General features: G+C 39.6%; 2 protein-coding genes across 3 annotated transcripts; both read left to right on the forward strand.

Annotated features, from left to right (window-relative positions):
- The first annotated feature begins 15,255 nt into the window (after positions 1–15,255).
- On the forward strand, positions 15,256–81,047 carry LPCAT1 (lysophosphatidylcholine acyltransferase 1). Of its 2 annotated transcripts, XM_054817630.1 has the most exons (14): positions 15,257–15,551; positions 22,232–22,374; positions 23,951–24,165; positions 35,107–35,219; positions 36,771–36,831; positions 39,315–39,373; positions 43,773–43,807; positions 46,430–46,484; positions 49,992–50,074; positions 62,433–62,558; positions 69,507–69,660; positions 70,557–70,655; positions 73,921–74,059; positions 79,079–81,047. In XM_054817630.1, exons 1-14 carry the CDS (start codon positions 15,435–15,437, stop codon positions 79,261–79,263), a joined length of 1,584 nt encoding a protein of 527 aa, XP_054673605.1. In that variant the 5' UTR covers positions 15,257–15,434; the 3' UTR covers positions 79,264–81,047. The 2 variants fall into 2 exon arrangements, with proteins under 2 accessions (XP_054673607.1, XP_054673605.1); XM_054817632.1 differs by lacking the exon at positions 62,433–62,558 and having other exon boundaries at positions 15,256–15,551.
- An 8,897-nt stretch (positions 81,048–89,944) lies between these two features.
- Positions 89,945–119,354, forward strand: CLPTM1L (CLPTM1 like). The gene is made up of 17 exons (XM_054817636.1): positions 89,945–90,202; positions 90,950–91,050; positions 93,008–93,197; positions 94,407–94,549; positions 96,618–96,696; positions 100,573–100,690; positions 103,415–103,509; positions 105,645–105,729; positions 106,171–106,274; positions 108,038–108,103; positions 109,191–109,241; positions 109,877–109,959; positions 111,871–111,905; positions 112,220–112,275; positions 112,358–112,402; positions 115,688–115,803; positions 117,119–119,354. The coding sequence occupies exons 1-17, from the start codon at positions 90,029–90,031 to the stop codon at positions 117,201–117,203; spliced, it is 1,626 nt and encodes a 541-aa protein (XP_054673611.1). The 5' UTR covers positions 89,945–90,028; the 3' UTR covers positions 117,204–119,354.
- The last annotated feature ends 10,547 nt before the right edge of the window (positions 119,355–129,901 follow it).

A 129,901-nucleotide genomic window follows, 5' to 3' on the forward strand; every position in this document is an offset into this window, starting at 1 on the left:
CATTTTAATTGTACTTTAATATCAAGTTTCCCAGGCTGATGGATGGGCCTCTGGGAGGAGTGTGGGTCAAAGAAGGAGTAAGGTTACAGAAAAGGGTTACAGAAAATACTTTGGGTAAAGAAAACGCATGGCTGATGATGTGCTCTGTAGTACAAATGTGGTCCTGGAGCTCTGGCTGCCTTTTCAAGAGGCCACCTGCTTTCTATTTCTCCTTTTATGTTAGCCATTAATTTTGCTGCCACAGGCACTATTCATACTTACAAGGTTGGAGGCTCAGACATGAGCAGCTGCTGTTTCAAATGGCACTACTCCATTCCCAGGACAGCCAACTCAGCTGCAACAACATCAGGGACCTGGATACACCAAATTTCACCAAAAGATAGACTTTATCATCCTTAACATACTCTTATCTGCTGAGTACATAACAGCAAGGCGAATCCATAAGGCTGGAGGAAACAAATTGCAAGTATGACAAAGTTATGGAAAGACTCTGGATGAGCAACAAAGAGAAGCAAAGGGGAAAAAAAAAAAGGAAAAAAGGGATTACATAAATATTAGTGCTGAGGTTGCCAATCTGTCTCAAGCAAACTACTTGATCTAGAAGCTTTTCTGTGTTAGTAAAAACCTCACTTACGTAATAGTACTAGTTACCAAATTTACAAAGAGATGGCAAAATAGAGACATGTAGTACCATCATGTTTGTTCAAGTCTGGGACGGCTGAGTCCAGCTCCAAAGGCTGATTTATTTTATTTGGCCCCAGGAAGGCACCCTGAACCATTGGGATACACTGCCATTCTGGCAGCCTGCACACCCCAGCCCTCTCCCCAGGACCCTACACGGAAGGCGAAGCCCCTGCAGAGCCATCTCAGGTCTTAGAGAGTTTATGAGCTGAGCCACAGTCCTGGGCAAACAGTGCTGCTTTTTTTTTTTTTTTTTTCCCCAAGCCCATTTGTTTTCATCTCAGCCTGTTGTGGAAAAATCCAGCCCAGGGATACCTGCACCATATTTCCAGAACTGGAAATGCAGGTAGTGCAGCTCAAAGCAGCCCGATGCCTTTACAGACACAGCTTTTGAATTGCATCTATGCTGGTACAAGGATAGAAGGAGGCAGGAGCCTGCGGCCAGGAGCAGGCTCAGGGAAGATGTGGGGAAGAGAAAAGGACCACCAGCGGCCCCAAGCAGTCTGCCTTATGTCACAATGGAAACACCCCCCAAAGCAGCTGAAATTTCATCACGCCCCAGTGCACCAGGGAGAGTTAGAGCTTGGGAGCAGTGCTGCAGTGACATATGGGGACAGCAAGGGCTCACAGTGAGCGATTTTGCAATATCCTGAACAGAGAAGAGACGGACTGTTCCCTGTCTCGTCCAGGACAAGCAGCAAAAGCCATCAAATTAATTTAGTAGCAGCCACATTCAGAACAAACAAAAGGAACTGGCTCACCGCACAGCAGATAAGAGAGCTGAGAAACTCCTTGCCTAAGAAGCTGTGGCTGCAAGAAGTCTGGTGGGGCTCAATGGAGGCTGCAGGAGCCCTTAAAAGATCCTGAGTGTTGTAAAAAAGACCACATCAGCCTCAAGAAATACCCTCAGCCGGGGAAGTTTTAAACGGGAAGTATTTTATAGATTTGCTTTTACTGTTCCCACGCCATCCGCTTTTGGACACTGTTGGAGACAGGATAATGGATTAGTTGGCCCATGAGCTGTACCAGTCCAGCCACTCCTCCCCTCTTAAGACTGATAAATCCTACTGGCTTCCAGTTAGCAGCAGCTGGGAGACTTCCACTGCTGCAGCTAAACTCCTGTGTTCAACAGCCGTATTAGGCCTATCCTCCGAAAATATGCCTAATCCCATTTTTTAACCTGTTAATGGTCTCCACAACATCTCACAACAATGAATTCTAAACCTTGTTTAAAATGGTGTATAAAGGCACCTCATCTTTGTTACTTTAAACATGCCACTTGGCACCTTCACTGAAAGCGCTCTCCTCACCAGATTGCAATAAAATAGTCAGAAAGGAGGGGATCTTTATCATATTCTTTCTCATACATTCACACAGCTCTTTTCTAGTCTGAAGTAGTCCATTTAATTTTTATATTTATTTATAACTCTGCACAAAATTATTCTCATAAAATGTTAGAAAATACATATCTTAGGTGGTAGCTTTGAGAGTTTAATGTCAACATCTACTACAGATAAAGCATAGGAATTTAATGGATAAACATCTGTTTCTGTAGATTATTTGCAATTCCTATATGGTCTTCTGTTGTGCTGATTTTTCATTGAATACAGACTCTACATTTCTACCAGACTCTTCTGCACCCCTCTGTCCTAGTTCAGACATTTACAGGCTCATAAATTGAGTCTAAGGGAATTGGTTAAGACACAGTACTGTAATATGAACATGAAAACACCAAATGTTAAGTATAGCAGTGCGGAATCCACAGCACTTAAGAAAGGACTGTGTAAAGGGATATGCTGTATTTTTACGATGGCCATGAGAATTGATAGTAATGGTGGCTAGATAGGAATGAGGATAGAATGAAAAAACTTTTGTAATTCATTTGATTTGTGATGCTAGACTTAAACTATTCTCCTGTGTTTGTAAATAGAGATGAAAGCAAATGTATACACCTCTAGTGTAAAGTCAAAATCTCCGTTACCATCTAGAAAGTTTGAATTATTTGCTGGACCAGCACAGGTTTCCACTAGATGGTGCTCCTAGCTTTAGAAAAAACATCAATGGATTAACCTGCTGCAATGCAAGGGGAGGAACAAGTTGTTTCATGGACCGGTGAACCAACTGACGTGAAGTGGCTTCTTGCAGATCTCGGTCCAACTTCCTGCATCCCCAGGCTTCAGTAATTTCGCTCTTTCCTTATATCTCCTAAGAACTCACAAGCATAACATATTCAATTTCATTCTCCTTTTCCTATAACTTCTCCTCCTGGTAACCCTCGGCCCGTGCCCCTAGCTACGAGCTGGCAGCGTGCCTTGGCCAAGCTGCGTGAGTGCCCCTGCCCGTGCTCCAGCTTTCCCACTGCAGAGACTGACCGTCCTGCCTCATGCTTTTCTTCAGCTGCTGAATGTCACACGGTGTGGCCTGTAAGACCCCTCTAAGATGTCTTCTGCAAAGCGGGTCCATGCAGAGGCACCGTGTCTCAGAAAGCTACTTTAGGAAAAAATATGTCTATGCACATATTGTGCAGCTTCTTTATCTGGTCATCTTTATTGTTGCTGCTATTCTTTTTACCTCCTCCACTATTGCTGTAAGGTTGCCATCTTCTTCATTTTTGACAGGTAAACACAAAAAACCCCCATTTTCTCTAAATAGTGCAAACACACACTTTTGCTATTCACTTGGCAGACACTGTAGTGTAGATTGAACCCCCCAAAAGGCATTAATTTCTTTGACTTCTTGGGTAACACCTGCTGATATCTTCCCCTGTACTCTCTTCCATCTGGATAGCAGAGCAGCTTTTCCATCAGTCCACCTGGTATCAGCAACATACGTAAGAAGGATGTTGAAATACTGGAGGCATTTCAGAGATGAGCTACAAAAATGATTGAAGATAGGAAAAAGTATCTCCTAGTGATAGATTCAAAGGGTTCAAATATGTCTATTTTAAAAGTGCTTAAGCACCATCAAGTCCCAAGATGGGAAAAGAAAGGTAAGAATTAGTACAGAACAAAAAGATATAGACATAGTTAAGTCCAGCACATTATCAGTGTGCAACAGAGTTGAGTTCACATGCATTTGGGGATACCTCATGCTCCCTGGGTGCATGAAGAACAACTGCAGCCAGTTCCTGGGAACATTGCACTTGACAGACGACGCAGAGCAAGCAGGCATTGCAAACAGACTAGGCGGTCACTGAAAGCACCAGATCTACCACGTGTTGCGTACAGCCACCGTGCACATGGGCCACAATCATAGGCTTTCCAGATGTGCACAAGCCTGGTCAGAGCTGTTGTACAACTCAGGTTGTGCGATTATCTGAAGGGCTGATGGCATCGTTTCATGAGGTGGAAGAAGCGATAACTGAGCAGACAACTCTATATGAAGTCCTCCCAAAGAGCCTTTTTTTCTAAGAACTGCCTGTCTTTGGCTCAAAACAGCTGCCACTGGTTGGTGGAACAGACCAATAGCTGGCAGCACCACCAAAACTTCTGTCTTAAAAGTGTGCTGCTACAGTTCACTAAAGTGAGATTTCTCTTCAGGATGTAAGATTTTCCTCTACATCTAGAAGATCAGCATTTACGATTGCTGTAACTGGAGCACTGTTGATAAATCAGTTGTGACAGTAGTACACACTGCCAACATGAAGGAGCAGTACCCAGTGTTGCAATGCATCTGGAAATACCACATACGCATGTGGGTTGCTGGTGGGATTCATGTCCCCAATACAGTGAGTTTATTCATGGAAAGAATACTTCTCTGTTGTTTGTCAGACTTACAGAGAAGTCTGTAGTTACAGTAAGACTGGTTTATCACTCTTAATATGGAAAGGCAGTTTGTTTTCTTCTCTAGGCTTCAAATCCCTTTAATAATTACTTTGCTAGAAGAGAGGAATGGCTGAACTTGGCCCTAGGCTGGCTGACAGTGAAATTTGCACTGACAGACAAATGAAGAAATCTGAGGTTGAGGCTGACAGATCCATTTAGCCTATTCTAGGTGAGCAAGATGTATAGAAGAAAGGGACAGACAGACTTGCCAGAAGTTTGAACTGCAGATGTCCCTTCTATGAAACCCTATGACTGATGGGGGTAGCCCACTTTGCCCTACCACATCGAGCCTTGACTCCATGATACAGATTGCATGCCTGTGCGCCTAGTAGAACAGTGTCCTTAAAGGGAAGCATCATAGACATTGAGTGCTAAGAACATCACCCAAAATAAAAATAGCTACACCACCTCTCCCAGATTTATGGCCCTCACTGTTGAGTCTCCTCCTCCGCCTGTCTTCTCCCATGCCCCAGTGCTACCTCATAGAGCACCTAGTAGAGGAAGGGACAGGTGGTAGCAGTGGTCAGAGTGGTCCTGATGCCCTCTCAAGCCCATGTCCCTCACAGCAGCAGTCAGGCTGCGTTCTCCTGTCCCACAGAACAGAAGCGGTGTTGAAGCCGCTGTTGCCATGGTGTATTTCTGGTTGCAGACATGGCAGCCAAACACCTTGCATTGCAGCAAACAGTGGGGGGTCTTATCCTCAGCCTTTTGTCACCAGGGATTAGAGACAGCGTTGGTCTCTATTCCACAGCAGAAGCCCTTGTGCTCACTCCATTACCTGCAAAGCCATCAGGCTCTCTGACATGTCCTCTTCCACCAGACAGGTACCTGGTGGATTGACTCCTGGTTTGAGGAACCTGTGATGAAAACATGGTGCAAACTTATCATGCTTTCCTGAACTTGAAGGCCCTCTCAAGGGCCAGGCAGCCTCCCCCATGACTACTGGGTCACTATAAATAGGTTTGCAGCCTCTTCAGTGACCGCTGCCAGCTAAATGGAATTGCTAGTTACCTGAAATCTGTCAAAGAAGGAGATACGCAGCGCTGCTACACTTTCTGGCATCTCCTCCTTTCAGGAGTTTCCACATGCACATGTAGAATTCAGCCCCTTCGTTCGTTGCTGCAGAACAAACCTGCCCCACCTTAAATGGCAGTGGATGAAAACTGTTGTGATTTAGCTATCTGTCTTGGCTACCTATACGTAAGCACTCTGCATGGAAATCACACAGGAACAAGGAGATACACCAAGAAATATCAAGATTTTTGAAACTCATTGAACTTGGTGCAACAAAAATCAAATTCTATTCATCCTACCAACAGATTTGAGTGTATAAAAAAATTCAGACTCCAAAGAAAAAAGCTTGAAACCAAAAGCTGCACATTCCTTGACTTAGGATTGAACGTGGCGGAATATAAAGACTGGCTAAAAAATATGTATCAATAAAACAAATGCCTATTGTACAATTTGCCAATGCATCTTTACTGCAAAATACAATGACATTGATCCCCTTTGGGTTCTTTTCTATGAGGAAAGAGCATTAAGCAGCAGTCCCGAGTGAAGAAGAGCAACGTGCCAGTGTAACAGCAGTTTGGGGGTTCACAGAAGAACACAAGACATTGTGGGTTAATTGACCTGTATCTTTTGCAGAGGAATATTAAAATACAGTTTTTGTATGTGGTCTGGGGCAACAAATTACCTGCATCTGACCAGTTCCTATATGGTAAATGACACCAAGAACTGAAAGTATGGTGTATGCATCTGTGTGCATGGATATATAAAAATTATTCTTATACATTATATTTTTATAAATATGATGCAGTTGCAAAGCTTCTGCTGAACTGGGAGACTACCAAGCTATATTTCTTGTAAGTCAGAGAATAGGCTGATGACTAGAAATTTAACATTCATTACAAGGGAGAGGGCCAAGCTAAGAGGGCGTTCCCTGCAGACTGTGTTTTCTGGCGTGGTTCATTTTTGGAAAAGCAGTATAGAAGACTCTCTTCATCATGTCAGACATCTGAAGGCAGTGAGTTGATGGCACAAAAGAGGCAAAGTTATGGGAATGAAGTTCTCCCATGCTTTCTGAAGAATCCCAACAAGCAGTTAAAAAGGAGGAGAAAAAATGCTTTACACCATAGCAGCAGTTCATCTAAGAAAAAGCTGTCTTCTGAGAAATCTCCTTTTAAGTCATTGTCATTCCCTGACTTCACAAACACTTAATGTGACAACAGCCTCACTGATGCTGCAGATTTTTAGGGTGGCAGTTGAGCCCTGAAATATATTTCAACTTCGCTACCTGTCACACTTTGCTTTTTCTCTCTGATGCTGACCACGACCATTGCCCGAGTCCCTGGCTGTTGTTAGATCTCCTGTGCAGTTCATTAGTTTGACTTCCTAGACAAAGAGGTAAAGTCCACCACTTCTGGAGCAATGGCTATTCAAGCAGAACACCACATGACCACCTAATTTGATCTCTGTAGCCTCTGCCCCAAATCCCAGACAGTAACTTTTGCATTAATTTCTATCCCTATTAAGAAAGCCATCAAATCTTCACTAAAAACGTCTAGTGGGAGAGATATAAGCATCTGAAAGGAAGCCTTTGAATGTTTAATTATTTTCTTTTCACTAGCCCTTCCCCAAATCTCCTCTTCTCCAATTTAATTTGAATCTGGATGCTTTTAGCTTCTATTTGCAGTCATTGAATCTTGTTATGATATTGTTTTCTGCAGGGTTAGAGTCATCTACCACTATAAATCTCCTTAAGTGCATGTAATTATGAATCCTACAGAGTACATCAGACTCCAGATTTCTCACCAGCTGCTTTTTTTTCCAGACCGTGGAATATTCTTTCGGGTTCTCGCTGAAACCTCACTTAAAGGCTAGCATCCTTTATGAAGGGAGGATATGATACTCTGGTAGCCACAAGCAAAGGACTGTCGGGGCAGACACATGCTCAATCCAGACAGGAGAGCCATGTAATTGCACGCTTATGACCTGAGTGGGAGCCGGAACGTTGTGTTGGGAGGATCAGCTAATTCTGGGTTGCCCTCTTAATAAATTCATCATCTCTGAATACTGTTTCCCTTCTCTCTGGCTCACTCTGATGTGAGCCAGAGAACTACAGCACATGAATTAGAGGATACAGATAGGGCTGCTCCACTGAGGGGGACAACCATCATGCTGGCATGCAACCACCACTGCTTCCCTGGTACAGCACGTGAGTAGCTCTGCATGGCTACCAATGTGCGGGGGCAATAATCTCCCCTGTTCCCTTAGCAAATCCTCTGCTGGCTGACCTGTGATTACTGGTAGTTGTGGGTGGAGTTTTGTGAAGCACACAGATGAGCTTAAACCTCATGTAAGACATTTTGTTTAACAGGGGCTGTTCAGTAGACCATCAGTATGACTATTCTTCTCTGCCACTGAGTAGTTTTCCAAGATCTATCCATCCTTGTCAAAGCTTTGTGAAAACAATCTGATCCAGCCAGCAACAGCATACTATGAATGAAGCAAGAGTCACTAGCAGGGAGTTCCTGCTAACTAATAATTGGATACCTAGTACCATCTTTTTTCACCTTACACAACTGACATAAAAAAAAAATTGCCTTTTGACAAGAGGCGATGCAAAAGTGTTAAATTCTGAGTGCAAGATTAGTATAGAACAGGGCTAGGCAATTTATAACTGAATCATGTCAAGTGATTATTGCTACTTGACAGGGTTTTAAACTTTCACATTAAATTAATGCATTCAGTTTTACCATCCTTATTGTTTGTCATCATGGCTCACTGTTGTAAAATATTTCGATTGAAATATTACTAACACAAAATGTTGTATTCAAATAATTGTCTTTTTATTGACAAGATGATCTTGAATTTAAGAAAAGCTGTAGAAAAGTTAGGTACAATTAGTCATATTAACTAACCCCTCCATTCTCCAGCGCCTAGAAATCATTCATAGCATGAAGAACAGCTAAGTGATACTCAGCTCATACAAGACCCTATCTAAATTTAACTGCTGTATCATGCTAATGAGAGATAAAATACCCTGCGTACACAAACAGATGGTGTTAGCCCACATTAATAAACTCACTGGAGAACTTAATATAGTTAGATTTAGATGGGTTATTCCACTGGATGACGCAGTCGATGATGCATGCTGAAGCAATATATCTGTATTTGGCAGTTCTTTATTGTCTTACTCTGTACTACACCGTCTGCTCTCCCTGCGTCCTGTCCTGCCTCTGGGTTATCCTGACTGGCAGATATACAGGTGCAACCCTTTGTGGTTCTCATTTGTGGAAGCCAAATGCGATTGGAATAAACCACTTACTGTTGCACAGCCACATTTCGTATTTTCACACAATCCCTGGATTTTACTGACCTCAGGGAAGACCTGTGCATCCATTGATATTTGAAGAGCAGTCAGTGCATCCCTGCTCTCCCCACCAACACACACGTGCGCGCGCGCGCGCACACACACTTACTTTATCTCCCTCTTCCCCCAGCAGAGTGGGGAAGGGTGTACAGGTAAGAAAGAGATGGCTGCCTGTTTCTGCCTTGCCCTGTCTCCTTTGGGGGCTGCAGCTGCCAGGGAGCTGGCGTGGGCAGGGGCATGAGCTGGGCATAAAGCCACTGGCACCACTGTGAGTCCCATATGGTGTCTTTTTCACTACAGCCTGTGATTTTGCCTCCCTATAATCTGCCTCCCAAGGCAACAGATTGAATCTGGACATTCTTGCCCAGGGATCTTTTGGCAGCTCATTCTATTTGCACTTCCAAAAGCATAAAATGTTTGTATGTTATGTTTTGCGTATTTAACCAGTGTTACTGGCTTATAGTAAATAAATATTTAAACCATATTAAATAGTAGACTTTAGTACTTCAGAAAGATTAAAAGAAGCATTTCATGTGATTGGAAAGTGGTATTGGATGTGATTGGATAATGGTATTAATTTCATGACGGCTTCTTCTGGTGTATTCATTTATATGAATTTGATCCACCTTATCAGCAATCGCCATTATTATTTTGTTATATGAATAATGCACAGTTTCCTAAAATAAATCTTTTGGAGACTGCTTTACTCATCTTCTGAATAATGTTAATTTAGTGCTCTTTAAATAAAGGTTGCCTAATACAAAACCTCTGTAAATACATACAGTAACTTAGAAATGAGAAATCATAGGAAGCGGGTGGAAGAGAATGTGCAAACTGAAAGGTTCAAATGTGTTGGAATTCAAAAGGTATTTTCACAAGATATTGTAATATTTGCACAAAGATACAAGTGTGAAGTCTGCAGAAAGCTTAAGATGTTCTTATCTACTTTATATAATGTGATCTGGAAGATGGAAAGTGTTGACTCAGTATTCCAACTTGCAGAAATTACCATGACAGTCATATGGAGCTTTAGCTGCTGTATACCTGGGTACGGGTTTTAAATATGGGCAGAGAAAAACTGCATCTTTTGAGCGTAAGTTTATCTGTAGAATTTGATGAGCGTGCATATTCTACTTGCAAACCACAGATGTACCTGAAAAGTCACAGAGAAGAATTCAAGGATTTCATTCCCTACCTTCCAAGATTATTTTATGTCAGGGAGAGACTGCTTCTTTTCCTTACAATTGCTCTTTCTTGTTGGGACTAGCAACATAAAGTGTTTTTAGCTAAGACATTCAGAGAAAGAAGAGGAAGGTGTATGAAGATGAAAAAGAAATGAACAGAGATACAGAGGGCTACAAGCATAATAAAGCACTGAAAACATTTGCTACTTTAATTTGTACTTAGTCCCCTTTATCTGTTCTCTGTTTTCATCTTCATACACCTTGTGTGTGTGGCCATTTACAAGGATGTGTTTTTTCCGAGTAAGAACTGGGAGAAGCTTAGCCTCAATCTGAACCATCTCTAAAAACCAATACATTTAAAGGTCAGTGAGGTATTACCAGAACCACTATGGCCTCTTTCTTCTGGGTTTCAGTCTAAGAACAATAAGGGAGAAATAAAATACACAGGACAAATTGGGATACTCTTGATCAAGTATGAGGCAGATCTCAGATCCCAGAGCAATTTGTTCCACAGTCTTGGATCAGCCTTTGAATGAGTTGCGCAAGGCTCCAGCTGGCTGAAATTTCTTTTCATCAACTGGGAAATGATGGAATCAGCATGCACTGCTCCTTAGGTTCACCTACCCTGAGCATTACCAGTGGTGTGCAGGGGCAAGGTTTGTGCAACGAGTGTGAGCAACTGCTCAGCACCTGGCAGAGACTCTGGGACACCTGACAGGTGTGCCTTCTCCTACTCCAGTACTGACATGCCATCATCAGATGGGAGCTGATGAATTTGCGTGCAATTGCTGAAGTCAAGGTCATGCGTGAATCACTGGGAATCCTGAGGTGAAAAGTACATATTAAGTGAACAATTATTTCTCAAAAGCCCTGAAATATGTTTCCTAATAATTCTGGAATGAGGGACGTCTCATCCTTTTTTTTTTTTTTTTGTTACAAGGGCCTCTCATTTCTTCAGGCTGACACGTCCAAGATAATACAGCACTATCAAAACAAGAAACTGCTGTTCTTCCCACAGACCTGCCACTAACTCCAGACATTCCTTTCCTGATTCAAGAAAGTCAGATGGATTCTGCATTTCCTCACAAATCAGAAGAAAATCATGAGCACATTTTCACTGCAAAGTCTGTACTACTGCTAGTAATTCAACATGAACTTATTTGATTTTTCTTTTCACAGAATACATCTTTTTTTCTCAAATATTTTAAAAACCTTTACTGGTTTAAACACTGAATATATTTGCAGTGGGAATCATGAGGGAAAAAATAAGAAAGAAAAAAACCCAACAGAACATGTGAAATCAACTGTAGAAAAGTTGTTTTAAGAGTGGAGGTGTACCTGAATTGTGCTTGTGTAAGTATCAGCTGATTCTACCAAATAGCCATCATGGTCAAGGACCATCATAAAAATCAAAGCAAGGACTTTTCCCAGGCAAGAATTATTTCTTTTTTAATAAAGTTCAGTGCTGTGGTCAACATATTTGCTTTTTATGAACATTTATTTGATTTATTTTAGAGAAAACCACTTCAGTTTAGCTGTCAAATATTGAATACTCCTTTTCTTACTTCAAGGCTCACAGAAGCATATTTCACAATTAATATTTGTATGCTTTTTATATGTGAGTCCTCTTATTTGTACAGCTCCCTATAAATTACATAAAAGAATGACAGAAAGGACCAATTAGAGCTTTTGTGCACCAGGGCAGAATGGCACTTATATGTTTGTGCAGTCTCATTTTAATGGTTTCAGGTTCCACAGTTTCCCTGAGGAGATTATTTGAGAGCTTACTGCAATTTATTCTCATGATAGTCAGCTTCAACATTTCCTCTGCCAATTGTATCATAATACACTTACATCCAACATAATGTACTACACATTTTCACCTCTTGTGAAGCAAGGTAGATTCCACAAATCCTGCAATAAATTTGTCACCTCTTCTTATGTCCTTATAAGTTGTTATTAGATGAGCTGTGTAACATATGTCAGCCTTGACAGCAACATCATAGTTACGGGTCTTTTGTGATTTGCACAAAAAAGTAGCAATCAAACCCCAATACTATAGTCACACTTAATCTCCAAATTAATTAACAAAAAAAAAAGCAGGATAGTTGTTTTTAAATAAGTATATTATACTACATATCATAACTATAAAATACTGCCCTTTTTTTATGCATGCTTGCACAGTCTTACCCCCAGGAGCAAGTCTCATCACGTGTCTCTGAAAAGATCCCAATAAACTTTCCAGCTCACTGCACAGAAAGGAATAGCATCGTGTAAGCATGGCTTACCATGTCCTGCCATATGGGCCAGTCCCTTCACCCCCTTGTTTATCATATGCCAAACTGGTTTGCTTGCAGACTCCCAGTTTGCCTTTCGCATTCAAGCCCTGCCATGGGATTGCCCCTATTCCAGGGCTCACACTCAGCTCCTTCACCGGGTAAATTAATTTTCTTTCATAAGAAACAGGGCTTAGATCCGTCTTCTGACAATTCTGGATTAAAGGGACTACAGAAATGAGGAAACATATTCCTGCAAATTTAGGAAAGCTAGGCTGGACATTTTAATTTATTCATCTTAAGTTATACTGATCACAGCAGAATTTTAAAGAAAACAAAGGAGAACCAAAATCCAGGGAAGCACGTGTTAACCTTATAATAGCTTGTGTATGTTCATATAGACACTAAAACATCCCAGAAGATGGCCATCAAATTACAGCTCATGGAACTTTATTCCTACCCGACAAATGAGTTCTATAAAACTACAAAGTCTCCTGGAAACACTTTCAGGTGGTACAGATGCAGTAATTAGAAAATAATAGACTAAACCCATGAAAGCAGTAATAAAAACTTAGAATACTACTTGTGCACTCAGTAATACAGAACAGGTGCTCTAATAGTGAAGGTTTAAGTGCTGAAGGAACAGGCAGATGTCTGATACTCCACTAGATTTTACAATTGTGGAAGATGCTACAAATACCGAAAGCTCTGACGTGACTAATAACAATATTAGATCATTTCTGGAAGCTGATTTTAGAAAACTAATAAAACACAACTAGAGAACTAAAGAAACCTGCTTGCATCTCACAGCTGAATCTGTTCCAATACCCTCATTGCATTTCGTATGCATACCAGACGGGGAATGAGTGCCTGTGTGGGAGCCCTCCGGTCCTGTTAGAGGGACTCTCTGCTTCATTCTTCAGGAAATCTGTTGTTTAGGATTGAAATAAGCCCAGTATGGACGAACTAATCACTGGCTTGAAGTCACTGGAGAGGGAGCAAAAGAGAGGGCAGCCAAATCATTTGGAATGCAGTTAAAATACTTTAGAGAGTTTAAGGTTAAAAGGGATCATTGGATCACATCCTCTGACCGTGGGCCAGTAAGTCCTATCACTAGTTCCCATCTGAACTAAGGAGCTTGTTTATGATTAAAACCATTACATTTGCATTAGGTGATCTCAGGTCCCAACCACTGATTCTTCTTATATGGTTTTTTCTACCATTTTAAAAAGCTTTAGTATGCAGTACTTTTTCCTTGTGAAGGTATTTGAACACTGCAGTAAAGCCAACTCTTACAAATCTTTTTGACAAATTAAATTGATGTATTGTTATATAACATGTATTGTTATAAGAGATTTCCTCCAGTCCTGTAATATTTTGGCAGGTCTTTTCTGCACCACTTGATCTTTAATATCAGAGCCTTATCTGCATTAGTTTGTTTGAAATTGTTTTCAGACAATCTCTTCCAAGGCACAAGCTCTCATTCCAGAGGCATGGCTTGTATTCCTGGAAAAAAAATATACAGAGTCGGCTGTAAAAGCCTGTTTGAAAGTGTTAATTTTACTAAGCAGTCCAGATGACATTGCAGTTGCTCTCACAGTGGTTTACCAGGTTACCATTTAGCACTTCACAAATTTTATTAACAGTGAGTTTATTTTGGATCTTTGGTAAAAATCTGGAAAGATGCTGAGCCTGTAGATCCCTGCAAACCCCAGTATTATGAAGATGATACCTCTGAAAATTTTTCTGATATTTCAGAAGTTAAAAACTATTTATCTGTTTAACATATTAACCATTTAATAGCATTAGCCATTAGAAGTATATATAGTATTAACCATGAGATTCAAAGACCATTTTGCCGTTCTAAGCCTAATGATTAGGAAATGTCGAGTCATTATGTTTTTGCAGTTACTTGTATCAATTTACCTTTAATTCTCACTGAATAAGGCTATCAGAATTGTTTTATAAGACCTGTGAGATGATCGATATTAAGAATACCTTACATATTTCTTTATCAAGTGGTTTACATTTCTTTCCTACTGTTTTGCCTGTGGTTGACATTAAACAGTCAAGAACTGTCCAGGTCATGTTGCCTGATCTTTTGAAAACAGGCAGAACACAAGTGCTTTTTTATTTCTCAAGAACTTCTTTTCTATTTAAAGATTATTAAACCCTAAACTTAGCTACTTCCTTAGCCAACTCTGTCAAGATCCCAGGGTGCAAATTAGCCAGACTCTTCATTAAAAAAAGTCTAGGTTTGCCTGGAACAGAAGACTCCCCATAGACCTGACCAACACCTCGCCACGTGATGCGAGTACAACGTCTTGCTTCTCCCAGGTACAGCAGAGATGTTCATTCAGTGTCACCGATCGCCCGTGCCGTTACTGCTATCGCATCTAGGAACCATCCCCACCTCAGTGAGAGCCCCCTTAACCCTTCTGGTTTTCAGTTTTTTCACAAATTCCCCTCAGCTGTCCCACACCCAGCAGCACCGTCGCTCTGGGGCCCGAGCGAGGTGCCAGCCCCGGCCCCGGGGCGCACCTGATCGGCAGCAGCAGGTCCCCGTCGCCGCTGGTGCCCTCGCCGCCGCCCGCGACACCCTCCCTGGTCCTCCTATTCGTGACACGGCATTAGCGCGGTCGCGGAGCGACCCCCCCCGCCGTGTGCCCCCGCCAGCCCGCGGGGAGGGGGGCACCGGGGAGGGGGGCACCGGGGGGGGGGGGTGGCGGGTGGGGCCGCTCTCCCAGCATGCCCCGAAGGGAACGGTCGGTGGGTGGATGGGTGGGCGCGCGAGTGCGCGCGCGGCGGCGGCACGCGGCGGAGGAAGGGAGGGAGGAAGGGAGGGTGCGCGCGCGCGCGCCCCCCCCCACCTCCCCCCCCCTCAACCGACGCGGAAACCGGCGCCCAGCCGAGCCGCTGTAGCCGGCGCGCAGGGCGCATGCGCGGGCCCCCAGGAGGGCGGGGGCCGGCGTCTAGTGGCGAGCGAGCTGGCCGCCGGTGTCCGCCCGTCCGTCGCCGCTACTCAGGGTCTAGCGGTGACTGCGTAGCGTCCGCGCCCTCTCCCGTGCTGGGCCGCGCGTAGTCTTGCCCCGCCATGAAGTTGAGCAGCCGCGGCCGGGGATGCTGCGTGGCCGGCAGCCGGGAGCGCGGGCCGCCGCCGAGGAGCCCCTTCGTGCACCAGCTGCGCCTCAGCCCCCTGGAGAAAGCCAAGGTAGGGGCGTGCAGGGCCCGGCCTCCCCCTGCCCGCCGCCGCCTCCTCCTTCCGCGCGTCCCCCGCGGCGCTTCGGCTGGCGGGCCGCGTCCTGCCGCGGGTGGGGGCACCCTGCCGCTGGCGCTTTGTGAGCCGCCGGAGGGTGGCGGGACCGGGGAAAACCGGTGCATGCGTGTGTGTGCGCGCAAGCCGGGCTTGAGAGGGCTGCGGTGGGTGGGCGGGGGCGGCGCGGTGCTGTGCCCGGGGCGGGCGGGAGGCTGGGGGCGGCCGTGAGGCGAGGGGTGGTTAGCGGCGCGGGGGCTCGCGGCGGCAACGGCCGCTGTAGCGCCCGCCGCTCGGAGGGCGTGTTCCTTAACTTCTACACCGCTGCTTTCTTAAAAAGAAAATAAAAATGTTGGTTTGGATTTTTTTTAAAATGGGGGGTAGGGGAACAGTCGTGTGGAGGCACTCTTCCAGCGTCAGTTCAGGGTATGCCTGGGCCGAGGCATCCTACGCGTCTGAAGTTTGGCCCCTGGGTAAATAATCCCTGCGGCATAACTTAGGCATTGCACAGGTAGCGTGAGATGACAGGAATTGGTATTAAAATGCAAATTTTCAGTTGCATGGCTTTTTGGTTGGTTGGTTTGTTGTTTTTCTCCATGCCTCTGCCTCACTCATCTCACATGGTGAGCAGTAGGTGGTTGGATATTCAGAGTGCATGGCCTTTGTCTTAGGCTTTGGATGAGATCTGGGTCATTTGCTGGGTGAAGAAATATTGTCAAAGGCTACCCTAATACGGGGTTGTCCATTTCTATTACTTTCGTCACTGTAATACTTCAGTTCCTTAAAGCTCTTGTTTTGGGGGCCTAATGGACTACAGCACCATGGCAATTAAGACCTACTAATATTGAACCTCTTGGATCAAGGCACTTTAGATCCAGCTTCAATTTAATTTACATTGTGAGGGAAGTTCATTATTGCATTGCCCTGTTGCTGTCCAGATACTTAACACAAGACATGTATGGCCCGACAAAAAACCATCGGAATGTGCCTCATGTTAAGTATCTGGCAGCCAAGGAATTCATAGTAGACTCCAGTGGAAAAGGTTTTTACTTTTCTAAATCAAGTTTCCCAGTATGTATCCAGTGGTGACTGATAAATTCTTGTTTGGGAGAAGGGAAAAAAGGTGTGTGTCATTTGCCTCATTCAGTTTATGCCTAGAGCTTCCTCAATAAATCACATAGTTGTAATGATTTCTTTTCCATGTAACCTTACTTTGTTCCTTAAGTCATGTTTTCTATGTAATTAATTATGTGGAAGTCTTTCCGGGAACAGAGAGAAGCAAAGACAGCATGTACTGGTATGGACTAGGATTGTATCTAATTAACACTGCAAAATAAAACATTGTTATAATGTATCTTTTTGATATTGCTTTCTATTTGGTTATTTATAAGGAATTTTTAAAATAGTGTTGGGAGGGCAGAGTACCAGTTTCACAGTTTTTGCAATATTGTGTCTCAAAGGAGCTATTAACATTGCTGATCTGTTGTTAGTCCTAGCAGATCTTTAGCCACTTCACCAGCAAAGTGACTGGTTGCAGAACATACCTGCCTTCTCTGTGGGCTGCTCTGTACATCTGTATGAGACATGAGCTTTGCCACTGGATTTCAAGGATTTGTTATTTTCAATGCAAACTGTAAGATGTGTTTAAAGCTCTGCAGTTTTTTACAGTGTGCAGACCAAAGGAATAGCCTCACCAAAGTGTGGGGCTTGGTCGTGCTTTTTAAGTGAGCAATCTTTTATTGATGTACAGCGACATGGAGTTCTTTAACCGAGCCTTTCTTGCAGTCTTATTTTTGCAGTGAGGGAGAAAGCACACAAGCTGACATACAGAACGGTGATAGATTTTGTTCTTTGCCTTAATCATGCTCTCCTGACTTCTTTGCTGATTAAAAGAAAAGTTGTGCTTGAGATAGATGCTGTTAAAGAAGAGCTGTGGAACTGTTCCACCTACGGGAAATGCTGCTCTCCCAGCAAGGCAGACTTCTTGAATGGGGAGGCTACTTTACAGTCAGTTACAGGAGTGGGTGTTCTCTTCCATACAGTCCTGGCCTGTTACCGAGGGTTCGGTATGAAGTATTACAGCTGAACTCACTTCCTGTTCAGCTATAGGCGTATATTGTGTCACAGGTTTTTTGATCTGCCCTGTGAATCTAATAGGGTGAGTTCTGGGATTGCAAAGCCTGTCGAGGAAGGTTAGGGGTGTGTGGGGACTAGAGGTATGTGAATAAGTTGGTGAGCACAGGGGAGACAAGACTGCTTTGTCTGATGGTCTGTTGTCTGGTGCTAATGGTCTGCTAGATAGTCCCATTATCTTCACTACCACCTCATCCCTCCCTCATCTTGCACCCTGCAAGAGGTTAGATTAGCTTTTTTGCTTGTTATTACAACTCAAAGTAATTGTATTTTAGAACATTTCAGCCTGAGACTGTGGGAGTGAGGAAAAAAGATAGAAAGTAAGAGGAGGAAACAACGGCAAAGAGGAAGAACAGCAGCAAAAATAAATCCATTTGAGTGCCAAGGAGTTGTTCACATCGTGTTTTATTGGCTTTATAAAAGCTGGGAGATAACAGGAGTGTAAAAGCCACAAGGGTATTTGAGAACTGAGTCTCACTCTTCCTGTAGAAATGATGGTTATTTCACTCTGATCTGAGGGTGACAGTGGGGGTCATTCTTGAAGCTACCTGTTTTATTTCAGTACTATAATAAAAAGATCCTTTCTGGAAGAAATACAGACATTATTTCATTATCCATGAATTTTGTTCATCCTAACATCTTCTGGGTGCCTATCACATAAGTCAAAGCTCTTGATTGTAGTTACCTCTGTGAACAGGCAGAAGCATTACTGAAGCTGTCACAAAGTGTTCATAGCTTTGTTTCCCTGCCTCCTAAAAACACAATATGATGCCATTTTCCTTGCTTCCAGTGTTTCTGGGCCTTTTATTGCACCAATACTGGTGTTTCTTTGGTGCCTTGGTGAGCTGATATGGCTCATTAAACCACCATATTACTGTGTTTTTCTGTATTCCGATTGTTTTCTTTTGCTGGGATTGCTTTTCTTCATTCTAATGAGCTGTATTGGCTCATTGCAAGCTCAATGAGTACTAGAGCTGACTCAAGGGGAGGATTGAGGGGAGAGTGAACAGGACCACCCTCTTTAGCAGCAGTGATCTGTTACATCGGCTTAGTTGCACATGAAAATTTCTGCTCCTGTACTTGTGTCCATGATTGTGTCAATCGGGGAACTTGCAGAGTGGGAAAGTGGGTAGTAAGAGAATTGTTGAGGGATGAATTTCTAGCTCCTTTGGTGAATTGAGGCTATAGGGATGATAATAGTAAAGAAGTGAAAGTGTGGGGCAAGATGTAGTCTCTATCTGATATGTTTAAAAGAAAAATCAAAACCTCTACCATGTTAAATTTGCAGTTCATTATTCTATTTTCTTTGTTCAATATGTGACCATTAATTTGTAATAAATCATGGAAATTTTGTGGTGAATAAACTGTCTTTTAATCATGTTTCTCACTTGCTAATTTCAAAGATGCATTTTTTTCAGCTTCTCTGTGCAGGAGAGATATGATACTGACTTTCAAGACAGGAAACAGAGACATGCAGAAGGAGAAACGAGTACTCTGATTCTCTTGCACAGTGCAATGATATGTAGGACCTGATGTTTTGGAGAACTTAAAAAGGACTTAAGTTCATATTTTATACCTTCATTGCAAGTTCATACTCAAATCTGAATGCACAGTCCCTAAATGAGGAGAACATATGATACCTATTTAGTTTAAGTGACTTGCCTTACATCAGATTGAAGCCCTTCTGACGGAAGAGTGGAGTACAGTTTCCCAGGGCAGCCTTCTGTTACAAGATGTAAGAGCATCCTCTCCCTTCCTGTCATCCATGGGTCTTTCACAGCATATACCACAACTTCTGAAAAACTAAGTAGGATCCCGTACGCTAGCAAATGTTAAATGAGCTGTAGTCAAACCCCTCCTGAGAAAATTGGTCATGAGCTGAATCTCCCAAGATACAGCTCCAGATGGACCTTTAGGGGTTTTTTAAATGTATCTCAAAACACAGGTGTTTACATATGACTTATTACCAGATAGAATTTGTAATTTTAATAGAAAACACATCCAGGCGAATGTCCTAAATACATAGAAATACAGTCACTGAAATAAGATGTCTGTACAAGGTCAGACCAGGAGTGTATGCATCCTGTATTCTGATCTCTGACAGTGACGAGTGGGGACAGAATCTTCTTCCTTTTTCTGTCTGACACTTATACTACCACTGTACGTAGGTTTTACAGGATAGAAGCTTTCTTACCTGGGAAGGTGTCTAAATGTAGATGTATACTGAACTACTTTTCAAATGTTAGTGTCTTTGTTGATCACTAACCTTCTTCAGGGGTCAAACATAATTCTTCTCTCTCCTAATAAATTTCTTGTGTGGACAGGTACTGCACTACCACCTGCTAAAAAAGAGGCTGTTGTCACAGCCAGACCCTGTATACCTGTATACTTGGAATTACTTCTTGCTGGCCACTTCCACCACTGCTGTCTCTAGATTCAGAAGACCAGGAGGCCTTTTCTACACATTTATGGCATCTTTCACAACCTTATGGATGCAACCACTGCTTCTGTTCTGTGATGAAGCTCTAAAGTGATGTTGATACAAAGGATTGCTACAAAGATGCAAAGAACTGACTAGCTCACCACCCCTCACCTACCATTCAGCTTTACCCCAGCATAGGAGGAGACTTTGAGTAGGAGAGAGGGAGTGTGAATCCCAGAGGACTGTGTCCTCACCTGTGTTTTGCTTCCCTTTTATCTTGACAGCTGGTCCTTCTCCTTTTACAAGTTTAGAAGGCAGCTGTTCTCTCTTCTCCAGTTTGCAGATGAATGTTCCCCTATTTGCTGCCAGACATGGTGGTCTTGTCTATGGATGCAGAGTTGCATGAGTTATGACTTCAGTGCTCATCTGACCATTACAGTTTAGGAAGTTGTACTGGTTCATCTGGGAAACTAGCCTAAGGAAAAAAAAATCCTTTTCATTCTGCAAACTGAAGCAGTCCACCCAGGGACTAGAATTGTCTTTTGGGGAGTGAGACCATGGTTGTTACAAGATGATGGTGCCAGTCTGAACCATCACTGTAAAATCTGACATTGCAGTGGACTGGTAGCTTAGGGCTTGAAACTGGTAGCTGAGGCTTTTCTCCTGCTGTGTATTCCCTGCCCCTACCCTAGATCTACAGATTTGTGCAGCTACAGGGTGAGCTGGTTATTGAGCTGTTTTGGGAAGTGAGAAGAAGCAGGAACTGATCAATGGAAAACTGAGCGGCATGATGACTAGATGTGCATTGGGGAAGAGAAGAAGAATATGAATAATGCTTTCCACAGCAGCCTGGAGATGCATCAGATTAAGCACAATGTGAGACAGCACCTTATGCCTCATTACTCATCCTTGCCCGGCTATTGTGATGCTGAAAAGGACTTTTCTACCTCATCTGGTGCACCTGTGAATATGTAGCATATTTCCTTTTTCATTCTCTTTCTTTACATGGCCCTTCTATTTCATAGCGTCATTTTCATCTTCTGCCAGCCTCCATTGTACAGCTTGACCATTGCTGCTACCCCAGTCAGCTTCAAATAGTTTTCAGTTTCCTCTCCCTTAGCCAGTAATCTGAAGCTGTACCCTCTTCCACTTCTAAGAGCTTTTTTTCTTCCTTTGAGTGAGAAAGTTGGGACTCTTGGTTCCTGGAACTGTTTCCTGGAGCAAGTGGATCATTGCACAGATAGTTGCTAAGTTGTGTTTTCTGGAGAGCAACAGCTCAGGAAAGGCCCTACTTTAGGGAGACTGTGGGAGAAGTTCCAGCATGACATGTTTTTCACTGAAGTTGAAGGCAGAGGGCTGACTGGCTGGGAATGGGCTCTCTGAGAACTGGAGTGCTGGGAGGAGGTGCAGAAGCAACTAGGTTCACCATGGCTTCCCGGGGAGGATAACTTGAAAACTTCTGCTTTCCAGCTGTTGTGCCTGTTAGCACAGGCCTGGAACATAAACTCATATGTATGTGTGTCTGGATGTTTGTCCAGAAGTGTCTCTGCACAGTGTTCCCCACTGTGGTTCCCCACAGCTTCTGGTTCCAAGAACATACAACAGAGGAACTGGTGCCTGCCCAGGCCTGGAAGAGCTTTCCAGGCTGGGTCCTGTATTGTCATGTGAACGCACCCTGCTGAAGAAGTGCACATCACTGGCTGGGAGCTGCTGTGATGGACTGACTCTCTGTAGTGCAGTAGGATTTACAACATGCCCATTCTAAATATTTACTTAGTGTGAGGCTGCAGAAAGGGAAAAGAGCTTGCGGATGTATTCGCTGACAAACATAGGGTCTGAAGAAGCATGGAAAGCTAAGACTGCATTAGCTCTAAAGAGTGTGCTGTGTTTCAGCTATAATTAAGATTGGTGAATACATAATTGTTACACATATGCTACAATTATTTGTTTGGAATTGAAGCATATTCTGCTGTTTTTAACATTAGATATTTTTAAGTTAAGACTTCAGATCAGTTTCTAGGAATCGCTGACTTTTTCAGTCCAAGATTGTGTTGGAATAACACATTTGTTTTGGATTTTGCAGATTGCCTTCATGACCTTGACTCTGTTTCCTATCCGACTCTTTTTTGCTGCTTTTATGATGTTGCTGGCCTGGCCTTTTGCATTCATTGCTTCAATGGGATCTGATGAGCAAGAGCTTGAAAAGCCCCTCTCCTGGTGGCGAAAGTGAGTCACTGATGTCGTGAAATACTGAGAGAATTATTATTTAGTTCAGCAGTTTGCAATAGAGAGGATTGGAAATACCTGATATCTGTCTCACAGACCTGCTTTTCACTTCAAAAGAAAAATATAAAAATTATTATTTAAACACTTCCCGCAGATGGGAAACTAATAATACCTCAACTGCTTGAATTACCAGGTGACCCAAGAGTCCCAGGCAGAAAAACTGGTCATCTCTGGCCTCTTATCTTTATTGAGGATGTAGTATGAAGCTTCATTGTGACATCCTTCAATTTCAAATTTTCCCGTAATGTCAATTTCCTGTTATGAAGATTGACACTACTGAATGTGCTCAGATTTCATATTCTAAATTGTTGTTTTAAACTGCTTCACCCCATTGTTTGCTACCCTGTGATGAATTGACAAAACATCTGTTGATTCTCTGAGGGCTTGCCCCATGCTTTGGTGCTTATTAATAAGTCTGTGCCTACTTTGATATTGGAATGCTAATTAAGGTAGAATGTAAGATAGTGTTCACCCATCCATGAAAACTGGCATTTAATGAGCAAGGAAGGAGGAGTGTATCACCTCTTCTGTAGATAACTTCAAAATTAGGAGCTGGCACTAGCACAGGGGAAGCTGATTGCATTTTGTATCACAGGAGGGAAGGAGGTTGAGAACCACAGAGGCATGTCACTTTACATTTCATTTGGAATGATATCAGTATAATGACTAAAGGAATAATGGACTGCCTTCAGTCTTGCATGCTGTTACTTTGAAGCTTTTGAGATTGTCCCTCCCCCATTTCATCCAGTTTTCAGTGTCACCCTCATCTCCAGCCTCCATTCCCTGTGAATGTAACAATGTGGTATTTGCTTTTTGTACTCTAATGATTCAGAGTAAATGTTTCTCTTTTCATGACTGCCAGTTTAAAAAACAAGCAACACCCCTTCCCCCCCACCCCCCAAAAAAACCCCCAAACCCCACAACGCAAAACAATACACTACCCCAAACCCAGCAAAAACAAAAAAACAAAACACTTTAGGAGGACACAGGGAAAAGGGAAGAAAGTAAAATGTTTCCAAAGCTCTCAGATGTGTACTGTAAGCATCCCTGTGTTTGAGAATCTCTGCCCTACACTTCTCTACTGATCTCCACTGTTTTGTTTGGGTGAACAAGAATCAGGGTTGTTGCATTCTAGCAATATCCTAATAATATTTTTCAGAACTTGGTTTACTAGAGCTTTTTTGATATTACTAGAAAGTGTTATTAGATAACATATAGAAACAACAGTCATAGTCTGAATGAAAATTAATTTAGTGATAAAATAAATGCCAATTTTACTGTGATTAAAAAGCATTAATATTCAGGCATGAAATGAAATTGAATGGCATCTTACCTTGAAAGTGGTCTTAAATCTGCTGAGGGAAAAAAAAAAAAAGATCTATGCAGCGTTCTCGTTCTGTTTAAGCAGCATATCGTATCTGTGCTTTTGTTGTGCTTGTAAATTTTTTTCTGTAATGTTTTTATTTATTTTAAGGTATTCCTGTGGCAGTATAACTGTTTTCTCAACTCTTTACAGGGTAGTGGATATTTTGCTGAAAGCAATCATGAGAATGATGTGGCTTGCTGGTGGATTCCACTGGATAAATGTAAAAGGCAGACGAGCGTTGCCGGCGGAAGCAGCAATATTAACTGTGGCTCCCCATTCTTCCTACTTTGATGCCATTCCAGTAACTATGACCTTTGCCTCCATTGTGATGAAAGCAGAAAGCAAAGATATTCCTGTTTGGGGAAGTAAGTTGCTAGATGCTTAATTTTTCAAGAACAATTAAAAATGATTACTTAGGAAGTTCACAGGTTGTGTATGAGAAGGCCTGAAACACAAAGAACATTTTGCTATAATATATGGTGAGAGATTTTTTTTGACTGGTCTACTTTGAATGCCAATTGAAAAAATTGGGGGGGGTCTAGTGGTTTTTTTTTCCTTTCTCCAAAGATGAATCATTGTACAAAGTCAAAACAATCCTACAGAACTCATGGTTAAATTTGTAGTGAAATTGCAACATTTTAAGACATGACAAACAGAAAAGCAAGTTAGGATGGGGCTATAGAGAGAGTCCACTAAAACTTCTTTCTTGGTGCGAGTTGGGGTGCCATCCCAGAAATGTGTTTTAGGAACGTTGTCTGCTCTGTATGGTACCTTGCCCTGAGGGAGTGCTGCTAATCCTTCATGCATCAATAAGTTTGTTTCAGGCAGGGTGTGAGAGATGAGCAAGAGCAGATTGTTGTGTGCTCAGATTTAGTCATAAGAAATGCAGATGGCCAAGTTAATAGTTTGAATACTGTCTCTGGAATTATCAATGTAAATTTGCACAAAGGCTTGAGAGACACCTGTGATTTTTGGTGCAGTGGTGCCAAAAATGTGTAAGCTTTTAGACTTGTAGACTTCTAGCCAAAGTCTGTGTGGAGGCATTTTGGAGAAACCCATCATGTTGTGTCTAGGGATCGGCAAAGTACAAAGAATCTTCCTGTGTCTTATTGTGTAGATTTTAAGGGTAGTATAAAAAGGACAAAATATTTTACTTTCACCTTGGGTAGGGACTCTTTAAATTAAAAGTCTAAACGAAAACTTTGAGTTCCTTCACAACTGAGTGGAATCAGACTGTTGGTGTTGACATCCTCCTAAAATTTCATTAGACAATGTGGTTTTAAGGACATCTTCAAAACCAGAAGCTGGGACATGGCCACAAATGGTGAGTGGTTACATCTGGAAGCTTTGTGTAGGGAATCTCTTGGTATAATCTCTGGTCAACAGCTCAATGTCCAAGTGGAGACCAGTGACGAGTGGTGTTCCTCAGGGGTCGGTACTGGGACCAGCACTGTTTAACATCTTTGTCAGCGACATGGACAGTAGGATCAAGTGCACCATCAGCAAGTTTGCCGACGACACCAAGCTGTGTGGTGTGGTCGACATGCTGGAGGGAAGGGATGCCATCCAGAGGGACCTTGACAGGCTGGAGAGGTGGGCCCGTGCGAACCACATGAAGTTCAACAAGGCCAAGTGCAAGGTCCTGCACGTGGGTCGGCGCAATCCCAAGCACAGCTATAGGCTGGGCAGGGAATGGACTGAAAGCAGCCCTGAGGAGAAGGACTTGGGGGTATTGATTGATGAGAAGCTCAGCATGAGCCGGCAGTGTGTGCTTGCAGCCCAGAAAGCCAGCCGTGTCCTGGGCTGCATCAAAAGAAGCGTGACCAGCAGGTTGAGGGAGGTGATCCTGCCCCTCTACTCCGCTCTGCTGAGACCCCACCTGGAGTACTGCATCCAGCTCTGGGGGCCCCAGTACAGGAGAGACATGGAGCTGTTGGAGGGAGTCCAGAGGAGGGCCACGAAGCTGATCAGAGGGCTGGAGCACCTCTCCTATGAGGACAGGCTGAGAGAGTTGGGATGGTTCAGCCTGGAGAAAAGGTGGCTCTGGGGAGATCTAATTGTGGCCTTCCAGTACCTGAAGGGGCCTACAGGAAAGATGGTGAGGGACTGTTATATCAGGGAGTGTAGTAACAGGACAAGGGGTAATGGGTTTAAGCTGAAGGAGGGTCGATTTAGATTAGATGTTAGAAAGAAATTCTTCCCTGTGAGGGTGGTGAGGTACTGGAACAGGTTGCCCAGAGAGGTTGTGGCTGCCCCATCCCTGGAAGTGTTTAAGACCAGGTTGGATGGGGCTTTGGGCAACGTGGTCTAGTGGAGGGTGTCCCTGCCCATGGCAGGGGGGTTGGAACTAGATGATCTTTAAGGTCCCTTCCAACCCAAACCATTCTATGATTTTGTGATTTCAATTTCATTGAGTATCTGACTTAGAGAGTTTAGTAAAAGTTTGTGGCAGTCAAAAATTGTGTAAAAAATTAATAGATGCTTTGAATAAAAAGGATGTAGGCATGTGTTTTTTAAAAACAAATGTATACAAACAAGCATAGTGTGAAAACAAAAAGAAATTGAACTCCCTTGTCCAATACTGAAAGAAGATACTGTTGTGAGACGATATGTTGACTCTCCTGTACAGGATAGGTGTATCCAGGCTGACTTGGGCTTTAGGAGCAGTCCAGCCATGGAAGTAGGGACAGATTTATCTTCTTTCTCAGCAGACTCAATGGACTGTTTAATAATTGCTAGCTCAGCAAAATAAAGTAGTGCGTGTGGAGCTCTCCTTTACTGGACTGTTTGGAGGACTCAAACTGGATGAGGTAACTCCAGGCCATGTTGTGTTACTGAAATGTGATGAAATAGCAGAATGGCATTTGACAGAATGCTATAATAGCTGCTTAACTATCCCACATAATAGATTCAGTGGCGACTGGTGAGAAAGCCTGAGGAGAATCTGTAGGGATATGGAGATTGTAGTTACACTGAATGTAGCACAAATAATTCATAGCAAGTAGTGCAAACTATTTCCTATATACTTAATTTTAAGGTAACTTTTAAAGGATTCAGTTGAAAGTCTAGACTTACTACAATAAAATTTCAAAATTTAAAATAATAGTTAATAAAATTAATAATTTAAAAATTATTCACTTGTTCATGTGTGAGCAAAACCAGTTACAGAAAAAGAGAAACCCCAGAAAACTACATATATTGATTTGATGGAATATTACTGGAATGTACAGCGCAGTCAAGTAAATATTTTGTCCTGTATAACTGCATTCACGTTATGTCATGCAGCCACAAAAATTATGCAGTCCCTTATGAAGCGTTCAGAAAAATGCCATGGAAATGAGGCATGGCAAAGGTTGTAACTCAGATTCGGAGTTCAAAAACATGTTTTGTTTTTAGAGGAATACTTTTATATGCGCAACATTAATTACAGCAGTTTGTGTTATTAAAGTAAATGGGCCTTAAGAGAGGTGAGTAATCACTGTAATGATTAGTTTGGCTTAAACTTTAGGGAAAACTTTCCAGTGGAGTGAAGTTGTGATTTTTATTTTTTTTCTTTTGCTGCTTGAAAGAGGTTTTCTGTGAAGCAGATGGTACTGACTATCCCTCTCCTCCTTTGATCTAGTATTTCAATTTCAATGTTATGTGTACTTCTGTACATACACACACAAAACTGTATTTCATGTTATTGGACCACTGATATTTCTCTTATGCTATCAGTGAAAAGGTGGTCGTGTTTTCCTTGGATCACATGGTGAATTGTCGACACTCTAGACATCCATCTAGAATTTATCCTAGAGAGGTCAGAATTGTTTTTTATGTTCTTCAGTTTTGTAAATCTTGCAAACTTGTACCATCTCCAGTGAAGTTTTGGAGCCAGCTGTTGATAATCCTAACCCTGCTATCTCTTAATTGAGTCTTGTTAATGGTCGTTCAGAATCTTCTGGGGAGTTTTGAATAAAGTACATTCATTCAACCCTGAGCAGACTTCAACATGTAAAAAATGATGCAGCAGAGGAAATTCGGAGATAATTTCCAAGGATGGGGACTTTGGGTGAAGAGTAGATCTTCATCCAGAATATCCAAATATGATATAAATAAGTTGGCCTTTTGATGTAATAACAGTGTTTATCAGGACATTCTATGTTGTGTACCAGAGGGATCAGGTGCTTTAGCAGGCACAAAAAGATCTGATTGCTAACTGGTTACCAAGATTGGTTCCGAAAGTATTTTAATAGGTTTCTGGAGCAGCTGTCTGTATTATTGTATCCTTAGTTTGCCAGTCATGGAATATGAAGCTTTTGATCCATGTTTCAGTCCAGGTGATTAAAAAAGCCTGTTCTTTATGTGATTGGAAGTATTCCACAAGTGTGTTTGTGTATGAGTGTTTTATTGCTTTCTAACTTGAAGGCAGCTCTCCTAGGCCACAAAGTCCAATTTCAGAAGCAGACTTAAGTCTTGTGACTCTTTCAACTTCATTCTCTTTAGGAAAACAAAGAGAAAGATGAATTAAAAAAACGCTCTTTTGTTCTGACAGAAGAGTTATGACCTCTTCAGTTAGTGGTCAGTAGTGAAGAAAATTACCCACCTGGCACACACATACTAGGTTAACAAACTCTGGGGAGGAACTGCTTGCCGATATATCAATGAGATTTCAATGATCGTAAAAAAAAAAAAAAAAATTAAAAAAAATCAGTTTCTGGTAAGTAGAAAATGCCAGAACAGACAGAGCACATAGCAATGCTGAATAAGGACATATATTTCTGCACAATGGCTTTCCAGAGTTTTGGTAGGTTGGAGATGTGAAGTTCACTGGACCACTTTAGTGTAAAGTGTGCAGCCCAGGGAAGATGACATCTAGGAATCCGTTGCACCTTACATTGCCTGAAGAAGTTAGATCAGTTCATTCATCAGCACATGTCCTTAAACTTTCCAGTGTTGTCTTCTGGACCCCACTTCAAGTCAGGACAAGCTCTTTGCATAAATTCTGGATAGTTATGCTTCACTGCCTTATTTTTGGCTGGTAAAGCAACCTGGATGTAAGTTGGTTTTCATTGCTGAGGTAGTCAGTGCTACTGCAGAAATACTTCAACAAGAAGGAAAAGGGATTTGTCAGTAAATAGAATTTGGTGAGGATTTGGTTGGACAACTTTTGTGATTTAAACATCTTCTGTGGTCTCAGCTTTTAAAAGCTAAATTTAAGGTGATAAGCTAATTTAAACTTTAAGCAACTTCTCAACATCTGTAACTTCACCCTCTGAAAAAGAGAGGAAATTGGTACCTGTAGAATGAATGGAGGGATATGTTAGCTTAAGTTCATAAAGGGGAAGGAGGCCATTTTTACTTGGCAGAATACAGAAGAGGTATAGAAGAAGGGAGAATCATACTGTGCTATAAAAGCTATTGATTCTATTGTGAGGTTTTTTCCACATCTAGTAAACACAGGAGTTCTTGTTCAAGCTAATCTCTTGAAAGTGCTTTATAGGCCTTTCTTGAGCATTATGACTAAAAGACAAGGAGTAATTCAGGGGGAAATATTTATGCTGTGGTAGCTGGGTATGTTTTCATCTCAGAACTTAAGATTCCGAATTACTTACTCATCATCTCTGTGAAAAGTTATGCAACCTAATCCTCCAGTCCTCCACCCCAATTGCTTTCCACCCTACCTGCCCTCCCCCCCCCCCCCCCCCCCTTCCAAAGCACACAAGGAAGAAAATCGTGGTAGACCCATAGCTCTTCAGTTGAGGATCTGGCATTTAAATACTTCTGAGATTCATCAAAACAGTCCTTAAACCCCTTTTGGAAAAAGCTGCTGTAAGGTCAAGGCCTCACAGATTTCTTCTCTTTATACACTGTAAATCAGCAGCTTGAAGGCCAACATCCTATACTATGTTGGCATTGTAGCCTGCCTTGAGTACACGAATGAGCTCCCCGGTTCTGAGGAGCATCTTGAAGTTAGTGCCAAGCTTATCTGTTTCATCCTGTCCTTTAAAAACTTCTATTTCAAAATTCAATGTTTCCTTCAGACTGTGGGCACCCAGATGGTCCTGCAATATTTTGGTCCTCACAGGAGCTCTCATGGGGAGATTTAAAATGGTTGCACTGTCATCTGTGTATTATAGGTATGCCTTTATTGTTTGGGTTGGAATCCTGGACTTGTTGGATTTATTTTTTTTTAGCATAAATTCAGTAACAGTTACTTCTCATTTAAACTGCTGCCTAAATGCTTAAACCACCATCATTTTTTTTAAGCATCCTGGTTAATATCATTTATGGAAGTTCCAAACTGCAGTATATAGGAAACCTGCAAACCAATACAACTGCCTTTGTAAAATACTTTTTAGACTGGCAGCAGAAGGGTAAAACATACAGCCATGCCCTCATACAGGTGCTGCAGGTGTGAGAGCAAACAGAAATCTTTGTGATTTGAAAAGGATCTTTGTCCCTCAAGAAGTCCTGAAAGGAAATAGATCACAGTTTGAAAGACCAACCCAAATACCATGGAATTTAATTGTGTTAAACCCAAAGAGAACACTGATTATTTACTTCCCACTACTGACCTCTCCTTGTCCTACAGACTGCATGTTTCCTGCCTTTCTCTTTGGAAATAGGGAGAACAACTTTCCCATTAACACTGCCTCTATACCAGGAATACCAAGTACCTCTATACTTCTTCTGTATTCTGGACCACCTGTCAGGTGGTCCATCTGCTAAGCACTTAGTCAAACTCAGAAGTTGTTCTTGACATGTATTTAGCTTTAGTGGTTGGTTCAGGCTTGGGTCAAAAAGGTATATATTTCTGTGTATGGTTGTTGTTGTAATAAGATACCACCACTAACTTTACAAATCTTATGTAGAGTACTGTGACTACAATAACACTGTCTCCGTAAGAACAATACAACTTCAAATGGAAAAGATCTTAATTTTGGTTGACTTCAGTTTTGTGCATTGATATGACTTTGTGTATTTGGTGTGTGGGGGGTTAATTTTATTTTATTTTTTCAATTTTAAGGTCTCTGTGTCCATATACACAGGAAGCCATTTTATTCTGGAATGTTAATGGTTTTTTTCCCTATAACCTTCAGAAGACTTTTGAGCCCCTTGCAAAGCTTTTATTCTTTTCTCTTCAGGAAACAGCAGTTTTCATGTTAGAAATTACTTCATTAGAAAAGATGTGAGTTCAGAACTTGGTGAACATGTTCATTTGAGTAAGGCAGTTCTTAAAAACTAAGCCCAAGATAGCACTTGTCAACCTTTAACCTTCGTGGTTTTGTCAGGCCTAAATACAGAACGCATAAGAGGGCAACCACTATTAGAAAAATAATCTGTATTTTTTCCCTTAGTAGGAAGAATCAAGGAGTAAATACTGTAAATGGATATCCTACTGCAAATCTACCAGTCTTACACAGCCTACCTCTGTGTTAAATGTAAACAGATGCAGTTGTACTGGCTCTATAGGCTGCCATCTCAGGATATCAGAGGAATGTGTATGATGGGATTTTGTGTTTGGGGGAGAGGCAAAGTGAAAGCCTCAGGTTCAACATTCTTTACTCTTGCAGCAGATCTGTCACTCTGCTGTTTCTACAGTGGTAAAAATGTAACTGCCTACTAAAAATGTGTGTATGGATACATTTTACAAGAGAAGTATATAGTGACACGTTGCCATTTGCTTTTTGTGTTCTCTGATGCCTTGTAGACTAGTGGTGATGCTGCCAGTATAGCTTTACTATATGGTTGTAAATGTTGAGCATAATTTACTTGGTTTGTTACAATACTTTCTTCTGTTTTATGTTAAATAGCACTTGGTGTCTTGATTTGAAACAAGGTTTCCTCTCCCGTATTTGCCTGGAAATAGAGAGGAAATACCTTTTTTCTTTCTTGCTGAGAAGTTCATTGACACTAACTGTATGTGTTCAGCTCATCAGATAAACTTTTTTTTGCTTATGCATCAGCTGGTGCTTGAAATGATTGCATGGGAGTTAATGGTTCTGAAATCAGTTGGAGCTGCCACCCTGCAATTAATTAAAGCAATACTGAATTTTTACAGGCTCTCTTAAAAAAGGCTGTTTCATGCTAGAGCAACTTTCTGTTGGTTAGCATATCTATGACATTCTGGCTGCCCTGCAAGGCAGAGGTTTTGACAAATTACTGGCAGTACTGTTTAAATTGCAGGCACCTGCCTAAGAAGGTGCAGTACAGCATGTGTCACCTGTCTTCAGGACTACTTGTAATGAGCTGAAATTGGGATAAGAGTGACTACATCAAGTAGGACTGACACTGCTAGAGAAAAAGCTGGAACAACAACACTGGCAAGGTCAGTTTTATGAATTGAGGGATTGTCTGCCATCGCCCACTAGAATTTATAATTTAAGGGTGGTTTTAATGGAGTGAGAGGAGGTGAGCAAGCACATCTTTCAGCATCTCTGAATACTTGAGCTGTGCTCTTCACTACCTGGTTACAATTGGTCTTGGACACTTAAATTGAGCGGAGAAGGTTATGTCCTGTTTATTAAGCATATTGCACAGTTCTGCTTGTTTCCTTCAGTTGCTCAGTATGCCAGCTGTCTGAAGCATTTTCATGTATGCTGCTTTTTACTCCTACCCTGACTTTGCTCTAGTCCTGCCATGTTCATTGCCTCATATACTGTCTGTTTACTCAACATGAAAATATGTGGTGAGCGTAAAGGTCTGCATTGCCTTGTGTTCTGTTTTCAAAAGTGGTTATGAAAAGAGTACATGAGAAAAGGCAAGTACAGAGCTAATCTTCCCTTAGTATGTACTTTCAGCTTCTTACTGATGACTGAGAGTTTGAATTAAATTGTTGGACTTAGTCACTAAGGGCCTGGTAGTTGGTGCCTTACAGGATCTTAAGTTGCTGTTTAATGTTAAAACAAGAATTCTGTCAGCTTTTTAGTCTGATCCCTAAGGAAGTAAGACTTAATATGATCACCCTGTCTGTTAGGCTAAGATGTGATGTGATGGGTTGAAATAGTGATGGCTTCACGCATATTTGAAAGAAAGCTGATGATTTAAAAGTTACTAAGTTCTGCAAGGTGCATGAAAATAGTGTCTGAACCGTGAGAAAAGAAATTAACTTGCCTTGCAGCCTATTTTGTATCATATAATTCAATAGACAGGACAAATCCATAGGAAACCAGGCTTTCAATTGTCTGTTCTTTTTCAGCATACCATAATAGTTTTTCTTTGCACGTGGGTGTGTTGCTGTTTGTGGTGGTGTCCATTTGTAAGACAACTTGCAGTGTGTTATTTTGGAGCTTGGTAACATTGCAGTAGCTTGCTTTTGGGAAGGTTGTAACAGTAAAGCTCCCAAGTTAACACTGCTTGCCTTTCCAGTTTTCACATATAGATTACATTAGTGGTTAGAGACTCAAAATTGGTAAGTTGTCTATAGTCTGATGTTTCTGTCATACTGCCTTAAGAAAAATCTATCTGCTTGCTTAATTTAATGTCTTATAAAGAAGACCCTGCTTGCAGCATATCCTCAGATAATTCCAGAGCTCCAAGGCTCTTATCTTGTTCATTTCTTGGCCTGAAGTAACCTGAATTTCATCATTTGGGCTGAATGTAAAAGAAACTTCAGGGTGAAGGCTGAGGATGTTTGAATCTTTTTTTGCTTTCTTTTACTTGATAATGTTTTTACTACAGAATAGTAATTTGCAGCAGTAGGGAAAACTCGGGACTAGCATCACTAAGAAACAAAACCAACAGAGTTATGAAACCAAGTATGGTTTCCTTTGCAGTTTTTTATTGCTTGTTCTGTTTTGGGGGGGGAGGGTTCTATTTTTTTTTTTTTTGTGTATGGTTGTGTTGTGGTTTGTTTTGGGGGTGGGTTTGATTGGGTTTTTTTACCTTCCCACAGCAGTAACCCCAGCTGGCCCATGATGATCTTCACTCCCCTAGCAAGTACCGTTCTATGGATATTGTCTAAGAGCAGGCATATAGGAAAAAGTGCAAGAGTATGGTAACTTTTCTCTGATACGCTGTCTGATAAGCTTCAGCAACCTGTGGGATAAAAGCAGTATTTCAGAGGCTGGCTGAATGTCTGGGAACTTGCTGCAAGGTGTGATGGATTCGTTTCATAGAACTATAAAAGAATTTTGGTGAGTTGCTGGCTAAACTGCCAGCGGGGTAACAGCAGAACCAGCAGCTTTGGCTGAGTACAGGGCTGGAATTCCTTACAGTGTAATTTTTCTTCGCACTTTAAGCACTAGCTGATCCATTAATGCAGCAAGGCTATCCATGACAAAAGAAGATTATACAACTAGTGTCAGCAAACTCATCTCATGGTGGTTGGAAATATGAAAAATGTATTTTATATTTGTATTTTAGGCAAATAAAATAGCTAATGATTTAGTGACTCTTGAAACTTTGAATAAGATTACAAGATACAAAAATGATAAGTTATTTGAAGACAGCTAGCTTCAATAAAAGCATGGAGTAGTGTATTTAAAGATGCTTCTCTTTTTAGTACTTTTTGACACTATAAAAGAGTTGTATATACTACTTATTATTTTGTAAGTGGGCCTCAGTGTCCTTGTGACAGACATGCATGGAGAGCATATTGTGAATTAATTTCTGATTCTTGGTCATGCTCATTTTGTGTCTGGCTATGTATGAGAGATTTCCCACTGAGGCAAGAAGAGGGTGCCTGAGGTTTGATTCATCTGGTACGAGGAACAGGAAAACAGGTGACAGCTCAGAAAATAAGCGTGTGTTTTCTTTTGATGATGCTGATTTCCCCAGAAAAGATAATGTAATCTGTGTATGAAATATCTTTGATGGTGTACCTTCACTGAAGCTGAACTGTCATAGAAGACAAAAGCTCTGAAAATAGTGGCAGTTTGACCCACAGGATGTCTTTTGGAAGCACTTGCATGGGGAGATTCCTGCTACTTTGCCAGGTTGGGGGTGGCTATAGATTTTGTGATTTTTGTGGTAGGAGGAAATGGCTTATAGTCAGCCACAGCTGCTTTGTTGTAGAAAACTATGCATAATATGTACAATCATGTTTTAAATTACCTATGATGTATGTGTATTGGTCTATTAAAAATTGAACAAGCACAAAGTGCCAAAATTGTGAAAATGGTTTTCTTCACAGGAATACATGAAAATATTTCAATAAAACTGCACTAATTCATCTGAGTGTTAAGTTTGCAGTGTAATATAGCAAAGTAGTTATGTACTTGTACCAAAATTTTTTCCAAAGGACTACTGAGGGAGGGAATCTTTTACAAACAAAGCGGAAATAAAGGTTGGTTTACTTGTTTTTTGTTTTCCCTCCTCTTCAGCTCTAATCAAATACATCCGACCAGTATTTGTGTCTCGGTCAGACCAGGATTCTCGCAGGAAAACTGTTGAAGAGATAAAGAGGCGTGCTCAGTCTGATGGTAAATGGCCACAGGTACTGTATACTACTACTGTGTGACAGATGGTATTTGGCATTTCCAGGCTCTGGATATGCAGTTTACTTTTTTCCTTGTGGGATGTTTTAGATGGTTTGGGGGAGGGTGGGATTTCCCCCCCATCCTTTCTGGAAGATAAAATGTAAGATTCTTATCTGTACAAAACACTAGCTTTTCATTGCAGTGTGTTTCAAGGGGAGACTGGGTAAGTATATGGGAAGACAGCTCTATGAAGCAATACTAAATGAACAGAGACCACAGCAGGTTTAGGAAATCCTCTAAGAAGAAAATAATCAAATGCTCAGCAGAGTACCTGGAGGGGGTATTGTGTGTTCTTGCCTTTCTCAAGATTTTGGCATGCTGTCATTGTTGGAGATGCGATACTGGCCAAGATAGCCCAAGCAATTCAGATGTTCCAATATCTGGAGTGCACCTCTATTGCACCACATGATGAAAAAGTTGCTAAAATAAGTGGCTTGGGTTTTTTTCTGCACTGAAATGTGGCTATTTATAAAGTGCCTTGGAAGAGAGTAATTGGAAGGAAGGGATGACTACCTAAGGTCTCAATTTTCTGGAAGCATGCAATTGTTTTGAAAATTTGAAGCATTCTTGTGAATTTTTGAGATTAATATACAGTATGTCTTTCATGGCATTGTTACTACAGCAGTGGTTACATCTGCATACTGGACTACAGAAACATTATAAACAGTTATAACCAATGTGACAGAAAGGTGATATATAGTTTTCAGATCATGACTTCATCAGTAGATTTCAAAGCACTTTAAAAAGTAAATATTCTTACTTACAGATGAAGAAACTGAGTTGCAGAGCCGAAGTGATTTCCAGAATATCTAGCAAGCTAGTACCAGAGTGGGCAATAAAACTAGTAATGTTAATTCTAGTCCATTCTTTGTCCCCTTATGATATGTATTTATTTCCTTTAAATGTCTTGTTCTGTAACTCAGCAAAATGTCAGCAATTCTTGGCTTTTTGCTGTCTGAAACATTTATTTTTTACAATCTAACCTCTTTCTTTGAATTCTGTACAACTTGAGCATTTTTTGCCTTGTTAGAATTCTGTTTAGATATTTTCAGCCTCTATCATTCTGACATCTGTGCACATGCCAAGTAATAAATGCAAAAAGAAAGTAAGTCTTCCTTTTCTTAGCCTGTAAGCAGGTAGCTTGGGAGCAGGAATTTTGTTTTGATGCAAAGCAGAATATGATATCTTTACCAGCACCAAAACCTTTTGTGAAAATTCTCTTGTACTTACAAGTGTTTCTGGTCACTGTCAATGTTCTATCAAATAGAGTTATTATCAGAGGTCAGGAAAGAGGCAAATTCAGAGAAAAAGCAAAATAGTTTTACTGTTAAGGCAGAACTTTGACTTCCTTATTGAGGACTTTTTTTTTTACTCTAGCTGAACTGTTTTTCCCTGAAAACTTTTTTTAAGCTTTAATTAATCAGTTAATGTTAGCTTTGAAAAGATGTGTTTATAAATAAATCCACATTGAAATAGTTCTTAAAAGTAAACTTTTTTTTTACTTCAAGATAATGATATTCCCAGAGGGCACTTGCACAAACCGATCCTGTCTAATTACATTCAAGCCTGGTAGGTATGATGCTCATTTCTCTGTTCTCTACAGAATGTTCTTGTATCTTTGTTGTCCAAAATAGCACTTGCATTGTAATTTGCTTGCTGTTGCAGAAGTTGAGTTAAAAATCTTGCAGTAGGATGGAATTGGAATAGAAATTTTCTGGTGCTACAAAAGGATTATAGTTCCACTGTTGAGCAAAACATTTTAGATAACTCAGATTTTTTTCTTAGCTTCTGAGATGCATATGAGCCAGAGGACTAATGTTTCTTACTGGGTTTTGTTTGTGGTTGTCTTTTTTTCTTGCCCCCTCCATTTCCTATTTTGAGTCTGTCATGCAGCGTTTAGATACACTATAAAGCTTAAGGTATCAGCGTGTATCTATTTCAGGCTGCTGCAGCATTTCTTGCTGTGTTGTATGTGGTTGATTCCTCTCCAACTCTTCTTTTGAGTTGCGTTCTGGTGAAGATGGCGCAAGAATCTTGCCAGTAAAGCACTGTTCGAGGCTGTCATTTTTTACAATTTTTTTTTAATTTAAAATCTGCATTCTAAGCTCTTTTCAGTTAGTATCACCCTTTTAGTGTACTAAATTAGTAGAGGGTATAACCCTGAACACTTGCTGCTGTGAACTGCAGTTCCAATAAGGAGAAATGGCAGTACTGCAGTGAACCACCACTGTTTAATGTAAACTTGCCTTGATGATGTCGGTAGGGAGATGGTGAATGAGGAGGCTACAGTGAGCAAGGCAGTTGTGAACATGTTTCGTGATTCTTCCTAGGTTTCTGCCTAGCTCATTGTGTTCTGCTCTTGCTGTTTGTCTTATATTTTCCGTTGCTTACAACTTACAAATCACTGTTAGAATATCATGCAATGAGTCAGCATTGTGATTTCTTGTGCTGTTTCATTTGGCTGAAGGAATCTCAGTATTGTCTCCTGAATAAACATTCAAAAAGCTTTTCTTCTTCCCCTCTCAGCTCTCACCTTTTTAGGTGAGTGAGTGGTGGTTAGGAGAACATCCACTTCTTTTGCTCTTTACTCTCCCTCTCTCTCCACCTGAATCCTGGCCATGCTTTGAAAACCAGCCTGAATCCTTCATTAAAGCCCTAATTTGCCAGCCCTCCCTTTGTGCCATAGACATTCCAGGCACCATATACTTTCTGCCTCAAATCCCCACTCTATCTTTCTCTCCTCTGGTCTAGTACATGCTGCTGTCTGCCTCTTGACTGTCTCACTTTTCCTACTGGAACCTGCTTTTGTATCCATCCAGCCTCCCAGAAATCCTTTGCCTCAAAATTCCTCAAATTACTTCAGGTTTCTAATCAAGTAATTGCTTTCAGGATGCCTTTCCCCATTCTACTCATGTGGCCTACACTCCTTGCTCTTACTACACTTTTTTGTTTGGTTTTTTTGTGTTTGTGCAAGCTAGTCATACAGGGCAAGGTAGTCTAGTTGTGTTTAAATGGTGGCATTGTCATCTACCACTCAGATTTTGTCATCTTCAGATTCTTTCAAAAGTTGCTTTGGCTGTTGTTCTTGGAAACTGAATAGAAAGTACCATTGGGCCAAGAACCAAATCTCTGCAGGATCGCATTCAGACAGCCTTCATTTAAAGATGTTTATACTCCATTAACAATTATTTCTTTTACATCTGGGCAATTATTCTGTAAAGCAAATGTAATGCTAAGAATACCATATATTTCTATTGTTTGGTTCTTAATCAAAATATTAGGCGGAACTTAGTAAATTGCTATGAATAACGTAGTTTGAGTGAAACTGTCTTTATTAATTGTTTTCATGAGAAACAGATGTTTAGAGAAATCTTGAGCAAGATAGTTATCGTGCTTACCCAATCTTTGTGCTAGAAACCAAGAAAATTATTAGCAAATGACACTTATAGATCTTGTGCTACTTATTTGTCAAAGCTGTAATTTTCATATGAAATGAAGCAATACTTCTATACAATAGCTCTAGTTCAATACTTTATTAGATTTTCACAGCTACAGAATAGAAGTTACATTAATTCTGTATTTCAGAGATGATGGGTTTCCTATAAATTTATGTTGCTCTGCTAAAAATAGAAAGCTTCTTTTGCCTAAGAAAGCTTAGGTTCTTCACCAAAAAATACTGTTGACTACAGGGAATGTATTGACTTAACTATCTTGCTCATACTCATCTTTTTTTAATCATTTATCAAGCTGAATTTGGTACCGGGCTTTGACTTGTGTACATGACAATTTATGTAAGTAGTAGAGGATAATTTAGAGAATGTAAGCACGCATTCTTAATTACTTTTCTGCTGAAAAGATGGGTATACATTGTCATTCTCCAGTGCTTGCTTTTTAGATTACTTTTGAGGCTACTTTTGGATATTATTTTTTCACTATCAACTAATTCCTGTGCATATCAATCCATTAATTGTATAAAGTTTTTCTTTGCTGCAATAATTTTTTTTGTACCAAAATGCACTATAAAGTAATTATGTGTCATATGTGCCTTCTAGGAGCATTTATTCCTGGAGTTCCTGTACAGCCAGTGGTTTTACGTTATCCAAACAAACTGGTAAGTTCAGCTTGCAGTGTAGTTGGAAATATGGGACACTTTACTCTAAATACATTACTTATGTAATCTTTTAGGTTAGATAATTAGGTTTAGAAATTTGGAAAACATTAATAAATGCTTACTGGTTAAGTGTGTATTCCTTAAGCCTCTAGCAATATAAATAGTCTCACTGAGACAGTTTTGTTTATGCTTTTATTAGGTTACTCCTAAACAGTGCTCTGAAAGTTATTCAAGTTGTCACAAGTAGTACTGTACAAATGACAAAACAAATGTCAATTTCTGTCTAGGATCTGTGTTCCCATGTGGTCCCTCTTACTGCAGCATGTGCTGGAGAGTTTTCTTCATATCAGTTATTGCTGGAAGATGCTTCTGCACCTCCTGCCTGTGGGGGTGTTAGTCACAAATTAATAATAATAGAATAATGTGGTGAGGACCTAAGCATCTTTATAAGGTGTTGTCTGTGTTTTACATTCACTGTGCACTTGGTTAAGGAATGCTAGACACTAACTAATTTGGAGTTGTGCTTCAATATAGATCAGATTCAAAATGCAAATTATAGTGTTTATTTACAATATCTAAATTAAACAATTTTTACAAATGCTTGTAAAGATATAGGCAAACAAATTAAGACAGAGCTCGCTTCATCTACTTCAAGATCAAGCCTACAGGAAAGCAGAGAAGTGTTTTTTTTTTTTAATTATTATTACTGTTATTCAGTTTACTTGATGTAGACACTTTCCTGTCCTACTGCAGCCAGAATCCTGTCTGTCTGCATTCCTTGGCTAATTAGAAGATGCTTCCTAGTGAACTTTGCTAGCTATTATACTTGAAGTTACTTTTTGACCCCTCTGGGGCTGTTTTCAGGTCCAGCCTGTCCCCTTCTAAAATACAGGTTTAGGGAAGGATGGGAGGAGTGTTGAAAGTAAAGTAAAGACTACTTTGCCTCTTTGCTGATGCGTGTCACATCAAAAGATCTCATGTCATCTCTATTTAACTAGCCCATTCACGACCCCTTGATCTAAGGAAGGATTTTGTTTCCTCTTGGTACCTGAGTGCTTATGTTTTTAAGTGTTTCCATCCGTTGTCCATTCTGTCAGTTTACAGGTTAATATAAAACATATGCTTGATTCTAAAAAAGAAAAGAACCTAAGCAAAGTTAATATGCAAACACCACCATTTGCTCTTGACTGAGACAAGGTGTAATGGCGGTCAACTAGTTTGCAGTAAGAAATCCCAAAATTATCTTTGTGGATGCTGTGGCAAGTATAGCAGCCTCTTATGCTCTCATAGTATTAAGCGCATTGTAGCAGGTTGCCTGGGACTTTTAATCACAATTGTTTTATTTTCAGGAAAAAAGATCCTTTTCTAAAAATACTTTTAAACTTTTATTGCACTGCCAGTTTAAATTGCAAATAGGCACATACCTTATGTCATACTTAATATATCGTGTTACTTTTGGTTAATATTAACATTTGATAGCTTTATATTGTTATAAATAAGTTTAATTTGCAAATATCTTCAAAAATCCATTTTCATACTGAAATGTCATTATTGCCTAGTAGTACATAATATACAGTGTTTGTAAACTAATATTAGATGTTCCTAGTAGTCTATTAACAGAAATTGTGAGCTTTTTACATTGAAGTAAATCAACATAAATTTTAATGAACACTTTTTATATTACTGCAAAATGTTGTGAAAGCAACTGTATAAATATTTATATAGTTATTCATCAGAACTGGCCTGAAAGTATGAAACTTTACTTTTTCCTACTACTTTTGATTGCTGTAAAACACTTAGCTTTCAGTACCTTACTGAGTCTTTTAACCTCCTATGGTCTACTTCCACTAAGTATTAATGAGGCAGGGGATAATTGCTATTGTTATTTGATTTTTAGATTAGCTTGGGGGCTGCAGAATTGCAACAAAGAATGAGAGGAGGAAGGAGTATGATGTGATATGTGAAAGTGAAGTTTATTTTGGTTAGGATGCAGTGAAGAGTTAGCAAGCAAGAACAACAGACTGTGGAGAGAACATTGTTTTTCATACACTAAGACATCATTTCTAGCAAAAGCCAATTGTCTCTGGCTTCCTATTTTTTTGTCTTGTTTGACCGCTTCATATTGTAATACTAAGTTTAGAAAGGAATTTCTTAAGACCTTTGCTTAGCCAGTGAATTCCAGATATGCATTGTGTGCAGTCACCCCGCTGCTTTTAGCTTGAACTACCTACTGTGATCTACCTTCAGAGCTCTGAGTTCCACAGTGCAGGTGAGAACTGTCTTGGACTTGAGAGCACCTGACTCTTTTGGGAGGCTTTTTGAGATCAAAGCCTGGGGTGAATATAGTAAGCACGTGCACTCTTACATGTTTATTTCCTTGTGCTCTATTCAAGACCTAGGGAAAGTACTACTGTTCTGCAGTGGACTGAAACATGTGGTAAAAGCGATGATGTAAATTCACTTCTTTTCTAGCAAATAAATCTAGTTCTGGTTGCCATGAAGAACTCTCTTTCTAGTCAGGGTTGCCCTCTGAATACCTTTCTTCCCCAGGCTTGTGATTGTTTGCAGTAGATGATGCCTCTGGTGTTGCATCAATGTTTCTTTAGGAATAGTATGTCAGTATGTTGCTTGTCTTGATGCGTAAGCAGAAAGAAATTGTAAGGTTTAAAATGTTGTTTAGACCTGAAATTCAAAATTTGCTTCTGTTTATCTGGTTTGGAAGTATTTTGCCTATTGGATGCTTGACAGCTATTACCTAGATTCTGATTAAAATAAATGCTCTAATGTCTCCATCCATGGATTCTACAACAATCCTTTTTGCAATTTGTTTTTACACAATTTTCTTCATGTATACAGCTCTTCCTTAATTTGAAGATTCTGTCAGAGTGCTGGTAATTATGAAAGGCTATATACCTATTTAAATATCACAGAGCTATTTTGAATGTATTTTTATGTCCAAGTGTCTTCCCCAGGTAACTGTGCTATTTGATAAGAGGTTTGGCAGCATCTCTTCTGCAGCTTTGGTGTATCAGGGTTGACTGAGCATGTAAAAACACAGCCAATCTGCTGTTTGAAGCTTGGCATGATTCTCAGTATCTTCTTGTGTCAAATACAAATTATATGGAAGATACACTTCCACACAATTCAAAGGATTCATTATCTAGATACAGAAGTTCCAAAGTGTACTCAGATTGCTATCAAAGTGAATGGTGTCCATAAGCATAAGCTGGTAGCTGTGATAAATACAAAAGGTATCTAAACTAGGTATGGAAAATACCTCTTCCTGTCTTCTACTTGCTGGGGTTTTTTTCATAAAAATATTGGATATGGTGGCAAGAGTCTCCTACAAAATAGGTCTGTCTTTTGCAGACCAGAATCCTGTTTTCCACTACACAGCATTTATAGCTGTCATCCCTTCTGATCTGGTGTTTTAGAAACCTGAATTTACCAAGTCCTCTTGTCTTTCCATTAATGACTTGTACGTTTTTTTCCCAGTTGGTCAGAACAGTAGCTTGGAAGTCATTTTCAGGTTTTTGGATTCTTTCTTGTATGCTTAAATCTCATGTCCAAGTATTACAGTTTTTTCCTACACTGTTTCTTAGTCTTATAGTTAAAAATGTGATGACCTTTACTGTCATACTCCTAGTGACCTGTTATATACTCCTTCACAGGTCTCTATTCCCTTTTTGCTGTTTGCCTCTTGTTCACTTCTTTTACTGCTATTTGTCCTCTTTGTGTTTCACACACTATTCATCTCGCTGTCTAAAAGTGCTGCTGGTCTTGCCTGAGAGTAAATTGGTGGGTTTAGGTGTCATACCTTTTGATTCTTTAATCAGGCAGGTGGATACATGCTGTCAGTGAGTAAAGGCAACTGGAAAAATACTGTCCTGAGGTAAGACATAAGGTCTTACTCATCCTACTGCTTCATGTCAATTGAACAGACTTCCTTTAGGTCATCTCCACAGGTCCCAAACACTTTAGAAGTGTTAAGAGCGTTCATATCTATTGCTGGGAGGTCCAAGTAAAGTGTAGGGATGCTTGAGGGACACCCTGTTGAGCAGGGTGGGTTAGGAATATACACATGGATTATGCATATCGAGGAACATTAACTTACAGTAAATAACTTTTTCTTTTCCAAGGCTAACAGCATTTGAAGAATCCCTGGATCTTTAAATGTTTTATGAATATAGATAGTCTGTGTTTAAGAACTGGGTTACTGGGTATTTCCTTGCCACGTAAAAGATAGGCTGATTCCTGTTGGGGCTAAGAACTTTTGTGAAGAGGGCATTGAAGTGTCCATGAAAACCTTTTAGTCGTATGTCATCAGTTATACTATCTATAATGTAACAAAAGTTTAAAGTACAGTAATTAATTGCAACCGTCATGCTTCTTTTTGTAGGATACAATCACGTGGACGTGGCAAGGGCCAGGAGCGTAAGTGGTTTATGTTTTATTGCTTGTATCATGATTGCTTCCCTTCATTAGTTTTTATTTACATGACTTATAGGTGTGTACAGTCAAGTAGTAATTGCTGGGTTTTGGATTATTCTTGGGGATTAATTTGTCTTTTATCTGTTATTCCCTAATTATGATAATATCCAGTTAGAGGAATCCAGGTATAAACAGTGTACTTCTGCAAATCACTGAAAGCATCGCAGCAGAATGGATTTTAGGTTTTTATTTCAAAATATTATTTTTATTTTTTTTAGCCAAGTACCTGAAGTAAAACAACTTGCTTCTGCTCTACATATTTTATTGCCTGCAAATCGATGTGGTGTGCTTCTGTATAAAATCTGTATGGCTGTTGTTTGAAATTGGTCTAGTACTACAAAAACAGTCAACCCACTCAGGGAATTTGGAGATACTGTTTCCATTTTCCTGCCCGATTGTAATTTTGATCTTTTTTTTTTAAACAAAATGTTATTCTAGAGGTTCCTTAGCAAATTCATGTAATGTAAAATACTAAATTAAGCAGTTCTTGCTTGTTTAAAAAATATTTTTTTAGCATATTTTCACATTGAGGTTGGAGTAGAAGTTCTAAAATGTTTAGATGAAGATCAAAACAAGAAATTTTGAACCTTAAGTAAAGAGTAGTTGGATTCTATGGTTTAATGACTTACTGTTAGCCGCCTCCTTGGAACTATTGTTTTGAATGTCCCACCTGAGGTCCTGTATTTTAATAGTAACAAGGGAACCATTGGGGTTAGCCAAGATTCAAGTAATTTAGAATTTTGTCAATTAATGTTGCACTTCAAATAGACTGGGAGACAGGCCTAAGTAAGGACATGTCTAGATTTGGAGACTTGAGGAAATCATTGATTACTTTTAGAACTTCAGCTTTCAATTAATTTGTCATGTTGGAAGTAGATGAATCCATGATAGTGTCTAAAGTAGGTAGGCACTGCAGCATTTACTGCATGCAGGGATTTCTGTTCTCTCCTTGTGAGCTCCTACCTCTTCCCTTGCATTTGCACTGCAGTTCATCTAGCAAATTAACTCAACCAGAGGGGAGAAAGGCGAGTAGCTTACTTCCAGCTTAGTGTCCTACTGAGGAGTCATGAACACATAGGAGTAGGAAAAGGGAAGGAACTTGTGTGTTGCCTCAGATCACTTTAATGTGTACAAACCCATTATACAGAAGTGCTGACCTGTGGTAATAAAGTTAAATTAAATTAAAGCTGAATCAGAATCTGAGGCAACAGGTGATGTTATGCAAATTCACTCGGTCACTTTAAATTACAGCTTTATTTAACTAGGATTAATTCTCCTGAGTGACCTAAAATGTATTTCTGATGTCTTAGCAGAAAATAGTGTTAAGACTGTTAACAGTCTTCACTTTCTCAGCAAATGTGTCTCTTCCTCTGTCACAGTGTTAGCTAAAACTTCACCTGGAAATGTTGCTGTATCCAGGAGTATTCTGTTTGTTCAAAGTTGGTGTAGCCTATAAAATGGATTGAAAACTTGTCACATGGAAACTATACACTTTCTTCTACGCTTAGGGAAAATAATGTTTTTATTCAGAGCAGATCAACTGACTCTACCTTGAAAACAAAGATTGACTATAACATACACCTTAAATTTTTTCTGCATTGGACTTGAGTTAGATACAGTTTTTGTCAGGTTTTTAAATTGATATTTATAATTTAAGAGCTAACCTTTGAGGATTGCAGAGAGAAAAGTTTACTTGTAACTTATTGGGGTTTTTTAATGCTCTTGTTCAAGGACCTAAAAACCAGACTTTCACATTTCCTGTGTGATGTAAACTTCAAATCACAAGTTCCACTGTTGTTCTTGCTCCTTTTATTTGCTTTAATGCATTGGAAGTTCAGTAGGAAAGAAGGGAGAAGAAATGTGTTGCAGCCCTGAATGAGTGGATAGCAAAATGAGTAGGGTGTTGCTCCTAGGAACTGCGCTTTATCAACCTAAGAGGATTTTGACTAGCCTTCCCCTCACAATGACTGACTGCTGTCACTACCCAGATACTGTGTAAAATGTGGCTACTAACGCTACTCCTTAATTTAGGTTTACTAAATCCTTTCCTGGATTTGAATCTTACTGCTTTCTAAGGTCAAGTTGATTCCAGTATCTTGTGTCTTAGGCTACTAAAATGCATGTACTGCATTTCATTAACAGACTTCCGCAGTATAATGAACTTTGATTCCAAACCAAGGTAATGATAAAATCTTAGTGGTTATAATTAATGTTGCCAACTCCATGCTGAATACAGCATTTTCCTGAAACAGACTTACTCTTTTTATACACACTATGCATACATCATATCTTACTGTACATATTAGTACCTGTATATCATATTACTGTTTGTCTTCCTGCTTTTGGGTATCTTTTAAGATGCAACTTCAGTGTAAATTGCTTTTGTTCCACCTTACAGAATGTAACATATAGAAGTACTCTCAAATACCTTTTTCTGTTAACTTGTTATCTGAATATGATCATACCTACAAGTAGGAATGTTACTTGAAGACTTTGGAGCTTAATGTACTACTGTTTCACTACCTGTAAATTTTTTTCCTCTTTTTCCTTTTTTTTTCCCTTTAGGTTAGAAATTCTGTGGCTTACTTTGTGTCAGTTTCACAATTCTGTGGAAATTGAGGTCAGTAAAAAAACCAAACAAAACAGTGTATTCTGAGCAGTATCAGAATACATAATATTGTATTTAATTCTACCATAAAATTTTGTATTCAAACTTTGTATGTTAACACAGTCTGTAAAAACAGGTTGAAATACAACTTCTATTTTAGACAAATGGCTTCCGTATCTGAAAATGTGTCCTAAAACTGGAATAACAGAATATAGTTTTCCACTTGGCTTAAGATGTTAACTTGCGATTCATTTAAATTGAATAGATAGATTTCTGACTCTGTTTAAAGAATCTTTTATGAACAAATTTCTTGCCTTTTAATGGCCTGATTGCTATTCCAGTTAGTATACCAACTGTGTATGTTAGATATCTGAGTGTGTGAATGCTGATGTACAAAATAAGGACTATCTTGTAGAGAAAAATCATTGCAGGTGGTTTCTTATGTGGCAGATAGGTTATTTAATATGCCTGGCTAATTTTTCTATTAAGCTGCACTGTTCAGAATGTGAAATTGGAAAACACAAAGAAAAATCTATGTATATCTTTAATTTTGTTTTGAGGAAAGCACTATGTGAGCCTGAGGCTGGAGACTATTGTAGTGAAAATGCAAAAACAATTAAAACCTTTCCTTTTAAATTGCTGTTCTTATGCATTTTACAGAGAGTAATTACATTTTTGTGGAGAAGTATGGTGTTTTAAAGGTGTGATATAGGATATTTGACATGTTCTGCAATTCTTTTGCTTACTTTTTTTAATAATGAAGCAGCTATTTATCTCTGGCAGGGTAAATTAGTAGGAAGAGCTATTACATATTTACATACACATATATGTTACTATTGTAACTTATATGCTAATCACAGTATTTATCATTTCTGTGCTCTGTGTTTACTTCTTAATGCTATAAACTCTTCTCAAAAATGAATGCACAAAATGCCAGCCACTGAGCAGCTGTATCTGTTGTAGAAATTTGCGGTTTGTATTATCACTTTAGTTGCATGTTTTCAGCTATTAATAGTGTATTTTAAAAAAAATCTTATTTCCTAAATAGTGGTCTGGTTTTGGTAGAAAGGCCAGGGAGTGACTGCCTCACGCAGGGATAAGACAAACCAACTGATTGGCAGGATTTTTACTCTATCTCAGGAATGTGTTTTTTTGCCCTAGGCCAGTAAAATGGGTACTTTCACACAGAAGTGAATACTGCTGAGCTTTCTTGATTTTTGAGGCAGCAGCTGCTAGCAGATGATGAGTTTCTGTAGCTCATACAGAGCTTGTGTAAGGACAGGTTATGATCTTTGGTTTTCTTTTTAAAAAATAAAAAAAAGCTAACGACTTTCTGAAATACTCCATACTAAAGCAGGAGCTGGCAGAGGAGCAGAGCTTTTACAAGTCTGCTCGCAAGTATGAGACAGAGTACTTGAGAGCTACTTGTTAAATCTGTTTTTGTAAGGAAGTGCAGCAGATTTAGGAACATAGAGGAAAAAAATAGTTGTTCAGTGTTCAAAGTCATGTTTTTCCCCTGCTGTCCAAAGTTTATTGGCTTTTATTCCTGCTTTGTTCCATCAGCATAGGGATACTGGCAAATAGCAACCAGCCTTGATACCAGAATTACTGCTGAAGATCCAATAGCTCAGAGAGATGTACAGCAAAACAACACAACTTCAGTATGTTTTTGATTAAATGATAGCTAGGAAGGTCTAAGAGCCAGCAATCAGGATCCAAAGTTTGTTAGTCAGGGCTTCTTTGCATATAATGTGTGTTCTGGCATACTATACATGTCATCCAGCGTGTATATTGAGAAGCAAGCATCTGTAGATTTTTTTAATAGGTTACTATAAATATTGGTCCATCCATCCTGTACTTGAAACTGGCATGCAAGCAATCTTGTGAACAAGAAAGGATATATGATCAGCTGCACACATAGTTTGTTTTGGCTCACGTCAGTCTGTTTTGCTGGCCTGTCAGCTTCGGTGTTCAAACATCCATCACAGTCTGCAGCAGCTGAGAGTTCTTCTCTTAGTTTTGTTAGTGATGCTGAAATGATCGTGCTCTTTCTGTCCAGTTAGGCACAGACATGTAGAACACCTCTGAAATTGCCTCGTATTCAAACTTGTCCTGTGTTTGGATGAATAACTTGATAGCAATTTGCAACTCAAAGAAATGGAATGGGGCTTGGAAGTTGAAGGAACAATCTTTTCTTCTGTTAGCTTAACGGTCTTCGTCCATTTGTAGATCAGGCTGGTGTACCTTCTAGGTAAACCTAGAAGACAGGAGTCGTATGTTTTCAGTTGCAGTGGCACGTAATAGGGAAAACTGTAACAAAACTCAAATCAGTTCTAAGAAACAGACAAATATCTAATGGCAGCATTTTGAGTACTGCTGATCATACCATTATGTGATTCTGAAAATACAGCCAGCTTCATAGTTACTGAGAAGTATTTGCTTAAATGATAGACTTTATAAAGACCAGTGTGAAATTTCTGGATCATAATTCCCATTTTGTACTGCCTATAGTTAATTATATGAAATATAACTAAGCTTATTCCAACTTTGATTTCTACTTCAGAAGATTTCCACAGGATTATGAACATTTTGTTCACTTAGTGCATAAATTATCTGATTGCATTGCACTACTAAGGGAATTGTCTGTCTGATAATGAGCAGGGGTGGGAATCAGAATGATGCCTTCTTGTTCCTTCTATCTGAGAAGTTAGTTACTTGGCAGAAATGGAATGTTTTGAGGGTTTTATAGGTGAGACTGGCCATGATCTTGAGGCTCACATCATATTTCAATGAACTCTTAAAACCAGCCAAAAGCTGGAAGGTCTTTTGATATAGGCCATCCATTCTGAAAGCTGCCTTTTCTGTTGCAGGTCTCTAGTAGTTCTGGTTTAATTCCCCCCTTCCAGCCTCAACCGTTCTGTGATTCTGTGGCGATCTGCATTTATTTAGAATTTTTCTTTCAATTGAGTATTAATAACTAGTGTCCAATTTGAAGGAGAATTTTTTCAAAACCTTCAACAAGAGAAGGTAACACTTCTGATGTGTACATTAAACAGTCATATATGATTTCAAAATGTGCAGGGGGAACAGTCAATACTGGATATCCTGAGAATTTGAATTCTTAATATTTAAGCTATAGAACAATGTTCATGTAGCAGGTACTTTTCTTTGTTGTCTGGAAAGAACTGAACAATACAGGATGTAAGATAAAAATTTGTGCAAGAAAATGCTAATACTTTTAAATGATTTAAAATTTCCTGGTCCCACTTCTGAAAGAAAGATACAACTCTACTTGGGTTCCATGAGGTAAGAAATGAGCAGAGTCACCATTATATGAATTTCTAGAAGTACGATGCCTCCTTAAGCATTTAAGAGTTCCATTTTCAATTTTTTATAGTCCTTTTGTTATTATAATTTTGTAAGTTGCAACAAACTGTATACATTTTTAACTATAGTGCTATAATAGAGATTGTTTAAAATGTTAAATATTCTTGGTATAATTCAGTTCTCTGTATGCAGTTTCTACCAGTGTATATTCCTTCAGAAGAAGAAAGAAAAAATCCAGTGTTATATGCCAATAACGTCAGACATGTAATGGCAGAGTAAGTATGTTGTAATATGGAATTAAAATAGATGTGTGATTTTAATTTTAGGATCAAAAAAATGTCATGAAATCAAGTCAGTGTAATTGCCTGCTTGCAGAGAAGCTTGTAGTCTGCAGTTGTGTATACAAAACTTCTTATATAGCAGCCACTTTGCTGTGTGAGGAGGCCAAGGAGCCACAAATACAGCAGCAACTGTAGGAGTTGGTGGTGTTGGTTGGTTTTTTTAACATGTCTTCATATAACAAGCCAGTTTTGCTTGCTGCTGTGGGTACTTAGTCTTCTGGAAAGAAAAGTATAGTTGAATTTTATGGAAGTTAATGTAGCTGAACTTTGTGCTATTGAGATTGCATTTTAAGCTATGACTTTAATGAGGTTAAGAATAGTTTTGTGTATTCACTGTTAATCTGTGTTTATTTCAAATAGTAAAGCACAGGAAAGCTGCTTCTGTTGGAAATAGAGCACTGATACTTCGCAAGCTAATTGAAGTTGAATGTTAATGTGGTGACACTTACCATACTTGTCTATAGTGTATAATAAAGCCAACACTGAATATGCAGACCTTCATTCTCTGTTGTATTTTTGATTAACATCTCTTGTTAATTTTTTGTCCTTTCAGTAAATCTTCCATTAGTCAGTAGATGCTCTTTTCAGTCTGTACATAGAACCCTCAGGTCTATGATCATTAATAATTCTTGAAGGATTTATGAATCTTTCTAATCCTAATTTTGAAAGAACTTGTGAAATACTAATTTCCTTTGTGTAACTCCTCTTCCGTTTCTAAGTTACCAGTTTCAACCAAAGGCCAATTTGTAGACAGAAACTGGTCGTTCTTCTCTGGTTTATAAGCAGAACCCAGCTCTGTGAGTTTCCTGAAGTATGTTGGTCCTATAATATAGATAGCAATAGATCAATACACAATCTGTTATGCGAAAGGACATTTCTCACAAAAGAGAAAACAAAAGGATATGTCTGAATCAACCTGTCTTAAAGTTGCAGTGACCTCAAAGACTTTTGTCGTTAAGACAGTCAGCTGGCACTATGTAAAAGTATTGTCCTCAGACTTTGGGTAGAAGGCCGTGTTATTAAACCTTCATTCTGAACTCTATTCCAATCAGATGACAGGGATTGTGTGGTATAAGAAGTTTTGAAAGCTTGTACAATTTTTACAGCAACCAACATGTTGAAAGCCTTCCCTTCTATGTGTGCATAGGAGGAGAGACGTGATCTTCCTCATCCTTTTGTTTCTTCTTCCCACATCTGAAGAATTAGGCATTTGGGGTAACAGAAGTAGGATGCAGGCCTAAAGGCAAGGCTGTCAGAATGGGAAATAGCAAATATGGCTTGCTTTGAGATGAAGAAGGGGTTGTAGATGTTGTGTTGATGTGAAAGGAAAATAAATGTGTTTGGATATAGAAGTTCTGAAGTTAAAATGCAGATGGGAATACAACAGAATGCTGATGCCTGGATACTGTGGATTACTGTAGACCAGTTAAAATAACATCAACATAGCCAAAATGCATTTACTTCTGACCACTTCCAGATCCTTCCTTCTAATGGCAGTTCTCCAGAATCTCCTAGTTCATTCATGTGGCTTTTGATACGGGAGGTATCAGCTCAGATGCTGTCAGTCTGGAGTTGTAGCAGTTGCAACTCTAGCATCTCAGGTGCTATTTGGTGCTGGCGTTACACTCTGCTGAATAAAGGGCAGTATTACTGCTTCATCAAGATTTCTCTTTGTGGTGGGTTGACCCTGGCTGGGGGCCAGGTGCCCACCAGAGCCGCTCTATCGCTCCCCTCATTCACTAGACAGGGGAGAAAAAGTATAACGAAAAGCTTGTGGGTTGAGATAAGGACAGAGAGAGATCACTCACTAATTATCGTCATGAGCAAAACAGACCAAACTTAAAGAGGAAATTCATCTAATTTATTCCTAAGCAAAACAGAGTAGAGGAATGAGAAACAAAATCAACTCTTAAAACACCTCCCCCCACCCCTCCCATCTTCCCGGGCTCAACTTCACTCCCGGCTTCAACCTCTGCCCCCAGCCCAGTGGCACAGGGGGACAGGGAATGGGGGTTACGGTCAGTTGATCACATGTTGTCTCTGCTGCTTCTTCATCCTCAGGGGGAGGACTCCTCTCATTGTTCCCCTGCTCCAGCATGGAGTCTCTCCCACAGGCTACAGTCCTTCACGAACTGCTCCAGCGTAGTCTCTTCCATGGGGTGCAGACCTTCAGGAGCAGAGTGCTCCAGTGTGGGTCCCCCATGGGGTCACAAGTCCTGCCAGCAAACCTGCTCTGGCGTGGGCTCCTCTCTCCACGGGTCCACAGGTCCTGCCAGGAGCTTGCTCCAGCGTGGGCTTCCCACGGGGCCACAGCCTCCTTCAGATGTCTTCACCTGCTCTGGCGTGGGGTCCTCCACGGGCTGCAGGTGGAACCTCTACACCCCCTCATCCTTCCTCCATGGGCTGCAGGGGGACAGCCTGCTTCACCATGGCCTTCACCACGGGCTGCAGGGGAATCTCCACTCCGGTGCCTGGAGCACCTCCTCCCCCTCCATCTGCACTGACCTTGGTGTCTGCAGAGTTTCTTGCATCTTCTCACTCCTCTCTCTGGCTGCAAAAGCGCTCTCTAACTGTGTTTTTTTTTTCCTTCTTCAGTATGTTATCACAGAGGCGCTGATTGGCTTGGCCTTGGCCAGCGGCGGGCCCGTCTTGGAGCCGGCTGGCATTGGCTCTGTCAGACACATGGGAAGCTTCTAGCAGCTTCTCACAGAAGCCACCCCTGTAGACCCCCCCAGCTACCAAAACCTTGCCATGCAAATCCAACAGAGTCTCCTTTTCTTGAAGATTGAGTCAGTGACAGCGTACCATTTTGATGTCAAGAGGTCATGTCAGGATCTGTTTAAATGTCTGCTTTCCCCTTCTCCCCATCATATTTTTTTGGAAGGAGAGTCTAATCCTACAGGATATTTTACAGCAGCAGAGGTGACAGTGCCGGATGATTAACGTATTTGTGAGTTTAGAACCAGTGTTGTGGCAAAACCTTATGTCTTGCCCCTGATTTCAAGGGGAGTTGATAGAACTTGCTGAGTGCATCAATAGATGCGTTTTCCACTCCTGAAATCTGTTTGCCTTCATCATAATCTTGTTTTGTGAACAGCTTGACAGAATGTCTGATTCTTATGCTGCTTCTGCTACCCTATGGAGAGTTTTTGGTTTAGCCTTATTTGTTTAGCTTCTCTGTGGGCATAACAGATGCGAGTGATGGGGGTCTCTAGATAGTTCCTGTTTACTTATATATAAATTGAATATTTGATGGAGATGCTGTCATTCAGAAGCTTGCTTCCTTAGGACATTAGTTTCTTGTAGGATGGATGAATTTACTTAGTCCAAAAATGAAATCCAAAGTGAACCTGGCCTTTTGGCTTTCTGTTTCAGGCCGGGAACTTCAAGCATAACTGTTCTCCTGGGCTTCAGGTTCCCTCTGGCAGCCATACCGATAACAAAGGAAGTGCCATTTTTTAACTGCAGTAGCACTCTACAGGTCTTTACTGTATTCTTTCTCATCCAGGATGACAAGCATTGTATATTTTTGAAGATACATTCAAGTGTTAACCCACCGTTTGTATCATTCATCTTTTCTGCTGCCATATACCATCCATTTGAGTATGAACACACTCATTTGTATTTTCCTGCACCATGTTAGGGATGATCATCTCATTGATGTGAACATTGTGAACCAGCAGTTACTCAGTCCAGATTTCTACTCTGCAAGCACCCTTTCCCGCTGTTTTTCAGGACCTCATTTGACAGACTGTTTTTCTAAACTAAACCTAGCTTATGTTTTAATTCAAATGTAATATGAGCTGATCACTGGATGTTGTTTCAGTATTTGTGCACTGATCTGTCACCAAATTCCATAAGAATCCAGGTGATACATTTCCATTTTTTAACAGACACTGTCATGGCAGTAAATTAATTTAAGGCTCACAACTTATGCAGACCTTTCAGTTGGGCCTGTGGCTATTTGCTTCCCACAATGCTAACTTGTAGTGCTATCTTTCACTGCAGTCCTACTCATCAGGAGGATGATCGTTTACAGCATCTATAAAAACCCAAAGTTTCTTTCTGAAAGGGTTTCTTAATCTCACCCATGCAATTACCAGTATTTTAATGTCTATGATCTTCAACCTTCTTTCTCACTGACAAATATTTATTCAATAGCATTGTGCCAAAAAACTAGAATCATGTGTAGTCTTGTTACAGCCACTCATCTCACTGTGTCTTCAGTTTTGGGGATTATCTATGTAATCAGAACTGTAATTACTCATGCAGGATAGCCACTGCTGCTGAATAGTTAGTCCATGCTTGTCTTCAGATCTTTTTCTTATTCTGCACAAAAGGTATATGCAGATTAGATTAATCTGCTCTGTAAAGCATGGCCCCCTACTTTATTCCTATCAATATGCTTTGCATGAGATTTTCTCATACAACCTATTTTGTTTGAGTGAGTCTGTCTTGTTTGGTCTTTCTACTCTTGTTCTGACTGCTGCTCTGTTTAGTCAATGGCCATCTCATCCACAATATGCTATCAGGAAGTGTGTTTAGAGTCACTTTCAAATCACTGCAAATGTTAAGTGCTTTTAAATATGGCAACAGTCCATGCAGGTTCTCCCTTTAAAATAAATAAAATGTGGTGATATCTTGAGTTTTAATTCATTCATATGGGGTTTTTTATTGCTGTAATACAGTTCTGAAACCACCGTGCTAGTAGATCGTTCTGTGTAGATACATATTACATTGGTTCACTTTTCTAAGTGTTACTTGCAATTGCAAAATCATTATTTTGGTCTTCATGTACGTGAGCTATTACCACCTCACATTGATGGTAGTCAACATGGATTATTTTGATCTGTTTATTAATTTCAGCACTTACTGTTTCTTCTATATTTTTCTAGTTGAGTGTCAGACTTTCTGGCCTACGTTGTTACATTTTTTTATTTATTTTATCTTCAAAGTATTAACTCATGATTTACTGGAATTATGGTAGTATTGTAAAATTGTCAGTGTGTAGACTTGAGGCTTTGATCCCAGCTCTTCTGGAATCATTAGGAACAAATCATCTGACCTTGCCATCACGAGTATTTATTTCTAAAAAATTCTCAGTGATAAAGGAAACATCTCTACCGCTGTTAAAGCATTGGGAAATACTTCATTTTATTCATAAGATATGTCATCTTAATTGTTTCCTAATGTAAAGCATTTATTGCATATGACAGCTTTTTTTGCCTCTTGGGAATTTTACTATCCTCAGCTAGTAATAAGTTATGTCACTGTATTTTTTTCCTTATGCTTTAAAAAGTCTATTGCTTCTTAGCTGCATCAGTTGCAACTTTTTCCTCTGTCTTTATCTTTCCATATTGTTTTTATGCATCATAGTTTCTAATTTACTGATACTCATGTAAAGTTTGTTTGTTTTGTGGTTGTATGTTTGGGATTTTTTCCCATTAAAAAAAAAGGGGCAAAAAACCCTCCACCGCATTAGTTGTCTCCTCATTGTGGCACTGTGGCCTTTTGCTTGTATCCATTCTTGAACACCTAATTTTCATTAGCCCTATTTTTCTGGAAGGCATCTGATAGTTGTAAAGTACTCAAAGTACTAGTTAGGGCATAGAAACACTGCTTTAAAGAAAAAGTAGTTAACTCTTCCACTCCCACTCTGCAAAACAAAATTTGTTAGTTACCTTACTATCCATTAGGGCTCAAACATATTTAAAAGGAATATGTTGGTAGCTCAGCTTCCAGTTACTTGCGTGTACTGAGCACTATTCATTTTGTACGCAAATAAGCCCATGATAATGGTGGCAGCTAATTGTGAAAATCTGCACTGCAGGCTTTTTGTGCAAGTCTAAAGTAACCTCACCCATAATTACAGATGTAAGCTGCTTAGATAATTATACACAGACCTGTTGGACACTTATTAACATATAAGCACAATTTGTTTTGCTTTAGTTTGTTTCTCTTACAGAGACTGTCTTCAGAATAGGGAAGAATATGGTTTAGATGGTACAATTTTGGGGAAAAAAATGCAAGTTAAAATATTGCAACTTTTTTTTTATGCATATGGCAGATATTTAGGCTGAAACCTGATGGAAACTGGACACCATTGCCCCTTTGTTTTTCAAAACTCTCTGAGCATCTCAGAACTGAAGTTCTGTTGGCCTTCCTCATCTGAGCATTTCTGTTTTCTGATCTTTCTGGTGTTAGAACTCGGCATTATATCTACATACATGACACTAACCAGGAGTTTGGAAATTTCTTTTGCAGCAAGCCCAGAAAGGCAGACTTCTTGTAGAAATAGCAAAATGTCTTAGTCTGGCTTGCATTTTTCCAATAACTTTGTTTTTCTTCTCCACTTACACAAACATTTAAAGACATGTTTTTATATTTAGAGTAGATGCTCAAATCAATTAAAGTGCAGAGTATTAGACATGGAACTTGAAAACATCTGTCTTATGTTTTCTCTGTCAAGTTCTTGCCAGGATCACTTTCCCCTTGTTGGAGCATGTCATACTGTTAAAGCAGTAACTCTTATCAGCTTGACATATGAGGATTGGGTTCTTGCTTTTGAGAAATGAATCCTTTTTTCCAGCATGCTGGTGAAGGCAAAAGATATTACAGATAGTTTTCTGTGTCCGTTTCACATTTTGTCGTCTTCTACATAGTCAAAATCAGGTATTTTTTTTTTTCTTGCAGGCTTTGACAGCATCAGAGTGTGATCTCTGCCACTGTATGTGATACGTTAATGCTAGTTGCTGAAGAACAGCCTTGAGAATGTGTGTTTACAGTGGCTTACTGGTCTATCTTGTGGCTATTTATTGTATATTCACTGACCAATTAAATCTAACTTTGGAAAAACTGCTGTGCTCTGTGCTTGCGCTATCTGAAGTTTTATATGTGATTATGCAGAAGCACTGGTTGGATGCTTAGCCCACAACTTTGAAATTCAAGACTACTTTTTGTCATTTTTATGCCGTCAAGGGCATGAGGATCAGTATAAATGGAATTACTGAAGTGCTGGAGTTAACAAGCATCCATTTGTTAAGGTTTCAGGCCAAACACAAAAATGGAGATGAGAACTACACTGTGCACTCTGTTTATTTCTGTGAATGCTCTAAGTGTGGCAATTAGGCAAACGTAGTTGCTGAACAGGGTTAACTATGCAGCTTCTTGCTAATTTTGTTTTCTCAAGGAAGAAATAAATTTTTTAAAGTTAAGTAATATTTTGCAGCTGTCTGGTTTGAACTAGAATTTTGAATGCTGACAACACAAAGAGAACCTGCTTCATTTTTCACCCCTTGAAGACTTGTGACGTACAAGCCTACAAGATCTTATCAAGAAAACATGTCCTGTAATTGTTGGTCTGAACACAAGGGATAAATGCAGCTGTTAGCAGCTTCTTTTTCTGTCTAAAAATTAAACCATCATGAGATACTAAATTCTTGATGTCAACTCCAGACTCGTGACTGGTCCTTCATTTACTTGGAGAATGTCACAAAGTAGGAGTAGTCCAAGGAGAGAAAAGGAGTTATCTACCCTGGCCTTCCAAGACAAAATAGGTGAAAACTCTTCAGCTTGGAAAGAAAGAAAGAAAAAGAGAAAGAAAGAAAGAAAAGGAAAGAAGTGGAGGGTTGTTTTGAAGGTCAGTAAAATCATGAGTGTTTTGGCAATGCATAGTAAGGCAAGTCTGTTACTTTTCATAGCAGAAGAGGCAGAAAGCACTCAACAATAGATCAGCTAAACATAAATGGAAATATTTCTTAAAACACGTACGAAACTGTGGCATTCACTACCACATGCATAAAATGATTTTATCAGAGCTGAGGTACTGTAAAAAAAAAAAAAAAAGTGGTCCATCAATGATTCTAAACCAGAGTGGTACAAATAATCTCTAGTTCAGGAAGTTCCTGTGTAGATGACTAGTAGAAGCTGGGGTTATTTGTCCACCACATTTTGTATGTCTTTTTCCTGAACACCTGATAGCAAAGTAAAATACCAAATTTTCTATTCTTTTAATGTCTTCAGCACCCTATAAAGATTATAGCCAATTGCGGGGGGGGGAGGGCGTTGAGCAGCCTGTGGAATATTTGCTTGATTAGTTCACAGTTCTGCTTATTAAGAATATAAAACATATTGAAAATGTTTTTGTTGAAGTGTGGATTCAAAATGTCACAATATTACCAGTATTATTTTCTCTCACTTTGCATAATATTATAGCAGTCACAGTGTGGTTTATGTTCAGAATTTTGTATGTGTAGTGGATTGGTATGCAAAAAATGAGAAAGTAATTTATTTTTGTATTATGACTGCACAAGTGTTAGACATAGGGAGCTGTTTGGTGTGAGAAGTCAGGATATAACAAGTATAACTGTTGCATGTAACAGATTGGGTTTACAAGAAGTCTTTTGGGGTTTTGGTTTGTTTTGAAATGACTTGCTGACTTTGGAATTTCATGTAGTGTGATATCATGAAAGGTAAATAGCCAGCATTTCAGAGAAGGTAAGGAGAGGGAGAAAATCTCAAGGTAGGTCATGCCAGACATGCACATCTGGCCATATAAAATTGCTGAACAATAAAAAGGCCAGGCTTAGGTTAACTGACTGTAAAAGCAGAAGTAGCATAAAAGAAAGGAAAAAAAATGCTTCGAAATGAAGATATGGGAAAAGCTGTTATATTCTTCATTTATTAAAAACATTAGGTTGCACTTGCAATTTGCGTCTCAAATTTCAAATGGAAATTATCTTTTTTCCCCCCTAGCAGTTGAATTAAAATAGAGGAAGATTGCCTTAGAGATGAGTTGGAATATATTGGTAACTGGTTCTGTAGAAAATCCTGTGAGTTGCAGTTGTACCCAGGCTTCGCAGTGAACTCTCATATGCCAGCCTTTATTCTAAGAAATTGAAAAATTCTTAAGTTTTAGCCCAAATAATAAACTCTATATGTTCCCCAGCTTCAGTTTCTTCAATGTTCTGCACTGAAATCAAGGTCCTTTTGTGTTGAATTGCTAGCCCTGTACAGTTGTGGCTTATCTTCTGAACACAAGAGCCCCTTGAACTCTAATTTATCTGGCCTTGGTTGATCCTATGACTGAACTTTACTGCGAGCAAAAGTTGTTTCTTCCCCTTCTTTACTTCTGATCTTTGTAATTCTGAAAGTCTGGATGTATATACAAACACACTGTTTCAGTTCATTTTGCTTTTTTTAGAAGTCCAAAGGCTGAAAAATTCCCAACAGGTGATCAAGAGAAGATGCTTTTATCCATCTCAATCCTGTTTTGTGTACGTGTTGACACTGGACATACATACAGGCATTAATTATAGTGGGAATTTTCCTGTACTGATAGCACTATAAGCCTGGCCCAAATAAACAGTGCACACAGCTATAAAAAGATGCAGGTTGTATTTTCCCCTTATGGCTTGGCTACATATGAGATTATTCCTGCTTTTGTTTGGAATTTGTTCTGTATCATAAGTTTGGGTTTGGTTGGTTGGTTTTTTGTGGGGTTCTTTAAATTCCTCTTTGGCTAGGCTCTGTTAGCATGTTTGGGGACCATTATTTAGGAGAAGTTATTTAAATCTGGCATTGGTTCTGGGATGGCAGTCAGTCAGGCTTCTACCACTCCAGGTTGAGTGGCCTGATCTTTCTTAGTCATCTTTCTTTTGATGCGTTTGAAAAGTTTCTGACTTTTGGTTTTAACAAGTTATTGTTTCTTGCTTTGGCTTGCCACCTTATGGTTATGTTTTAACTTGTCTGTCTTCTCTGTTTTCCTTGAGAGAACATGGTTTTTTAAAACAAAGTCTTTTTGTTCTAATTGCCACCTTTAGTCAGTTGCTGAGTCATTCTGGATTTCTTTCTTGTCCTTTCAGAATCTTTTTTGGTGACTTGTCACTTCTCCTGATTCCCAAATATGGTCTGTCAATTTGTACCACAAATGAGCACTTTACCCTTTCAGTTTTTTAACTTTTTTAACCAACTTCCTCTTTTTGTGTAGTTGCCCTGTGCTTCAGCTGATTGCCTGTAAGTTCCTGTATTTCTGTTGTGTGCTATGCCTACTGTTGCCTCAAGATCTGATTAAATTTGGTGTAATGTGCCTGGCTGGACAAGATCTTTGGTTATTACCACATTCTTTTCTGTAAGCTGCTTTAGATAGTACTGCTTATAGTGTGTCCTTGCTGCCCTGGGAGTTCAGCTATTTCACTGACAGTTGACAGGGAAGTTTATAAGGATGATCTAGTGCACACACAATATAAAAGGGGAATAGGAAGTAATCTAAACTGGCAGGGTAGACTCTCCTTCTTTCATCTACCTCTTTTTCTTCCAAGGAAAATTGGTTTTTGTATTGTAGAGTACCGATGATTTCATATTATATAAACAACATTATATTGAATACCATATAAATATTGGCAAGATCTGCAATACCTGACCTCTAACTCAGGTTGAACTCGGAAATGTATTTAAATCCCCACAGCATGGGGGAGTTCTTCGTCTGGATTTTACACAACATTCATTACTACGTTAACTATAAGTCTGTGGGATGAAATATGGTATTGCAATACCCTCTTGTCCATTCTATTAAGGTGGTTCACTGCTTTGTAAATACTACTAGGACACTCTTCATAGGAGGAGTAGAGCAAACAGGAACAGATCAAGAAGAGAAAAATTTGGAGGAACTGAATTTAATTGCTTAGGATCACCCATATGAGGCAATCTAGCTTTCAACAGTCTGCAGGATTTTAAGAGGCTTTTTCTATGTATCTGTCTTTTTGGTTTAGTTGGCCTTTTCCTTTTGTTCCTTCCTGTTTGTTGTTTCTTCTTGCAAGGGGGAGGCTGGTCATCCAAAATCACTACCCTGTAATGTCCTTGTTTTATTCATAAGTAGCTTGTAAATCATATCTAATTTTTGAACATACTTGGTGCTCTTGAGCTTGAATATCTATTAGTGAGGTGTTCTTCCTGAATATTTGACTTTCTCAGACTTAGAGAGAAGAAAGAAACCCTGATCAGTAGCTTTAATCTTAAGTGCATGTCTTACTAATGTATTAGAATTCCTGGTGTTTGACAGTTAATTGGTGGATAAAAGAGAACTGGCTGATGTTGTTTACAATGGCATTCAAAGGCTTTGTAATGAGATTCTGGGGAAGAGGCTACTTAACAGAAATTAAGTGGTTATTGCATGAGAGGTAACTGCCATTACAGATCAAACTGTCTATAATAAAGTATAAAATGTATAATAATGCAGAGTTTTCATCAAAGCCAGAATGACTGTGGTGTGCGTTGGGGTTTTGTATCCATCTTGCCATTACTGTATATTGACATCACAGACAACAAAAGGTGGTTAGTGGTAAGGTAGAAGAACCTGTAGATGAAAAGAATGAAGGTAAGTCAAGAAAAAATTTTGTGAAGACTTAATTAAACTAGAAGAGGCAGTACAAAGGAGATAACGTTCCATACCAATATAAGTAAAATCCAGTATAACAGAAAACACGGCAGGTGAGTAACTGATAGGGAGCAGTGTCTGCTTTCTAAATTGCTTCTTAGGTTTGTATACTGATTCTTAAAGGCCTCTTCCAAACCAAAGTGTCTTTCTCAACTTTCTCAGCAAATGTAGTGCAACTACAATATCAGGATTTCCTTAAAATACCTTTTGGTGCTGCTATTACTACAGAGGATCAAGTTAGAAGTAAAGTGAAAATGAGTACTTAATTGTTTGGCATTTAAAGACTTGGGAGTATTGTTTTCTTCTATTTTTCTTGTGTCATACACTTAATAACTTGTGTTTGCCTGGAGTTTAACTCTACTTGCTTTTATACTTTATGTTCTAGCCATTCTTTATAGAGAAATGTTGCCTGTTGTATAATTCTAATATTATCTGAAGGTAATAGTTGTTCTGCTCAGGTGATTATTGATTTATTAGTATGTTAGCATAATAATAATAAAAATATTTAACATAATTATTAACATGTATTTTTGTTCTAGATGAATTCTTTTGAAACCCTTGTTATTCACTTCTATGAAAATACTAAGGAATTTGAAAGTCTATGCACTGCCTAATTTTTCCCTGGTGTTCTTTTATATTTTCACATACTTGTAAAGTCAAAATAGATGTTCTGCAATGTGTAGACTACCATATTTCATTCTTTGTGTATGAACTTTTCTTTTATGGGCTCTTCCTTATAGTTCTTCAGAGTAGAGAGCACAATTGTTACAGTATTTCTTGCTATAAAAAAAGTTTCTGCTCAGTTTTCTTAGATTATCTTGCTTACTGTGTTGTGGGTTTTTTTTTTGTTTATTCAAGGGCATTGGGAGTTTCAGTGACAGACTACACATTTGAAGACTGTCAGCTAGCTTTAGCTGAAGGACAACTTCGTCTGCCTTCAGACACGTGTCTTTTAGAATTTGCAAAGCTTGTGAGAAGCCTTGGGTGAGCATATACAGTATTTGTATGTGAGGTGCATCTTTATTATATATCTATGTTTGTATAGTGTTCCCTTCATATAACAATATTGCATTTATGAGTATATATGGAATGTCATATCACAATCAGGGAAACACTAATATAAAATTAAACCAATACTGTTCTCTACTTGCAAGCAGCACCGTTAGATGCTGATGAGTAGAGTAGGTTGTAAAATTTGTATTTTCATAGTCTGACAAGTGAGCAGAGTGTGTCTGAAGGGTTCATTCCTGGAAAAAAAAAAACAAACCTGAAGAGGGTCAGCAATACTGTGGGATTCCTAATTGATACACTTAAGAGTCAATTACCCTTTCCTGTGACATCTATGAAGGGAGAACAGTGCTGCCATAGCAGTCTTGTGACTGCATTAACGTTCAACAAGTGAGGGCAGAGAGGTCACCCTTTCCCAAGAAGCACAAAGAAGTGGTTGATCTTTTGAACAGGTTACTGCTAGATGGACTTTCTAATGAAACTGTAGCTTAGTATATGCAGTATATGCTCTCTTCTCATAGTGTCAGTTCCCTCTGACTTTACCTTTCAGAAAAGCTTCAGCAAACAGTGGAGAAAAAAAAAATTACATAAACCAAATAGTAGAACTTGTTGCTACCATTTTCCTTTTTTTCCTGTTTTTCCTTTCATCCTATTGAATAACCACAAACTAAATTTATAGCCTCATCCTATTAACTGCTTTAATACAAACACCCTTTTCCATTTTTTGTCTCCTCACCTGAAAGTATAGAGCATAGTTCATGTTTCCATTCTGTACTTATTTTCTTTCACTAATTTTTCCTTCATCTTCTAGCTTGTGTACATAAATGAAAAAGGAAAAAAACAGAGAGAGAAAACTATTGGAGAACGAGGAATGTAGGACAGCATACATTATGCATTCAGATGACAAGCATATATTAATTCATTGTCGGAACTTCCATCTGAAAAGACTTCCAGTAGGATAGGAGAGACTTCTAAGGGGAAACATTCTTGCTTTGTTCCAAAGGCTCTGAATTTACAGCACTAAGAAAAAAAGCAAACAAAACAAACAAAACCAACCCAAAAAAACACCCACGTCTCTTATGCAGTTGATAATCCTGAGATAAAGTTTAATCCTCTTGATATATTGTCTGGCTTCTGTCTGCTCAATTTAAAGCTGTTCGTTCAAATTATGCTTTTCTGGGGTTTTATTTTGGCCTCTAAAACAGTTATGTGCATTTGTGAGTAAAGTGCCCTACAATCCAAAAGTTCTCCATCTGGTTTGAGCAATTGTACATTTGTGAAATATTATGCTGTCCTGATTTGGATGTGTGCCAGTAAGAAGGCTATTATGATGGTATTTTTCTGGCACAATTGGATGAAGATTGTAATATGACTTCATCTCAAATGCACGTTTGATGGCAATACAGTCATTTTGCTGTTTATACAAAGGTTTTGAGGTCGGGGAGGCATTAAGATCATCCAGTCACATCCCTAAATAACTGGAACAGTAAATTTTATTCAATGGATTTTGCATCCAGTCTTAATACTTGTTTTCAAGCAATAACATACTTTCAAGGTAACATCCAGTTTTAATGCAAGATTTTTATAGTAAGGCAAATCCAGACTTGTTTTTTGGTTTAGATTCTTTGAAATCAAGTTATACGTCTCTTTGCTACACTGGAAGAGTTATTTCTATTCATGTTATGTATCTACAGGATTCATTAACATAGTCTGTAAAATTTGCTTAGTCTGTGCTCAGCTGGATGTGATCCAATCCAGAAGCTGTGCAGCCACAGCAGCAAGTTCTCATGCTCCATCTAATGAAGAGCTTGGGCTCTGTTAACATAGCTACACAGCTGCCAGGTCACAGCTGGCTGAAACTCAGCTACCTCGTACTGAACTCTGTGGTAAAATGATTGCTGTATCAATGAGACCAATTGATCATAGTCTCATCTGCTCAAATTCTGCATTCATTAGTCCTCAAGCAGTTATGCTTCTGTTGAGCCTGATAATCTATGTCTGACCAATGAACTGTTTACTAAGCTATATGCAATCTCTAGTGTAGCTTTCATACATTGTAAATCCTCTGCTTCATTTGATTTATTCTACAATTAATTACCCCAATGTTTAAAGTGATCCTCTATTTGTACTTTGACTGGATCTACTACCATGTTCTAGACATTGAAGCTTGTTTGGATTTTGTGCCTTATTAAAGACCTCTTCAGAAAGTGTTAATACAGTATAATTAAATCTTATCTCCATCTTTTTATGAGATACTTTTTATGAGCTGTTTTAGGGTAGCTGTTTGCAAGGAGATCCTTAAGTTCTGATTTGAATTCGTTTGTTCCTATTGTCTCATGCTTCTGTTCATTCTGCATTCACTTTACCCATAAATTAGAAGGACCTTCTAGCCTTAATTGTTGTTCCCCTTTCTTATGGAACCGTGGCTTTTAGGCAATCAGTAGCTCCTTAGAGAATTCCCAGTTTGCAGTCAAATGGTTTTCTAATTTTTTTCCATTGTGATTATTTTCAGTTTTAATTGTTTTATTTCTTGAAAATGAGAGATCTCTCTCCTCTCTTTATTTAAAAAAAAAAAAAAAGCCAAATGTAGCACATAGCAATCCAAAGTAGAAATATTTTTTTTTAGTGATGGTTCTGCTTGCTGTTAGATGAGCAAAAACTTCAGGTGACTGACTTCATAAGCCTCAAGTAATTCTAGTGGTCCAGGCCTTTCGCATCTTTTTTGGGGGTGAAGTATTGATAGCCTCATCAGATTTATAGCCAGATTAAGGATCATCTGTTTGCTTGTCCCATGCTTGACTGTTGTTGTTACTGATATCTTTTCTTTTGCTTTCTGTCTACACTTCAATTTGTTAACATTCAGTACTTCGCTACTGCATTATTTACTTAATTGTTTCCTGGTTGTTTTTTCCCAGATCTTTCACTTTTAAAACTCCAGGTATGATTTGGAACATCTAGCAAGGATGGATGTGTCTTACGTCCTTCTGTTTTAGTCACTGTTTTCTACTTCTTGATTTTTCTTATTCATTTGAAGTCTTTTTGGCAAATATTCTTTAAAAATTAAGACTTTCTTCATCTATTTTTTTTTTTTTTTTGAGGCTAGGCAGCACTAATACTTGTACAAGATGGCATATTTTATTACTGGTATACATGTGGCACTGGTATACATGTGGCACAAGACCCTTTGGATTGTCAGGTTCTTGATCTGGAAAATGCATTTAGTATGTCGACTCTGAGGTTCTTTGTACTTGCCACTGAAGACAGTATGGCTTTGCTGATTATGTCCACTTCTTTTAAAAGGTATAGTTTGCAACAAATCCACTTTTTCAGGTCAGATTTCAGAAAAATCCCCTATTCTTGCCTTCTAAATTTCTTAGCTTTCTTAGTAGAATCACTCTTAGTAATTTTTTATCTTTAACAACAGGCAACAACTTATTTTGGAATTCTTGTTGGATCCTTAACTATCTCCTTTGCTTTCCTGAGCCTGAGTACTATTGGTGTCTTTTACACGTGATGGGTACTAGTGATGTCTGCCCTGGAAGAATGTTCTACAACTTTAGCAAGCCTGCAAGTTTTACCTCCTTACACACTCACTAGCTCTGGTGAAATTCAATGTTAGAAAACCTACTTGTGCTGAATCAATTCTCATGTCTCTTAAAAGCCGTAGTATTTTGGTAAGAATGACCTGAATTAAACAGCAGTTCCATTTTGGCCACTACTCTCTAATATCATCTCATCCAGTTGGCCACAAGGATCCTACTAGGCAATGCCCCTATAGGCTCGTAAGATCTGCCAGGAGGAGATAATTACCTCATAGGCCTGGTGCCTGTCTGTTCTTGCTCAACAGCCTTTACCATCCAGACTACAATGCAAACTTCTCCTGTCCATGTGTGCCTGAAATAGTGGTCCAGACTGTAGGTAGAGCTCTGCATCCCCAAAGTAATAACCCCTCACAGCTAACTAACAGAGCCATGACTTCAAGTATTCAGCGATCATCTATAACAAGAAAAAAAAAACTCTGGAGGATGTTGTCCATCTGTATTCATGATAAAAGCAATACTGACCATTACAGGGGGTGACCACAGATCAGAGTTAATGTAGCAAATACTAACCATGATAACCCCTGCCTCATGGATCAAGGCAGGGTGTGCCAGAGTATTCGGAAGGTCAGTTTTACAGCTGTTCAATATCCTTTCTCCATTATGACAAGGAGTTGCACAGAAATACATCAGCAGACATAAAACTGAATGTATTGTGCTTTTCTGGCTTAGGGCATGTTTCTCTGCGCTTGCAGTTTAGAGAAGCTAGCTACAAGATCCAGCTGTTCTTATGCAACTTCCAGCTCTGTGAGACACTAGAAGTTTTTTGGCAGGTTCCCAGCATGCAAGAAAGGAGTTTGTTTTCAAATAGTCAAATACAGCTAAAACTAGCTTTAAGGAGGTAAGACATCTCACTTGCTGAAAATAGTGGTAATTATGTTGAAAATATCCTACCTTCAGGGATCTGGTTTTCCTTGTGAAGTCTGCTGTGAAGGATTTCATGTTCAGAGCTGTTAATCTTGAAAAATACCCTTTCCATCTTCTGGGACTCAGAAATGACTTTTTGTTCTCTTTAGTGTGCACTGGTCTAAAAAATGAATCAAAACACAACAGTAAATACTGTTATGTATCGTAAAGCCTAGATCCTGCATAGAAGCCATTAGGCAAGCAAGTATGATTTCATGAGTGAAGACATCCACTGTTGGCTTTCCAGCTTTTATAGCCTCCATTGGGAGAAAAGTAACAATTTTAAAGGAATTGAGACATTCAAACATTGGTTCAGAACCTATTGTGGGATTTGGAACACCTGGCTTCAAAAGACTTCAGCAGAGTAGGTCATGGTCATCCACACATCAATTACTTTCTGATTCTGAAAGGACTAGAGGGAAGTGAGCCCACCTTGAATTACCAGATGTACAATGCAGTCACACTCAAGCTGAAGCAACAAGTTTGCCTCACTGATTCATGTATTCTTTTTGAGATTGGCTCACATCTCTTTCTATATTTATAAAACCCAAACCACAAGATGGCTGTAAGATTCCTGGTAAGCTGTGCTACTTTCTGTACAAACCTTCAAACTTCATAGCTTTTTGGACTTAATTGACTGGTGAAGAGATCTCACAAGGATTGAATTCTGCTCACCAAACGAGTACTTACTCAGTTCTAGAAGGTGAATTTTGAGTCAGTTCATTGCAAATCAAATCTCTCTGATTTAGAGCCAGATGTTAGACTGAGTATTCTGTGTCAGTGGTGGCTTATCTCAAGGGACGATTCGGATGCCAGCTGTCCTTCATCCTACAGTTGAAATCAATTTTGGCTACTAGAGTGGGGATGTATTATCTGTGGACACTTCTTATATGTAATCCTGCATGCGAGAAGCTGAGTTCTCTGTGCATCTCAAATGCTCCATGAATTCCTTTGTCATTGTTCCTGCTACTTTTCTACTTGATAGTGGAAAATGAATGTTTGCAGAGGAGTGTTTTGCTGGTCTTTTTATACTGTCTAGGACCAAAACTTAAGATAGGCACTTTAATGCCAGGATGGAGAACGTATGAACGTTCTGTAAGGGCCATGGATCTCTGGAAGAATTCTTGCATGTTCAGGTCTTGTAATTCATAAATACTGGGCTTGGTGTTGTTTAGTTAGTACATTTTTGGTAAGTCAGTTTAGGTAATGGCAGACAGCATAGTAGTTGTGTTTTCACTTAAATTTTTAAGATGGGTCAATTCACCAAGCAATCAAGGTCTGGAGCTGACGTATCAGGTACGAGCATTTCTGATAGGAAGATTATCTTTTTTCAGAAGCTCATGAGAATGCTGATCTTAAGTATTTTATTCATTCTTGTCACTGAGAGGAAGCTGCTGAGGAGTCCCAGCTGCAGTCTGGGAACAATTCTGGTGTGAGCTTTTGAGTTCTGTAAATAACTGCTTTTACTTCTCTGCAGCAGCAAACAGCAAAACAGAGAACTGCAGAAGAATATTGTAGAAGACTTTATTGGCTTCTTTTGTCTTCATGTTGGAAAGTTTGGATGCCCACATTAGCCTATATCAGTTCAGAGGAAACCTGCTGATCAAGATTTGATTGATGTTGTATTAGGGGGAGAATTTACTTTTCCCCACATACCTGCAGCACCATTTATTATATTCATAGTAAGACTTATTTTCACAAAGCAAAACCAGGAAGTTTGACTTAGCAAAAAAAAGAAACCAACCATGCAGTGGATGCCTTCATAAATTTAAAGCTGTTCATTCATCAGTCAAAATCTGGTTTCACACTCAGAAGGACTGAGAGAATTCCTGTAGCTGTATTAACTGCTGTAACTTTGGGTCACCTCGTAATGGTGTCCAACTCCAGACTGAATGTGAAAAATGAGGACTGACAAACAGGATTAACAGTATAATCACTGTTATGTAATCCCTGATTTCTTTTAGGCAAGATGCATCAGGTCTTTCCTGTTCAGTGACATTAGTAAATTTGGAATCGTAATTGGTTTATGTTACTGTCCTACAATACGGCCATATTCAAGTGACCTAAATCCCACTTACTTCTCCATGCCTGGTATTTTCTATTAGCTAGTTCTAGACTGTTTCTTGTTCACGATGATCTGCTTACACATACGGCTTATCATCAAGTTAGAATACATGACACAAGGTTATGAGCAGGGTTCCTAAGCCCTTGCAATAATTTCTAGTACAGTTCAAGAACTAATGGGAGCCTTAAAATTACAGGAATACATTCTTTTATGATGAAGTTGCTTAGTAATTCCGATTCCAGAATTTCTAATGTTTTAGACCATTATAATCCATTGCTTCATTTGGTATTTTGAAATTTGTATTCTTAAAACTGGGTTTATTTTTAAAATGTGCAAAAATAATATGCTTTCTAGCCTGAAGCCAGAAACACTTGAAGATGATCTTGATAAATATGCTGCAAGTGCCATGAAAATGGAAAAAGAAAAGGTTGATCTTAAAGAATTCTCAGCATACTTGGAATTTCCAGTTTCTGACACATTAGAAAGTATGTTTGCACTTTTTGATGAGGTAAGAAACAACATCATGTTTAAAAATTGTACTTCTGGTAAACTCTGCTTTAGCCTAATTCTGTTCCAGTTGAATTCACTGAGGTCTGATTTGGGCCAGTGCTGAGTGGTTTTAAGCACTTCACAGTATTTGCCTGCTATATTTCCCTTTCAGCAAGGTAAGAGCACCTATCATCAACTAAAGCAAGCATTCATTCAGGTAGAAATTGAAAGGAGTATCAGTTGGATAAAAATTATTTTCTTTCTAGATGCAAAATCTGAAGAGGAGGAAAGATGGCTTCAGGCTGTCTCTGCTGCGGCTTGTTGCAACTGAATGCAGTGCTTATTAGCTGATATTTTACTTACCTTGCTAATAAATCACTTGTTCTTCTAGGGTGCCAGAAACCTGAAGGACCTAGGAACTTGGCAAATGAGCCAATTTTTCATTCCTCTGGCAATCAGTCAAGATGGGGGAATAACTGTTATCTTTGTCTGGATGAGGTGCTGTTTGGACCAGGAGATGGATATGTCCATAGTGTTCTCTCTTAGACCAAAGAGCAGATGTCATGTCTTCAGGGCTTAAATTAGGCTACCTTGCTGTCTGGTTTTCTAACTTTAATTTCAACCTGGTAATTCAGATGGTTTAACATAAAAATCTTCAATGTGCAAGTGAAGGGTGACAATAGCAGCACTGTCTTCCAAGAAACTGAAGTATGACTTATGACTGCGACTCTGAAAAGGGCCTGCAGAGCATTGACCCAGGTTCTTGCCCTGAATTAATTCCATTTTGGTGAGACTTTTTTTGCAGTGGCATATATAATGATCTTTCTGAATATTCTGCATCTTTAGCAGCTGTTAGTTATTTATGAAAGTTCTCAGGCAAATTGCAGTATTTTGAGGTGAGGTTTTTCTTCACAGAATGAAGATGGCATAATTGACATTCGGGAATTTGTCATTGCTCTGTCAGTTGTCTGTAAGCCATCCAAAACTCTGGAAACAATTCATTTGGCATTTCAGGTAAGCAGTATTTTTTTCCTCTATGTAGTTTACTTTTTTGACAAATTATTAATACTGCCATTAATCGTAACAGAAGCTTGTTTTGCATGCCCTTTTAATACTTAATTACATTTTAAAATGACATTAACGGAAAGTTGATTAAGCAGTCATGTTTAAAGAGAATGCACTGCAAGTTTAAGTCATGTAAAATTATGTAAGTTTGCAGTTTGAAATTGTTCTCTGTGGAACTCTGGTAGAATCTTTTTCAGCACATTGAGTCTCAAACCTGAAGTCCTTTTGTATTGATTCCTCTAAACTAAATGAGTTGTGCTTACTACTTTTATAATGTTTCAATCAAATCTTATTTTTCAAGATAATAAAATATTCTAAAACTTTTCTTACACATTAATAGGGATTAATCCTTTTACCCCCTTTTATCATCTTGATAAGAGGGAAGAAAATCTTAGTCTTACCATGTTTCTGTGTTGGTCCTGCAGTCTCTGCCCAGACCTTACGCTTCCCAGAAGCGTTCCTGATCTCGTTCTAGCCTCAGTGGTTTGTTGTAGCATCAGTATAGATGGCTTTTTGGGAAAGTGACAGCAGCATTACTTAATGTTTGCCATTCCAGTGGGTTTGTCTGACACCTTGGTTTATTGCTTTTTAATTGGTTTCTTTAATATTGCTATTTCGACACAAACTGTGCTGCATCCTGCATCATCTTTTCCCTTTGCCTTGAACTTGCATGGTCTTTAGTGTTACTGAAACTGAAGAGTGCTAACTCTTGATGTTGTCGTCACTGGTGAATACGTGTTGTTGAGAACGTTCACTTGCATGGTACTACACGGCAGCCTTATTTTTCGAGTAGCTGTTTTCAGGTTCTTCAGCATACCTGTGTGTATTCTCTTAACTATGTTTTGCTAAAGAAATGAGGCTTCTGTGAATGTTCAGTGTTCACATCTGTCATTCCTACCCTTTGTCTGGTATCAAACAAATTTGACGAAAGAGGAAGGAACAAAAATATTTAGTTCCTACAAATATAGGGGGAAATCTGCTTCTTGTAGCTGCTGTTACTTACTGCTACTTCTGAGGGAAAAACAGAAAGGTCTCTACCCTTACTTATTCCATTGCGTAGATCATGGCATAGAGAAATGCTTTTTGGTCAGCTCTGTGTCTTCACACTAATGATCAATCTGAAAGTAAACTTGAAGGTGACTTTTGGGCAGTATTTCAGTGAAATTTATCCATCATGATGCATAATGTGCAATATACTTTTACGATTTTAGAGGAAGAAAAGCTCAGATTAGGCAATTTTCTTTTTGGAAGCACCTAACTTTTAAGAAACAGTTCTATTAAGTTAAAACAAATCATCTATTCTTCACTATTTGCTCCATTGTGCAATTCATAATACATAATTTGGAGTTCCCTGGTTAATTGCAAAAGATAAAGTTAACTATACAACTGCAAAGAAGTTCTGTGCCTGTATGAAGAAGGGGAAGCACTCAGCAAGGGGAAGCAGGTATGGCTCATTCTATCCTGCTAGTGATGATCAGAAGGGTTAAAAAAAGTCTTGAGCTGGGGAAACTTCGCTCACAGTATTCTAGGAAACAAAGGGAAGAGAAATTTTTTTTTAATCCTTTCTTTCCCTCCTTTCCTGGGTTTGTGTGCAGTAAGATATTCACACAGCTTACAGGGAGCCACTGAAGGATCTAGTCAGTTTGTGAATGTGTGGCTTTGAACAGCTGCTGTCCTCTGCCATGTGCTACTTTTTGCAAAGCACCTTGTCATTTGTCTTCAGGGATAAAGTGCAACATTTCACATAGCTGAACAAGTTTTCAAAGTGGAAGTGCTTAGTATATGGTTGAAGAACTTGAAAACTAGGAGTTACTAAGCCACCAGAGTTCTAAAGCAGTGGGCAATTAAGAGAAGGGGGGATTATGGCAATCAAGTATAAGAGCAGCACTCCAGTGTAAGTGCTACGCATCCTCCCCTCCTAATTGCTAAGGAGACAAGAGAGAGTTGTAAATCTTGCCAGTATGACACTTATGAGCCTTACCATCAAGTATCACCTTCTGACTACTTGAGCTGTGAAAATATAGCAGGTTTTATTAAACATTGCCTGTCTTGTCCTTGCGCCTACTCCTTGTGAAACAGTGTGCAAGTTAGGTGCTAGGGAGGAAAAGGCAAGATTACAGATTTGAACATGAATGTCATCTTCCATTGTACTTCAATTTTTTTATTCCACTGACTTTTTTTTTTATTCCATTGAGGTGTGCTGTCTCATGACAGCAACTTCTGCTTGTGTGAAAAATATATCCTTGTGCCTGTTCAATCTCATCAGTTCCTACCTTCTCAATGATGTAGAGAAACTAAAAGGAAGTTTCCAAAATAGCATTTTTTTTCCATGGTTCAATATTTGCAGTGTTGTCATGCTTGAAAATGAGACAAGCATGTTTTAAAAACTCTTCTGTCTCAATTTCCATTGCATGGGCAAATTGAGTTATTTTAGAAAGTTTAATCAAGTCGTATTTGTTACAGATGTTTTGAAATACTCAAGTCCTTTTTTTCAGGGGAGAACACTACATATACAAAAATAGAATGAGACTGTGAACAATTATTTTTATTTATCGATATCCTGTCAGTAGTAAAGCTGATGCAAAGAGTTTCCTCACAAAGAGTTAGGACTTAAGAATATGCAAATTATTGTTTTCTAGAATTTTGAATAAATATTTGTAGAAAATTATAGGCCCATCACTTTATTGGGGTAGGATTCTCCTGATTAATACAATGCCATTTAGATGTAGGCATTTTATACAACCTGGCTGTCAAATCAGGTGGATGTTGGTCAAAGGAGTCTTGAGTTTTACATCTGACCAAGTGGAAATGGTATCTGCTTTAGGCTGACCTAAATATATCTCCTGATTCCGCAGACTGTCTTAGAGTTTGGACATATAGATCAATGGACTGAAAATTATTCTCAGTTACATATCTGCAAAACACATTAGTGTTAAACAGTCTTGTCTCTGAATATCATTGAAATGCCAGGGGTCAGGCATAGGCTTTTCTGAATATAGCAAGCTTTACTTTCTAAGTGTACACAGGTCAACTAATAATAAATATTGCCTTTTACGCAGACTAATCAGAAATCCTTAGTAGATCACATCAATCTGAAAGCAACTAGAATTTCCAATACCAAATTTTAATTTTGCATTAACTTCTTCATGTAGTGCTGTTTATAGGAGTTAGCATTCAGCTTTGCAATGATTTATCTTGCTCTCTTGATTCATAGCTGTACCAGTCAGAAAATGGAACTATAACAGAAGATGATTTAGCTCGTATTCTGAAGACTGCCATGGGTGTGTCACAGATTAATGTCATGCATCTTTTTAGAGCTGTAGATGAAGAAGAAAAAGGAGAGATTACATACAGTAAGTATTTTAAGTGGATCTGAACTGTCACAAAACGTCAAAGCTGTCTGAATTCATGTTGATATACCAACCAGTTATATTTCTATTAAACTTTTTTAGTTGACTTGTTGACTTTAACAATGATAAAAGCACTGCAGATAAAGTATTTTTTTTAAATGTAAATTTACTCTAATATCAAATGTCAGATTTAGATGTTTTCAGAGGTTTTCCTTTCCACATTAAGTCAGGCAATACGTAGGTTAGCTTTTTCAGCATGTTCTGTTCTGACTTACATGTATGTGAATATGTATTTTTAAGAAAGCTATCTTAGCTCTGTCCTGTAGTTTTGTCTCTTGTATCTGTTCCCTGTGATTTCTGTCCTCCCAGAATATAGGGGGGTGTAAGATTTTCTACTCCCATAATTTCTCAGACTGTTTGAAAATAAGTGACAAGTGGGGCGGGGAGGGAAACAAGGGGTTATTAACCAGGCTGCTCAATACATAGTCTGTAATGCAGGTGATATGGCGGCAAGAAAGTTGCATTTGAAAAATTGAGAGATCTAGATGAATAGATTATGCTGGGAATCAAAGTACTTGTGTATTACTTCAGATTCTTCATCTTTTATGCAGTAAGGTTCTAAATTTAGTTATATCATTTAAGTATGAACTGAGTTGTTGATAGCCAACATATTACATATCTGCAGTAGAAGTGCTTATGACGTGCCCTGTTCTAGTGGTTTTCCTTCACAATAATCACTATGTATTTAATTTGTAAAAATCTTATAAATTATAAGACATCAGTGTTAGTAAATCACAATTTCTGCACTAGTAACTACTACATTTCAGTCATACAATATATATGTAAAGCTCTGCCTGCCCGCCCCCCCCCCCCCCCCCGTCACCAGCTTCAAAAATACTAGCACAGAATCTAAGATGGTAAGCCTAGCAGAACTCTAATTTTGGTACACTTCATCGTTTGAGAATAGCTGAATTTGAAATAGTGTACAAGTGAACTCCAACCAGTTCATATGAGTTACCAAAGAATTCATATTTTAATATCCATCTTTAATAGTACTTAGCTGCATTTACCTTTGCACTTTTCCCCTGAGTGGTCGTGTTATGTTCCCATCTCAAGAAAATCTGGACCACTGAGCCACAGCAGTGGGCACTGAAGTGCTTAGCTCTCGTTTTCGCTATTTTATTTCCTGCAGTCAAGAGTAGTATTTTGTGAGGCTGCACAAAGTAGGATGGTGTTTACATCCCTTCTTTGAAACTTTGCTTGGATTCTTTTCTGAGAGAAAAGAATTTTATAATAGAACTTAATAATATCAACATTGTACTGAGATTTTAACATATCTGAAAGCTTAATAGTAAGAATAAATGTCCAGTTTTTTGTGGTAGATAATTAGAAGATGAAAACAAACTTTTGGTATTGCATTTCTGTCTTGAAAGTTCTTGCAGTAAATATTCAGTCTCTTGCCTTTCCTGAGAATATGTGCAACTCTCAACATACTCCATTTGTTGCACTTAAATACTGAGGAAGGAGAGGTGGAAAACTTGCAGACTACACCTTTTCTGAAAACATTGATCAGACAGGTTCTGAGAAATCAGAACTTTGTATCTGGTGGAAGAATAGTGACATTAGATATACACAGCAGAGGGCTCTGCTCACAAGCTCCTTCTTTCTAGGGTGTTGGAATGTGAAGCAGGAATATTAAATCTTCAGTCCTACTTGTAAGAACAAAAAATAAAATATCCAAAGTATCAAACATAAATTGCTGCACATGTAGCACAGTCCTTGAAGCCAGAGATCTCATCCCAAAGGAAAAGCTCAGGTTGCAGGTAAACAGAATAACCAGTAGCAAAATCCAATTGTATAATTAGATTGATAATCTTGGATCTGAATTGGTAGAAGTCTGGATTTTTGTCGCATGTTTGAAAAACCACTGGTTGCCAAAGTTCTGCATATTGTTTCAGTTCTCTTAAGCAGTGTGCTGTTGGCTTAACTGTTTAGATGCACCTTGATCCAAAAGTCATCCCTTCACTGTAATCTAGAGAGAGGCAAGATTTCTCAATCTTAAGACATGATCCTGGAGAATTAGAATAGGTTCTGTATGTGGGCATCACAAATTTGAGGAAACTCTCCACCTGCTCTTTATTAGACAAATGGTGACTGCAAAAGTGTTCTGAAGACTCTGCCTTGCTTGCTGGTAACAAGAAGAAAGGAGGAATTGGCAATATTGTGAATATCTATATGGATGAACTTTCAGAAAAGGAAGAATTATTTGTTCTTTGAAATATAGTATTCTTACCTGTATTAACTACAGGATTATCCTGTTAAGTTCACTACACTAAAGTAACTACGCAGCTGAGGGGGAACAAAAACTAGAGGAGATTTATGAACATGCGGCTTCCATCAGGAGCATCAGGCAGTAGGAGGGTATTGCAAAGGCAGGAGAAAAACCTTGAAGTTCTTGTAGTACATATGCATACTTAATGCAAAAGTATAGACAGCAGTCTTAAAGAACTCATTTTGGGTTCTTTCCTTCTTGTCTCTCTCCTCTTAGTAGGGGTAGGAAGCAAAATTACTTTTTTTCCCATGTAAATGACTAAAGTGATCTTTTCCTCAAGTCTAATTCTTCACAGTTGCTTTACACTTGAGCTACAAGATGAGACCTGTGATTAGTAGCCATGCTGGAATAGCTCATTCTTTCTACATTGCCTTGTCTCACGTTTCTGATGAATGAGGCAAATGGGATCTCAAGCACTTTCTTTGAGCTCTGCTGTGTACAATTTTGCTAAATATTCCATAATATCTTCAAGATTTGTTTCAGCAAGACCCAAAATGTCTCCTTACTGAGATCTATCAGAAACATTATCCTGTTCCATTTAGTCCTTCCTGGAATCTGAGGTTTTTCATTTGGATCCAGTACTGATAAAACATTGAGGGATGGATCCTGACAGAGTTGTTGGGATGCTGATCTGGATATAGACTGTCATACTTGTATGATCAACTACTCCAAGGGATTTTCTGAATTTATTTTCTGAAAAGATATAGTACCTTTTTGAAGAATTACTTGCATCTACAGTAAATATTCTAGTCTTTCCCATGCAGAAAGGATTATGCTTTAATATGATTGCAAGAACATCTTTGTACTGTTGTTGAAATTTTTATACTTATCTTACCTTAGTTGGGCTAACTATCAGAATGATCTTTCCCAAAAAAGGCTATTTTTTCACAGTCATTGGTATGATGCGCACGTTATATGCGTTGTTACAAAAAGGGATCAATCCTTGGGATGGGCTTAACGTGTCCCTGTGAAAAAAGGGAATGCTTTCATGTCTGCTGCAGGCCAGACTCAGTTAAGGTACATAGCCGATTGCTGTCCTTCTTAGCTGCAGAAGTATAATGTAGTTAGTTGGATTCACTGAACGTGCTTAACTGTTTTGATTCTGATGAATCAGTTTGCACTCAAGCATTTCTAATATATTATTGCAACTACTACCACTGTTAAATATTTTAAATACAAAAGAATGTTCTACGTTTCCTTCTTGAAAAAGTCAGATGCATCACATTCTTTGCCATGAGATTATTTTTAAAAAAAGTTGAATTTGCATTAAATATTATTGAAAGAAGAATTTTTGCTGTATGCATTTTTGAACATTTATTTTTTTCCCTGAAGACTTTATAATTTGCACAATGAATCAGCCTGTTGTACATACAGGTTTGTCAACACAGATGACAGTGTTGTTTTTCATGGCCTGAACATCATCAACTTTTGTTGAAGTTAAAGGGTCCAGAATACTTTAGATCTGTATAAGCTGTGAGTAAAGGATACCCACTTATTTGCGGAAAGCAGAAGTTATGTTTATTGCATTCTGCCCACATATCCCTTTGTAGCAGTTCAGAGGCAGGGTTGACCTCCATCTTCAGTGCCCCCATGAGCCAAATTACCTGGCCCTTTGCAATATTGAGAAAAACACTCCATCTCAGAAAGAGCAGGGTGGCAGAGAGGGAAAGCCATGGTAGTTTCCTTCTTCCACACCAGCCCAATTGTACCAAGAGCAGCTGGGCTTCACTCCTCCGAAGGGCTATTTCAGTTGTCATCTGCGCCATGCTCCAGGGAACTCTCAGCATCATCTGATCATGAGCTCTTCAGGGATAACAAAGTGAATTTGAGTGGGCAGTGTGTGATACACTGTAGGTGAATGAGTTGGTGATAATATTCGCATCCAGCTTCTTCCAGTGTCAGTTTACATTATGAGAATAGCTTCTTGTGACTTGAATCCTGTACAGTATCTTGTGTTCAAATCATGTCTGAATAAACAGTCATACGGGCAAATTGTGACAAGACTTCAGTGCCTGATTGTTAACACAAAATGTAACTTCTTGACGTTAGGGATTCCCTGCTCCCCCAAGAACTAATCTTGCTCTTTCTATCATATTATTAGTACCCAACATTAAAATCAGTTTTTTCATGATGTGTCACAAAGTAATTATCTTCTCAATATAATTCTCCAAAATATTGGGAGTTTTGAAACGCTGAAATCTTGAAAGCGGAAGGCAACAATGACAACTGCTGTTAGGTTAAAGAGAATTATGAGTGCAAAGCATTAAAGGGCACGTTTGCAAAAGACTTCCCAGATTTTTAAGAAATGACTGCTCTTGCTGTTGGTTGTTCCTCAGCTGGAGAGCTTCTGCCCTTCCCCCAGTGAACAGTGAGATGCTATGTCAGGGCATGTGGTGCTTCTCATGCATTTTAATGCAAATCTGAGCCTGTTTACCCCTTCACCATACAAGCTAAGCTAAGCTCTACTCTGAAGTGTTTTAAGAGGGCTTAGATAGCTCTTTGTGGCATCTCAGCTCTGGGGATGTGGTAAACTTCTGCTGAGAAGCTAAAACAAGCTGTGGGGATAGCATTATGCTAACTGCTGCTATTTTTCTCCAAAGTGATCATGTGATTATATATGTGTAAGTATTCAGATTTAGCATCCTTCTGTTTCAAAGAGTTGATTCTGTGTAACAACAATTTTTTTTTAGATGATTTCTACAGATTTGCTGAATTGCACCCACACTTTGCAGAAGACTATCTCTATGCTGATCAGATGGGAGCTGAGAGTGGCTTGGAGACTTCATCTCTTTCTGCTCCTAATGGTATCTGTACTGACTTCAGCCCTGAAAACGCTGAAGATACAAAAAAGCTGCTGCAGAAGAAATTGAATTGACACTACAACTGTTACCTTCCTCTCCTGGTGAGAGGATTGTCTTTTTTTGGGATTTTCATATGTCACTCCAACTATACAGCAAATACCAGTTTTGTGTGTGAAAGTTCTTCTACCTTAATACCATTCTTTGAATCATATGTGCTATATATTTAACAACATGTTCCAGGTTACTTTGGGGAAGGTGTTTTTATTTTTTTTTTTTTAAAAAGGTCTTTGAAAGGCAACAATGTGAATGTGCTTCATTATTAATGTTCATATTTAAAAGGAGGCGGCACACTTATTTATATTCCATTGGCTAGTTTAATGTACAAAGTGTCGCACAAATGTGCATGTATAAAGAAACTGTAGCTACTATGGTGTTAAGTGCACTTTGGTGATTAGTGTTTTCCCTAGTTATGGGGATGTTCATTTGGGGCCAAACTTTGCTGTCCATGTTTGCATAGTCAGTCTTGTTGATTTTGGTGGGATTATTCTCTTGCGCAAGGCAAGCACGTTTTGGCCCTTTGTTTTGGTTTCAGTAAACAGTTTGGAAACAATAATGCAAAAACTTGCTAAGGATTACTTTTTTATTTTTATTGTTCAATGACAACATTGTTTCTCTTTCAGTCTATTCCATGGTAGAATGAAAAGGAAAGGCTCCTTATCCCTCACCCCAACACTTTTCTACTGTAATCTTCCGGATGCAATTAAATGTTAACTTTTTCCAAACTGACATGCCACATACTGTTTGCAAATACATGACAAAACTGTTTGTGCTTTTTCTATTATAATCAGTTCAAATCATGTCCACCCAACATTTAAATGGAAGGTGTTTACACAATTCTATTTAATCTAGATTCATCAGGAATCACAGGTTTCTTTTGTAGCAAGCCTGTACATACAGATAACTTAGCACGGAACACACTATGAAAACTTTGTTGTATCAGCACAAGTTTGAAAAGCTTGCAGTTAATGGAGAAGCCAAGCCAGCAACAAGTTGCAGAACATCCTGAAGAGATGCTACTTAAATCTCTATAGCTACATCACATAAACTACATATAATGTATATGAAGTTTAAAACAGTTTAGAACTGTTTAAAAAAACCCCAACAAACAAAAAACCCACCACCAAACCAAAACAACCTAAACCACTTGTATTAGTAATGTTTCTTATCTTTCCTTTTGTAAAGCCAGATGCCTTAATTACGAATGGAGGTCTTGGAGAAAAATTTAAATTATTGTAAAACCACAGAGCTTCACTGATTAAGAAATGTGACCAAAAGCCTCAAGGAGTAGGAAGGAAGACTGTCACAAAATAACTCTGATGGCAACTTTACTTCCAAACAAACAAAAAAATATTTTCAAATAATTTCTGTGACTAATGTTGTAGGGCTGCGCTAAAATACAATGTGATTGGAAAACTGCTGTTGAGATTTGAATCTTTCACATGTTAGAGTAATTTAAAACTAGATTTGAAAGGGAAGAATTTTAACAGAAGGAAATCTGTACCAAATGCTTTTATTTTTTTTAAATAGCAGGAGTGTTTTAAAGCTCATTAGGGTATTGGAATGTGTCCTTAGAAATCCCTAACTGTATGTGGCAAGTCACCAAACTGAAACTGGCTTCAATAGAAAGAATATGGGGGGAAAAAATGTAAGAAATTATGCTTTCTGCAGGATATGTAGAGGTAGGTCATCATTTGGAGGTAATAACTAAATTTTTGATTTATCTGGGTAATACATGCCAAGCTGACAGGGCTGTAGCAGACTGGCAGACAAGAGCTGAATTAAAACTGATCATGAAAAATAGGATAAATGACTGGGAAAAATAAAGCATGTGAGGAACTAGACTTAGGTAGGAATAGTCAGCTGCACAAACAGAGGAGGGAGTGGATATTTACTGCATAAAACATTGTGGGGCAGGGATGGCATCGAGTATGACAAACTGAGCACTCTTAACTCATTGCTGCAGAAAAGATACACATTACAGTGGGATGCACCAACAGTGCAGCCTGTGAGAAGTGTAGTGGTATATCTGTGTTACCAAGGTGTGGTAAGGCCTTACCTGAAGTACCTGCCCATGTTGGGGCACCTGAGAAAGATGGGGAGTAGCTGGATAGAGTCTGGAGGACAGAAGGTACTCAAAGACATCAAAAGTATTCTTTAATCCAAAGAAGAGACTGAAGGAAGATGTGAAAACAGTCTTCAAATATGGAAAAAGTTGCTATAGAGAAGATAGGAACAGTCATTTCTCCACATTGATGGTAGATACAGGCTATTCATTTAAAAGGCAAGTAAAGCATTAGGAAAATGTCCTTACAATACACCTAGTTAAGCGAAGGAGACTGGATTATTCCAGGTGGGGCAAGGAGCCTTCCTTCACTGGAGGCTTTGAAAACAGGACAGGCAACTAAGGCAGAGACAATTTATTGATCATGCCCTGGGGTCGTAGGGATGTGTCCTGAGGTCTACTTTCTGTGCTTATACAGGATGTATTTCAGTCTGTATGCAAGGGAAGGCACATGAACTGTAGTCTGGGTGTATTGCATCTCCTCTACAAGACTTTTTATGGCATGTGGCTCAAGCTGGCAAAGATAGTTATCTTTTGCTTTGTATGTGAGCTTGGGAACTTGAGAATTTCAGAGTGCAGGGGATGAGAGAGAGTTCCCTTAGACACATGTCTGAAAAGAAGAAAAAGGTAGACTTAATATCCCATGGACAACTTTGAGGTGAGAGAAGCTCCAAAGGAAGAGGTATTCTGTATGCATCTGTGACAGAGCAAAGAGAGCTGATTGAAGTTGACTAAATATGAGTGTGCCTAATTTGCATGTATGGTGTGTGTAACTTGGAGATCTGTCTTCTGAAAACCATTTGGTTTCATATTTGTTTTGACAAGGGAGATGTTTTCTAATTGCGGTGAGTGTACTAACTGCACTTGTGCACAACTAAGCTGTGCGGAGTGTTTGGGCTGAAGGGTGCTGCAGCCTACAGTGGATGGACCCTTAAGAAAATGCCACGTTGCATGGTGAAGAGGCACTGAAAGTCGTGGGCGTCAGTGAGTTTGGTCCAGAGCTGCTGCTGAAGAAGGCTCATGACCAGCGCATCGTTTGCTTGGTGAGCAAGTACTGTTGGAAGCAACCATTAAAAAAAAAACCAAACCAAAACAACAAACCACAAAAGAACACTTAGATTCTGTAATGAATTATGATGCTCTCTCTTTTGTGAAATTGTTGAACGAGGTAGAGACATAATAGGATGAGCGATAGGGTGAAGTCCTGATCAGCCTGCATGGAAACATTGGTAGATCACACATAGTGTCACAAAAGCTAAGATTAATGAATATAATACAGGTGATTTTAGCATCTGTAGTATATAAGGCTATAATATTAGACAGCCTCGTAGTGAGAGAAAAGCCGCGTTACTGTAGGGTGGTAAACTCAGGACTTTATTGAGGGCTGAGACCTGTAACACTGCACTACTACAGCAACGTTCATTACAACTCATCTACCAAACTGACTGCTAAAGTGTGTTAGCTGTTCCACATAAGTAGCCTTCTGAAAAGGCACCCAACTGTGGAACAGCTGGGTTGTGACAGTCAAGTTTCAGTGGCTTGCTGCAATGTCAGGGTAGAAGTGAAAGCTTCCTTTCCCCTTCACCAAACATTGACATGTAAATGCTTTCAATTTAAAAATTACAGATTTTACAAACACAGTTTTATTTTAACTGGTGATATTAACAGCCCCTAAATTTATAGGGAGACATATGAAGAAATGACGTTAGTTCTCTGCAACAGTTTGACTTAATAAATGATCCTTAGAGAAAAATGCAGGGGCGTGAAGACATTTGACATTTCTGATGAGCATTTTACTACTTTTATGTAATACTGCTATCCCTTGCCAGTAGAGCTCTTGCATCAGACTGATTTTTTTGTATATTGTATGAGAGACCCAGCCAAAGCTTTGTTATTCTGATTGGATTGCGGAAGTATGCGCTGTATTTTGAATTTATTTAACACAGAAAATCACAAAATCCAAAGTACCTAAAAAGTGTCTTTTTTCTTCATTTATATTTCTTCAAATGTAATAAAACCCCACTAAAACCAAATGTTTAGGAAGTGCAAAGTGCGTTTAAACCACTGCCTCTACCACGGTAAGGCAAGTGCAATTGCAGATTTCTCAGGAGTCCACTGCTGTAAGCAGATACACTTAAAAGGCACTATAGGCAATTTGTAACCCTTCTGGAGAAATTAGGTTGTACACTTAGTGTAATTCATTGGTATAAAATTATGTGTTTTGATGCATTTATTGTAGCTAGAATAATCTCACTATGATAAAGCAACCAGGCTTGTGTGTGTGTGCTAATCCCACTTTGAAGGTATAAATCCTTAGGTCACAAAGGTTGCAAAGGAGATGTGTGCAGTAAGGAAGTGATGCAACCTCTTTAGCAGCAAAGCTGCCAGAAGTAAATAGTCAAGTTTTGTACAGAGCTGTATATTAATAAATTTCATGCAAACTGAATAGATTTGTTAACTAGTTTAAGCATTGGGCTGGTTGGAATATGTTTTTATTCATAAAAGGTAGCATTTTTCTGGAAGAGGGGTTGTTGCACTTGAGCATTTGCGTAGGTTGATAAATTTTCTAAAGCAGATGTATATTTATGAGTTCCATTACAAGGCCACCTTCAGTATTGCCATTAAGTTATTTTTTCTATGTTACATCATTATGTGGTAAGTACAGCTTTTTGTGTTAACTGTTTTAGTTATATTCTGCTTTTTGCTCCTTCAAAAATAGTATTCTCATTTAAAAAAACAAAACAAAAAGCAAAACCAAACTCAAGTCCTGCAACTTGTATTCTTTGAGTGCTATGTGCTGTAGATCCCACGATCTCAGAAAAACTATATACACACTGCTTTCCATACATTATGGGACTGAACTAGGATAAAACCTCTGATAAAAACTCTTAGCAAGTCAGGTCAATTTTCAGTGTGGGTTCTAAGACTTTCTGAAATGTTGCGTTTTGCTTGTGTGAAGTCTCTGCTTTTTTGTAGCAGCATTTTCATGAGCATCCCTAGCAGTAAGAAATAACAAATATGTTGGCCAAGATTTTTACATAAGCAAAATTTAAGTTCAGCTCCTAAACTCATATTGAAGCACAGAAGTTCCCTGTGAACGCAGTACTTCAGATGGTTTGTTACTTTTTAGGTATCTGAATTTCAGCTAACTTGGAAAACTTTAATTATCTAAGTAATGTGGCTAGATCCTTTACAAAAAAAGGAGGAAGAGTAAGTCCAACAGTTTGAAGTGGAAAGTAAGAATGTGTAATCAGTGCCCCTGATAATTAATAATTTAATGAATAATTAATTAGTCCAGCAAAACCACAAGATCTGTTTCACAAATGAGCAGAAAGACTGAGGTTGTCATTTGGGTAATTTTGCAGTCCCAGCTAGGCAGAAATTAAGCCAGCTGCTCTTTAGTCAGAGGACGTTTTCTCGAAGGTACTGCAGTATCATGTATCCAAGTAATGTCTAGGTCACTGGCAGCGCAGCCAGTGAAGTATCTGCTCTCCCTGCCTTTTTCCTATGAAGACAGGATACAAGTATTCAAACCAGGACAGGAACCTTCTAAGACCTTACAGGTAAAGTCCTCCAGCACCACCTCAGAAGAACAAACACAATTGTTATGTGCTATAGCTCAGGCAGTGAACTGGGTATACATGTTAGTCGCTGACACGTTGTGATCAAAACATGCTTAAATGATGTAATGTTGAGGTAAAACTGAGAGAATGCAGCAGCAGAGATCATCCATTAGACGTGCCTGTACTTGCATCTGTGAATATTTCCTGCATCTCATAGTGATCAAGTTAAGACAGTTTCTCTCCCTAGGAAACTTTTTAGGTTTATTTCAAGATATTAATTATTTTGTCTTTACGAGTGGAAGAATGATTTGTTTTGTAGAAAACGGCTTCTTTTTCCCCAGATGGTATGATGTGCTTTATCACGTGTGACAGGATTAAACTCAAGTGGGTGATACCAAGAGAGCAGAGGATTTAAGAGGCTTATAAAACAGAGGGGTTCTGTTTCTGTGAAATATGCTGAGACCTTTTTGCAGCAGTTGATACTCTGCCTAGGTTGTCTTGTAAGCTTGTTAGGCAAAATAATTTTACTAGTTGTGTGATGGCAGCGGCTGCTTGTTCCATTTTCTTTAGCAAAGTGGCAGAGTACTCCTGCGCAGACTAACTTCAGGAGGCCATCTGTAACCAGTAAAGACATATTTGCAGTTTTCAAATTGATCAGTCTCTGGGAATGGAAACAGTAGAATCACCTTAGCACAGATTGCACCTAAGTTATTCCTGTTAATTAACTTATTTGTTAGGGTTTCTTACCAACATAGTTGTCATGCTTCTTTATTCTGAGCTAAATTGCACAGGGCCATACGAACATCCCAGCTTATTTGAGGTCAGCTTGGGGATCTCAAAAAAGGTGCTGTATGATAATCTGTGGATGTAGCATTAAGCTTCAGTTCTTTCACTTTGACCAAAAAAAATGTTAGAAGCAAGAGAAAAGTCATAATTGCTTTTGTAATTTTAACAATAATATCAAAATATGAAGTTGATATTATGAATGGGGTGTTATTTGAGAGGGCCAGTTCTGAGCCAGAGTGTCAGCTGGAGAAAAATCAGGCTGAACTTTTGGTCCTGAACCAGCAAGTAGAAGAGCCCATCAAGGCTGGTGTGGCAGCATAGCTTTCACTGTGCAGCCGGCCTTTTCCCACAGTAAAGGAGGATCTTTTCTGCTTCTCGGGCTGGTGAATTCAGTTTTCTGTATCCCTAGCTCTTGCTTGGATAGCTCTCTGTTCTTTGTAGGTGTGCTGCAGCCTGAGGGAGAACGCGCTGCCTCTTAAGCTAAAGTGACATTCACGGTCTCTTCTCCCTGAGCTATAAGCGGCAGGTGAATATTAAAGCTGTGGTCTGGTAATGCCACCCAAAACTAGGGGCCCGTGGACTGCTTCAGCTTGTGCCTGCTGTTAGGTAAAGGATTGCTTTTTTTTCCTTTTCCCACACTTTAACCCTTGCAGGTGTGTCCGGGTGACAGCAGGTCTGAAAGGGCTTACGAGAGTCTCCTTGTTCCTATGAACAATAAGAAATTAGCTTTAGAAATATAGTACAATGAAATCTTCAATTGGATTGACTGCTGACTTGCTGTGTCACTTCATGTGTGCCCGTTTCATTCCAAGTTCTGAATGCAGCATCTGTGTATGTGATAGCAAACAAAGTCTCCTCATGGATACTGAAGAACGCTGAAGCTCAGACACTTTTCATCCTACCATGGTACTGGAAATGAAATTCAGCTGATGATAGGTTATTTCGAAGTCTATGAATGTGTATGGGGAAAACCCAAATACATGTCTTTTATTCACTATCCAGCATGAAGACAATTTTGTATTTTAAATGCTAAAGAAATAAACTTGTAAAGATCTTGTATGCCCTAAGTATATATTTTTGTCCTATGTTTTCTTTTATAATGAAGTTCAAGCAAAATATTTCTTATATTTTGGAAGGGAGGTTTAGGCCAGCCAGTGCTGTACTTTCCAGGCTACAAAAGCAGGTTTTTTTAAGTAAACATCTAAAAATGAAATTGTATTTTTAAATATGTGACTTAGAATCCTTAAGTTAAACATCTTTCCTTAGCAATTGTATATACCTAAACAAAAAGCGAAACCGTTGCAGCTGCTTGTCTATGTAGTTGTTTGTGTTTAGTGGTTTGTTTATATTGCTTTCTCCAATTGCTCTAAGGGTATTAAGTGCTCCATGTAAATCAGTAATGTTAGAAATAGAAGTCAGAAGTAAATTCCTTTAGAAGTGATAGATTTTTGTTTCCTGGAGGAGGACCAAGACTAAGCATCTGCTAACTTTGTATTATGTACTATACAACTTCAGTGTTGCGGCACTGTGCTGAAAGTATTGGGCATCTGTTCAATGGGACCACTTTCTAAACGTTTTTGTAACTCCTGTTATCTCTCCAGGTGTGTAAGGCATTTCTAATTTGATCGCAGGTACTAGTTCATCTTTTTGGAAGAATAAAATTGAGTTCTCAACAAGCTGAGAAATAATACAGGAAAAAAAATGGTTTTGATCTCCTGAATTATTGTTAAACGTGCATTGAGGATATCATTTATATATTTTGGAAAAAATAATGCTGGTTTTGAACACACTTGAGAATTTAAGTGCAAAAGCAAAAAAGTTAACCTTTTAAATGTTCAAATTTTGGAATTTTCTCTTACCGCTACTAAATGCAAGTTAGGCACTGCCATGAAGAGGATGCTTTTAGTTGAAAACTTGTGATGACGGAGCAGGAAGCTGGTTTGTAGGAACTCACTTGCAAGGTATTATGTGCTTGTTCCATCAGTGGTACAACTTCTGTTGACTTCAAGGCTGCTCAAGCAGACCTGCTGTGTTTAAAGACACATATTGGCCGCAAGCTTTTTATTATAATAGCCCTTGGATGTGCAGTGTAAATCTGTAACAATATATAGTGCTACTGGATAATAATAATCTGAATGCATATCTTCTGCTGTAGATTTCCCTCCTGTGGCTCCTGTGGTACATGTACATAGACTATTACCTTTGCACTGAACTGACTATACTTCATAACTGAAAAGCAAAACCAAGTAGTGTACTAAAGGTGACTGCAGCTTGTGGTTCCAATTGTGGAAGTACTTTTTCAGAACGAAAAGTATAGCTTCAGTGCTACAAATTTGATTTTTATATTTTTTATTAACATGCATGGAAGACTAAGGATAATATTTTTTAAAAATGAACTTGGTTTTGTACATTTTTCAATGTTTAAAACTATATGATTTAAGATTACCTCTAAATACCAGTGATCAGTCAATTCTTAAAGGAAATACCTCAATTTGAGCATTCTTTTCTTGTTAATTGTCCGATAGGTTGAAATGGACGATAGCATGTGATGAACTGAGCCAAATGATGTAGATGCTTAAACAATGCTATGTAAGTCGTATGATGGTTTACTAAAAGGGAACTAAATGATACACTACAAGTGTTGATGTGGAGTATACAATCATGGCTCATTCTGCCCAACTGGACATTTTCCTTATGAATGGCTTGTAAATTGAATTTTCAGTGTGAAGCCAAATTAAAAATGAAACAAAAAAATGTTTGGTTTCCTCTGGATTTTTATTTTATTTTTTAGATATGAGGTTTTTTTATGAATGACAAGGTTTACAATAAGGGGAAGGATACAAATGATAATTGTGAACATGACTGAGTCCATACATGTTGAGGTGTGCTTTGTTGATGTATATTCTCTGTGACAGTGTGTGTAGGAGAACGGTGTTTGTTTACCTGGCAACTGGCAGTATGAAATACAGCGGTTTAAGCGTTTGGGGTTTTTTGTTTGGGGTGTTCAGGGGTTTTTGTGGGGGTGTGTGGTGTTTGGTTTGGGTTTTTTGTGTTGTTTCCCCTAAGGATGACAGGGATATTGACTCCAGTTCTATTTTCTGTGCTTAAAGATTATCAAAAGATCTGAAAAGATTCAGAAAGGGGGCTCCAGAAGCTTGGAGAACAAGTCTGCCTAAATTAGACTGGAGTAGCTCTGGCTACTTTTATTTATCCAGGAAACAGACAAGAAGTGATCCAACATTCCATGTATGTACGTACATGAGAGATTCACAACAGAGGGTGGAAAAAAGGCATAATGAGGTCTAGTGGCTATAAGCCGAACTATTAATACGAATCCTGCGCTGTGCTTACAGTAATGCCCGGATTGCCTGAACCCTTCACCTGCCCGCCTGTCCGCTGCCTCGCTCATCTGCGCTGCAGGGAAGCTCCCTGTTGTGCCGCTGCGCCGGGCTGCCAGGGTGGTCATCTCTTCACCGGTGCTCGTGTCTTGCCCTTGCCTACCTTCTGCCCGAATCTCCCTGCTGAGGTCACCGCTTTCTCCTGGTTGACACCACGTGAGGGGAAACATGAGGACAATAAGAAATACTCCTTTTTTACCGCCAGCGCAGGGCCTGGCAGAGCTTTCCCAGCTCCCTCGAGGGGCAGCGTTTGGTAGCTCAGGCCTGGGAGTGCTGCCGGGGGCTGCGTCCCTCAGTCGCTGAGGGGTGGACACCGGTCCCTTCCCTTCTTCCGGGTACTGCCACCGTCCGTGTTTGCTCCTTTCTTATCATATTACACCACCTTTCAGTCTGTACCAAAGGTAATTTTTTGTTAGACTGCTGAAGGATTTTTATTGGGTTTAATTATTATTCCTTTGTATTAAGTCCTAAGCTGCTGCTGCTCCCGGGGGTGGATGATGTGGGAGCACAGTGCCGCGCAGGAGCCTGCTCTCCCCCTTCCTCCCCCTTTACCCCTCGGTTGCCTAGCCTCACGTCACGGGCCCTCCCTCGAGCCGCGGGCGCTGCGGGGCACACGGAGACGCCGAAAGCCGCCTTAGCGCCGTCAGCTTCGCCCCTGGCCCGCCCCTCGCCCGGCGGGAAGGCAGCGGCCAAGGGCTTCGCGCCCCTCAGCGCCCCCTAGCGGCGGCGGGCACCGCCCCGCTGACGTCACACCGTGACGCACCCGCCGCGGACCAGGACGTCTCCGGGGGTGGGCACCTCCCAAAGCCGGTTGCTAGGCGGCGGGGAGGCGCTTCCTCCGCCTGCCGGAAGTGACGAGAGGGCGGGTGGGGCGGTTGCCTGCGTAGGGGATGCGCGAGCGGCGGCGGCGGGGCGGCCCGGCTGATCCCGAGCGGGGCTGCGGGGGGGCGGGGGGGGGGCGTCCGTCGCCATGCTGAGCCGCAGCTCGTTCACCAGCCTGGTGGTGGGGGTGTTCGCCGTGTACGTGGCGCACACGTGCTGGGTGATGTACGGCATCGTCTACACGCGGCCCTGCCCGGCGGCGGCGGGGGGCGGTGCGGCGGGATGCGTCTGGCCCTACCTGGCGCGGAGGCCCAAGCTGCAGGTAAGCCGGGTGCAGACGGTGGATAACGGGCGGTCGGCCGCGAGCGCCCGGTCTGCGGTGGCGCCGGGAGCAGCCCCTGCTGCCCGAGGGAGGCGGCCGGACACCGCTTCGCTCCTCGGTACCGTGTGGGCTCCGGTGCCGGCCTGGTAGGGCCTGCCCGGGCCTGGCTCCTCCGTCATCGGCGCTGCGTCCTGGGCGCGGGAAGCGCCGCGCTGACTCGGCTGACAGCTGCGGTCACGCGTGGCCCGCCCGCGGCCCGAGCGCGCAGCTCCCTCTTTCTCCCGCTGTAGCGCCGCGGTTGTCGCGGGCGGAGGGGTGGGTGGCGGACAGCGGGGGTGCGGGCTGCGGGCCGTGCGGCTGATGCCCCCGGCTGAAGCACGGGGACGGTCAAAGTGCGTTCTGTGCCTTGATTTCGTCTGTCTGTCGGCACGTACACTGAACAGAGCAGCCGGGACGGAGAAATGGCTCAACGTGCTTGGAAATCTTTGACTTGAAGTATAGGTCATCCTATAAAAATGTATTTGGTGGCTGTGTTACCATGTGTTTCTGCTCCTAGAAGGAGGGAGGGGGTAAGCTGACACCTGTGTTAGTTTTTTTGTGTACGCTGTTTTCTTTCCGAATGTATATAACCATCACGAGACTGGGGAAGTTAGTGAGACTGAAATACAGCTCCGTGCTCGAAGTGTACTGATGCGTGAACTTCGTGTTTCTGTACTCTGATTTCTCCATGCTGTGTTTCTGTTTCAGTTAAGCGTGTATACTACCACACGGTCAAGCATTGGTGCTGAGAGTAACGTAGATCTGGTTTTGAACGTGGAGGATTTTGATATTGAGTCCAAATTTGAAAGGCAAGTATCCAGACTACGAATTCTTTGTTTAATTCTAAAGTATGTATCCTAACTAGTAGTTACGTGTATGGAAGTATGCATGAAGTAAGGTAGACTGCGATGGCTGCGTTGAAAGAGTGGAGTTGTTCTTGCATTCCTTGTTTTGGGGTTAAAACTATTTTTGCTTGCTGTACAGGATATTCAGTTCACACTTGTTTTCGTAAAGTAACAACCTTATTTGCCGTGTTAAGGCAGGAAAGATGTTAGCTGGATTTCAACCTTAGAGTTGAGGACAAAGTGCTGCTGTTAATAAAACCAGTATTTTTCTCTTTAATTAAAAGTTCCTGGAATGTTTCATGAATTAAACATTGGTAAAGTGCCTGTCTTGATGGAAAGGGTGTGCTGTGTTCACCTGGCACTGAGAAATAGACTCTTAGACAAACTTTTCTTACATTGACAGTCATCTCGTAGTTGCAAGAAACAAAGCTTGCAAAGCCAAGCTACACTAGTAAATACAGAAATGCTTTTTTTTCTCCTGTAGATTTTACGAATCTTGAATGCTGACCCATGTTATCTTAATTTTCAAATTTCACTGAAACCATTCATCTCACTAGCTGTGCTAGATCGATAACATCCATATGATGTGCTGAACTTACATATTGGTTTGTTTGGATCAGCATACTGTTTTCAGCCAATATAGACAAATGTTTTACAAAAGCATGCTTTGCTTATAATAGTAAAAATTATTTTTCATTGTGAAAATCTAAGTCCCAGTGCCTGGAAACGCTTGAGACTTTCATCTAATAACACACGTAGCCAGTGCTAATAGCCTATTGTTCCTAATAGCCGTGGCTTCAGACCTGAAATAGAGTTTGGAAGTCAAACCATGTTCTCTTGTCCTGTGTTTTAGCAATATGCTTTTCTGTAACTGTTTTAGTGCTAATAATTATAAAAGTAAAGCTTCTTTTTCTGGTAATTTAGGGTTTTGAGATCTTCTGAAGGGATGTTGGTGCTAAGATGGAATAAGTTTGTGCCCTTAGACAAATTCCCAAGTATGACACTGCACTCTATATATGCTTCTATACAATTAAAATGATTAGAACTACTTGTTTTGTGCTTCATGTTTTCTGTCTCGCTTTTGTTTAAAATAGTTGCCTTATTCTTGATTCTCTTGTTGCAGAGTCTCCCAGATTCTTTCATGTTCTGTGTTTTCTATAATTAAAGAACATACTGGTCTGTAGTTTAGGTCATTAAACTTTATCTCTGAGAGACTTGAAAATATAAGAATTGTTTTATCGACAGAGTCTGCTAAACCACTGAAAGTATTCAGAGCAAAATAACCTGAGCAAATGTACAGGAATAGAGGAGGCATTATGTAAGGTTGCAAGTCGGATGATTTCTTGGCTAACACAAGGGGGGGTGACTCCATGGTTTGGGGCTCCAATCTGGAGTTCTGTGCTTCACATGCCGTAGCTGAGAGGATATTTTATTAATGCAAAGTGCTTAGCAAAACTTTTGATTTTCTTTTTAAGCTTTGTATCATGTGTACAACCTGTGAGACACATTCACCACAAGGAAGGCTGTTTTCTTTAAGCGCTGTGATAATTTCGGCCTTACAACCTATTGGCAGGGGAAAACAACAAAAGAACTGATCATGCAGTCCTGTGTTACCTAGGGTAATAAAGGATGAATTGGACAAGGATTAAAGTATCTTAAGATAATAGTAAAACCTTGGAAACGCAAATATTATGGTGCATACTGGAGTATATAAATCGATCCCATCCAGCCATGGCTCATCAGGGCATATTAGCCAGAACTAATTGTAGTGTGCCAGGCAACCCAAATGGGTCTTTTTTTTTTTTTTTTTAATGTCCCCAACCTTTTTTTGCTTGCTACCAGCAGATCTTCAGTGATCCTTACAGCTAAATATTTCAACATGTGCTGTGTCATCTCATAATGTGTTTATTTTGTATTTTAGGACGGTGAATGTCTCTGTACCAAAGAAAACCCGAAATAATGGCACGTTATATGCATATATATTTCTTCATCATGCTGGCATTTTGCCTTGGCATGACGGTAAGCAGGTGCATATAGTAAGCCCTCTGACCACATACATGGTCCCTAAACCAGAAGAGATTAATTTGCTCACTGGAGAGTCAGCCACACAGGTAGGTGGCTTTTCCGTCTATAGATGAACAAGTGCAAAAAAAGTAATTTCTTTCATAGATGCTTCTAGTGTTAGCATCTGCTGTGCTTGCATTTTTACACTAATGATGATATTAGGAAAAAAAAATCAAACCACCTCTTCTCAATTATTAGCTTGTACGCTAGTAGGAGACCGCTTAGCACAGCAGAGGTAGAATCCTCTGCAACACTGGCTGCTATTATAACACTTCCCTAGTTAACATTAATGACTTCTTTAAGGATTCATTACTTTTGGTAGAAATACTGTTTGTTCTGTTACAGCGTGATGCTGCTTTCTATAGTGAATTAGATTCATGTGAAATAATATGCTCTGCTTTTATAAAATAGAGATATGAACTTAATTTTGACATTGGTGAGAGACCAATGTCAAATTGTTTCTTTTCCTTTAGGATGTTCTTTCTTTTCACTTCACTTCAAGAGAATAAGATAGTGTCCTTTGACAAATGCTATGATTACTCACCAGGGAAAAAAAATGTAGTGTTATTTAATGAAATACTTGTGAGTGGCTGTTGTGCCTCATATTAAGTGGAGCTTGAAAATTTCACTCTGGTCTTTAGCATCTGAAATACACCTATAGCCAGCAGTGCTGTTTCTAAATCCTGTCAGAATAAAGTTGAAAATGAGTTGAGGCTAGAGTGCAGCACTAAAAGTCAGAACAGGTGATGTTCATCGACAGAAAAGCAAGTAGCATGCCCTGGGGATAAGTGTCTACTGAAAGCTAAGGTCACACTTGGTTTCAGCACTGCTTTACACAGCATTTGGAAGCTCAGAAGTTCAAAACAAATGGTCTGATTTTTTTACTCCCAAAAATTAATATGGTTGATCATCCACGTCCTTTTGACTGTTACTTTACAGTCCTTATTTCACTTTTTCTGACTAGTATCCAGATTCCTGAGGTACTAAGATTAATTAGCTGAATATTCATTCTTAATGAACAAGGCTGTGAATGGGCACTGAAGTTTTTCTGTGTCAGATTATGGTGGGCCTTTACAATCTGTTCTGTCATATTTGAGCAAAATACTTGAACTGGTCAAAATTAAGGTAAAATGTTTCTTAGTGGGCTTCTCTATTGTGATATAGCTAATGACTCCATAGTTCTTGTGAGTTAGAGTATTATCCTGTTCAAAATTCTGTACTGTTTAGCAGTATGTATGTTTGTTGTATTTTTAAAGCAAATTGAAGCAGAAAAACAGACCAATGCTCTCGATGAACCTGTCTCTCACTGGAGGTCAAGATTAACCTTAAATGTCATGGTGGAAGATTTTGTGTTTGATGGATCATCCCTCCCTGCTGATGTTCACCGTTACATGAAAATGTAAGCCAATGATTTAATTTTGCTGGATTTGTTATTATAAACTTACTGCACATTTCTTCAGAAATTCTCCCTGGCCTCCTTTAGTATTTTATGTTTAAATCGGTGCTTAGGAGACAAGAATAGATACTCTTAATGCTTGCCTTTCAGTAGTGACAATTAGTAAGATATTATGTACTGTAAAACCTTACGGGAGATCTCTTGTTCCTGGGCAGCTCAGAGTTTAGAATACTTTTTTTGTACAGAGTTATCACAGCAAGACAAAGCAGAATGACAAAAGACACAAGTAAAATGCTACAGCAGACTTCATATCCCCTTGTTCTCAAATCATACTTCTGGCCTTTAAAGCAATTACTGTCCCTTGACCTTTGCAGTTATCCTTCATCTGTAAATTACCTGTGCAAACTGCAAGTGCTGAAGAAGCACAGCTAATCTCCTGTGACATCTTTTTTTCTTCCTTTATGATTGGCTTTATGTTACTTTGACAATGCGTGTTCCTACATTATGTTATTTTCTCAAGAAGATACTGAAAAGCAGGGATAGGTTTTTAGGCCACTGAATGCAGGCAGTAGTTTCTGTTCACAGCTTGCTTAAATTACTTCCAGTGTTAACCATATAAATAGTGCTGTATTGGCTTGTGCTGTATGTTGATGCCTTTCTCTACAAGTACCCTGTTAAATCCAGAAGTAGTTGCTTAATCAGTAGACCCCAGGGTTCTGGGATAGAATCATAGAATGGTTTGGGTTGGAAGGGACCTTAAAAGTCATCTTGTTCCAACCCCTCTGCCATGGGCAGGGACACCCTCCACTAGACCAGGTTGCCCAGCTTCCCAGCCAGAACAGATAAACGTAGTAACTCGTAAGATAGGCACATAACAAGAAAGGGTTGGACTGGGGTTGATGAACGAGGATATTTTTTCTGGTCATGTTTAGATACGCATCAGTGCTGTTTTGTCGTTGCATTATACAGGAAATAGTTTGGATATGAAATAGCCTGCTGCAATTCCACTAGCAGTAGTTTTAATGGTAGTTATTACATAGAAATCTAAACCTCTTCAGTTAAATAACCAAGCAGACTTGATTTAGTACTCTTCTGTATTGCTGTTGCCCATTGTATGTTCAGACTGCAGTCTTTCTCAGCATGCACAGACACTTCTTTCTTTCGTCAACAACTAAAATTCAACTTTCGGGCTTTAAGAAGCTCTGTTATGCTAGTTCCATAAACTTCTACCAGCAACATCACAGTGTAGATAACTGCCCTTCTAGTGAAGAACTTTAAGAATTTGTCTCTCTCAGGGCATTGGGCTAAATACTTTTCTAAGATACTGACAAAGCAATTGCATATAGGTTGTAATTTGCTAAATAATGTCCCAGTGGTCAGTATTGTAGAGGGCTCAAAGGCTGGGAAGTTTCTATATTGGCTTCATGCAGGTTCGTGAGGTGGTAGAGCAATCCAAACATGAGTTTCTGTTGAGCAGAAGGCAGAGAAGACTTCTGCTCCTAGTGCGCTCTCTCCAGTAGTCTCTAGCCTTCCTGTGTGTGTACCAGCCATCGTGTTCATAGTCCCGTGCTAGCTAGAGCATGCGCTGTTGCTGACCTGATAGATGTCATTGGGGGTGCAGAGGAGTGGGGGCGGTGGTGGAGAGTTGCCATTGGTGTAGAAGGAGAGGGATACTTGAGACAAAGGATACAAATGTATGGTAGTAAACTTCAGCACATTTCTCTTCAACATGCTTTTTAATTTTCTCTACCCTTGGTCATGCAACAGCTTCAGCATCATCACAACCAACTTCAATTGTCTTTTTTTTTTTTTTTCCCCCTAGAGAAAAGTAAAAACAAACTAAAAGGAGAAATATGATATGCCTGATTTTTTTACACAAACATCTCTTAATGAAAGACTCTAGGCTAGTGGCTTCTTTCTTGCTGTGTGTTAAAAGAAAATGTGCCTGAAAAGATGGTGGGAAATAGCTACATGAGTTGATCTGAAAGTGATGAATGAGTGCTAATTTGAATAAAAAGTAGTTTTCTTTTTAGATCACTACAGTCATAAAATCCATGTTTAAACATCCTAGGGTTCAGTTGGGGAAGACAGTGCATTACCTTCCAATATTATTTATTGATCAGCTAAGCAACAGAGTGAAAGATTTGATGGTGAGTAATAGAATACCTTTAATTACATTTAATAGTTTTAACAGTAATCTGCAATGTTGTGTTAATTAAGATTTTGTCATACGTTGTTTACTATAACAAAAAAGCATAAATCACAAAAGGACTCTATCAATGACTGTTTAACTTAATGTGGTCAGCTGTGGTCACTGCAGAGGCTGGATCTGGGTTTTGAGACTCCCCTCTGGCAGAAGTATCTGCCAAGCACTCCTGCCTATCCCACCAAAAGATATTTGGATTCCATTGCTTCTGTCTTTTGGGTGGATATGGAGGACATCACTGCAGCACCAGCTGTGATGGGAGCAGTCTCATGAGCAATTTGACTCCCTAAGCTGAAGAAGTTGTGTTAGCATCCCAGAGTGGCTTCTGATAATCTCCTAGGGAAATGACCATACTGAACACAGCTGATACTGGAGCTACACTAAGATAAGTCAGCAGCTATTCCCTTCTCTCCAAGAAATTCACTCGTTAAATTTTCTGGTGGTGCTCTCTATCATGCTAGAGTAACTCCAGCACCTGAAGGTTGGTGTTGCGGTGCATCCAGTGATTTTGTGCACTCAAACAAATCAGGACCTAGAAACTTCAATAATGGAATTACAGAAGGATGAGGTTGGATGAGATTTCTGGAGGTTGCTAGTCCCTGCTCAGAGTAGGATCACCTAGACCGGGTTGCTCAGGATTTCTCTAGTTGGGTTTTGCGTGCATCCAAGGATGGAGATGCCATAGCCTTTCCAGGCAACCGGTTCTAGTGTTCAGTCACCCCTGCAGTTAAAAAAAGAAAAAAAAAAAGAAAAAAAGGTGGTTTTTTATACATTAATAGAATTTTCTGTAATCAGTTTTTGCCCAACTCTTCTCTTGCGTGCAGTTCCTTTACTACAAGTTACACATGGCAGTCCCCTACATTTCAACCATGTTTGTTTTAGCAGCTCTTAATTAAGCCCTGCGGTTCTTTTCAGTTGCGATGACTGGAATTTAGCAATCAGTTACTGAGAACAAAAGTCTTGGGGAATGTGTCAAAACTGTTAAATGAGTATGTCTGGATTCAGCATCTTCTAGATGGAAGTCTTGGTAGATGTGAACTTTCCATAGACCTTCTAAATTGCCTTTCCAATTCATTAACTTTAGCTCAGACAAAGAATTTTGTTACTTAGTGTTGGGGAGAATCTTCTTTAAGAACTTGTATCCCCTCCACCCCAAGCTTGTTCAGCAAAATAAACTCCTGAGCATTTGTTAGAAATCTTGGTAGCGGATAGTTTTGGCCAGTATTTCTTTAGATACGCTTTTGTGATGTCTTGAGAGGTCATTGTCCTTTGTTTTAAGTTTCTTACCACAGCTCATTCAGTTCAGTACAGTCATATGAGCTTCTAACTGGTCATGTACCCTGTTTACAAATAAACTCGGCATTCTTATGTTAATAATAACACTCCTGCAATTGTCATGCATGTCACGGTTAATGCTATTGTAACTCACTGCCTTAAAGTCGTTAAAAATCCTGAGAAGTGCTGCAAAGTTCCATCAAAACTAGCAAACTTCTCCTTCAGCACTGGCTTATGTGGCTTCTCAGTAGTGACTTGCCAAACTGCTCGCAAACCCTGCAGAAAGAGTGGTCTGATAGTATGCACGCTGTGAGATAATGAGGGGTAGGTGAAGAGCAGGGAAGAAGGTGATACAGCTCTTGTGGTGATACAGCATTTGGCTGTAAATAGGGGCATAGATGCTGTTTGGTGTGCCCGACCTAAAGTCGTGAAGCTGAAGGTGCATTTTCCCTGCTTGTGCTAGGCTGCATAGATTTTGAAGTGACTATTATTTTGGCCCAGATGTAGGTATAGAGGTTATGGGTTCCTCATGTTCTTACATGTTCTTGCCAATGCTGAGAGTTTGGAGATTACACAGGATTCTGATTTAATAGAGAGAAAACTTTAAAATTCATACTGCTGAACTTATTTGCTTTGTTCACACACTGTTCTGTAGTACTGATAGAGTGCTAGAAGTAATATGTGATGTTCTGAGGCTGTACTACAAGAGTAGGTTGTATTGCAGAGGTTCAGTAACTCCCTCGTTTTCAGAGGCTTAGCAATCATCACACTCAGCTAGGTTGTGAGGCAACACTTGTGGACTTCTAATTGTTCATTGAGAAAGAGTTCGTTCTTCTAATCTTTATATGTTCATTTAATTTGCTTTTGGTGTTGAAGAATTCCTATCTCTGTCTTGTTTTGCAATCTGACTTTCTCCCTATGCTACCCGTAACTCCTTAGTAGTGCTTTGTCTGTGTAGAGTGCAGTTGCTGCATGTTTTGTTTTCTGTCCTGCATAAATAAACTTCTTTTTCATTTTCTCCCAGAAATGCTGATGCTTTCTTTGATAGGCTGAGATATTGAAATGAGAATGGAGGAATTACAGGCATCCTTTAAAAAGAAGCAGCCTGGAAGATGTTTATGTAGCTTTTGGTAAACAGCTGTAGAATCTCGCCAGCATTCTCTATTGTCAGCTCTAACCACATTGTTTTCACCCTATTTTGTTGTTTGTTTGTTTGTTTTTTCCCCAGACAGTTCAGAGATTCCTGGCACCATTCTAGTTTCTCAGGCTTTCTCCCTGCTGTATTTATAAAACTTTCTCAGCTTCCCTTTCTCTCCCATGCGTGCATGTTCTGCTACTGTCTGAAAAGCTTACAGGGTCTTGGGAGGCTGGGGAGATTGAGAATTGTTTGTACTCACTGGAGGAAAGGGTGAAGAGGAGAGTGAACGTCGTCCCCAGTTCCCACCTGACTGCTGCGTGGGGAGGCTAAAACCGTGTTCTGTGCCATAAGGATCAGAAGAAGCCTGTTCATCTCAGTGTCAGCTAACTAATTGCTGTAGAAACAGATACAGTGTTGAGCAGCAGTTCTGAGATGGGAATTATGATTGGCTAGTAATTAGGAGCCTGGAGCAATAGATCTCGAACTGTTGCAATTCAGAATGCCTGCCTTTAAGGATAGCTTGAGCTACCCTTAAAAGTTTAAAATTTGCACCTAGGTAGCTACGGGGAATTGTAACATCTGCAAGGACAATTTTTTTTTTTTTTTTTTTGTTTTAAACTTATTTGAGAGACAGGCACCTATCAAGCAGAAGGATCTGAGGTAATTTAAGACTTTGTTTTTCCGTAGCTTAAGGGGGCCCCAGGTAGTTCTTATCATAACTAAAGTGTAGATGATACAGGAGGATTAGCTGAAATTATTTCTCTTGGAGCAGGAAGAGGATTTCTGTGACACCCCATATCCCAAGTTTTGCAGGCAGGGTAGCTTGCTTAGCTTTAGCTGCGGTGTCTTCACCAGTTTGAGCAAGTAATATCATCTTGCTTCCCCACCTTTTGTTTTGGTATGAGTTGTTGTAACTTTAATTTCTCTCAGAAACAGCCTCAATTTAGTAAAGTTTTGACTACGGCCTTTGGGATGTGATTTTTATTTTTTTTTCATCTTCTAGTTTAGGTAATCTTAGCATATCTTAGCATATACTTTCAGAGAAGAACTGTCAAAAGAGAGAATTCTCTTAAGCACACTTCCCACTTGAGCTGAGACCAACAGAGGGAACTTTATGGAAACATCTCAGAGGCATTTGTATACAGTGATAGTGAGGTTGCTATAAGAACTTGAACAGAATGAACTGCTAATTTAGCATTTCTTGGAAAAAAAACAGCAAAGACTTCAAGCATGGTATAAGAAGTCTAAGATTTTATTCCCTGTCAAAAAACAAACTGACCTCTTAAAATTGTGTGATTAAATTAGTCTGATATAATCACTTTCCTTTATGAAAAAAAAAAAAGAGTGGAAATAATCGTTGCAAAATTTCTGCTATTAAAAATGAAACTCAATCTTTTTGAAATACAGGTTATAAATCGTTCAACAACAGAGCTACCTCTTACAGTGTCATATGACAAAATATCTCTTGGAAAACTCCGATTTTGGATCCACATGCAGGATGCTGTGTACTCCCTCCAACAATTCGGTATGTTTTTTATCTTTAGTGACTTTAGGCCAAAACCACCCCCTCAATTTTTTTTTCTTGTAAGTACATAGATGACACTTCACTCTTTCTTTTTTTTTTCTGGTTAGCTGGTGAAAAGGTTTAATGCTACAAATTTTACGTTGTTTTACATGAAGGTAAAGATAGAAATAAAATGTTATCAAGTGGTAGGAAACAAGAATACAGAGGTGAATTAACCATTTTTAAAATAAATTTTATTTGGATAGTACTACTGTAAAAGCATAAGGGGCCAAAATAGAGGAGAGAATTTTCACCACAGGTTTCCTCTATCATCCATGGAACAGAAAAACTGGATCAGTGTTACACAAGCTTTGATAGAAGCTATATATCGCTGGTCATTCTATCCCATACGTACAGTGAAATACAGGCAGGCACAGCAAAGTCTTTGGGCTCAAGCTGAGCATAAAGAAGGAATCTGGGTTCTGATCATACTGCTTCTGACCCTTCAGATCTGGCTGGCCTGTCACTTTGGCTCACTTACAAATTTATAAGGTAATTCAGATAATAGTTTAATGCATGGAAAGCCTCCAGTTTAAATTCTGTGTTTCACTTAAATGTAATGGAGTAAGTGTACACCTTCACTCTGAAGTTCATATGCTCTGTGTTGGTGATGACATAGCCAAGCTTTTACTGTCTTTAAATGTTTCTTCCACTAATGCACACCTTTCTAAGTCTAATCATGACACTTAAAAACCTGCATCTTATTTTCAGGGTTATCTTTGCGGACTTAGTTCTCTCTCAGTAGATTGTAGTTGGCTTCTTTACGCTAGAGTAAGGAAGTACATTGTAACTGAACTGGTGATGTATATGAATGTAGGATTTTTTTCCGATCCTCTCTTTTTAAGCTCTACAGGCAGCAATTTAAACTTTTTTTCAGGCCAAGAGATCTTAAAAGCTCTGTGCTGTATTATTTTAATGATTCTTGAATCCTTTCCAGTTTTTTTTAATTTTTTTTTTTAAATGCAGATAGATACGGTATTCTACTAGTTTCCCAAGAGACATACACGGGGGTAATGCTGCTTCCATACTACTCAGTGTTGTTCTTTGTTCACCAAAATTTAGTCAGTAAGAGGGAGAGGGTTTGTTTATTCACTGTAATCTCTGAATTAGTGTTTTATGATGGACAACTTAACATTTAAGGCACCGATTCTTCTGGGAAAAAAAACCAACTCTGGTTCAGCACTAGTTTCAGAGTGCAATATTGTAAGACACAGTACCTGTATACAGTGTAACTTAACTGAGAGTCTAGACGTTCTCCATTTCTTTTGCAGCCTAAGCTTTTCTCATGTTTTGTTGGGGGAGGGAGGGCAGGTAAGGAATAAGGTCATCCAAAGTAGAATCCAGCTGCTTCTCCTTAGTTCAGGCTAATGCATATCAAAGCTACAAAGTATGTCTGCTTAAAATAACTTTAAAATAACTGTCTTGAAAGAATTGAGTAACTGCTTGTTCAGAGTTTGTGTGAGGCATTTGACCACCATCATTTCTCCATAAATTTTTGTGAGTCCTCTCAGAATGGCATAATTGAAATTTTCATGTTCCATGTCTTGGCTGTCTTGTGATGGACATGTAGATCAAGACCTGTCATCCTAGGAGTACCTCCTCTGCCTGGAACAAAAGCTTACCTAAGATGCTGCTTGTTTCCTGTGTGCATGCAGATAGTGAAACATAAAGTTTAAAATATTCCTTTTGGAATAACTTATGAAAAGGTCACCTTAGATCACTTGCAAAACTCCAAAATCACTTGAAAATGGGTAAATTCACATTCTTGCTGTGATGCAGGACAGCTGATAGGACAAAGTAAATTGGTAGTGAACTCAACGGTGTCATAACTAGCACCATTGCTGTAAATGAAGCATTGTGTATTTTCTGAGAACAGTAGACTTCAATCACAGTGACTGGAACTTTCTACTTCATGAAGAAAGCACCTTAACAATGGCTGAAGGATTTCAAAGGGATGCTATATCTTCTGGAAAACACAGTCTTTGGTGCTGGCAACCATATTTATCACGGACAGGTTCTAACTTTTTTTTAATTAATGGTTGTCCAGTATGTAACAAGAAAGCAACATTCCTCCTTTAGGAGAATTGCAAGACAGTAGAAAATATGTATTCAGCTTACAGATTGTGATTTCTGGACGATGCTTTGCCTTTCTCCGTTTATCAAAGAGAAGCTTCCAAATTAATTCTGCAAGGACTGTCAAAGGAGTTGATGCCTCATCCATGATGTGGGGTCTGTACGGTTGCATATATGGCCATGTTTCCCGCTGATCTTTGTTGTCCTCCATGGTGTAGTCTTTTTCTCATTTTTCAGTTTTTAATGTGAAGCTCACTTATACGTATCAAATAAAAGCTCAGAGACTAAGTTGAATAATGCTTTGTGTTTCCACACAGGCAAGACTGACTTCCTGTGCTTGCCTTTTGTGTCTCTGGTACTCAGTTTGGGTTGTAGTTACACAACATGTTAAGGGCACATCAGCCTGCTTGTAACTGATGGGTTTTGTTTAAGGCAAGCCAAACAACTAGCCAAAATATAGGTTTTACCAGCAGAGCTGCCATCTTGTTTTGGATTTATGATTCCTTCATAAAACATGTGCAGATGAAATAAGATTCCTTTCACACTGGACTCTAGCATAACAGCAATTAACTGTCTAGTATTTCTTGCATAATTACTTGTTCTTTCTCTTAGGGTTTTCAGAAAAGGATGCAGATGAAGTAAAAGGAATTTTTGTTGATACTAACCTGTACTTTCTGGCTTTGACATTCTTCGTAGCAGCTTTTCATGTAAGTGGAGAAACTTTGTTTTTTAGGGATTACAGCATATGACATAAAAAAAAGGAGTGGGGGTGGGTTGAACTTCAACTCTTTCATTTATTGAGAACTGTTCTTTGAAATAGTAATTTCAGTAGAGCAATAGAAGAAGTTTCTGGTACAAGTCAGCTGTATTTCCAATACCAAGTTAATATACAAATCTCAAAGAAGATAGAAATATGAGATGACTAGGTATAAACAAAACAGTCTTGACTGAAATATGAAACATTTAATTTCATTATCATCACTTTTTTTTTTTTAGCTGAACCAAAGCACCCAGAATTAATATGCCTGTCAACGTTGGTTCACATTTTCTGCTAAGCTGAGTTCTCACAAACCTTACTGCTGCAGTGGCATAGCTCAGGCACTGACAGTAGGGTTTGAGGCTCTAACTTCTAACCCCTGGAGAAATTTAGATCAGCTGATGTAGATTACTTCCAAAAATTGTCGCTGTAAAGTGCAGAGCTTGTGGCTCTAGGCATGATTGTTTGTTGTGTCTCTCTGTCAGCATTGTGTGTGTCTTGGTTTAAATATGAATCTTTATTTTAAAGAACAGGTTTTTTAGACTTCATTGTTCTACTTTGAACATTTTTGTCATCTACAATTACGCTCAATACAATTACCATATTCCGGGATAGATAAGAACTTGCTGGGCATATTATGTTTCTTTCTACTTGCATTACGTACAATTAATTTGGTTGGAAACCCTTAGACTTCCCAGCCATTTAAATTTTTTTTTCCATTCTGTTTAGTAGGTTGTAAGATATCTGTAGGCTAGGATTAGCTCTTCTGATATTTTTTCTTTTGTGTATCATTTGCCTGAATTAAAAAAAAAAAAAACACTTTTTCATTAAAATTCTCTGACCCAAGAATTTCTTGAATTTGTGCTGCTTTTTTTTAAGACAGTGGATGCATAAAGGAAATACTGAAAAATATCCCGGTGGCCAAAAGGGCAAACCGCATCCTGGGGTGCATCAAACTCCGCATAACCAGCCAGTCAAAAGGGGTGATTATCCTGCTGTATTCAGTGTTGATGTGGCCTCACCTGGAGTACTGTGTGCAGTTCTGGGCCCCACCATTTAAGAAGGATGTGAAGGTCCTTGAATGCGTCCAGAGGAGGGCAACAAAGCTGGTGACAGGGCTGGAAGGCATGTCCTGTGAGGGGTGCCTGAGGAGTTTGGGCCTGTCTGGTTTGGAGAAAAGGAGGCTGAGGGGTGACCTCATGGCTGTCTGCAGCTTCCTGAGGAGGGGAAGTGGAGAGGGAGGTGCTGAGCTCTTCTCACTGGGATCCAGTGACAGGACGCGCAGGAATGGTTCAAAGCTGCACCAGGAGAGGTTTAGATTGGACATAAGGAAGCATTTCTTTACCGAGAGGGTGGTCAAACACTGCAACAGGCTTCCTAGAGAGGTGGTCAATGCCCCAAGCCTGTGTTTATGAGGCATTTGGACAAAGCCAACAAAAACAACAGACTTTAACTTTTGGTCAGCCCTGAAGTGGTCAGGCAGTTGGACTAGATGATCATTGTAGGTCCCTTCCAACTGAAATATTCTATTCTATTCTGAAAAAAATACTGAAAATTCTGGAAAAAATAGTACAAACAAATTTAATGCTAAAATGTCCTTGAGGTTCAGATCAACTTCTTGGTGATGAAATAGGAGAAAATGACTTGCTGTACTTTAGGAATTTTTAAAAAACTTTGGTAATATCCAAGCCTAAATTGACTATCAGTCCAATACAAAGCACTTTGAATCTAATTTAGTGTGGCTTTCCTTGGTCTGTCAAGGAGGTGAGCAATTCCTCAGGGTCCTCAGTTCTTCATCCTCTATCATGTGTTACCCTGTATTGGGTCACTAACTTTCTTTACCAGATGCAGTGTTGTAGTAGTAGGAGTACCATTCCTTCTGTCATTTTGCACTGCTTTTGGAGCTTGGGCTTCTAAATCAGTTTTTCTTTTTAGCTTTTATTTATGGTATTTATTTTTTATTTCTGAGGCTTCTAAACCAGGTTTTTCTTGCAATTCCATCTTAAATGCATTTTTAACAGTTCAGCTGGTAGTCTTTAACTAGTGCACGTTTGAGTAAATGAGTATGTTTATTGCTATTTGCAGCTTCTCTTTGATTTCCTTGCATTCAAAAATGACATCAGCTTTTGGAAGAAAAAGAGGAGCATGATTGGGATGTCTACAAAAGCAGGTATGAGCCAGAATGTGAACTGTTGTGCGTGTGCTATCTAATATATACTGTGTGTTATTAGTCTTACTCTAACTTGAAACTTTGTAGATCCACCAAGATGACAAAATGAGATGTATTTGTGTATGAAAAGAAGATGGCTAATGGGCTGGTTCTAACTTCGTTAGCACTGTGCTCAAGTATCACTTACTTTTAAGACCTCATGTCACTTCTGATGTTTGACTGTCTTACAGTTGAGAATAAGTTTAATATTAAAGTCAGCCACCAGATTTCCTGTGGTGAAGGAACAGAAAAATACTATTTGATATCTCAAGATATATATAGGAGAAGTTCATGCTTAAACTGCGTAAGATGGAATTGTAGTAAATAGGCCAACAGTGTTCTGTCAGCTCAGCTGTTCATTTAAATATTAATAAGCCTTTTGTTTTCATTTTTTCTGTCTAGTGCTTTGGCGGTGCTTTAGTACTGTGGTTATATTTCTTTTCCTTTTGGATGAACAAACAAGTTTATTGGTACTAATCCCGGCAGGCATTGGTGCAGTGATTGAGGTGAGTTCTTAAAGCTGTAGAACCAGATACCAGTATTCACAGCAACATCCATAGTTTATTGCAGAAAAAGAATGCTCAGCTAGTTGCTGGAAAAATTACTGCTGGTGTAGTATGCTGTCTTAGCAGTGTTAACTGGCTTTCGGGGTAGAGGAGATTGTGACTCTATCAAATAACTAAACTGGAAGTATGAGGTTTTTCTGGGATAGGTCAGCTGGTATTGTGGAAACCAAGCATAGAGCTGTGCTGAGGTTCCTTCCTATTACATCATCTGATAGGCATCACTCCTGATGAGGTATGTATGACCATGTCAGCATACCTTCCTGGAAACAGTGTGCCGTCAGACAGTGCCACAGGTCTGCAGCTTTCTCCTTGGCCATGACTGAGGTGCTTGGGGAAGGAGGGGAAGGAGGAGACTGCTGGCTGCGTTCATTATTCCAGCAGAAAATTTTTTAAGTCTGATGTATTTCTGTGTGTTAAGTTTTCTGTATCAGATTTGCTGGAGGTTTTATTTCTATAAATAGAAATTTAGGCTTATATTTCAAAATTTCTTTAGCTGTCTGAAATTTTAACAAAGTTCCAGGCATAAATATATATCCCTGTAAATATGCTGCTACTTTTGTAGAATGTCTTTTAATTTGATCCTTGAGATCTAAATAACTAAATTTAAAAAAAAATCCTTGAATATAAAGACTTCAGAAATTCAAAAGTATCAAATGGTTTAAAAGTGTGTCAGGTCAAGAAAAGTGATGCTTTTCTTTGTTTCTAGTGAAGAAAAAGAAATAGCCCTTGTATCTAAATCACTGGTTTTTTTCAGAAGTTTTAGTGGAAACCAGATGAGGCATTTACGGTGGTAGGGTAACAGGAATGATCTCTCATGATGTTCTTAACACCTGTTTCTCATACAGTAGTAATAGTGACATTGCTTCTGTACTAAGTAATTTTCTCACTTGCATCAAAGATGACAGTAAAGCATCATCTTTACCACATTGCACATTTTTGTTTGGAAAATATGATGGGTGAGAAGAGAATAATGATGTATCTAAAGTTAAACAAACAAACCTTGTCCACAAAAGGCTTTATGAAGCGTAGCTCTCCTGGTGAGCTTACTGCATTGCCTGAGTTGTTGAACCTGTATAGCAGGGTGGGTACGTCCTGTATAGCAGGGTGGGTACATGAGTGAATTTTCAGGTGCGCTGAACCTTTGGTTACGTTAGGGTCAGGCTGTTACAGCTGTACAGTATGTGGCCAGACAGTTCAGTGGATTCACTGACTTTTGCTCATAGACCAGTACTGAAACGTGATGACCATGGAAGTGCCCACTTGATCACTGTTAGGAGCTCTGAGGCACCTCCATCTTGCAGACCCCAGCTGACCTTGAAGGCATCTAAAAACTTGCTTGGCAGGTGGTTACCGGAGAATTCTCTAAATGCTTGACCTGAGATGCCTGCTGGTGCTGAGAGCACCTAACCCCCACCTAAGCGCTGCCGTCCAGGTATCTGGAAGGACTACGTTATTTCACTTACAGTACGTTGTCTGATATGGAGTCTTAATAGTGCAGGCTCCCCATGTTGTACTTGTCTGGTGACGTGGCATTTGGTTTGTACAGAGACGCAGGCAGTGTGCTGCAATTAGGCTGATGCAGCTTTATGCAGTGGGTGCTTAGAATAGATGCTCTGGGGTTTTGATTCTGATTATCTGAATCCTGCATAAGACGTTCTTTTGGATAATCCTTTATGTGCACATTTTGGTTTTGCTAATCACAGCTCTGGAAAGTGAAGAAAGCTTTGAAAATGACAATCAAGTGGCAAGGCTTGAGACCCAAAATTCAGGTATAGTAGACATTGACCTGTTAATGATTACGTTCTTGAGTTGTCCATCTGTTTCCAGGTTACTGTGCAACTTGGCTTTTAGTGAAATGAAGATTTAAAAAAAAAAACCAAACCCCAACTATTAAAGTTTCCTATGTAGATCTTCCCTTTATGGATGGCTTAATCCAAAAGCTGAACAAACATTTTCAAACTTAAAAATTTCCTTGATGAATTCTGTATTTGTACGTATTTATGGTGTGAGAAACTTCAGAACTCCTCTGTCAGTCCTGCTAAAACTTAGCAGGTGGGACTGTGCTCCTGCCACTGTGTCAGAAAGGCATTCTTAACTGACATTGTGATTTAAAGTAAGAAACTAAATATTTCATGAAGCTGTAGGTATGCCTTCTTCCTTGTGGAACTAGTAGAAGACATGACATGTTCTGGGGACAGGACAGCCTTTGAGAAATCCTCTGGGTAAAAATTAAATCCTGAGACCATTTGCAGGACATGCAGTGGCAGCAGGGATCCAAATTAACATTATTTTTTGATGTGAGTGTAATCTTTTGAAAGTACAATCTACACTGAAAGTTTCTCTTGTTGGTAGGAGAAACCGTTGTCTAATCTTCAGTGTTTGCTTCACAAGAAGTATTGGGGTTTTGTGCTGCCAGAAGTCTGTGCGTCTTGAGTGGCTGATAGCTCTGGTTGTTCCTTTGTCAGTATTCAAGGAACTGTGTTTAAGCAGTCACAATTTGTGGAGATAATCCATAACTGACCTCTTCATGCATGAAAATGGTTATGGTTTTTAAAAATGGCTTCCTGTATCTGCCAGATTCTTAGCCACTTGACTTTGCTTTTGCTTTGTGAACTCTGCTGTCTCAACAGCATTTTTGTAAGCAAAGAAATCCTGGATGTTTGGTGTAAAATATAAAGGTAAAAATTAAACTTTTTGCCTACCCTGTATTTAGCAGGCTTATAAGAGCTTTGAACTGTTACCTAGCTTAATGTCTAAGCAGTTTAGTGTGCAGTTTAAATCTCTGTGTAGGGAGTCAGATACCAAATGCTTTTCCCTCCAGTTCTGACTTGATTATACTTTTTACATGTATTGCAGTTTGGTACATACAATGACTCTGAAAAGAAAACTGAGGAGTATGATACCCAGGTAAGAGAGAATCCTGTGGCTTCTGATCTATAAAGTCTATGTGGCCTACTGATTGACTTGTTTCACTCTTTTTATTGCTGCAAGTGTTCTCTCATAGTTGTCAAGTGGATCATCACTGTGTGGATGATCAGATAGTGAAGATTCATTCTGTTAATTTGTGAAAAGAAATAGCGAAAGAGTTGTTTTGTTAGCTGAATCTGGTTGAAATATTTCTGAGAAGCAGAATTGCAAGTGACTTACGTGAAGAGAAATGTCTTAAAGGGTCTTCATTCACAAATTTGAAAATTGATAGTTGTACTTGTCATTTATACTGGAGGAATGTTCATGTGCTTCCTGATTTCTGAAAGGAGTTGAACATAGGTGGCAATATTGGTGTTAAGCAGAGAGCTACTCTTAGACCCTGATCCTCCTGCTGCCTCTTGTTGCTTATGCTCTAACGTCCTTTGTGGTCTGAACTGATCATTGGAATTTTCACCACCTTCTCTACGATTGGAAGTATATTGGAAATAATAGTAGACATTTGGAAATAGGAAAAGATTTTCAGGGGAAAAAAATACGTGACTGTCTTCTAGTTAATGCCATGAAAAGTCTGTATATAAAATGTGAACTAACAAACTATTTTCCTTGTCTGTTAGGCTATGAAATACTTGTCATATTTGCTCTATCCACTGTGTATTGGAGGTGCAGGTTACTCCTTGCTGAATGTCAAATACAAAAGGTATCATAAATTATAAATGATTTTCTACAGAATTGAAGCATTCCCCATTTTTTTCTATATTAATTAATTGGAGATGATGGGTTATGGAAATCAGTTATTTTAGTTTGCTTGATTCATAAGCCAGGAACCGGAAACTTCCTCATTCTATAGGAGCTAAAGCTGAAGTGTCTAGCTGTTTGTTGGGGTTTTTTTAACATCCTGTAAGCTACAGGTTGTTGTATTTTGCAAGTAACCTGATATAACTAGTATAGATTTCAATAGCTTGCATACATGAGTAAGCCATCAATCAGAAGAGCAGAAAGAAAGCTGGCACTGATGTTCAGAGGACTGATAAGGTGACAGGAGAGATGAGAAGAATTCAGTGGTTAAACCTGTCCAGTAACAGAGAGAAGCAAAAACTGTCCCAAAATTATTTGCTCTGAACAAGAGGTTCCTCTGTTCCTAAATACGATAGCTAGGGTGGCAAGCCAGCAACAGCGTTTTTAAGAAAGGACTCGATTCCTTTAGAGACATGGGCTTTTACTGCAACATACTGATACTTCAGCAAGAGACTCAGTATTTCATGAAAAGGTGAAATACTTGTCCACTTTCACTTAAAATAATACAATTAGTTCATTTTGTATTGGAGAGATACACGCAAGTATGCAGCCACAAGACTTTGCTGTAGGAAAAAATCTGCAAACACAAGTATGGTTATGGCCATGTAGATGGGGTTTTTTGGGATTTTTTTTTAACAGTCTTTAGTCCCAGAAGGGGTGGGAGGGAGAACAAGCAGTAGCTTAAAATAACATCAGAAAGAACTACTGTTGCTGTATATGTGGGCCGTAGCACTTGTGCTAGAAACTGGGGCGATTTCTAGGCTATTAGAAAAGTTTTTTTTTTCAAAAGGTTGTCTTAGTAAGGAGCTAACAAATATGCAGCATTTAAAAATCCTGCTTTTCTCACAAAATTCTTAAATTCATTCAGTACTGCAAAATACTACATGCCAGGTGTTCTGTGAACTGTAGCTTGAGAAAGTGAAAACAATTCATAATCATAGAATTTTTGTCAGTGTTAAATCTATTTGTAAGGAAATGTGACGGAACAGGTAATCTTAACAGTGGATTATCGTTTAATCTTGCAGCCATTTTCTGATGCATTTTTTAGATGCTTGTGGATTAGTGAAATGCTGCCACAGCTGTAACGTTGCTATTAACATGTCACTGACACAGCAGTGCAAGTTTAATTTTACATAATGTAACCTGAGCATCACAGTTATGAGCTGTTCGTACTATCACAAGCAGAAGTATGCAATTTGACCAGTATCTGTAATGCCACTGGTATTTTACTAAGATTGTGCTCCATTGAACATCTGGGAAGGGTTGTTAGATGTAAGGAGGGGAAAATGTAGATTGCATGTATGCATGTATGCAACCTGTTTGTTGGTTTTGTGGTTTGGTTGGTTTTTTAAGTGCCTACTATAGTGATTTGCACTGAGTGGTATTCGTTGATTGAAATTTGATAAGTCCTTACAATGCCATGTTAAGTGTCTCTTTAGTATTTAGAATATAGTGTTGCCTTTGCGAGCCTTAATGCAGTCAGGGTTCAGTGCACAGTATTATCTGATGTCATTTTGGGTGCAGAAGTCTTAGAACATTCTGAAAAAGTATAAAAGCAGTTGATAAAGCTCTCCAAACTTGTTGAATGTGCTGATAAACATCCGTTGCTTAAACTTTTCACACCTTCTCTGGAGCCCTTCCTAAAGCAAGGAAGATGTGAGGTATTTAGTTCTTCTGTAAAGTAATTCACAACACAGCCGTTTCTTGGAGTAGTCAGCACGCAGTCATGTAGAGGATGTATTACAGGAGTGTGTGTATATATATATTTTTGGCTGAGGTGAAAAAATAACTGAACTGGCTTCTTTGTTTGTAGCTGGTATTCCTGGTTGATTAACAGCTTTGTCAATGGTGAGTCCCGTCTTACGTTGTTGTTTTTTTTTTTTTCTATTCATATTTCTTCAAATGGAGGCCAAGACACAAATGTAGAAAATTAACTGCTATCCGCTGGATCAGTGTAATATAGAGCAATAACTTGACTGGAGGTTCCAAAATTATCACAGTGATTGAGAAGGGGAGAAGAATCAACCCAAAGTGAAACAAAAGGATTAGATGCATCTTCTTTCTTCAGGAAAATGAGTGTAAATCTCTAATTGTGAAAGTATAGTTGTGCGGTGTACTTCTGTGGTGCATTTGTCCGTAAGTTTTCCATCTTTTATCTTCAGGAGTGTATGCTTTTGGATTCCTGTTCATGCTGCCCCAGCTGTTTGTAAACTACAAGGTAAGATTGAAAATTAATAAAAGACTACTTTTTTTAGTCTATTCTTCCAGAATTTATTACAAATTTATATTTTTAATCCTAGATGAAATCTGTTGCACACTTACCGTGGAAGGCTTTCACATACAAAGTAAGTAAAGCTCTAATTTAAAGATTGGTGCAGTCATTTTAGAAATAGTTTTCTGTGAGAAACAGCTTAGTATTATGTAGCTTAAGGCTGACAGTGCTTTGTTTGTTTTAAGAACTAAACTGACAGTAAAACCAAATTTGTTTGCATGTTTTAAAAAAAAAATTTTATTTCCATTTTTCATAATGACTTCCTTATAATGAGAATACCTGCATCCTAGTTTTGATGATAATACTATTTTTTCTACTGTCAGCTGTCTTGTGTGGGTGCAAATGTTAGTCCTGCAAATAAATTGCTCAGTCTCAATACGTTATTTTAGGAAGAAAGAGATTGTATTAACAAAGGATAGTTCTTGAGAAACAGACAGGCCCACTAAAAGACCTTAATTTGGCAGGTTCCAGGAGCTACCAGAGGCTGACGTAATGTACACACTGTTCTGTGCTGGGGTGGGAATTCTGAGCTGCTGGGTGGTGTAATGACAAACATGTGGTGGGTGGTTACACGGTGGAAAAGGGGCAGCACTGTGGTGTCCCCACTGCCTAGACTGCCCTTGTAGGAAATAATGTGATGCTGTAGCAGAGCTTAATACCAGACCTTGGAGGAGGGAAAGGTGAGTTGATTTCAAAACAAAGTCAACTTACTAACCCTTTGATACCTGCATACCCACAAGCACCCACGTGAGTGTCCAAGTGGTTTGTGTCATACTCAGGCACCAAGACGGATGTACCTGAGTATCCCAGTCAGGATTCCTTGTGCTGATATGGAGGACAAGGGACACCCACTGTTGAGTTCCTGTTTCTCCTACGTTCTTCCTCAATCAACAGCTACATGCTAGTTTTGTACCCCTAAAGAGCTGATAGTATTTTGATTCCATCCTTACCCATCATCTGTGAGTCATTAGGATTTTTGTACTGTCATTTCTTTTCCTGATCGTTGTGACCTGAGAAACCCTAGATGGATGTGCTAGCATCATCAAGATCTTGATACCATCAACATGTGCCATGTTCCACTCATAAATGCTTTCATTTATTGTTCCTTTGTGCTGGTGTATTACGATTCTCCAGAACATCAGTACTTAAAAAGAAACAGCGTTAGAAACTGCTCAAGACATGGTGTCCAATTCTGAACAGATGATCTGGGACAAAAGAACTAAAATCTTAAAATTTGAAGTGCCTTTCATAGCATTTCCATTTCTGTGAGCCTACAGCAATAGCCCAACTTTCTGCTGCCTTAATGTTTTTAAGGAATCATGGAGCATCTAGGAAAACTTTGAAATAGAGCTGGTAGCAGAATAGCAACTAAACAGTGTTCGATATGGAAATATAGTAGAAAAAAAAAATCTAGTATCTCAGACATATACTAGGCAAATCAGCATGTTTCTTAATGGGGGGAGTAAAAGGTACATTAGTGACCTAATTTTACTTTAGCAACAAAATACAATAACTGAACAGAGACATCAGCAGTTGATTAGATAACAAAGGACAGTATTCCAGCAAGTAACCTTTAAAGCAACAGAATTCTCTTGCTGAATAGCCTTTTCTTACAGAGTGTTTATGCTTCCTGTTAAGATGCCAGAGGCTACCCACAACAAAGGCTTGTGTGTATGGAGAAAGAAGTATATGATGTTTTCAATTATGTTTAACTTACTGGTCTTTGGAGGGGGTAGTTTACTTTTTCCTAGCGGATGTTTAAAGTTGCTCGCTCTCTTCTGCACTTTGAAGAGTGGAAAGAATAGTCTGAGGTCTCATCTGTGATTGTTGTTTTAGAGAGCTTTGGGTTTTTTCTTTAATTTGAACTCTTTCCTGTTTTGGAAGACCTTGGCAAAAATGAAGATCAGTCTTAACTTTCCAGTTCCTGTAGTCTTTATGTTTATGCTCTTTATGCTTTTATGAGGAGTACCTTCATATGAGGTCATCCCCAACAGAAACCTACCTAGACTGAATACTATTAGATGGGCTGCCTTGATGCATTCAATTTTAGTGGCTCATGAGGACTGTCTAAGTGCCTGAAGGATGGAGCATTTAGCTCTTTCTTCCTTTCATGGTTGTAGGATCACTCACTTGGGTGTTGACTTGGAAAGGCCGCCTTGTCCGTCTTGCCAAGTATTTGTTCCATGACAAACCTGCTTTGCACAGGCTTGAGAAGTGCCATCCATATTCTTTGATAACTTCAGATTGATGGATTTGTTTTGACTTGCCAGAAAGAGATTTCCTGTTGTAACTAAGCGGAACTCTCACCTGTCCAACACCCCCATCTTCTGCTGAGGCTTTGTTTCATCATATAAGCATTGGTTCATTTTGAAGAGTGAGTCGTCCTCTGCTTAGAGAATACATCCTTTTCCCCCTTCTTATGCTATGGATTTAGGTACAGCTTGCTAATATTGAAAGGAGAAGCCATGTTACTGACTCAGTTTGTTAACCCAACGGTGAATATTCTTTGGATTTGTTTCCTGCTGGCTTTTATAAGTTGAAAGTTTATTGCATCATATGATGAGTACTAGAGCTGGTGTACTGTTAAGAGTCCATTTCTAGTCCTCCCTGTAGGTTAGAGCCAGATCCAGAGGAGTTGCCCTTCTGTTTACTTTCTTTACCTCCTCTGACAAAATACTGTTATCTTTGCATGCTTTCCCAGCAGATGTCTGGGAATTTAAACTTTCTCACTTGAGAAGCAATAGTGAGAAAATATTTCATTATTGCTTCAGAAACAGAACCTATAGTATGCTTAGTTGAGTGGAAACGGTGTAGAAAATTGTCTTGGATAAGGGATGGATGATTACTTCCAGGAGAGCACTGAAAATATTTTAAAATTTCTCCAAGACTGTCAAGTTAATGTTCTTAAGAGCAATAAATTAACAAGTTTTTACACAAATTTCAAATTCCCACAGAAAATGAAAGTGAACTGACATTTCCTAAATCTTAAATAATTTGAGTAATGAATAAATAAAAGGTTTTTGCCAGTTTCTTTTAAAGATTTCACAGAAATTGAATTCATGTTTTCCCCCTCACATGACAATACTCTCACTTAACTGAAGTAGTCCTCCTCCTTTTTATTTGTAACTATAATTGTGTGGTCTGGAGTAGACAGTATGGTCTTCATTAAAAGAAAGAACTTTAAAGTTTGCATTAATTAGTTTTTCAGCATAACCCTTAAGTGTTGTTATAAATATGGAAGTAGTCTGTGTTCCTACCAGAAAATACAGTTCTAGGAAGCCTGTTTCCTGTAGCTTTGTATGACAGATGACTTCCTTTCTTCACAGCCAATTGAAGTACACTTTTCTTTTATTTGTAGGCATTCAACACCTTTATTGATGATATATTTGCCTTTATCATCACTATGCCAACATCTCATAGGCTGGCGTGCTTTAGAGATGATGTCGTGTTCCTGGTCTACCTTTACCAAAGATGGTATGCCTTTCTTTCATATTCATCAGAGTTTTTACAACGCTGTAGATGGTTGCAGTCTTATTGCTGTAAAAATCTATGAAATAGTTTGGGATAGACTTTAAAGAGATTTTTATACAGTAGTAATCCATAGTATGATCTGGATAATGGTAGTTGTGTCTATGCCTAGTGAAGGGAATGGTGAGGAAGGGATCCTGAAAAGGAGATCTCAATTCAAATAAGAGGAACAAAAACGCTTTCCATAACTGACAGTATTCCTGGCCCCTTTTTTAGCATGCTAAGAGAGTAGGCAAGAAATTCCTCTTCTCACAGCACACTCAGAATTTTCGTCAATGACCCCTTCTCCTCCCCAAAACAGCAGTCGTCCTTTCCAGCAGATAGTTTCACATTTGCAAGTTACAAAAAGAAGAAAGGAAAACAAACAAACAAACAAACCATATGAATACCTGAAGTAAGGTGAAGGAGAGCCATTTTTAAGCTTGTAGTCACAAACCCTCTTAGGAGTTCTGGGCTTCTAACCCTTACTGAGGGGCTGCATGCCTACAGATGCTCAGCAGTACCCGCGGTGTGCTTTCCAAGTTGCTCTGCAAGGCACTAGCAAAGGATATTTTTTGATGAGGGATTGCCCTGCTCTGCTTTCCTCTTTATCTGGCTTCCAAACACAAGTTATCAGGTTCTCTTGTGAGTTGAGCATCTGGCAAGTTTCAGATTCTTTAAGTAACTAAAATTAGATGGGGAAGAGGCTATATGCAGTAATCATCGAAAGATTGTTTATAGTGAAGATAGAAAAAGTGTATTCGTGTTCCCAAGAATAAGTATTTAGATGTGGAGCAAACAAGAATTCTAAGTCTAGTTCACATTAAACCAGAATATATGGATGTGTATGTCTAATTGTTAATACTAAATGTGAGCTTCAGGTTTAGGTTTATATAATCGCACATAGGTGTAGTAAAATAGGTCCCCTTCCAAGGTGTTTTTCTAGAAGTTAAGAGCTCAACAACATCTGATAGGGGCTGGACATTGGTTTCAAGTTTGAGAGGTATCCTGGGTTGCTTGAAAAATACTCCAGTCAAGCTTTAGGGGAGCTAATACATCCATCTCTGAAGAGGCCCTGTTACGAGACAACTGGTTAAGTCTTAATGTGAAGAAGCAAACGTATCTGTAGCTAATCTTTAAAACTGTTGTATTTTTTGCCACAAATGGGAACAGAGAATATGATGAGAAAGAAATTCACTTTTAAAATTAAGTAGCACAGAACTGCTTAATTCCTCCAGGTAGCAGACAATGGTGTAACTAATCTTTTTTTTTTTTCTGCCAGGCTTTATCCTGTGGATAAGAGCAGAGTGAATGAGTATGGAGAATCTTATGAAGAAAAGCCAAAAAAAAAAGCTCACAGAGAATAACTAAGAACTGAAGAAGATTCTGACCCCTGGACTCTTACTGGCTTCATGTATTATCTGGTCTAAAGGAAGGAAAAACTTATTTAATAAGAGTATTTTTAAAGCTTATGACAGAACTACATGGACAATACATCTTCTATATTGCCAAAATCTAGTTTTGATATCCTATTTCAAAACCCTTTTTGTCCTCACAAGGTCCACAGTCTACCAGATGTCATTAAATAAACTTCCTGCATTTAAACTTCTTTTCGGTGAAAACCTAAGTGTCCTGACCATTGTAATTAATATCCAAATCTACGTTTTTAAGACAACTTGCTAACTGGAAGTGTGGAGCCCATGCCACTAGGCTATGAAAAGTGAAAAAACAAACCAGTGTGTTACAGCAGAATCGAGCATTATTGCCAAACTGGAGGCTGTCAGACATAAAATGTATAATATTGGATTATATGCTAAATACAAATCATTCTCATTTGATAATGGAGAGAACAGAAATTCTAAAAATCATGATTAAAGTTGTAAGTTGTATGTGGGTGTTCATAGCTTAAAAAAAATGTTGGAAATATAGAATGAGAGAGATGGGGTTGTTAAAATTCAAATTCTGCCATGTTCTTAGTCCACAACATGGTAGAGGGTTTCAGTTGTCTTAAACTGAGCGAATATGTGGAAAAGCTGTAACATGATTTCTTTCAATATGTATCCAATTCATGTAAATCCTTCTGCATTGTTGACAAGCCTTCTGACTTCTTGGGATAGCAGGTATTCATATAATGCAAATCATTGTTATGTGCTAGGAAAGTCTCTTAACACATCTTAAATTCTTCATCATGTGGTACCCCAGTGACTGACTAGGCCAATTCCCTCGTGTTTCAAAGGGAATAAAGAATTCCTTGGTCTTTCCCCTTTCCCTCTCTGCCCTGTTCTATTTATTAGATGAAATGTGCATCATTCAAGTGGAATGATTTTGCTCAAGTACAATACAGGTTCAACAGACTACCTGGATACAGAGGAAAAAAAGCAGCCTGGTGAAGAACAGGTATCTTCCTTTCACACAATTTAAAATCCATATTTCATGGGAACAGTTCATTGAGAGGTATTTTGATCTGTTTCTTTCAAATTAGTAAAAACAGGTTGAATTAGTATACCAAAATTCAAACTTCAGAGCCATATCTAGAAATGATAGTTCCAGATTTTTAAAAGCAAGTTTCTCAGTAACAGTGAAACATAGAGTGTGTTCCTTTCAGCAGCAAATAAAATGCAATTAAAAAAAAATCCAAAAGGCAGAATTCTAGTTTCCAATTCTAGTTCTGCTTTGTTCAGTAAGTTTACAAATTAACACTAATGATTCTTAAGTTTCTTTATTAAATTGCATGCTGTTTGTGCAAGGCTATTTAACTTCAATTTGTCATTGATTGAAAATGTTAATTGAATAACCTTGAACACAGATCTGCTCCTGTGGTCTGTAACTACTTTATGAAGTGGATTTTATCGCGTTCTGATACTGCAGAAGTCAGAATGTATAAATACTTGGGTCCCAAAAAGATACGGAAATGTGCCTGACCTACATAAGTCTATGCAAAACCAGGGTTGCATTTGTTATATCTTGTACCTGTTTGGGATTTGTTTGGAAGGAGCTTTTTGCTGTTAGGCAAACTAATTTGGGACTCCTATTTCATAATAATAGTTAAATGTAAATGTGTGAAAATTTTTCCTGAAATAATTAATGCGTATAGCAGATACCCTTTTTGTGCCATTTCAAAACAATCAAGTTCTTGGTTCTTCTAGGATAGCTTCTGAAAGTCCAGAATACCGTATTCAGGTATTGCTAATGTTTCATTACTCATTTTTGTATGTAGCTGTTGAAAAATCACTCTTGCACCTTTACATACTGAGTTTATTGGTCTTCTGTCTTGCGTTTCTGATGACAATGACCTCATAATATCATATACAGTAGTCATAAAGAATACAAAATTAGAACATTTCAAGTCTTTAAAATGAGCGAGACTTTCCTGTTCAAGTCATTGTTTTATGCATTCAGTTTCCAAATAAAAGACTTGGCATACGGGATAGAGAGTTACCTTTTGTTGTTGGAAAGATGGTGAAAAACTATGTAAGCAGTGTAACTTTGGAGATATTAAATGAAATGTTTTAACATTTTAGTTGTGGAAGTGACATCAGCTTAAAACAAAAATGCCTTTCTATAGGTGGTTAATGCAGAAGGAAAAACTTCCTATATATAAAATGCCATTGAATGTATTGCAGCTCATGCCAGATTATCAGTATCTGTGATCTCTTAAAGAGTTCAAGAGTAACTTAACAACTTCCTCACTTCTAATCTGTACTCCCCCGCAGTTCTTCCAGTGCCATGCTATGCCACTGCCTGCTCACCTTCACATGCTGCCAACTGTTCTCGGAGAGGTGACCTGCCCTTACAGCTTTTTTTACCCTGGAGCCACAGGGCTAACTGAATTACCAAATGGCCAGCAGCACTGACAGTTTTTCTCTTAGCAGCAGAGCTCAAGAAGTTCTGCTCTGCTCTGCTGCTGTCGCTGCTAGAGCAGGTGCTGTATGTGTTGCTGATATGTGGACACCTGCACAAGTATATGTTCCCTTTTCATACAGCGTTGCTCTCCAGTAATTGTCGGCTCCAGCACCTATGCCTCAGCAGAAAAAGCATTAAGACAGATAACTCTGTAATTTGTCTGCTTTTAAATATCACATTTTCGATTTTTTTCATCAGAAGACAAATCTCATGTTGAGAAAGTGAAACATCGTTTACTACTTTCTGCATTACAACTTAACAGTTTTTCAATATCATAATATCTAAAATAATGCAGGTGGGCAGGGACCTCAGGAGGATATCCAGTACCAGCACAGCACCTTCCCCCCGACCCTTCACAGACCAACCAGCTTTCCTGACAGTCCTGTGTAAAACCATCTGAGCGAATAGATCCAGCTGTAGGAGTTGAGAAATAAAGCCAGAAAGAGCCCGACTTTCCCAGATGTCCAGCGAGTCTGTGACTGCTTCCCCTCTTACACTGGGAGAGGTTTGGTTCTGTATCTGTGAGGATCCATGCGCTTTTCCAGCAGTTATAGAATTTCCTTAGTATAGAGGGGGAACTGTGATGTCTCCCATGTTTTCATCCATCTGCATTAATATACCACTGCTCCTTCTTAAAGATATCTGGAGCTAATCAGTTTGCTCCGGTTTTTCCTTTACACAATTCTATGTCTTACTGCTCTTTTTAAAATCAGGTCCCCAAAAATCCTGCACTTTATTTATCCTAACTCCCACCCTGATGACTATACCTGCATCAAAAGGAACAAAATACTTTAGATTCAAGAGACAAACACTGGGGAATTCTGGCTCATGTCTGCCTATGTTTGGTTTAAAGAATCAAATAGCTTCTGCCCTTCCCCTCCCAGCTTTCTGTTTGGCAGTACTCGGTTCTTTTAGTCCTTGCCATATGGTACCCATCAAACTTGCAAGCTGTTTTGGGTATAGTAGGTACCAGCCTCTCAGTTTCTGGCCCCTAATGTTCTCCTTAGTCATCCACTGCTCCACAATCCTTATTAACCTTTATGATGATTTGTCCTCCTTCTGTTCTTGCACTAATGGAGCCTTGCACACCTGCAAAGACTCATGAGCTATCTTACTCTTATTTTGGACTTTGAAAAATGCACTTCGAACATTTTTATTAGGCATTAATTGCCTCTAGCAGTCTCTAGCCGCAGGTTAGTCTGTGTTGAGCAGCCTAAAGCCAGGCAGGTGTTTCATTGCCATGGTTCATCTGCATGCTCTGGTCCAGCTAACCACCTGGCCACTAAGGCAAGAGCCCTGGAGCATAGACTTTGGAAGCGCTGCTACACTCTTTGCTCTGTTCAGAACACCCGGCCTGGCACAGCTCCAGCGTAGTGCCGTGTAACGCTCAATGCCTGGCTTGCGGCCAGCCAGCAGCAGCTCTCCAGCACACTTTGCCTCCTTGCTGCCCTGCAGCCTTGGCTTTAAACTAAAAGAAGGTAGATTTAGATTAGATACTAGGAAAAAATTCTTCACTGTGAGGGTGGTGAGACCAGGTTGCCCAGAGAAACTGTGGATGCCCCCTCCCTGGAAGTGTTCAAGGCCAGATCGGATGTCCCATCTGGTCTAGTTGGGCAACCTGGTCTAGTGGAGGGTGTCTCATGGCAGGGGGGTTGGAACTAGATGATCATTAAGGTCCCTTCCAACCCGAACCATTCTATGATTCTGTGAACCTCCCACCTGCATTGCTTGCAAGCTTCAGCTCAAAGAGTCATCATAGATACCTAGTTTGGACTGACTTCTACAGGATCTACTGAAGTATAACCTCTACTTTTCCAACTGGACTTAGCAATTCATATTTCCTATCCTGAAATTCTCAACTCTTGCTACATTTTCTGTTTAGTCTCCATCAGAAGCAGACCTTTCATTTGCTTAGTGCTGACCATAAGAACAGAAAGGAATAAACAGTGTTTCATTTGGTAAAACCAACAAACCCTTCATCAACTTGCTTGAGAAAGAGCGGGTTAGCCTCACCCTCTCTGCCATCCCAGAAGCTGTTATAAAGATATATAGCAGGAAAAAAAAAAACCCAACAAAAACCCAAAAACCAACCACAAACAAACAAAAAAACCCCACAAAACCAAAACAAACACAAACTTTAACCAGGAATTTATGTTGTTTCAAGCCGATTGATTTCTTAAACTTGGGGATCTCAGGCGATTAGTGTTAGAGGATCATGCAATCTGAAAAAATATCAATTGCAGACCTTGACTCCATTATCCCTGGAACACACTAAGCGTTGCTCTGCAGCCTTACACAGACTATCTGTATTCCTCTTCAGTTAAGCCAAATGTGCAAGGATCAGCAGGACATTGTGGATCTGTTTGCCTATTATCAAAAACCTCCACTGAACAGCAGTTTGAAAAGCAGACTTGAAGATACATGGCTCTGTGAGCATCTGTGTCCTTCACTACTGCTTTCTTCAACCTGTCACTTCACAGAATTAGAATTGCAAGAAGTAGCTATTGCTTACAAAAAGGGAACAGAAACACATTCATCCCTTTTGGGAAAGGGAGAGAGGAAAAGAAGGTGGCGTTCTTTGGTTACACTGTCTTTTTAAATGACTGGTTATAAATACTGATAGCTGGAGTGCCAAATGAGTCCCTTAGACTTTCTGGTTTTCTATCCCAGGAATTCAGAAAGGATTGGGGTCTTCTCCTGCTACTCAGCTACAGCCATTCTCAGTCTGCAACAATCTTTTTTTAAAAACTGTTCTTTTCTGCTGACCTCTGCATTTCTAAAGGAAGCACTGTCTTGGACCAAAAGTCTCCCAGTGACAAAGACTAATTTAGTTCACACACAAACCAGATATTTCATTCTGCTGGAGATTTGACCAGCTGAAGGAACTGTTCTTACATTCAGCTACCAACAGGATCATGTATTTTGCTTCCTTCAGATTACTCTTTCCCAGCATCTTTTTCCCGGGTTAAATGTAGTTCCACATTTCTTTCTCGGCACTATATCCCAGCAGTACTGGGGCAGAGCTCCAACGGACTTGGCAGAGAAGTGAAAGGATACTCCCTTCTCTAATGAAGTTGCCAACTACCAACTCTTTTTTAGCGTCAGGCTGAAAATTTCTTATCAAAATGGACCATCTTTGGAGTGAGATAGTAACATGTAGGTTCTCTGAGGCCAAGAGTAAATGCTGAGAAAAGTGTTTTCTTTTTCTTTTCAGGAGCATGCAGAGCTTTTCTACCACTGGATCATCTCTGGACACTATTACGGTTCAGTGCACATGGACTCCCATCCCACTGCCACAGGGGCAGGACTTGCCTTACACTGGGCTGTGGGGCAGCCTGCACTTCTGCCTTCTGGCACAACAAGTCAGAATCACGAACTAAGTAAACTTAGAGGACTTGTACAGCATTTAGTCCACACACGTACAAATGTAACCCTGCGAAGTTAATTTTTTTGCTAGTGATAAGTGGCAGGTACCAAACAGCCTCTGCAGGGAAAAATGCTGGTTTTCTTTCTCCTTTCCTCAAATACCCGTGTAGAGTGAGACATGCCTTTTCTTATACAGTAACACCATGCTGTAGGTTTGTGAGCTTGGATTTAAGTGTGACCCTTCCTGTTAGGATATTAAAGCCAAGTTACGCTTACTGTTTCTTACATAGCAGCCCTCTCTGTGGGTAAAAGCACAGGACTAGGAGCAGAGTTCCCACCACCCGAGAACAGATACATAAACTGCAGATGGTCAATGAATGGTCACTGGGGAATGCCATCCAAGGGGCCAGGTAGAACAAGGTTCTGGACATAAAAATGAAACAAAGAACCCATTTGAAAAACCTCCCATATATGGTGAAAACGCAGAGGATTACAAGGAATAAAAGATGGGAAAAGAGCCCCCTACAAGAACAGAAAAGAAGTTATAACAGGGAGAGAATGCTCCAGCATTAACCCCAGGTAAGGACACTATGTCTGATCAACACCACCTCTTCACTGCCAGCAGGTTCCCCACCCCTTCAGTACAGGAAGAGCACTGCTTTTTGATTCACCTTTTGCTACTGCAGACTCTGCTATCACATAGTAAAAAAATAACCCAGTGAGGTGTAAAGTATTGAGTAAATTAAAAATTTAGGGAGCCAACTGTGCATGTTTACTGTTCTACCTTTCCCATGTGACAAGGTAATGGATGCTGCACTCAGGCAGAGTAAATTTCGATCCAAACTGGTGAATGACGCTGGTGTCTTCAGTACTAAAGTAGGAGTCAAAGCCTGAGAGCAAGTGGACAGACTACACCTGTTCTACAAAGAGATCTGGGCCAGAGGGAATGAGTTTGTGTGGGGGTCTCAAAACTTAGGAGTGACATCTGCATGAACAGAGGCATGTCAACATAATGTGAGCTTGCACAAAGTACTAATTCAGTAGGGACTGAACCCACGGTGTCACTAGTGGGGTGGGGTGAGAAGCAGAAAAGGCCTTGGCTCTGTGTAAGCACTGCTCAGCAGTAACTAAAACACCCCTGTATTATCAACAGTTTTCAGCACAAATCCAAAACACAGCCCTGTACCAGCTACTATGAAGACAATTAACTCTATCCCAGCCAAAACTAGCACACACGGAAAATTAATTTTCCCTCAAACTGTCTAACACTGAAAGGCAGTGTGAAACAGTGAGGAAGAACATGCCTGAGGAAGAGCAAAGTATGATGTCCTTGGGCATGGCTGGCTGTCAGCCAAGAGGCTGAGAAAAGGATCAAAGAGTTTGTGGAGGAAATAGTGGGACTGAGAGGTGAAAAGCAGCACTGAACATTGATTAAACAGAATTGAAAAGTTCAAAGTTTGACCAGCACAGGGTGTGTCTGATGCAATGAAGACCATGACTCTGAGAAGGCAAATGTAGAAGGAGGAAGAGCTAAACATCTGTTTTAAGGAGCAACAGGCAAGTAGGGAGAAGCTGAATCAAAGAGAAAGCCTCGGGCGTGTACGAGAACAGAGACACAATATTCAGGGACCACCACGCACAGTGTGAGAGAGACACACTGGCTTGGAAAAAGCAGTTAAAAGATGGAGAAAGGACCACTGCAACTCTCAGGGAGAGTCCCGGTCCAGAGGATTGGGATGAAGACTAATGGGAAGAGCCAGACCCATGTAAGTTTGGTAACTGTAATAATAATAGTGCTAGAAAGGGCTTGTTCCCCACACCACGTGCCCCAAATAAGCTTTGTACCTCAGGAAGCCAGCAGAGAAGCAAACAGCACCTCCAGTTACCAAGACCACTGTAAAGACAACCAAGGCTGAAGATGCAGCCCAGCAGAGAGCAAGTCACTGTCATGGAAGGCTTCATTCCACAGCAGATGAAAGCAGTGACAGGTACGGGTGCCCTACAAAGGGATTATATGAAGTAGCTGGTTAAACTGGAGGGATGTCCTTGATTAACAGCATATGACTGAATGGATCTAGCTCAGGGTGAGACCGGGACCAACATCAGCCACATTGCCTGAAGATCCCCTAGTCAGTGATGACTCGGACTGATGGATGCGACGGATCATTATGGCATTAAGGGATCTTATTCTGACAAACTGTACTGGGTCTGGCTAGGATGGAGTCACCTTTCTTCCTAGCAGCCTGTATGGTGCTGTGCTTTGGATCTGCCACTAACAACATTGATAATACACCAATGTTTTGGCTATTGCTGAGCAGTGCTTGCACAGCACCAAGACTTCTTTTTTCCCACTCTGCCCTCACAGTGAGTAGGCTGGGGTGGACAAGAAGTTAGTGACAGAGCCAAGAGAGCTGACCTGAACTGACCAAAGGGCTATTCCTGACCATATACCTCATGCTCAGCAAATGTAACATTGACTCCTCTAATATGCCATAGTTATCACTGTGCCCACTAAATCCATTCTCTATAATTGAGTTAGTTACTCAGTTTCCACAGCAGAGTCCTCAGTCTTACTGCTAGGTAGTACCCATGATCTCCTTTTGGATCCTTGGTGTCATGTCACGTATTTTCATGTCATGTGTGTGATATTAAAACAGTCTTGCATGATATAGGTAGTTGTTCAGTCACTGGGTTCCTTTAAACTCACTGGTTAATAACATCTGATCACAGAGACTCACTGATTTTTTGAACATGTACTTCCTCTCTATTGAACAACATAATTTGTAGTACTTGAACTTGAGACAGATCATGCCATGTGCAACGTTTTGATACAGGACGTCCCTTAAGTTCCTCATGTAATTTCCACAGGATTACCACGATTGCCCCAAGTGTTCCTTCTCTACTGCTATATTATAGACTTGCTGGCAAGCTGTCTCACTTCTGACATTTGATGTTTCTTTCAGCTTGGGAAAGTTATTCATCAAACTATTCTGATTTTGTTGTATTAGTTTTTTACTTTTCTGTTTGAACACAGCTTCAGGTTTTTGAAAGACACCTTTCTTCTTCTTCTCATGACACTTCTTATAACAGTTTCAGAATTTTCAAAGGGAGCTTTAAAGAGAGAGACACATTTGCAGTAAGCTTGCGTCTTTAAGTAGTCATTACTGAAGCTAGATCGAAACATAGCATCTTATTTCCTTTCTCTTCACTGTTGGATTGTAAAAATGCCATTTTATTTTTATCACTGCACTATCATCATCCATCCCCAGGGTAACTCCCTTTCACAGAAGCTGGTCATAAAGCAGGATGTGGATAAGATTAAGTCTGCCTTGAAGGATAAATTTTGTTGAGGAGAACTGTGACTTCATTATTTGTCCAGATCTGGGTTCCCAGTACAAGGACGACGTGGATATACTGGAGTGACCCTGCTTTCAGCAGGGAGCTGGACTAGACACCACCATAGATCTCTTCCAGCCTTCACCATTCTATGACTCTGTGACTCTATTCTTTTCCTTATTCATCCTCCTAAAAAATAACTTCACTCTTTTTCCATGTCACTTCATTCCCCTACTCCCTTCTGAATTCTCTCCCCAGCCCAATGGTAGACACACAGAAAACCATGTAGTACCTGTGAAAAGAAACAGGAGGAAAGAGACCCCCTTAGCCTGGCCACCGCAGCCCTTCTCTCCTTCTCCACCATTGCTGTGGTCATTGCCACCAAGAAGGCATCAGCAAGAGGCACAGGTAGGGACTTACTGAGGAACTTACCAACAGTTTGTAGAAAGGGTCGAGAGACCTCTTCAGAAATTCAGCCTGCAGTAACATCTACAACCCAACCATCTGCTATGAGCATGTCAAACAGCTTTGAGAACACAGATCTGCCACTGCCAGAGCTAGGGCCAAGTAGTTGCAACCTCACCTGCAACCAGCATGTTCTCAGCTGTGGGCATGTCCTTCACTACCACCACAATCCAATTGCTTACACTGGTACTGGGGCTGTACCTGCTATGGAAGACCCACTGATAGAAAGGCATAGACCAATATCCACCTCTTCAAAGAGACCCTAAGCATCAAGATGTCGCAGATGGTTGTTCTCGCTTTCATGCCTCATGCCCTTGCTTTCTCCAGTGTCAACCTACTAGCTGCTGAGGAGGACTCCATTGTGGCTCTCAGAGGTTGGGTTGTCATTTTCAAGATTATTTAACCCTTTTCTTTTCCTCCTCATCTTTCTTTCTTCCTGGACACATTCCAAACAGGAAATGGTGAACCTTGTGCTTGCCACATGCCTAGCTGCATTAGACATCACCGTTGGATTCTACCTTGAGGGTGTCATCACTTTTGGAGCAATGGGAGGAGGGGAGAAATACATGCAAAATAGATCCACCAGAGTTCAGACCGAGGACATCAACCTTATTCTCCCCTAGGTGTAGCTGCTGATGAATCCAGCCCCATCTCCGAATCCCCTGCCCTTCTGTATGTAGTGGCAGTGCAATATTTGGGTTACAGAATTGCTGAGGTCCTGTGATGCCTTCTGCTGTTATCACTCCCCCTCCTTTGGGAGTGCCACCTGGTGCATATCATCTGTGTCAAGGGGTAAAGGAGTCTGGCAAGCAGGCAATGCTGAATTGGGAGTGATGTAGGAATGCCTCAACTTGAAGGCCATAAGGTGCCAAAGACATGACTCCTCAACCATGCTGATGTCAGGAGCTGCTTTGCTCCCTGGAGGAGATTTATTGTTTTAGAAGGGAAGTAGGCCAATCCTCAATGAGCTGTGGGATGCTGACCTCACTCCCCAGTCTGTAAAGGCTTCACATGAGGAAGGGAAGGTCCACATTGCCCTTTCTCAGCAGGCCCACAACTTCTACACCTCTGTCCCTGCCATTGGCGAGAATTACTTGTTGCATGGCACCACCACTACCAGGGACAGGACTATCTAATGTCTCCCTTCACCTAGTGACACAACGAAAAAACCCAAACCCCTTCTCCACGCTGGGAGCTGTTGGATGATTCCTCACAAAGATGAGGTACTCTCTGATCTTTGGGAAGAAAACTCTGTCATGTTCTTGCAGGAGACTCACAGCAATCCAACTGGGAAGTCTAGCTAGAAGACAGTCACCTCACCAACATCCCTGGTAGAGTGCTGACTCCACCTTGCCTAGACCTTCACTTAAAGGTCCTGAGTTTGTTGAATTTATGCCATGTGGCATGCCACCCTTCTCTGTTCTTAATCTTTAACACCTACAGCCCCCAGGCCAGGAGCGCAACCTTACCAACAGATACGTGTTGGTAGTCAGAGCCCCAGAGCCTTTTGCTGTGACTATGTGTGAGAGATCAGCAGGACAGAGCAGCTGGAGCAGGAGAGTTGGATTTGGAGAGGGACTTGGCGATCCATGCCTTTGCAGCATGTTTTGAGTGAGCTAGCCATGCCAGACCCCAGGACACATACCCAGCTGCTTCAGCAGATGGATCATGGCATGCAGCATTTGTCCTTCCCCACCAAGTTATCCCTTTTCCAGTTCCAGCCTACCATGCCATTGCTCATACAGGACTGTCCCATACATTTGATTGTCCTTCTCAACCTTTTCTAATTCTAGTGCATCATTTTTTGAGATGCAGAGACCAGAACTGCACTCAAGGTGTAGGCAAACTATGAATTTATGCAATGGCATAATGATGTCCTCTTTATTCCTTCCCAATCAGTCCTAACATGATTTGCTTTTTTGACTGCTGCTGAGCACAATGCCTATTTGTTTCGTGTAACCTCAGTGTCTCACTCCTGAGTGGTACTAATCAGCTCAGAACTCATAATTTCGTATATATGGAGCTAGGAATGTGTTTCATTTCTGTGCTGTACTTGATTTATCAGCATTAAATTTCATCTGGCATGTAATTGCTCCATCACTCAGTCTTGTAAAGTTCTTCTGCAATTTTCTAGTCTGCTTGTGTTCTTGCTGTCTTGAATAACTTCATCCCATCAGCAAATCTTGCCACTTACTGCTTATTTAGAGTACTTCTGGGTCATTCATGAAAGTTACACAGTGCAGACTAATGTGTAACTCTTGTGGGGATCTTCCTCAGCTGAAAGAACTGACCATTTGTCCCTACCTCTATCTCTTATCTTTTAACAATAATATATCTGTACCAGCACCTTCCATTTTAGTTTTATTTTTATTGATAACATTTCCTTGCAAAGGTTTTTGGCAATTCAAGTAGAATAGATCAACCAGATCACCATAATTTTCATGTCTTCCCAACCCTTTGTAGAACTCAAAGAGTATTCTAAGGCAGGGCTCCCTTTTACAGAAGCAATGTTGAGTAAGCAACTTGCATTTCTCCCAGCATCTACTAATCCTATCTTCTGTTATTTCTACTACTTTTCCTGAAATAAACAGCAGGCTTAGAGACCTATAGTTCCCCAGAACTCCATTGCAATCCCTTTTACAGTCTGTCATCAAGTTTGCTACCATGAAGACTTCAGATACCAAAAAAAGTTTTGAGTAGGAGGTTACACACTACCATAAGCAATTTGGCTTCTTCATTCATGGATTTGATGAGAAACCCAGGACCAGCCAGTTGGTTATTTTTAGAGTTGCCTCTGTTCATCTCCACCATAAACTCTTCTACAGTTGCTCTTATTTCAGACAGATCCTCTATGGAGTGCTGATCCTAAAAGGGGTTCCTTGGAAGGGAATCTTCCTGGTTTCTTCCAGAGGAAATCTACCTTAATAAACTAGCAAGACTCACTTAAAAACTTCAACACCTTCAAAACTTTCTTCAACACCTTTCTGGACTGTAG

Source organism: Grus americana, chromosome 2, assembly GCF_028858705.1.
Source record: "Grus americana isolate bGruAme1 chromosome 2, bGruAme1.mat, whole genome shotgun sequence".
Classification (NCBI taxonomy): Eukaryota; Metazoa; Chordata; class Aves; order Gruiformes; family Gruidae; genus Grus; species Grus americana.

What these genes read in the sequence shown, in the direction of transcription:
- LPCAT1 (XM_054817630.1), top strand. Translation starts at nt 15,435, where the DNA reads ATGAAGTTGAGCAGCCGCGGCCGGGGATGCTGCGTGGCCGGCAGCCGG. An exon ending in GCCCCCTGGAGAAAGCCAAG is followed by an intron (nt 15,552 to 22,231) that starts GTAGGGGCGTGC and finishes TGGATTTTGCAG; the next exon opens with ATTGCCTTCATGACCTTGAC. An exon ending in ACAATTCTGTGGAAATTGAG is followed by an intron (nt 46,485 to 49,991) that starts GTCAGTAAAAAA and finishes CTCTGTATGCAG; the next exon opens with TTTCTACCAGTGTATATTCC.
- CLPTM1L (XM_054817636.1), top strand. Translation starts at nt 90,029, where the DNA reads ATGCTGAGCCGCAGCTCGTTCACCAGCCTGGTGGTGGGGGTGTTCGCC. An exon ending in GTTCACCGTTACATGAAAAT is followed by an intron (nt 94,550 to 96,617) that starts GTAAGCCAATGA and finishes TAAACATCCTAG; the next exon opens with GGTTCAGTTGGGGAAGACAG. An exon ending in TCTTCGTAGCAGCTTTTCAT is followed by an intron (nt 103,510 to 105,644) that starts GTAAGTGGAGAA and finishes TGCTATTTGCAG; the next exon opens with CTTCTCTTTGATTTCCTTGC.